This window comes from Musca autumnalis, unplaced genomic scaffold, assembly GCF_047663935.1.
Source record: "Musca autumnalis isolate F117 unplaced genomic scaffold, ASM4766393v1 scaffold_5, whole genome shotgun sequence".
Lineage (NCBI taxonomy): Eukaryota > Metazoa > Arthropoda > Insecta > Diptera > Muscidae > Musca > Musca autumnalis.
This window is the reverse complement of record NW_027412088.1, coordinates 90,328,718-90,450,613: the sequence shown is the minus strand read 5'-3', so window position 1 is coordinate 90,450,613 and position 121,896 is coordinate 90,328,718. Positions and strand designations below refer to the sequence as shown.

The window sequence follows — 121,896 nt, the reverse complement described above, 5'->3', positions numbered from 1 at the left end:
ACGTGAGCGATACACACAGATGATAGCGTCAGAAACGCCTGAAGAATATGAAGCCAGGTTAACAAAACAACGGGAGCGATACACACAGATGTGTGTTGCCTTTAATACTATCATGGGCTTCTACAAACATAACATGCAGGGCAGCGCTGTGGATCACCAGTCGTATACTTAGGTGCGAAACTGTTTGAAGAAGGTCAAGCCTACGTGGCTCTTAGTAGAGTAAGATCTTTGCAGGGACTACGTATAGAGGAGTTGGACTGCAATAAACTAACGGGCAAGAAACCTTGCAATAATGAAGCACTAAATGAATTAAACAGAATGCGAAATAAAAACTAAAAACTAGAAAATAAAAATAGGTAAAAAAATTTTTTTAAGTTAAACGGTTTTATGTTAAACATACATTGCAATGTTTAAGATAAATGTACTAAAAACCAAAAAATAATAAAATAGATACAGTCGTGGGAATTATAAACATATGCATAGACTAGACTAAAATAAAACCGTGGGACACGTCAATTGTCTACAAATTATCGACTTAATGTGCGATAGAAGAATCGCTTAATTCGTCGTTAGGCAGTTGGCCCGCAGACGGTGAGGAAATTTTTTACTATTTTCTTGCTCATGGAAATTCCAATAGTTATACACTCCATGTAAATAAAAGAGATGTTGCAACTAGTTTATCGATGGACATTCACACTGCTGGCTGGCGAGGAATCGTTTCACTGCTCGTAGTTTGTCTTTAATCGACAAAGTACTACTCGCTCACCACTATGAAACCCTAAAACTCGCTTATAATCGAGCTTGCTAGCTTGTTTCCACTTCTAGCCCTACTTATCACACGTCCATCGTTGTCGGTTGAACAACTGCCTAATTATAGTGTAACATTACAAAACAACCATTTTAATCAACGATTGTAGACAATTGACGTGCCCCACGGTTTTATTTTAGTCTAGTCTATGCATATGTTTATAATTCCCACGACTGTATCTATTTTATTATTTTTTGGTTTTTAGTACATTTATCTTTAACATTGCAATGTATGTTTAACATAAAACCGTTTAACTTAAAAAGTTTTTTTATACCCTCCACCATAGGATGGGGGTATATTAAGTTTGTCACTACGTTTGTAACTACTCGAAATAATCATTGTAGACCCCACAAAGTATATATATTCTTGATCAGCGCGCAAATCTACATCGATATAGCCATGTCCGTCCGTCTGTCTGTCTGTCCGTCTGTCCGTCTGTGGAAATCACTCTAGCGTCCGAACGGATTGACGTAGGTTGATGAAATTTTGGGAAAATATGTTATATTTACGTAGGACTTTTGGTATTGAAAGCGGGCTATGTAGGTCCACGCTTTCGTATAGCCCCCATACAAAATGACGCGTGACGCGTCGTCGTTTTAAGGAATTTTTAAGATATTTGGCCCATTTTACCACCAAATTGGTTGTAATTTGGTACTTTGTGTCTCCAGAGGCCACAAAATATTCCTACCAAAGTTGGGTTATATAAGTCCACGTTTTGGTATAGCCCCCATATAAGGCCCCATATAAAGTACGCGTCATTTTAATATATTTTGAATGTATTAGACCCATTTGACCAAAGAATCGGTTGTTACTTTGTATTTTGTGTTTTCAGAGGCTAAGAAACATTTCTACCATAAAATGTTTATATAGGTCCACGTGTTGATATAGCCCCCATAATACAATATCTCCCGATTTTCGATATTTTGAACGTTTTAGCCTCATTATCACACCGATATGGCTGAAATTTGGTATTTAATCTTCTTTAGGCGTATAAAACTTTCCCCCAGAAATTTGTAGGTATAGGTCCACGCCATCATATAGCCCCCATGGAACGGTACCTTCCGAATTTCGGTATTTTGAAGGTTGTGGCCACATTAACCACCGAAATGGCTGAAGTTTGTGGTGGAGGGTATAAAAAGTTCGGCCCGACCGAACTTAACGCTTTTCTTACTTGTTTTACCTATTTTTATTATACCCTCAGCATTTATGCTAACGAGGGTATATACACTTTCATACGGGCAAAATGTGCCTCATCGAAATAATGGTTTTAGACCCGAAATGTGTTTCAAACTATTTGGAGTTCATTTAGCCATGTCCGTCCGTCTGTCTGTCCGTCTGTCTGTCTGGTTGGCTGTTGCGCACGATAACTCTCGAACGGAGCAAAATTTGGCTTTCGTAATATTTTGACCAAACTTAGTTTAAGTTCGAAGATGGGTTCCGGTACCTCCCCCACAAAAGTTCGAAAATGTTCGGAAAATTTGTGAGCACGATTTGGCCCACAGTTTGTACATCGTGAAAGTTCTACCAGACTTAGATAAAGTTTAAATATGGACTCAATCGGTCCACTCCTTAGGGTACGTCCCACTCAAAATTTCGGAAAAGTTCAGGTTAGGACCTGCTCTCGAATCGCTTTGATTTTTGTTGTAGCAACTTGTATTCGCTGCCCCCCATACGAAGGTACAAGTTTCATAAGGGGCAAGTCCATACTTCCTGAGAAAATAGCCAGAAAGGTGCAAAAAACCCTTATGACACCGTGTGTAGTGGTTGGAGCGCAAGATAAATCTCGAACGGATCTGCCAATTCGGTCAAAAATTTGGCCGTCGTAATATTTTGTTCAAACATAGTTTAAGTTCGAAGATAAACCATGTCGGTCCACTCCTTCAGGTACCTCCCTCACAAAAATTCAAAAATCTTCGGAAAAATATGCGCACGATAACTCTTGAAGGGAGTGACTTATGTAATCCATACTCTGCACATCCTAATATATCTACCAGATATAGATCAGGTTCGAATATGGACTATATTTGTGCACTCTTTTGGGTACCTCACACACAAAATTTCACATAACTTCTCTTTAAGACCTACTCTCGAATCACTTTGATTTTTGTTGAAGCAATTTGCATTCGCTACCTTCATTACGACGGTAAAAGTTTTTTTCTGGAGCAGGTCCATATTTCTTGGGAAAACATACCGAAAGGTGTAAAAAGCCCTATGTCACCATTTATGGCTCTCGAACTGTTCTACCGATTTGGTGCAACATTTGGTCTTCGTCATATTTTATCCAAACTTAGTTTCATGGGGCAATACCGATCTCCAACTTCTGGTACTTCTCCCCAATATTTAAAAAATGTCACTAAAATGTTAGGACGATATCACTTGAATGGTGCAACCAATTTGGTCCAAACTTTGGATCTCCTAATATTTTGTCAAAATTTAGTTTAACTTCTAAAATGGCCCATATCGGTCCTCCCTAAGTGCAGTTAATTCCTAATCCACATTTTTGTCGGCAAGTTCAAATGTTGAAAAAGGGCCACAAAATTCCGAAGAGACGCTAATTACATTCTATCTGTCCGTAGATGAAAGTTTCAATTCACATTGGCTGAGGGTATACCTCTGTCGGCAAAGCCGACTGACACTTTTTTACTTGTTTTCATTATATGTTTGGATCCAAACATATATTTGTTTGCAACCAGTCCCAAATATATATTTGTTTGGATCAAACATATTTCTACCATATATTTTTCTGCGTATTGTATTTCAAGGGTTTTTTTTTTTTTGTAAATTTTTCGAATTTTCTAAATTGCTGTAATTTAATATTGTGCGTTACCAGAGGATACAAAATTCGATTCGAAAAATTTTAAATATTGTTCCATGTTTTGGAAAGGACCACGATGACCCCGATGACGATGACATATGAGCTCTTTTAAAGGGAGTATTATCAGTTCAGATATTCTGCTCCCGCAAGGAATATGAGGAAACGTATTAGCCCCATTTAAGAGCTTGTTCAGAACTATTGAAGATATAGCAATTCTTAAATGGAAGTGAAGATAAGCGGGAAAAATTCAATTTCTATACAAAAGTTTTTAGCTACTCTTGATAAAAATTGAAAACTGTACCCAATTCTTGGTATTGAAAGCAATTAAAAACAAGCAATTCGACAAATTGTGTAATTTTGTAAAAATCTGGCTGATTTCTGAAGGAAAAGAAAAAATAAATATCAAAATTACAAAATGTTTGCCTGCTAAAACAATTATTAGCCACTGTGTGCCATATTCTATATCGACTCTCCCAATCATAATTTTCTAATCGTCACAACTGTTCTTTCAGTGCACGTTTCTCTAGTCCCACTTGTGGCGACTAAACTGATAACCTTTGGGTCAATTCCGAAGTGAATAAACCCAAATAAACCAAATAGCGATGAACTAAATTCAAAAAAAATAGTCTCGTATTTAACGTCTAGTCGACAACAATAAACCCACTCAATAGCATCCAAAACTAACTAGGACAATAAAAATGTTTAAAGAAAATGAAATAAATTTCTATGAAAATGAAATAGACTTGAAACAAGTGATTGAGGAACAAAATCTAAAAAATACCGATGAAGCGTTGTTTGTGTGTGATTTGACTCGCCTACGAGAAAAATATGACATGTGGACAAAATATATGCCAAGGGTAAAGCCCTATTATGGTAAGTGGCAAAGTTGGATTTACGAATTTTTAACATCTTACCCCCGTTTTTCAGCTGTAAAATGTAATGATGATGGCAATATTGTCAAGACTCTAGCCGAGCTGGGTACAAATTTCGATTGTGCATCAAAGGGTGAAATAAAACAAGTTTTGGATTTGAATGTTCATCCTGATCGTATTATTTTCGCTCAACCGTGTAAGCCAGTCACACATTTGGAATATGCCAAGGAAAAGGGTGTCATGACGAGCACGGTGGATACAGAATTCGAAATACATAAGCTGCACAAACATTTTCCGGAGTCCAAGTAAGTAGAGTGTTGTATCGCAATTATATAAGGTACAGGTATTGATTAGCTTAGTTTCGATTATCAATGCGACCATGAAGCTGCTCCTACTTAATGTAAACTCATCTGTTTTTGTTGTGAAGACCTTTATAACACGAATGTTTTTGTTTTTTTGTGAGGCTCAATAGCAACGTGAGGTGTGCTTTGTTATTGTTGTATATCGTATTCCGACAACGAGGACGCAGTCCTATCGCAGTTTTTCAGAATGGGACTCAAATCGAAGACCTGGTTGACATGTGATGTACGGGACAGATTTGTGGCACTGGTTTCTTCACTATACCGATACCGTATCGGCAATACGGGTTTAAAGTATTCGGAGCAGACGTTCCAGTTGACGATCCTAAGAAAAGTTATTTTCTATAGAAACATTTTCCTTTTGGCTAGAAACAAATTTGTTCTTTCCTCACAGGTAGAGGAGTTTTTAACGCCCTAGGAACATTCTTTATTTGGGAAAATGTTCTCCTCAGGGCCTGCGGAAAAATTTTCTATGGAAAAAATTATCTATAATGCCTGAGCAATATATGTTATATGGAAAAGATTGCTCATGTAGAAACAAATTATACTCAGATCCTGAGTAAGATTTTTTACATAAAAGGTTGTCTTCAGTATCAGAAGAAGATTTTTACATTAGCATTATTCTAATGACCTGAAGACGATTTTTTTCTATGGAATGAAACGGATTAGAAATGAGTTATCCTCAGGTCTTGAGGAAAATTGTTTTCTAAAAAACTTATTTTTTTCCTGAGGAACATCTTCCATGGAAACGAGAGAGAAAGTCCACAGAATATATGCTCAATCTATGACCGTAAAATAATAAAAGAACCGTGCCACAAGGATTGGAACTAACAAGTAAAAAAACGTTAAGTTCGGCCGGGCCCAACTTTTTATACCCTCCACCATAAAATAGTCTTAATTAAAATGGAATAATTAATTTCCTTTCACAATTTTAGGTAAAAACATTTTCGACCATGGATACCCCAAATGCCAAAATCATCTAATCCAATCTAAAAACTGTGTTCAGCCAGGTGAAAGGTACCGCCTATGGGGATATATCAAAGTGTCTACCCATCTGGAAAACTTTTATAACTGCAGGGAACCTCAAAAGTCAAATTACGGGTATTTCCGTTAAACAATGTAGTTAAGACCCTCAAAATACCGAAAATTGGGAGGTACCGTTATATGGGGGCTATACCAAAACATGGACCTATGTTGACGATTTTAGTGGAGAAGTTTTGTGACTACTGAGAACCTCAAATGTAAAATTTCAGCTAGTTCGGTTAAAAGTTATAGCTAAAATTCTCAAAATACCAAATTTCGGGAGGTATCGTTATATGGGGGCTATACCAAGACGTGAACCTATGTTCACAATTTTTAGAGGAGATGTTTTGTGATCACTGGAAACCTCAACTGTCAAATTACAAGTAGTTTGGTGAAAAATTGTAGCTAAAATCCTCAAAATACCGAAAATCGGGAGGTACCGTTATATGGGGGCTATACCAAAACATAGACCGATGTTGACGATTTTTGGTTGTTGTTGTAACAGTGTTTGTTATTATGTTTGTATGTTCGTTCTTCTGTTCAATCTGGCTGTGGGTCTATCTCCAGTTCCAGGAAAGTGGCTGCTTCGATGGAATGTAACCACAGATCCACTGGAGTTAGATGAGTAGGTTTGGCTGGGCAGTTGAAAAGGTGTTTTGTGTCGTGCGGGCCCATACTGGGCAGATGTTTTGCACGGCGCGGTCGATTTCCGCCCAATAAGAATTTAGGCGACTGCAATATCCCGACCGTAGTTGAGCCAAAACTACTCTATTTTGTCGTGGTAGCTGACGCTCCTCAGCTGCAATAGATCGGGGATGTATTTCGAGGACTTTATTCACACTGTAATTGATTAAGGCCTTGGCAACTGCATCCGTGTGAATACTATTTAAACCTGATTGATATGCTTGTTGATCTAGGGTTCTCTCCTGTATCGTTCGACCTCTCCCTCTAGAGCATGGATATCCTTCCTAATCTGCCTGAATGTGTCGGGCCTACCCACAAGATGGTGATTGCGATGGCTCACACGGTAACATCCAAGCAGGTACTGCAACGAAAGCATCTCTTTGTGTTGCTTTACTGGAAGAATCTTTGCCTCCTCATGTAGATGGTCCACTGAAGATTTGAGGAGGCACCCTGTTGCTGTTCTCAGGGAGGCATTCTGGCAAGTACGAATCCAATTCGTATCACATAATCTCGGGGACCACACTGGCTCCGCATAGCTTACCACAGACAGACCTATCACGTTATATGTGGTCAACAAGGTTTCTTTATCTGCACCCCAAGTGCTGCCGGCTAGGGACTTGAGGATCTTGTTCCTACTTTTCAGTTTGTCGCAGATAGCTGCGGCGTGCGCGCACGACCTGAAAGTAGTGTCGAATGTGACCCCTAAAATTTTGGGTAGTTTGTGGTCTGAACAGAGTGGCTGTTGATTTTGTGGCGGAAATCTGCATATTCCTCGAATGGAAAAAGGTGGTAAGATCGGTTAAATAGTTGTTTAGTCTCTCACAGATGTCATCAGAATAGGTACCCGACGCCAGGATCGTGCAACCACCCGCATACGTTATGATCTCGATGCCGTCTGGAGGAGGCGGAATACAGGAGAGGTAGAGGTTAAACAGTTCCGGAGATATCACCCCACCTTGGGGAACTCCCCGTTTCACTCTACGGGGCTTGGACTTCTTGTTCCTGAATTCCAATTACGACTGACGTCCACACATACAATTGAATATCCAACGTTTCAAGCTTGGCCGAGGTCAAGCGCCACCGTCACTGTTCTATCGCACGGCCGTCTTTGGTTGAGTCCTCGACAAATATGTGTGGTAATGGCGTGCAGCGCAGTTGTCGTGCTGTGCTGATTACGGAATCCATGCTAATGATCGGCAACTTTATAGCTATTTCTGATACTGGGGAGGACTAAGGCCTCAAGGGTCTTTGTAACTGGCGACAAAAGCGAAATCGGCCTGTACGATTCACTTTTGCTGGCATCCTTGCCGGGCTTCCGTAGTGGTACCACCCTGGCCATTTTCCGGACTTCGGGAACAATGAGGGTGGATAGCGACAAGTTGAGAACTTTAGTGAGATACTCCACTCCCGGCTCATCTAGCTGCTTTAGCATTACCATGGAGATTCCATCAGGGCGCAACGCTTTGGATGATTTGGCGTTTCTGATGGCATTGGCAACACCATCCATTGTAAACTCGGCAGGAAGAGATCTGATGCGACGTAATACTCTTCTCTTCGCTCTGTCACTCTCGGGGTGATCTACAAACTGTCGATTGAAACAACTTGCGCACCTCTTCGTGTCAGTCAACGTAACGTCGCCAAACGTGACTGAGGCCCTATCTTCCCTTCTTCCAGGATTCGAGAGTGACTTAACCGTTGCCCACAATTCACCTATACCGGCTCCAATGTTGCAACTCTTCAGATGATTTAACCACTTGTCCCGCTTATGATCGCCGACCAGCCTGTTAACTTCCAGTGTCAGCTCCCTGACTCTGGGGTCACTGGGATTGGTTCGGCGAAGCTCATCACGCTCATTTGCTAATCTCGTCGCCGCTGCTGGGAAGTTTGGTCTTACTTCGGGTATTCGACCAGCAGGGATATGGCGAGCGGCTGCAGCAGTGATGGTGTCTCGGAACGTCCTTTCCGCTACCCGAACATCAGAAGGATCGTACATATGTACGATTTTTGGTGGAGTAGTTTCCTCTGGGAACCCCAAATGTCAAATTACGGGTAGTTCGGTCAAAATCCCCAAAATACCGAAAATCGTGGATATACCAAAACGTGGTACATCTTCGAACTTGACCTGCATATGGAGAAAAGACACTTGGGTGCAAAAATACAGCGCTCAGCTCATTTATTGTTGACGCTAGAGTGATTACAAGAGGCAGACAGAGGGACATGGCTATATCGACTCAGAATTTTATCCTGAATATATACACTTTATAGGGTCGGAAATGTATATTTCAATGCGTTACAAACAGAAAAAAACAAACTTAATATAGCCTCCATACTATGGTGGAGGGTATAAAAATATCATGGTGTTGGATTTGGAATTTTTCTGGGAGCTAATTTCGGGAAATATGGAACTTGTAAAGGCAAAGTACTAGAAGGACATCCAAAACACGCACTTCTGGGATTTCAGAGCTTTCAGAGCCGTTGCCTAAGGAAATATCAACTTCTTCAAGAAAAACTGGACTGGAAATTGGTTCAGATTTCGATATAGCTCCTATATATATTTTCGGCCGATTTTAGGTATTTGCTGCACCAAACACGTTATATATGTCCTATATCAATGAAATTTGGAATGTGTGACTGAATTCGGTCTAGAAATAAATGTGACAAATTATATCGAAATCGGTTCAGATTTGGATATAGCTCCCATATATATTTTCGCCTTTTTCCCTTATTTGCTGCACCAAACACGCTATATATGTCCGATTTCAATGAAATTTGGAATGTGTGACTGAATTTGGTCCAAGAATAAATGTGCCAAAATATATCGAAATCGGTTCAGATTTGGATATAACTCCCATATATATTTTCGGCCGGTTTTACTTATTTGCTGCACCAAAAACACTCTATATGTCCAATTTCAATGAAATTAGGAATGTGCAACTGAATTCGGTATAAAAATAAATGTGCCAAATTATATCGAAATCAGCTCATATTTGGATATAGCTCCCATATATATTTTCGCCCGATTTCACGTATTTGCTGCACCAAGCACCCTATATCGGTCAAATTTTGATGAAATTTTATGTGACGTAATTTTGTCCAGTAATAAGTGTACCATATTATATCGAAATCAGTTCAGATTTATATACATACATATATCTCCCATTTAGATTTTACATATTCACAGTGGTGTAGGGTATCATACAGTCGGCTCCGCCCGACTTTGATCCTTTCCTTATTGGTTTTTATTGAAAATACGAACTTAAGTTTAAATGTTTATAATCTCTTTACAGCTTGGTTATACGTTTCCGTTGTGAGGCCAAAGAGGCCCAATGTCCGCTGGGTGATAAATTTGGTTGTGATGCCGAAAATGAGGCAACATCATTAATGCTCTTGGCAAAAAGCTTAAACTTAAAGGTAATATTCGTACAAAAGCAGTAAATCATAAACGGATCAACAAAATGTTATTTCCCCTTTTCTAGGTTATTGGTACCAGTTTTCACGTTGGTTCCGGTTGCAATGATTTGCCAGCCTACGATCGTGCCATTACCATAGCTAAAAATCTTTTTAAATTTGGTGCTTTACTTGGCTATGAGATGAATTTGCTGGACATTGGTGGTGGTTTTCCGGGCAGTGATAATCAGAAATTTGAAAGGGTTAGTTGTCATGACCGATTTCACAACTTATTTGATTCTCTAATTAAAGTTGTTGTTGTTGTTGTTTTAGATTGCTGAGATTGTTAACAAATCATTGATGCGTCATTTTCCCGATGATAAGATTAATATTATCGCCGAGCCGGGTAGATTTTTTGTCGCCTCCGCTTATACTTTGATTTGTAAAATTCATGCTAAGCGTGAGGCCCGCCTGCCCAATGGAAAGCTATTGACAAAAATGTATTATCTGAATGATGGTGTTTATGGTTCATTCAATTGTATTTTATATGATCATCAGCATGCTGAGGTGCAACACTTTGTGGTGAGTAAACGAAACTGGAAAACAATGTGTACTAGGGTTATGACTTTTTTACAACCTCGTATCCCTGTATGATATTTTTATGAGTTTTTACCTAAGATTACATAAAATCAGCACAAAAACGTTTAAATATTTGATTTTTCAGAATTTTTGAAAAATTTTTGAAGATCAATGAGATATTGAACTGAAAACAAGGCATAGGCACACGACATAACCAAAATGTCATAACTGTTTGTTTCTCACTAACATTGTCAGCGTATTATATACAAGTTTATGTTACATATAACATTATTTCATATATCATAAAAATTAAAAGTAGTTTGTGCGGCAAAATGCCATTTATTCATGCAACAGGAAATAATTTTTTGGCAAACAATTTTTTTTTTTCACTTCATAGAATTTTTTCAAAAGAAAAATTGTTCAAAGTAAAATGGAATGAATTTTATTTTAGGCATTAATATGCAAAAGTTCATTCATTCTCACTACAAGAATCATTTTTGAGAAAAAATGTCAAAAAGTCATAACCCTAATGTGTACACTAGGGTTATGATTTTTTACCTTTTATTTCAAAAATTTTTTTTTTTCAAAAAATTATTTCTTTTTGCCCGAATGGTGTTTATTTTGACTATAATAACTTTTATTCCATTTATATATTTAAAAAGGTCCCGCACAAACCACTTTTAGTTAATATGATATACACTCCGGTTCATCTGAATAGAACCAACCAATATTTGTCTGCAAATACCGTTATATCTGACGATAGGAGAGGAATTGTAAATTTTAATTTTGTGAACATGTAGAGTATATAGTAGACGATATTTTCAGTTCGGCGGTGGGATTTTCTTTATTTTTTGGACCTGTAGATGTTATCAGCTAACGAAACTGGGTGAAACCCATCGATTTGTATTCACTTTCCTGAGATAAAATATCAATTTTTGGACTGGAAAGGTAGAAATTTGATTTATTTTTGCCATATTTCCTCTGTTTCGGACTCATAAACCTATCAAATGTGACTTTTTTGTAATATTATTGTAGTATAGAGAATTTTGAACATAATTCAGTCTAAAATTTTGACTTTATAAATTACTTCTACCGATTTCTTCATAAAAATATTTTTTGGAGCTCTAAGCATGGATTTTCATCAAATTTCAAGACCCTAATAAAAAATTTTTGCACAATATTTGCTGGGAATCAACACTAACGGCATTTATTTATACTTATAAATAGTTTTTTGTTAAAGTTTACCACATCTAACAAAGGATTTGTGTAAATTCTTAGGGTGGTTCTATCCTGATGAACCATTAAAACATGCTAATATTTTGACATTTTTTAATAAAGCGAGTAAAAAGTACTGTTGTAACGTATGTGTGAAACATGTTAGGTATTGAAAATATCGGCTACTATATACTCTACATGTCCACAAAATTATAATTTACAATTCCTATCCTTTCGTCGGATATAACGGTATTTGTAGACAAATATTGGCTGGTTCTATTCAGATGAACCGGAGTGTATGAAATAAAATTATATACAATATAAAATAATATATATGTAATTGTCTGATGATAAATTTAGTGAGAAACAAAAGGTTATGCCATTTTGGTTATGTCGTGTGGCTCCAAAGCTTATTTTCAGTTATATATCCGCTTATAGTCAAAAAAGGTTATCTAGAAAAATTTCCAAATGACTTTTGGTATGAGCTTTTTTATTGAATCACCTTATAATTAAGAATTTATCTAATCTTAGGAAAAAAAAACTCAGCAAAATATGAAACAGGGAAACGAGGTTGTAAAAAAGTCAAACCCTATTGCACACATCTTATATACACTACCTCCGCAGACACTGTTTTGGTGTTTGGCAGTTCTAGGTGCATACCTTCATTCCTTTGTGCAACAAAGTTGCCGTTGAAGAGCACTACCCTACAAAGGACATGTACTTAAGCTCACTTTGACGCTCTTAAGTACTCTGAAGGATACTCTTGTTGCCAAAGTATGTAGGTGCGGCATTAAGTGAATATTTAAGTGTACCTTTTTGGTTGAGATGTGTGAAGGATTTTGCCACTTTCTTTATTCGGGGGTTTTTTGTGTAAAACTAAAGAAAAGCAAATTAAGTTAGACTTTTTGAAGGTCAACGCGTTAAATAAAAAAGAAATAAACCATTTTATCTAATTTTCCCCCTTTTAGGATGAAGAAAATGCCGAAGTGCCGAAATTTAACTCCTTAATATGGGGTCCTACATGTGATGCCTTGGATAAGGTAATTATGCCATGACTTCCAGAAGATTGAGAACATTTTATAATATTTTATGGTTTTTAGATTGCCGAAGACTTACAATTGCCCGATTTAAAGTGCGGCGACTTTTTGGCCTTTCCCAATATGGGTGCCTACACCATACCCATAGCAAGTCCATTCAATGGCTTTATGTTACCTAAAATTTTGTATTTTCATAAAGCAAAAATTTGACTAATATTGAATGTAATAAAATATTTGAAAACTGTTGAATTTGATTCGAAAAATCTACTATTATTATTCACGATGCCTAGGACTACGGTTTTCGATGGCGAAAAGGATGATAAATATTAAAGCAATACACGGCGCACAGTGGTTCAGAATCGGTTTTCCTAGTCAAAACTCTGCAACTTTTGAACGGATAGAGACATTTGCATAACTTTTTGTTAGACAGACAAAACAATCAGCTTTTCACTGCATCAAAAACAATGCAGAGAAATTTAAGGTCAAAATTAAAATTTTGATTTTTTTACTATCAAAATATGACTGTTTCTGGATTTTTCATATGTTCCAATACACATATAAAAAAAGTTAAACATTAATAAACAAATTGTAAAAATACAAAAATTAAAAAAAAAAATATTTTTTCTAAAAATTTATAATTTGTTTGTTCTGTTTTAGTTGAAGATTCAATCATATGATTGTCTAAGTCTGGAGTATTCCCCCCTTGGCTTAACTTCATCACTTTCCTCTTTGCAGAGAAAAATGTTTACAAAACGCACTGACAGCTTGCAAAATTTACTGATCGCTACCTATATCATGATTTCATCCCGGCGAAGGGAATTATCAATTGGCTTTTCAGTTTTTGAAATGATGATTTTTTAGTGAAAACCTGAACTCTTTAAGCATCGAGTATTCTCATATTAATGAGAATCGTGCTGTCAGCTTGCAAATATTTTGTTCTGGTGTTTTTTGGGAAAGCCGAAAAGTGAGCATCATTCTCATTAACATGAGAATACTCGATGCTTAAAGAGTTCAGGTTTTCACTAAAAAATCATCATTTCAAAAACTGAAAAGCCAATTGATAATTCCCTTCGCCGGGATGAAATCATGATATTGGTAGCGATCAGTAAATTTTGCAAGCTGTCAGTGCGTTTTGTAAACATTTTTCTCTGCAAAGAGGAAATTGATGAAGTTAAGCCAAGGGGGGAATACTCCAGACTTAGACAATCTATTTTTAATTTGTTCAAAAATTAAAACAAATATTATTTGGGTTTTCATAAAACTCATATATGGTAAAAACCAAAAATTTTTACAATCGATGAATCCGAGCTTCACCCTTTCAAAATTCGCGAACTGTTAACATATTCCATATAGTATGACTGAAATTCTTTAAAATGAAATGTTTTAGCAGGGATCCCATAATGTCGACCATTAAAATTAATTTACGTGGAAGCTGTATTGGCATTAATGTAGAAAAATGGGTTGAAGCAACAAGTTTTTTATGTTACCTTCCGATTTCAGGCTTAACCTTGCACTTTATAGACATATACTCAAAGAATACTCTACGGGCAACATGATACTAGAGCATTGTTTTTCGATATATCCCCTGCATCCACCTAGAATTTATGCAGATATTTTGAAGCCAAAATTTCGGTGTTTTTTATTTTTTTAATAATCCGGACGCGCAACAAAAGACTATTACAAACTCATAATAAGATTATAGAACTGGTGATTTTACATTGTTTAGTGTATATGTATCTCATGAGTTTGTTCCATACAGCACCGTAGTAATTGGAGTCCAAAGGCGTGAATGCGTAAATTTTCCTAAAAACCTATTTTGTACGTGTAAAATTTACAACTGTCATTCAATTACCTTTGAACCCCGCGCACGTTCATACTTCTTAAGAAAATTGCCCGAAAGCTATAACAAACCCCTACGGCCAACATGTGTAGAGGCCGGTGCACACGACAACTTTTAAACCGAATACTGCGTTGGTTCAAACTTTGCATATCAAAATATTTCTGCGAATATTATATAAAGTTCGAAGATGTTGCTTATCGGTCCACTCATTCAGGTACCACCACCACAAAAGTTCAAAGCATTTCGCTAAAATGTTTCGCGCTATTTCAGTTGAACAGAGCAACTGATTTGGTCCAAACATTCGATCTCCTAATATTTGGTCCAAATGAAGTTTAACTTCGAAAATGGTCCATATCGTTTTGAATTAAGTGCAGCTTAGGATATGTTCTTCTTTTGGAAAATTATGTTTTGCGTGATATCATGTTTTTCGTGGACAAGTCCATGTTTCCTGATGTAGTAGTTCAAAAGCTCTAAGTTATGCGGTGACCAACTGAAATGTGGGCGCGAAATCTATCAAAAAATGACTCCCAAAATAAGATCCATTTTTAAAATGGACTATGTCGATCAGGTACCTCCTCCGCAAAGCTTTTGAGCTTTAATCAAAATAAATATTTTTGTCGGCAAGTTTATACTTCCAAAAGAAAAGAAAATCTAAATTTTCACCGAAGTTTCCAGAATTTTCTTCCGAATTCTGTCACAAAATTAAAATTTTTCACCGAATTTTCCGAGAATTTACTTTGGAATTCGGACCGAATTCGTCGTGAAACTCTTATATTTTTTAAGAATTTCTTTAGAAAATTCTTACCGAATTCGGTGACCACGTCCATACAACTTTCGTACCGAATTCGATACGAATTCTTCATCAGAATCGGAAATTTCTTCAGAAATGTTAGCTGGGATGAAGGGTTCTTTTATACCCTCCCTATGTACGTAGGACTTTTGGTATTGAAAGCCCCCCATACAAAATGACGCGTGGCGCGTCGTCGTTTTAAAGAATTTTTAAGATATTTGTCCCATTTTACCACCGAATTGGTTGTAATTTGGTATTTTGTGTCTCCAGAGGCCAAAAAATATTCCTACCAAAGTTGGTTTATATAGGTCCACGTTTTGGTATGGCCCCATATTTTATATTTTGAATGTATTAGTCCCATTTGGCAACAGAATCGGTTGAAACATTGTATTTTGTGTTTCCAGAGGCTAAGAAACATTTCTACCATAAAATGTTTATATAGGTCCACATTTTGATATAGCCGATATCTCCCGATTTTCGGTATTTTGGAGGTTTTGGCCTCATCATCCCACCGAGATGACTGAAATTTGGTATTTAGTTTTCGTTGGGGGGTATAGGTCCACGCCATCATATAGCCCCCATAGAACGGTACCTTCCGATTTTCGGTATTTTGAAGGTTGTGGCCACATTAATCCACCGAAATGGCTGAAATTTGTGGTGGAGGGTATAAAAAGTTCGGCCCGACCGAACTTAACGCTTTTCCTACTTGTTGTCATTGCTGTTGTCGTGCTAAAGAACAAGTGAAAAAGTATCAGTCGGCTTTGCCGACAGAGATATACCCTCAGCCTGTGTATCAGAGACTGGCTTTGAGTGCGATTGTGTATGATCGAACACTCATAACAAAAAACTAATTCAATTCAATCAGACCGTCGGCTGTAAATTGTTTATTCGAGTCGCTCACACAAACACAAAAAATGATGTGACCTAACTTGAATTGAATGAAGTTGGATGTTCACGTTCAAGTGGCTGGCTTGATTGCTTTGTTTACGAACTCATATTTGATTGCTACTAACGGGACGATCAGCCACAGCGAATGTTATTATTTTGATTTTTCCTTGTGAAGTGAGTGATCTGATCGCACTCAAACTCAGAATATTTATTCTGATTGAAATCACAACAGACGAAAATAGTATGTGTGTGTGTTAAAAAATGAGTTGCAGTGAATAATTGTATGAATGGTGGATATTTTCGATTTACAATATTTAAAATGTGTATGTAGGAAACAAAAAATTAATAAATTAGTAGAAATTAAATATATATAAAAAACAAAAAAATCGTTTATTTCATTTGGATTTGAGACAACAGTGGTTCTTATAAAAGTACAACAAACATTAATTTCAATAAAGTATCTACCTATATGATTTAAAAATTATGATTTAATAAATTAATTAATTCAAAATTAATTTCTTATGTTTCATATACGTATATGATACTATATACATACTACAGCAAATGCTATTTAAAGTAAATCTATATATATAAAAATGGTGTAAAAAAATGTATAGTAATTCATAAAATGAGAACGGCTAGGCCGATTTCTGTAAAATTTTTTGTCAGTTATTCGTATTTTCGAGGAGAAGGTCTTTACGGAAGAAAATTTTGGAAAATCTCTCTTGAAAAGTCGGAAAATTGGAAAAATCGAAAATTGAGTTTTTGTATGAAATTTTATTCCTTAATAGCGAGACGAAGTTCGCCGGGTCCGCTAGTATTTTATAAATATTATAAAAATATCAGTAAAGTCATTTGATAGGTTCAAATTTCCTATTAATTTTGCATTTCATGCAATGAGAATTCATAAACAAAAAACTAACTGCTATTTACCGAAATGTTAAAAAACAAGTAAGAAAAGAGTTAAGTTCGGCCGGGCCGAACTTTTTATACCCTCCACCACAAATTTCAGCCATTTCGGTGGATTAATGTGACCACAACCTTCAAAATACCGAAATTCGGAAGGTACCGTTCTATGGGGGCTATATGACGGCGTGGACCTATACCTAAAAATTACTGGGGGAAAGTTTTATAAGCCTAAAGAAGACTAAATACCAAATTTCAGCCATCTCGGTGTGATAATGAGGCTAAACCCTTCAAAATATCGAAAATCGGGAGATATCGTATTATGGGGGCTATATCAACACGTGGACCTATATAAAAATTTTATAGTAGAAATGTTTCTTAGTCTCTGGAAACACAAATACAAAGTAACAACCGACACTTTGGTCAAATGGGTCGGATACATTCAAAATATATTAAAATGACGCGTACTATAAAGGGGGCCTTATGTGGGGGCTATACCAAAACGTGGACCTATATAACCCATCTTTGGTAGGAATGTTTTCTGGCCTCTGAAGACACAAAGTACCAAATTACAACCAATTCCGCGGTCAAATGGGTCTAATACGTTCAAAATATACTAAAATGACGCGTACTTTATATGGTGCCTTATATGGGGGCTATACCAAAACGTGGACCTATATAACCCAACTTTGGTAGGAATATTTTTTGGCCTCTGGAGACACAAAGTACCAAATTACAACCAATTCGGTGGTAAAATGGGCCAAATATCTTAAAAATTCCTTAAAACGACGACGCGTCACGCGTCATTTTGTATGGGGGCTATACGAAAGCGTGGACCTACATAGCCCGCTTTCAATACCAAAAGTCCTACGTAAATATAACATATTTTCCCAAAATTTCATCAACCTACGTCAATCCGTTCGGACGCTAGAGTGATTTCCACAGACGGACAGACGGACAGACGGACGGACATGGCTATATCGATGTAGAATTGCACGCTGATCAAGAATATATATACTTTTTGGGGTCTACAATGATTATTTCGAGTAGTTACAAACGTAGTGACAAACTTAATATACCCCCATCCTATGGTGGAGGGTATAAAAAACACTGAGTTGAGCGAACACGTGAACAATCATTGAGCCAGAGCAAACTCGATTGAAAACGAAAATCAGATTTATGAACGTTTACCAACGAGTCATATGTTCGATCATCCCTTGTTACTGAACAAAACACACAACCACAAACGCTCACTTTGTGCGTGCGGATAAAACTCATCAAACCTGATCGTTTTGTTCGAGCCTATTTAAAAACAATCATTCTATGCAGATCAAACACAACAACGTTATGAACAAAAATCGAGTAAATGGACGAGTGTGATGAAACTTTTTGTGATCGAAGTCATTCTCTGCTGTGTATATTGAAACAATTTCCCAAAAAACTTATGTATTTAGGGGTTTTTTAAAATGTTGGGATGTTTGAACCGACAAAAATGTTGATTATGATTAAAGATCAAAAGTTTTGCGGAGGAGAAACTAAAAGGAATGGATCTACATTGACCATTATGGAAGTGGATCTCCAGCCACAACATATGGTGCCATAGGGGGTTTTCCACTCTTCGGGCTGTTTGCTCAAGAAGTATGGACTTACCCCTGAAAAAACTCTTACCATCGTAATTGAGGCAGTTAATACAGGTTGCTTCAACAAAAATCAATGTTATTCGAAAGCAGGTCTTAAAGTGAACTTATCTGAAATTTTGTGTGGGAGGTACCGGATGGAGTGGACAGATATAGTCCATATTTGAACCTGATTTATATCTAGTAAATATATAAGGATGTGTAAAGTATAGACCAATTCGGCAACTCCCTTCAAGAGTTACCGTACGAACAAATTTTCCGAACATTTTTGAACTTTTGTGGGGGATGTACCTGAAGAAGTGGACCGATATGGCTTATCTTGGAACTTAAACTATGTTTGGACAAAATAATACTAAGGCCAAATTTTGGACCGAAGATCCGTTCGAGGGTTATCTTGCACTCCAACCACCTTACGCGGTGTCAATGGGAGTTTTTGCAACTTTCAGGCTATTTTCTCAGGAAGTATGGACTTGCCCCTGATGAAACTGATACCGTCGTATGGGGGGCAGTGAAAAAAGTGGTTAAAACAAAAATCAAAGCGATTCGAGAGATGGCCCTAAACTGAACTTTTACGAAATTTTGTGTGGGAGGTACCCGAAGAAGTGGACCGATTAAGTCCATATTGAAATTTTACCTAAGTCTGGTACACATTTTACGATGGGCAATGTATGGACCAAATCGGTTACACCCTTCAAGATTTATCGTGCGCACAAGTTTTGCGACAATTTTTGAACCTTTGTGGGGGAGGTACCTGAAGGAGTGGACCCATATGACCCATCTTCGAACTTAAATCAAATATGGACAAAATATTTCGATACCCAAAATTTGAACCGAATCGATTGATCCGTTCGAGAGTTATCGTGCGCACAAGCCAGACAGACAGACGGACGGACATTGCTAGATCTACTCAAAATTGTCTGAAACGGATATCGTACAAACATACTTGGGGTCTAAAAAAATTATTTCGATGAGGCACATTTGTGGTCGTATCAAAGTGTAAATACCCTCTTTAGCCTAAAGGCTGAGGGTATAAAAATAACAACAATAACAGTAATTACTTAATTACTAGTTTAGGCCTTTGCCTATTATTAGTTTCGTCGTCGTTCGTTTTGTGTTCGAAGGGCAATAACAACAACACTGTTGTTTATGCTTTTGATTATGTTCTATTTGTATGCCAATTCGTACATACCCTGTAGGAAATGTCAATAGTGAATCTATACTGACTACTGACATTGTCAACAGTATTACTGACAAATTGTAGACAACTCATGAAATTATACCCTACACCACTATCTGGGGAGGGTATTATAAGTTGGTTTTGGCCAAAAAGTTTGCAACGCATCGAAATATTGGTCGTATATCCATACTTATATATACCAAAATTAATGTCTCGACGAGCTGAGTCGATCTGGCTATGGGTGTCCGTCCATCTGTCCATCTAAACCTTGTAATCACGCTGGTCTATTTAGAACTTTTTGGTAAATTTAAAAAGCAGATGCATAGTAGTACATTTAGATTAACGAAAAACAATGGATTTCAAATGTATACGTCAAATAAAGTTCACTGGATTTATTACAAGGTTGTATTTGAAGTATACGTAATAAAATTGACATTAGAAATGCAGTGGTTTTCAAAATCTTATCGTAGTATAATATAATGAAGTTATTTCATCACTACACTTTTGTTTAAATTGTATGTTTTAAAAAAAATAAAGTAAAAGTAAAGATTGTTGACAAAGTCACCATGATAGTAGACAAAGTGGTGACATGTCGACACTTGACCCCGGCATCCTACCGGGTACAGACACATCAGCAACTGTGGCTCTTTACATTGTTCTGTTTTGTGCGAATATTCTAACTTCTACGTTTTGATCGGTTTTTCTATTTTTCATGTGTTTCATTGTTATTTTGTTCCTTTATTTTGTGGCCTACAAAAAGGGGAATAAAACACATATGTTGTCAGTTTACAAATAACCACCCACTATCGGGAGCGAACAAATAAATTCGTGAATTTTTAATTCAAAAATAAAAGTGTTTTTATTTCATTTCGGGCACGAAATTATTACGACTTTCTGTGCGAACAGTAAAAAATAAAAGAAATTTAATGAGTAATAAGTTTTAGTTTTAACTGTGAATGCATTGCTGATGTTTATACCCTCTGCCTTTAGGCTAATGATGGTACAGTTGGTCAACATAATTCTTGCAAAACCAAAATTAAAAAATAATTACCAAATTTAAAATAAAACATCGTTTTATTGGTATAAATAAATAACATTATTACTACTTTTGTTAACAGTTTAGTTCTTACATATGTTTATTAATAAAATAAAATAAATAAAAATTTCACTAAAAATGTTCTTAAAATTAACAAAAAAGGAGAACAACTCATTAGTTGTACTGTCAACTAAAGAACTGCAAAATTCACAACTTATCAGTCTTACACGGTATTTGTCGAAAAGTTGGTTATAATATTTCGTATGCCAATATGGACTTAATCGGTCCACTTCTTTGGGTACCTCCCATACAACATTTCGGAAAAATTCACTTTAAGACCCGCTCTCGAATCACTTTGATTTTGGTTGAAGCAACTTGCGCCTCAAATACGACAGTAAAAGTTTTTTCAGGGGCAAGTCCATACTTCTTGAGAAAACTGCCCGAGAGTTGTAAAATCCCCTATGACACCATTTGTAGTGGCTGGAGTGCTCGAACCGAATACTTCGTTCGTCCACACTTTGGATATCGTAATATTTCCTCTAGATGAAATTCGAATGGGGTGCTTATAGGTCAAAATTTCGAAAATATTCGCTAAAATGGTACGCGCGATATCTCATAGACCTAGCAACCGATTTGGTTCAAACTTTGGATCTTCAAATATTGTCGAAACTTAATTCATGTTCAAATTTGGGACCTACCTGTCCAATCTTTGGGGTACTACCCACACAAATGTTCAACATTTTTGTTTGGTTAACGGTCTGTTCGAGGATACTTTGGTTTTCCTAATGGTCCTGGTTTTTCGTAGGATAGTATTGTAAAAAAGCCCTATCTATCGATATCTCCGCAAAATTTTGAGCTTTAATCCTATCCATATTTTTGTCGGTTCATAGGCCCAAAATTTTGAAAAGTTTTTTTTTGGGAAAAAAGTATTTCAATCCGCACCGACTGAGGGTATATCTCTGTCGTCAAAGCCGACTGATACTTTTTTACTTGTTTTTTTTTCAACACAAAACAAGGTCGTATGAGAAACTGTCCTGAGTACCTACTTATAGTCCAAAAACTGTCAAATTGTCCAAAAAAAATTCAAATGGCGCCTGGCAACACGCGGTGTTGCCTAGGCCAGATAGTTTTCGTACATCCCTCGTATATGGAGCTAGAACCAATTTTTTTAACTTGGTACTTTTTCGACAATTCTCCAAAAATTGGCATAGTTAGTAAAACACGACTTAAATTTTGAGGAATTGAAAAAAAAATCCAAAAAAGCATTTAAAAAAATTAATTTCAAGCACATTTTTTGCGTATAATTTGTACAAATTTTTATGTAAAGTAATTAAAATATTTTAGCTAAAACTTCTATTTCGAAAAAAAAAAAAATAATTTATCTTTTAAATTCTTTGTTATTTGCCTTGTAAAAAGTCACATCTACTTCAATTTTGCTTTCTTAAGTACCGTTATAAATTACAAAACCATTGTTGATATATTAAAATATGATATGTTTAGTAGGCCGGGGCGATTTGTATGGAAGGAAAAAAGTGTTATCGGGCGCCTGGAGTTTCTGATTCTTGGGATTGTACTGAGCAAAAAAGTCAACTAGACCATATGTCTACGGTGAAAATCGAGCCCCCGGATTTTGACTTGAAGTTTTTTGTCAGGGATTTTCGGATATTTTGGCAAATAACAACCAAACCACTGATATTTTCGATCCAACACAAAGACAACAATTGTAGCCAAGACAATAATAAAGAACTCTCTAGTACATCGCAAAAGCATTGGAACGCTCCTTCAGGCAGTTATGACCTCGAGAAGGTGCACATTTTTCGGAAAATATCGATAAATGACACTGTGCTACAAAATGGGACTCAAATTCAGTGGGTGGAAAATCCTTTTCGGAGATGAAAGCCCTTGGTGAGTGTACTAAGAACCCAAAAGGAAATTTTCACCATAGGTCAAGTTTCCGAGATATCGCGTGATTAATGGTTTAATTTTGGCCCCTTAATTTGCGAGAAAATAGCTTTATATCTCTGTTAAGCGTTATTGTAGCTTCATTTTGAGATTACATGTCTTCAGTCAAAACGAATGGTGAATCTTTTTGTAGAATATTTCATCCCTCTAACTCAATTCCTTCCATGTCCTTTTCGTCCTTTATTTTTTGAACCGTAGTAAAAGTACCACAAGATGAAATTTTACAGCATCCAAATATTCTACAAAAATGTTCTTCAGACGATTTTAGGTACGGTTCTCATCGATGACCAATCGATATTTCCCCGTTTTCATGGTCCTTTTTGACATTTGCCCGTATTTTGTTGAGAAAACCGTGTTTTGTTTTTATGTATATTCGTTATTGGTCTGTGGTGCATCTGAAATACTTACCATAAATAGCTCTTGTAATGACGAACACGATAATAACAAATTTTATTGAAGGATATATCCGGTTATCTAAACTTTTGAACCGGATATTCTGATATCAAAACCGATTTTGGAACCGGTTATAGGTAACCGATTAATCGTATATGTATATCATTGGAAAGCTAATAAAATGGTTAATCAAATGACAGCAGGTAGCTGATTACAACTTTCTTGGTTCCGATGCTAGAACAAAAAACCGCGTTCTTAAACCGATTTTTATGTAAAATATCACTGGGTTGACGTGGTTCAAACTTCTGAGTCATGGCGAAATTAATTCATTCTTGATGAACTTTAAGTGCATGATAACAAAACAACATAACACAAATTCATCTCACAATAACTCAGAAGTTTGACCTATGACATAACTGTCTTTCCAGATTTATAAAATATCATAATCGACTTTCATCGCCAAAAAGAATTTTTCAACCCAGTGATATTTTACATCAAAATCGGTTTAAAAAATCGGTTTTTTTTTGTTCTAGCTTCGGAACCAACAAAGTTGTAATCATGTAATCAGCTACTTGCTGTCATTTGATTGACCATTTTATTAGCTTTCCAATGATATACATATACGATTAATCGGTTACTTAAAACCGGTTCCAAAATCGGTTTTAATATTAGAATATCCGGTTCAAAAGTTTAGATAACCGGATCTATCCTTCAATAAAATTTGTTATTAACGTGTTCGTCATTACAAGAGCTATTTATGGTAAGTATTTCAGATGCACCACAGACCAATAACGAATATACATAAAAACAAAACACGGTTTTCTCAACAAAATACGGGCAAATGTCAAAAAGGACCATGAAAACGGGGAAATATCGATTGGTCATCAATGAGAACCGCACCTAAAATCTTCTGAAGAACATTTTTGTAGAATATTTGGATGCTGTAAAATCTCATCTTGTGGTACTTTTACTACGGTTCAAAAAATAAAGGACGAAAAGGACATGGAAGGAATTGAGTTAGAGGGATGAAATATTCTACAAAAAATTCACCATTCGATTTGACTGAAGACATGTAATCTCAAAATGAAGCTACAATAACGCTTAACAGAGATATAAAGCTATTTTCTCGCAAATTAAGGGGCCAAAATTAAACCATTAATCACGCGATATTTCGGAAACTTGACCTATGGTGAAAATTTCCTTTTGGGTTCTTAGTACACTCACCAAGGGCTTTCATCTCCGAAAAGGATTTTCCACCCACTGAATTTGAGTCCCATTTTGTAGCACAGTGTCATTTATCGATATTTTCCGAAAAATGTGCACCTTCTCGAGGTCATAACTGCCTGAAGGAGCGTTCCAATGCTTTTGCGATGTACTAGAGAGTTCTTTATTATTGTCTTGGCTACAATTATTGTCTTTGTGTTGGATCGAAAATATCAGTGGTTTGGTTGTTATTTGCCAAAATATCCGAAAATCCCTGAAAAAAAACTTCAAGTCAAAATCCGGGGGCTCGATTTTCACCGTAGACATATGGTCTAGTTGACTTTTTTGCTCAGTACAATCCCAAGAATCAGAAACTCCAGGCGCCCGTGATGGTTTTCAAATCGCCCCACTCTAATGTTTAGAGATAATTTGCTGAATTGTCACTGAAACTTGTTGATATCGGTTTTTCAATTTTTGTCGCAGGTTGCGACCACAGTACGTTGGTAAAAAGTAGTGTAATACCCCGAAACATTGGTCGTTTTTTCTTTGGTCACCGAAAACAATTTCTAAATGTCTTTTGATATTATGAGCTTTTCTTAATACATATTTTTAATTTTTTGAAGAAATATGTATGCCCAGTCAGTCTATCTATACATTATAAAATACAGAAAATAACACCTAGCGTTTCCAGTAACGACGGTATGTATGTATGATATATATACAGTCTGTCGCAAAAGTTTGTATACACCGTTCAAACCAAAATGTATTAGGGATAAATATCACTATAACTTATTGAAAACAAGAAACAATTAGTTTTATTTGATAGACAAGAAGGTTGTCTTCCGTAATAACAATTAAAAGTGCGCAATATTTGCATACATTAGCAAATGTACGGTTCGAATCCCAAAAATACCAAAATTTATGTCGCAAAAGTTAGTATACAAAGGAGAATTCTCGTGAAACTGTGTAAAAAATTCTTGATATTTTTGAACAAAATGAAACTAAATCTGTACTTAAGATCATAAAGAGTATATTAATTGGTTTTAATGATAGTTATAGTACTTTTAGTGACAAGTCTAACGTACACTGGATCGTAAAATCCACAAAAGTTGGTCATCTACAAATACAACAAATGTAGCGACAAAATTCAGAGTGTTATGTCCTGTTTATGAATTCAAAAGCGATGGAATGCTCAGAAAAGCTCTAAAGCTTCAATAAGGGGTGGTCTGGATCGAGTTTCGACTTGTCCTGTTTGAGAAAAACTGGAATTTCTTCAAGGAAACCCATACTTTTGAGGCCATTGTCCTTTTGAAACATGTAATAATCCTTAATCCTTACATATGTGGACTTTCCTTTTGAGTTAATTGTCTCACAAATGTTGTCCCTTTTCATATTCCGTATCGGACATTCTTCTCGTGTCCCTAGTGTCGAATGTACTACTAATGTCTAATGAACTACTTCTAACTGATCCATTTAGTTGTACTTTGGTCCTAAGTGAAGCGAACACAGCTTTTCAGGACGCTTTTGCACAATCCATGCGTTATAACAGCAGAGAAAGCTCTGTATTAAAATTTTAAATTAGCTATCTGTTTTCTGTGGTGGTGGAGTGTCACTGTAGGTCTTACACCAGAACTTGAGGTTCTCCTACTTTTTATTTTTGGTGGGAATTTGAAAAGGAACATAATTTGTGAGAAAGTTAACTCAAAAGGAAAGTCCTTATGTGTAAGGATTATGGATTATTACATGTTTTAAAAGGACAACGGCCTCAAAAGGATGTTTTTCCTTCATGAAATTCCCGTTTTTTCAAAAAGGACCAGTCGAAACTCGTTCTTTTAGAGCTTTAGAGCTTTTCTGAGCATTTCATGGCTTTAAAATTCATAAACAGGACATAACACTCTGAATTTTGTCGCTACAGTTGTTATATTTGTAAATGACCAACTTTTGTGGATTTTACGATCCAGTGTACGTTGGACTTGTCACTATAAGTACTATAAGTGCCATTAAAACCAATTAATGTACTCTTTATGATCTTAAGTACAGATTTAGTTTCATTTTGTTCAAAAATATCAAGAATTTTTTACACAGAGGATTCTCCGTTGTATACTAACTTTTGTGACATAAATTTTGGTCTATTTGGGATTCGAACCGTATATTTGCTAATGTATGCAAATATTGCGCACTTTTGTTATTACTGAAGACAACCTTCGCGTCTCTCAAATAAAACTAATTGTTTGTTGTTTTCAGTAAGTTATTGTGTTTTTTATCCCTAATACATACATTTTGGTTTCAACGGTGTATACTAACTTTTGCGACAGACTGTATATAGGTCTGTCTGTTTACCCTAAAAGTTGTAACAATTTGTACCAATTGTTGCTGTAAGTCGTCTGTTAATACAAAAAGTCACCAAAAGAGAGCGATTCGAGAGAGACATTTTGACAGTTCTTTTGCTGAGAGTTTGCAAATTCTTGCTGGATAAAATTCTTCTAGCAAGAACTTGTAACTCTTCTTCTTCTTGAAAATAATCAATCATCTGTTTTCAATTTTTCGTTGATTTATGTTTGTGAAAATTAAAAACAATTTTATTGCGGAAATAGCAAGTCTAATTGTATTATTTTTTGTAGAACAAAGTTGCAAAGTGGAAAAATCCATTTTTGGGTCATATTCTTTTTTTATTTTTAATAAAATACAACATTTTTGCTACCTTTGGTTCCTTCATTGGCGGACAAATTGTTCTGTTTTGGCAAGTCGGCTGATTGCTTGCTGGTTTTTGCTGGGGAGGTGTCTGTTTACTTTTTACATTTTTTTGCAAAAGAGAATAAAAACTCCTTACTCTCTGAGGAAGTTCTTGCCGGACAGTTCTTGGCATAAAAGTAACCAGACAGACTTTATATCTGGTCTGTTATCCTGTTCATGCAATATCGAAGGTAGTATGCTGGTCGCAGTATGTCTCATGACGATTTTGCGTAATCAGTTCACGCACGCAATTTTTTCTACGTTTTTCACGGCCTTCGTTTTTGAGCTTACGTCGGTCTCGATTGAATTCATTAAATCAGTATTCGCAATGCTATAGGATGCTGCTCCATTGCCATACAAAGATTTAATTTCATCGATGCACTCTTGCCACGTCGAAAGTTGTAGAAAATGGTCGTACAAAAACTTTCACAAGTAAATTCCATTTTTTTGTTTTTTTGCAAATTGATTTTTTCGAGATATTTTAGTTAGTTTGTCTATTAAAATACAGTGCACTTGAGGTCGTTAGTTTGAGTCAGATTACGGGATGTAGTTTAGGCTGTAAACTGATAAGCATGTGTAGCTAGCTAATGGTTTGCCAAGTGTGAGATAATTTTGTTTATGACCTCTTCATAAAATTTATGGCAGATATGTTCGTAGTTTGGTTACGCCAAATTGTAATACTTACTTCTTAAAATTATTTTTACATTAAACAAATTAGTGGATTACAAACGCTGCTTGTAGAAACAAGTGTTTTTCTTTTAATTGAATTAAACTGAAATTAATCAAAATTTAGAAAGTGCAAAATCGTTTGTGAAACTTCTGAAAATATTTTATTGAATTCACCTTTGGAACATCTAAAACCCATTGAAGAAAAACATGATAAAAGGCAATCCCATCGAATTCTATAAAAATAAAATCAATATTCGTAAAGTTATTGAAGAACAGAAATTACACGACACCGATGAAGCATTGTTTGTGTGTGATTTAGATGATCTTCGGAAGAAATATGAAATTTGGAATCAGCTAATGCCGAGAGTAAAACCTCACTATGGTAATAATACAAATTCTACCTCAATCCAATATTTTCCATTTTTGAATAATTTCTTAAAAAAAAAAATCTAATCCATTTTCCTATTTCAGCTGTAAAATGCAATGATGATCCGGTGGTTATTAAGACCTTAGCAGATTTGGGTGCCAATTTTGATTGTGCTTCAATGGGTGAAATAGAACTAGTTCTGGCTGAAAATGTTCAATCGGATCGAATTATATTTGCTCAACCCTGTAAACCGTTGACGCATTTGGCGTATGCCAAGAAAATGGGTGTTCAAACAAGTACCGTCGATTCGGAATATGAAATTGTGAAGCTACATCGTTATTTCCCAGAGTCCAAGTAGGTATTTCCTGTGAAAATAACCTTCATTATTTGCTTATGAAAATCAATCTTAATATTTCTTTAGTCTGATAATACGCATACGTTGTGATGCCACCGATGTAAAATTGTCGTTTGGTGAAAAATTCGGTTGTGACGCTCAGTCAGAGGCTCCGGCTCTAATGATATTGGCCAAGGAATTGAATTTGAATGTAAGTACCAAATTCCTCCGCTAAGGTCATCTAGGTGGATCAGTGTGTGTGTGCATTATGTTCCATTATGTTCAACATAGATCCATGTTTTAGTATACACGCAGAAAAATATATGTTAGAAATATGTTTGGAACCAAACAAATATTTGTTTGGGACTGATTGCCAACAAATATATGTTTGCTGCAAGATATGTTTGGGAAATATGTTAGAGAGCCGTGTAGTATCCATATAAAGATAACTCCCGATTTTTCCGTATTTTGCGGCTTTTAGATAATTTTTTTTAGACCGATCTACCAGTATTTTCACATTTGAAGTTCCCAGTAGTCACAAAATATCTCCACAAAAAATTGTCAACATACGTCTATTTGTTGGTATACCCCCATATAACTGTTCCTCCCGATTTTCGGCATTTTGAGGATTTTAGCTAAAATTTTTAACCGAACTAGCTGTAATTTGACATTTCAGGTTTTCAGTGGTCACAAAATATATCTACCAAAAATTATCAACATTGGTTCACGTTTTGGTATTGACCCCATATATAGCTACAATTTTTACCCGAACTAGCTGTAATTTGACATTTGAGTTTCTCTCTGATCACGAAACATCCCTACTACAAAATCGTAAACATAGGTCCATATTTTGGTATAACCCCCATATAACGGAACCTCCCGATTTTCGGTATTTTGAGGATTTTAGCTAAAAATGTTAACCGAACCAGCTGTAATTTGACATTTGAGGTTCTCAGAGGTTACGAAACTTCCTCACTAAAAATCCTCAACAGAGGTCCATGTTTTGGTATAGCCCCCATATAACGGTACCTCCTGATTTTCGGAATTTTCATGATTTTAGCTACAATTTTGAAGCGAACTAGCTGTAATTTTACATTTGTTCTCAGTGGTCACCAAACTTTTTGACTAAAAATCGTCAACATGGGTCCGTGGTTTGGTATAGTCCTCACATATCGGTGCCTTCCGATTTTCAGTATTTTGAGGGTTTTAGCTACAAATTTTAACCGAACTAGCTGTAATTTTACATTTGAGGTTCTCTGTGGTCATGAAACTTCTCCAGCCAAAAATCGCCAACGTAGGTCCATGTTTTGATATAGCCCCCATATTACGGTACCTCCCGATTTTCTGCATTTTGAGGAATTTATCTACAATTTTTAACCGAACTAGCTGTAATTTGACATAATTTTTAAAAAAATCGTAAACATAGGTCCATATTTTGGTATAACCCCATATAACGGAACCTCCCGATTTTCGGTATTTTGAGGAATTTAGCTAAAAATGTTAACCGAACTAGCTGTAATTTGACATTTGAGGTTCTCAGAGGTTACGAAACTTCCTCACTAAAAATCCTCAACAGATGTCCATGTTTTGGTATAGCCCCCATATAACGGTACCTCCCGATTTTCGGAATTTTCATGATTTTAGCTACAATTTTGAATCGAACTAGCTGTAATTCGACATTTTAAGTTCTCAGTGGTCACCAAACTTTTTGACTAAAAATCGTCAACATGGGTCCGTGGTTTGGTATAGTCCTCACATATCGGTACCTTCCGATTTTCAGTATTTTGAGGGTTTTAGCTAGAAATTTTAACCGAACTAGCTGTAATTTTACATTTGAGGTTCTCTGTGGTCATGAAACTTCTCCACCCAAAAATCGCCAACGTAGGTCCATGTTTTGATATAGTCCCCATATTACTGTACCTACCGATTTTCTGCATTTTGAGGAATTCATCTACTATTTTTAACCGAACTAGCTGTAATTTGACATAATTTTTAAAAAATCGTAAACATAGGTCCATATTATGGTATAACCCCATATAACGGAACCTCCCGATTTTCGGTATTTTGAGGATTTTAGCTAAAAATGTGAACCGAACTAGCTGTAATTTGACATTTGAGGTTCTCAGATGTCAAATTAAATCGTCAACATGGGTCCGTGGTTTGGTATAGTCCTCACATATCGGTACCTTCCGATTTTCAGTATTTTGAGGGTTTTAGCTACAAATTTTAACCGAACTAGCTGTAATTTTACATTTGAGGTTCTCTGTGGTCATGAAACTTCTCCACCCAAAAATCGCCAACGTAGGTCCATGTTTTGATATAGCCCCCATATTACTGTACCTACCGATTTTCTGCATTTTGAGGAATTCATCTACAATTTTTAACCGAACTAGCTGTAATTTGACATAATTTTTAAAAAATCGTAAACATAGGTCCATATTTTGGTATAACCCCATATAACGGAACCTCCCGATTTTCGGTATTTTGAGGATTTTAGCTACAATTTTGAAGCGAACTAGATGTAATTTGACATTTGAAGTTCTCAGTGGTCACCAAACGTTTTGACTAAAAATCGTCAACATGGGTCCGTGGTTTGGTATAGTCCTCACATATCGGTACCTTCCGATTTTCAGTATTTTGAGGGTTTTAGCTACAAATTTTAACCGAACTAGCTGTAATTTTACATTTGAGGTTATCTGTGGTCATGAAACTTCTCCACCCAAAAATCGCCAACGTAGGTCCATGTTTTGATATAGCCCCCATATTACGGTACCTACCGATTTTCTGCATTTTGAGGAATTTATCTACAATTTTTAACCGAACTAGCTGTAATTTGACATTTAAGGTTCCCAGTGCACAGTGCGAAATATGAGCACTTTAGCGGAACTTTGCTAATAACTTTTAAAGGAAAAGGTGTAGATTCCTAAAATTTTGCACAAATGTTTCTTATATTAGTGGACAGTGTGGGGCTCAAATTGGGCCACATAGACCCGCGGTTTCCTGTAGCGCTCGTGTAACGGTGGCGGCCGTTTTTACGTTTTACATTCATTTTTCAATCGATTTTGATGCAAATTGGTATATTGAGTTTTCAGCGGATAGAAAACTTATGTACAAAATATTTTCAATATAGGTTCGCGTTTTGGAATAGCCCCCACATGCCGGGTTCCCTCATTTTGCGTATTTTAAAGGTTATAGACAAAAATTGCAGCCGATTTCGATGCAAAGGTAAATTTTAAGATGTTAGCGAATAAAAAACCTCCTCACACAAAAGCTGTCAACATAGGTCCACATCTGGGTGAAGCCCCACAACCCTACACATCTATTAGGGAGTAAAATGTCAATATCTTTTGTTTTCATTTGTATCTATAATGTTTATTGGTCCATTCAGCAGGTCTGTACCATTAATTTTATTAATAATGTCTTTCAGATCAAGTTCAGGTTTGCACTGCATTACAATTGTTAACGTATTTTGGTATTTGCACCGCAGCATCTAAATATGTTGCACTATATGTAAATCACCAACATTAAGAGGTGAAAACTATGAAAAACTGCGAGAGGTTTCTTAATTTTACAGAAATCATCATTGTTAGAATTAGTGAGTCCATTTCTTCAAAACACAGTCAACAATAGCGTTCATTGTCGCGTTTACCTTCCACTTTTGGAAAATGCAACTGAATGAAATTCCCGAAGTCTTTTTAGAAAATCTTGAATATCTCCAAAGACCGCGCGATACCGCACCAGTTTTATAGCTTTGCGAACAGAGGAGAATCCAATCTTTCAGATTATATATATCTTAACACGTGAATGTACGCAATTCAGTTTTGAAATGACCACGGAAAATAAAAAATTACAATTTTGAAAACTTCAAAAAATCACTTCTTTCCGACTAAAATTGCACAAAAACATTTTTAAAGTGTAAAATATCATAATTATTTTGTAAAATATTAAGAAAAATAAATCATGGCATACTGACTTACCATTTGTCAGCGCCACTCCATTTTTTTAATGAATAAAAAATACATTTCTTACCAAAAAAAAATTATTAAACAAAAGTGCAACTTTAAGTGCATTTTTTAGTCGTTTCGTGGAGTAAATCGGCAAACTGAGTATGGACCATTTGCAGTGGAGTACTTAGATAACGAATTCAATAAAACTTTAATTAATTTCATGTACTTTGAAAATCCCTTAAAGTTCCACTAAACTCCCCAAATTCGCACTGTGCAGTGGTCACAAAACTTCTTCACTAAAAATCGTCAACATAGGTCCACGTTTTGGTATAGCGCCCATTTTACAGAACCTCCCGATTTTCGGTATTTTGAGGATTTTAGCTACAATTTTTAACCGAACTGATGTAATTTGACATTTGAGGTTCTCTGTGGTTACGAGTATAACGGACTCTGAAGTAGAATGGACCATTAAATCTTTGAGGGACAAAAAAGCAACTGGGGCTGATGAGATACCTTCAGAAGTATTAAAACTCATTTATGGAAATAACCTACAACTATTTACCAATCTTTTCAATCATATATATGACACAGAACGATTTCCACAAGACTGGCTGAAGTCCACGTTTATAGCAATACCGAAGAGGAGCCATGCCAAACGATGCAGTGACTATAGACTCAGAAGCCTTATGAGTCATGCATTAAAGATATTCCTTAAAGTAATTCATAATAGGATATATGAACAATGCGAGAAATCAATGGGAGATACACAATTCGGATTTAAGGAAGGAAAAGGCACACGAGAAGCTTTGTTTTGTATCCAAGTTCTTATACAAAAATGTCGGGAAGTTCAGAAAGGCGTATTCATATGCTTCATCGACTACAAAAAAGCGTTTGACACGGTACAACACGATAAGCTGATCGAAATAATGAAGTCTATTGGAATAGAAGACAAAGAAATAAGATGCATAAAAAGTTTATACTGGCATCAAACTGCCCAAATTTATGTCAACGGAGATAAAACAGAAAAAATAATTATATCCAAAGGAGTTCGACAACGACGCAATCCCACGGCAGCGGGTTCTTTCGTACCGGATTGACCCGGAACAAAACAAAGTCATCGTTCCGGCCAGCGGCTGCCACCTCAGTGTACATATGTTTGTATTTGTTTCGACGGGTGGAAGCGAATCGTACAGGCCGATTTCGCTTTTGTCGCCCGTAGAAAAGACCCTTGAGGCCTTAGTCCTCCCCAGTATCAGAAATAGCTATTAAGTTGCCGATCATCAGCATGGATTCCGTAAGCAGCACAGCACGACAACGGCTCTGCACGCCATTACCACACATATTTGTCAAGGACTCAACCAGAGACGGCGTGGGATAGAACAGTGATTGTGGCGCTTGACTTATCAAAAGCTTTTGATACAGTCAGGCACTCCACGCTGTTTAAGGACATTGAGCAGACAACCCTCCGGCCAAGCTTGAAACGTTGGATAGTCAATTATATGTGTGGACGCCAGTCGTACGTGGAATTAAGGAACAAGAAGTCCAAACCCCGTAGTGTGAAACAGGGAGTTCCCCAAGGTGGGGTGATATCTCCGGAACTGTTTAACCTCTACATCTCCTTATTTCGCCCACTCCAGACGGCATCGAGATCGTAACGTATGCGGATGATTGCGCGATCCTGGCGTTGGGTACCTATACTGATGACATCTGTGAGAGACTGAACAACTATTTAGCCGATCTTACCACCTTTTCAACGTGAGGAATATGCAGATATTCGCCACTAAATCTACGGCCACTCTGTTCGCCACATGGACGGCGCAGTATAGAAGATGGTAGCAGAATTCCGACCACAAACTGCCCCAAACTTTTAGGGGTCACATTCGACACTACTTTCCAGCCGGGCGCGCACGCCACAGCTATCTGCGACAAACTGAAAAGTAGGAAAAAGGTCCTCGAGTCCCTAGCCGGCAGCACTTGGGGTGCAGATAAAGAAACCTTGTTGACCACATATAACGCGATAGGTCGGTCTGTGGTAAGCTATGCGGCGCCAGTCTGGTCCCCGAGATTATGTGATACGAATTGGAAAAAGATTCAAACTTGCCAGAATGCCGCCCTGAGAACAGCAACAGGGTGCCTCCTCAAATCTTCAGTGGAACATCTACATGAGGAGCAAAGATTCTTCTAGTAAAGCAACACAATGAGATGCTTTCGTTGCAGTAACTGCTTGGATGTTACCGTGTTAGCCATCCCAATCACCATCTTGTGGGTAGGCCCGGCACATACAGACAGATCAGGAAGGATATCCATGCTCAAGAGGGAGAGGTCCAACGATACATGAGAGAACTCCTAGATCAACAAGCGTATCGAACAGCACGGTGTGCCTTAACCAAATTTAAATGGAAGGTGCTTACACCTGGGAAGTTTTTGTAGTATTCACACGGATGCAGTCGCCAAGGCCTTAAGCAATTATAGTGTGAATAAAGTCCTCGAAATACATTCCCCATCTATTGCAGCTGAGGAGCGTCAGCTGCCACGACAAACTAGAGTAGTTTTGGCTCAACTACGCTCGGGATATTGCAGTCGCCTAAATTCTTATTGGGCGGAAATCGACCGCGCCGTGCAAGACGACACAAAACACCTTTTCAACTGCCCAGCCATACCTACTCATCTAACTCCAGTAGATCTGTGGTTACATCCCATCGAAGCAGCCACTTTCCTGGAACCGGAGATAGACCCAGAGCCAGATTGAATAGAAAAACGAACATACAAACATAATAACAAACACTGTTACAACAACAACAACAACAAGAAGTTCGACAAGGATGTGTCTTATCTTCACTACTATTTAATATTTACTCTGAAAAAATATTTCAAGAAGCATTTTTATACCCTCCACCATAGTATGGAGGGTATATTAAGTTTGTTTTTCCGTTTGTAACGCATTGAAATACTCATTTGCGACCCTATAAAGTATATATATTCTTGATCAGGGTAAAATTCTAAGTCGATCTGAGCACGTCCGTCCGTCCGTCCGTCTGTAATAATCACTCTAGCATCCACAAAAATGGAGATAGGACGCTGAAATTTTGGGAAAAAGCGTCTTTTGTTTGCAGGCAGGTCAAGTTCGATGATGGGCTATATCGGTCCACGTTTTGGTATAGCCCCCATATAACGGTACCCCCCGATTTGCGGTATTTTGACGTTTTTAGCTACATTTTCAGACCGATTTGGCTATAATTTGACATTTAGGGTTCTTAAGTATCAATAAACATATATAACAAAACTTCTGGACATAGGTCCACGTTTTGGTATAGCCCCCCCGATTTGCGGTATTTTGACGTTTTTAGCTATATTTTTAGACCGATTTAGCTATAATTTAACATTTATGGCACTTAGGTATCAATAAACTTATATAACAAAAGTTGTGGACATAGGTCCACGTTTTGGTATAGCCCCCATATAACGGTACCCCCCGATTTGCGGTATTTTGACGTTTTTAGCTACATTTTCAGACCGATGTAGCTATAATTTGACATTTAGGGTTTTTAAGTGTCAATAAACTTATATAACAAAAGTTGTGGACATAGGTCGACGTTTTGGTATAACCCCATATAACGGTACCCCCAATTTACGGTATTTTGACGGTTTTAGCTACATTTTCAGACCGATTTGGCAATAATTTGACATTTAGGGTTCTTAAGTGTCAATAAACATTTATAACAAAGCTTGTGGACATAGGTCCACGTTTTGGTATAGCCCCCATATACCGGTACCCCCCGATTTGCGGTATTTTGACGTTTTTAGCAACATTTTTAGACCGATTTATCTATAATTTGACATTTAGGGTTCTTAAGTGTCAATAAACTTATATGACAAAAGTTGTGGACATAAGTCCACGGTTTGGTATAGCCCCCATATAACGGTACCTCCCGATATACGGTATTTTGACGTTTTTAGCTACATTATCAGACCGATGTAGCTATAATTTGACATTTAGGGTTCTTAAGTGTTAATAAACTTATATAATAAAAGTTGTGGACATAGGTCCAAGTTTTGGTATAGCTCCCATATAACGGTACCCCCCGATTTGCGGTATTTTGACGTTTGTAGCTACATTTTCAGACCGATTTAGCTATAATTTGACATTTATTGTTCTTAAGTGTCAATAAACTTATGTGACAAAACTTGTGGACATAGGTCCACGTTTTGGTATAGCCCCCATATAACGGTACCCCCGATTTACGGTATTTTGACGTTTTTAGCTACATTTTCAGACCGATATAGCTATAATTTCACATTTAGGGTTCTTAAGTGTAACTAAATTTATATAACAAAAGTTGTGGACCTAGGTCCACGTGTTGGTATAGCCCCCATATAACGGTACCCCCGATTTACGACATTTTGACGTTTTTATCTACATTTTCAGACCGATTTAGCTATCAATTGACATTTAGGGTTCTTAAATGTCAATAAACTTATATAACTAGTGGACATAGGTCCATGTTTTGGAATAGCCCCCATATAACGTTACCGCCCGATTTCAGGTATTTTGAGAATTTTATCAACAAGTTATCTGTATTTTGAACATTTGAAATTCTTAGTGGTCACCACACCTCTCCACCAAAAATTGTCAAGAAAGCCCCCATATAACGGTACCTCCCGATTTTCAGTAATTTTATGATTTTAGCTACAATATTAAACCGAACTAGCAGTAATTTGACATTTGAAGTTCTTAGTGTTCACAACACCTCTCCATCAAAAATTGTCAACATAGGTCCATGTTCGGATATAGCTCCCATGTAACGGTACCTCCCAATTTTCAGTAATTTGGCCATTTTAGCTACAATTTTTAACAGAACTTACTGTAATTTGACATTTGAAGGTTTGAAGGTTGCATCTGCATCAACAATTTTCAACATAGCCCCAATATAACGATACTTCCCGATTTTCGGTACTTTGAGGATTTTACTTAAAATGTTTAACCGAACGTAGGTCCATGTTTTTGTATAGCCCCAAAACAAACCTCCCGATTTTCCGTACCTTAGCTATATTTTTGGATGAACTTTCTGTAATTTGAAATTTAAAAGACAACAAAAATTGTTCATTTAAGTTCATATTTTCGTATAGCCCAGATACCTCCGAACTAGCTGTTAATGACATTTGAAGTTCCCACGTTATGTACCGATTTTCGATATTTTGAGGATTCTAGCTAAATTTTTTAACCGAATTAGGAGTTATTTGACATTAAAGGCTCCCATCAAAAACTCTCAACATTGACCCATGTTTTATTATAACCCCTATATAACAGTACCTCCCAATTTCTAGCCCACCAAAAATTGTCAACAGTTAGATATAGGCACCATAAAAAACATAAAAAGCATTTTATGTACATTATCTGACATTTTAACGTACTCACTTAAAGTTGGGGACAGGAATGAATATTTTATGGTGGAGGGTATGAAAAGTTCGGCCCGGCCGAACTTAATGCTTTTTTACTTGTTAAATATTCAAGAAGGTATAAAAATCAGAAATAAATATATGAACAACATCCGATACGCCGACGACACCACTATTCTGCCTGATACTATGTCCGGACTACAAAGTCCTATGAACAGACTCACTGAATACAGCGAAAAATATGTGCTAAAAGTAATATCCAAAAGACTAAGTTCATGGTGATTAGTAGAAAGAATTCGCCCACGGACACATCTTTAAAAAACATAACTCTACTATTGAAAGAGTAAAATGTTTTAAATACCTAGGCGTTCTAATTAATGAGGAATGGGACAACAGCAAAGAAATTAAATGCAGAATAGAGATGGCAAAGGACGCGTTATTCAAATATAAAAAGTGTTAACAAGCCATAACATAAACATTGAAACGAAGACAAGATTCATTAAAAATTATATTTGGTCAGTATTGCTATATGCAGTGGAAATTTGGATCATTAAAGCTGTAGACATTAAAAGACTCGAGGAATTTGAGATATGGGTTTACAGAAGAATACTTAAAATACCCTGGACAGCTCACATATCGAACGAAGAAATTCTCAGAAGAATGAACCGTACCCGAGAACTAACAACGCATATCAGAAAGCAAAAGAGCGCATACCTAGGACACATTATGAGGAATCCCAAATATAAACAACTTCAATTAATTCTCCTAGCAAATATAGAAGGTAGAAATTCCAACAAACAACTTGGCTCAAGAACATACAGCAATGGACCGGATATCATAACGCAGACCACCTTATCAACACATCACGAAATAGAAAATTCTTTAGTCAAATCATAAATAACATGTAATGAAAATAGAAACTATGTAACTGTATGATCGCTAATATTCGAAAATCGAATAAGCAAATAAAGAAGAAGAAGAACATGATTCCATGTTTTGGTAATGCCCACATATGAAGCTACCAACTGCTTGAACACATTTTTAGATTAGATAATTTAGGCATTTGGGGTATCCGTGGCTGAAACAGGAAATGAAATTAATTATTCCATTTTAGTTAAGAATATTTTATGGAGTATAAAGAGTTGCCATGGGCAGAACAATGGTCATATGTTTCTTCTAAGTGCTCTTAAAATATATCGTTGGTCTGTCCGTCCTGGTCTTTACTGGGAGCATAAAGCTGATGTTAAATACTTTAGATTTTATCCGAATTGCTGCTAGTCTTTTTTTTCACTAGGGTGAAGTTGAAGACCACATGTTTTAACCTCCGACCAACTACAAATCCGCAACCAAACTCATGCTTTATGCCATGGCAGCTATAATACAGTGCGTCGCCTTTAGGTGTTGTTGTGACGACTTTCGCAATCCATCGTATTTCCTGCAGTAATGTCGGCCTTGTATTTTCAAGTAGATTGCAGATCATGGTCCTTAAAACATAATTCCGTAACAATACTTTTGTAATGTCAGTTTTCTCATTGACAAAGAGCTCAGAACCTTATACATTCGATATAGCGGAACATATTTCAAATTGAATTTCACTTTCTTTTTAAAGGTAATTGGTGTTAGTTTCCATGTTGGTACCGGTTGCAATGAACTCCCAGCTTATGATCGAGCCATAACTCAAGCGAAAACACTTTTTGATTTTGGCACAAAGCTTGGATTTCAAATGACGCTTTTAGATATTGGTGGTGGATTTCCGGGCAGTGATTATGTGATGTTCAAAGGGGTTTGTATGAAAATTATTTGAAAAGACGCCTAAATCGATAAAAATTTCCCTTCATTTCTCCTCTCTAGATCTGTGATATTGTTGACCGTTCATTACAGCGTAATTTTCCTGAGACTAATGTCAAAGTTATTGCTGAACCGGGTAGATATTTTGTGGAATCCGCATACACTTTGATTTGCAAGATACACTCTAAGCGTGTGACAAAGTCAAGTGACGGTAGTCCAATCAAACATTATTATATAAATGACGGAGTCTATATGTCATTTAGGAATGTTGTCACCGAGAATTACAAGGTTGTTGTTGAACATTTACTGGTAAGTAAAATCGGAATACGAAAGGTCCATCTATGATTTAAAATTAGACTATTATATACTCCAATTGCGCAATTTTTTAAAACTAATTACCATGGTTGCCACCGTGGTACAATGGTATGCACACTAGGTTATGACTTTTTGACCTTTTTTCTCAAAAATGGTTTCCTGTAGCAAGTATGAATGAACTTTTGCCTATTGATGGCTACAATAATGTTTATTCTACTTAAGGGGTTATCACTAGTTTTGCAGTCCAAAAAACTAATTTTTCATTAATTTTTTACAAAGAAACTACCAATATTTTTAAGTAGTTATTTCTTTTGTATGATAGGGCACATTTGGTACTACTTTTGGAATTGTTGTTGTTGAAAAATATTGCATAGTCTTGTGGTAAATGGCTACCTGCGAAACCATTTTTTGTAAAAGCATTTTGCGATGCCAACGATAGCTCGGAAATGGACGGGCTGAATCATCTTATATTTTTGTGGTTGTTTTAAGATCCTAATAATATGGTTTTTAAGCGAAACAAATTTTTAAAAAATGTATTTAAATAATTGTGAACTGTCAAAGTCAAAATTTCGATTTTAACGAAAAATATACCGTTTTTTGCACGGTAGAACAATATAAGGTAACAACAGTACCAGCCTGATTAAACTGGGCTGTAATGTTAATGTCAAATTTCATACGACATTTTATATTTTTATTTCTATTTTCGATCTATATTAGGGACATATATTTTTTGAGGAAAACATATATCATTCAAAAAAAAAACTATTTCCCGTAAAGACTTCTTCATATCAATGATATGTAACCTCTTCTATGTCCGAACAACGTGCCGCACACTATAACACCGCTTATAGAAAAAAGTATGGAACAGCTTCTCCTTTTTCAATGAATTTTAGCAAGAATTATACTTTCTGTGAGAAATTATCCATTTAGTGGAATGATATGGATACTTTCAAATTGAACATGTAACGAATTTTCATTCATGTTTTTCAAAATAATCAATCAAATGTGATAAATTATAAGTTTTATAAATTCCAATAATTTATAGACATTTCCTTGTTTTGTTTACATGTATTGGTGACACTAACATTACAAACAAAATCAAATTTCTATGTGGTTGTTGAGTTGTATTTGTTGTAGTATTTACTCTACCTTCTTTGTTCTACCATCTGTTTTTTGTAAAAAAGGACAAACAATTTTTAAAACAATCTGTCTCGCTTAAAGACAAGCTTTTTATGTATTTGATAAGCTCATCAAACTATGTGAAGATCGTTCAATTCGTTTGTTTGACCCGCAAAAATTTGTAAGTTCGGCCAGCTGACTTTTAATCAGTTGTTCAATGTAAACAACTTGAAATGTTAACATTATTGACCAAGAAAATTTCACATTTTTTTAGATTTTAAAGCGTTGTGGATAGGATATATATAATTGTTCCACAAACATCCTGCTTTAAATAAATCAAATGCAATTTTAAAATGTATGTTTTGTTGTTGTTGTTGTAGCAACGCATTTATGTTTGTTCGTGTATTATTTCAGTTATCAAGTTCCTCTGTATCCAGACTCAAGAATTCTGCAACCTGGACTGGTTGCGTCCATAAAGAATGAGGAGACAGGTGAGTGGGGTTAGCTGGGCAGTTGAATAAATGCAGAGTATCGTGTGGTCCCAATCCACATGCTGGGCATATGTTGGGTATCGTGGCGTCAATTCTGGCCCAATACGAATTGAGGCGGCTGCATCGTCCGGATCTTAACTGAGCTAAAACCACTCGTGTTTGCCTTGGCAGCTGTCGTTCTTCTGCTGCGATGGATGGGGGATGGTTTCCAAGTACGGCATTCACACTGTATCTTCGTACTGCTTGCGCAACCATGTTGGTGTGAATGCGATTCAAGCCTGCCTGATAGGCTCGTTGATCTAGCGGTTCTCTTTTATACCTTTGGACCTCTCTCTCTAGATCATGAAGGTCTCTCCTGACGTGCCTGGGTGGGGGGCGCCTGTCCATTAAATCGTGACAGGGATGCTCACTGCGGTAACACCCAAGCAGGTACTGCATCGACAACATCTTATTGTGCTGACGCACCGGTAAAACCTTCGCCTCCTCATGAAGATGGTCCACTGGTGTCATGAGGAGGCACCCTGTTGCAGTCCTCAGGGCGGCATTCTGGCAGGTTTGAATCTTCTTCCACTGCGATGCGCTAACCTTTGCGGACCACGCTGGCGCCGCATAGCTTACCACAGACCGGCCTATTGCATTGTAGGTGGTCAACAAGGTTTCTTTATCAGCACCCCAAGTGCTGCCGGCCAGCGACTTGAGAACCTTGTTCCTACTTCTGATCTTATTGCAAATAGCTGTGGCATGCGCGGACGACTTGAACATGCTATCGAACGTTACACCCAGTATTTTAGGGTAGTTAGTGGTCGGAATCAGTGCACCATCGACCAATATGTTCAGTGGGAGCCTCATCTCAGCCGTCCATGTGGTGAATAGCGTGGCTGTGGATTTAGCGGCGGATATTTTCATATTCCTCAGATGGAAGAACTGCACTAGGTCAGCTATGTAGACATTTAACCTATCACATATGTCATCGACGATAGGACCCGACGCCAAGATCGTACAATCATCCGCATACATCACGATCTCTATGCCGCACAGTGGTTCAGAATCGTTTTTTCCTGGTCAAAATTCTGTAACTTTTGAACGGATAGAGATATTTTCACAATTCTTTTTTTGTTAGACAGATAACACAATCAGCTTTCCGGTGAATTATAAGCGGTCAAAGCGGTCTGGTAGTTGCAGAGGAATTCAATGTCAAAGTTAAACTTTTGAATTTTTTTACTATTTTTCATCAAAATATCAGTGCTTTTGTGTTTTTATATCTTCTTATATATTAAAGATTGTCAAACGCCAATAAATACACTATAAAAATGCAAAAAAAAAAATAAAAAAAAATTTTCGAAAAAAAAATTAAAAAAAAATTTTTCACAAATTTTTCACATTAAAAAATGCAAAAAAATTAATTTTTTTCAAAAATTAAAATAAAATGCTCCTTGGGTGTTCAAAAAACTTATATAACTCATATGAAAACTCATATACTCCAAAAAATTTTAATTTGTGTAAAAAAGCTGTAATTCATATGGGAATTGGTATGGAAAAACACACATTTTTACCCATGTAATTTCAATAAATTTAAAAAAGTGTTAAACGGACGGAACGGGACGGGAACAAAAGTATATATGGGCTAAAAGAGGAGACTTTCGGGCATATTTCTGTGGAAACAGAACATTGTTCCATGTTGTTCCACAAAAGTTCTAGTCCACTACATTTGGAATTTCATAAAATTTAGTACCTGAGGAAAAATAAAATAGCTCATGTTGTGTAAACGCCACGGTAATTTGTTTAATTTATTTTTAAAGGCCACAATCCTACCTACCTAACGAAAAAACGGCGAACGCAATTTATGTTATTGTTTTCGAGAAATAGCAATTTCTTTCTCTAGAAGTTTTCAAAAATTACGTATTTCTCAAAAATTAGAAAAATGCTCGTCTTTAGGGGCACCCCACGCCCGCACCTTCCAATATTTTTACCTAATTTTTTTGGTTTCCTTAGTTTCAATATGTTTACTATCGAATACCATATAGAAATTAAATATCTGTTACAAAACAAAATTTTGATTTTTGGCCAGGAAAATCGATTCCTGAACCATTGTGCGGCGATTTTTTTGTTTCTTGATATTTCTCATCTATGAACATTGTAGTTTCAGAATCTGCAAAAACTTCCCAGGTGTAAGCACCTTCCATTTAAATTTGGTTAAGGCACACCGTGATATTAAGCAGGAAAGTGTTGCGAAGGAGGTACTCGAAGGAATGGACCTACATAGTCCATTAGAAGTGGATCTTATTTTGGGAGACATATCTTTTCGTTAGATATCGCACCCACTAGTCATTTCAGGGAGTCATTGTATAACTTTTGGACGAGTATGCCAGGAAGCATGGACTTGTCCACGGGAAACATAAGATCGCTGTCAACAGGACCATAACGAACAGCATCGGTATACAAATGTTGAACTTTGGGAAGGTACCCTAAGGGGTGGACCGATATGGGGCATTTTGTTAAACTAAATGTTAAACTAAATTTGGAGAAAATATTAGGAGATCCAAAGTTTTTACCAAATTTGTTGCCCCGTTTAAAACACTACTAACGGTAAATCCTACGAAAATAGCATAAAGGTCAATCTTGTGGAGAATTTTCACAGCTAAAACATTTTCTTTAGGCCCACTTACATAGGACTCACGGTTTCCAAGCAAAATCGTGAAAACCTAAAGAACCCCTAAAAATGTGAACTTAAATCGCGATTTATTTGAAAATCCCTACGGCGCACAGTGGTTCAGAATCGTTTTTTCCTGGTCAAAATTCTGTAACTTTTGAACGGATAGAGATATTTTCACAATTCTTTTTTTGTTAGACAGATAACACAATCAGCTTTCCGGTGAATTATAAGCGGTCAAAGCGGTCTGGTAGTTGCAGAGGAATTCAATGTCAAAGTTAAACTTTTGAATTTTTTTACTATTTTTCATCAAAATATCAGTGCTTTTGTGTTTTTATATCTTCTTATATATTAAAGATTGTCAAACGCCAATAAATACACTATAAAAATGCAAAAAAAAAAAATAAAAAAAAATTTTCGAAAAAAAAATTAAAAAAAAATTTTTCACAAATTTTTCACATTAAAAAATGCAAAAAAATTAATTTTTTTCAAAAATTAAAATAAAATGCTCCTTGGGTGTTCAAAAAACTTATATAACTCATATGAAAACTCATATACTCCAAAAAATTTTAATTTGTGTAAAAAAGCTGTAATTCATATGGGAATTGGTATGGAAAAACACACATTTTTACCCATGTAATTTCAATAAATTTAAAAAAGTGTTAAACGGACGGAACGGGACGGGAACAAAAGTATATATGGGCTAAAAGAGGAGACTTTCGGGCATATTTCTGTGGAAACAGAACATTGTTCCATGTTGTTCCACAAAAGTTCTAGTCCACTACATTTGGAATTTCATAAAATTTAGTACCTGAGGAAAAATAAAATAGCTCATGTTGTGTAAACGCCACGGTAATTTGTTTAATTTATTTTTAAAGGCCACAATCCTACCTACCTAACGAAAAAACGGCGAACGCAATTTATGTTATTGTTTTCGAGAAATAGCAATTTCTTTCTCTAGAAGTTTTCAAAAATTACGTATTTCTCAAAAATTAGAAAAATGCTCGTCTTTAGGGGCACCCCACGCCCGCACCTTCCAATATTTTTACCTAATTTTTTTGGTTTCCTTAGTTTCAATATGTTTACTATCGAATACCATATAGAAATTAAATATCTGTTACAAAACAAAATTTTGATTTTTGGCCAGGAAAATCGATTCCTGAACCATTGTGTGCCGTCTGGAGGGTGTGGAATTTCAGAAAGGTAGAGGTTAAACAGTTCCGGAGATATCACCCCTCCTTGGGGAACTCCCTGTTTCACTCTACGGGTTTTGGACTTCTTGTTTCTGAATTCTACAAACGACTGGCGTCCACACATATAGTTGATTACCCAACGTTTCAAACATGGCTGGAGATTAGTTTTCTCTATATCCTCGAACAGCTTGGCATGGTTGACGGTATCGAAGGCCTTCGATAGGTCAAGAGCCACCATGACTGTTCGGTCGCACGGCCTTTTCTGGTTCAGTCCTCTACTGATATGTGTGGATATGGCGTCTAATGCTGTTGTAGTACTATGCATTTTCCGAAATCCATGTTGATGTTGGGCAACTGGAAAACACCTTCTCATCGTGGGGAGGAGTAGCGCCTCTAGGATCTTTGCTACTGGCGACAGGAGTGAAATCGGCCTGTACGATTCACCTCTGCTGGCATCCTTGCCAGGCTTCAGTAGCGGGACCACCCTGCCAACTTTCCAGGCATCCGGTACAACATGGGTGGCTAACGATAGGTTGAGAACACTTGTTAAATACTCAACTCCAGGTTCATCCAGTTGCTTAAGCATTACCATCGATATTCGGTGCGGGCCCAACGCTTTGGATGATTTAGCGTTTCGGATGGCATCTGCAACATCGCTCATCGTAAATTGTGGTGGTACCTCCTCGGCTGGAAGAGTTCTTCTTATACGGCGTAGCACACTTCTCTTCGCCCTATCACTCTCGGGGTGCTCAATGAACTGCCGGTAAATAACACGCGCACCTCTTTGGGTCAGTTACTGTCACGCCGTTGAAAGTAACAGCCGTTCTGTCATCCTTCTTTTCCGGACTCGAGAGTGATTTAACCGTTGCCCACAATTTACTTATTCCTGCACCAATGTTGCACTGCTTCAGATGGTCTAGCCACTTTTTCCGCTTATGTTCGCCCACTAGCCTGTTGACTTCAAGAGTAAGTTCTCTAACTCTTGGGTCTTCGGGGTTCGTACGACGAAGCTCATCACGTTCATTTGCTAGTCGCCTCTGCTGGGAAATTTGGTCTTATTTCGGGTATTCGACCAGCAGGTATGTAGCGAGCGGCTGCTTTAATGATGATGTCTCGGAAAGTTCTCTCAGCTACCCGAGGATCTGAGGGGGTGGGCAATTGACTGAAGCGGTGATTGGTAAATTCTCTGAAACCTTGCCAATCAGCTTTCCCATGGTTCAGGAAAGTACGGCGTTCAGAGGTTATGAAGTCGGGTGGTCTGTTTACGGAGACGATGATAGGGAGGTGGTCCGAACTAAGGGAAATGACGGATTGCCAGGTTACGTCATTTATCAGACCTGGTGCCACAATGGTGATATCTGGCGAGCTGTGGCAGTTTCCTCTAATCCTCGTAGGAGCGTCTTCATTCACCGTGCAAAACGTGGAGCTATCGATTTGCTCTGCCAGCGCTGTACCCCGCTGGTCAGGGACGTACGCAGGATTTCATTTCGGGGGGGGCCCAACTTGACCAAAAATCATGAAAATTTGAAATGTTATGTAAAGCTATTTTAAAGGGTTTGTAAGTTGATTTTATACGATATATTGACAAAAAGTACATAAATTCAGTAGTATTTAGGGTATTATTTTTAATTTTACAACCGCAGAGAATTGAGCATAGAGCCTGTACAAGACAATTAAAACTTCAGAAATTTAAAATCGGACGATACCGACTACGACTCATAGACTCCGAATCCTTGACTCATGTTTGGGCTATGTCAAATCATTTGGCAAAATCTTAGCTAAATCGTGACAAAACACTTTAAGTGGAAAAAATTCTATGATTGTTGTTCCGGCCGTTACAGAAGAAGCATTAGTTTTTTTTAAATAACATTGTACAATAATATGAAAATCTGCAATTTTTATTAAATTCGTTACGGTAATCCACCAAATTTTAGAAGGATACATAATATCATCATCGTCAGATTCATCTGAATTGACTTTGTCCCATGGTTTTTGTGATACCGTAAATACACAAATTGTGTAATACAGGAAAATTTCCAGTTTTCGTTTGTTTACCTTTTGTTTGCTTAATCAGATTAATTGGAAACTGTGTTTTTACTCCCGGGCAATGAAGTTTATAACGAAAAATAGAAGAAATGCAAAAAATCCAACATTTCTTTTCTATCACGGATAATGGAGGTTCCCGGATAATCGATTCACGGATAATCGAGGTTCAACTGTAATGTGCTGGACTCAGTTCTTGCAACTTATTGAAGCTAGAATTTAAATATTTCTTAAATTAAATGTATTGTTTCAAATGTTATATAGTTTTGACAAATAACAATCGATCAATTGATCATAACTTGTAATCGGTTGGAAACGAACAAAAAAATCGTTAATTTTGATTTCTGAAAAAAATTGGCCAAAAGATATATGCTCTCAGCCTATGTAAATGCACAATCCCAAATATTTCCCCCAACAAATATGTATTCAGGAGCTTTTACAATGTTATGGCCTATCTGGACGACAAAAATTGCTAATAAAAATATCGAAACTTTTGGGATATTTATCTTAACGATTGTGGACGTTCGGAATACATGCATACGTTTTGCTAAAAAATTAATTTACATCAAAGCGCAGAAGTGTTAAAAGTACCTGTAGAAATGGAGCGACATAGTACATTTTGGAAATTGATATTATCATTTCAATAGTTACCCCATCACAAGCCAATTTAGTTGATCATCGTAGTATCGTGAGCTTTGTCAGGAAGCGTGGACTTGCCCACGAAAAGTAGGATATAGCAGTGAACAAGACTACAAGAGTCAACAAGAAAAATGCCCAAAGTATCCTCGAAAAGTTTTTAAACTGCACTTATGTTGAACGTTTAAAACGACCCATTTCGCATTATTTGTTTTCCAGTCTTTAGCAATATTGTAGCCCGCCCTCAGGCAGCAGAACTTATTTGTCATACAAATAATTGATTAAATATAGAAAATTTTACATAATAGTCAATAGCTGCTAAACCACTGGGAGTTGAAACATGTTAACTTCACAGAAAATCTTCCAAAAAGTGATGATTTTTAGGTTATGGTCGAATCATGGGCGATATGAACTTTATATTATATATTTGAATACTGGACTATATAGTAGACACCCTAAGCATATCCGCATTGCCATATGAAGATCCTATGACTTCCCCCGATGACGTAATTATAGCTTAAAGTACTCAAAATAAGAAATTTTTAACAGGTCCGTCGTATATTTTCTATATTTTTTTAATATATACTCACCATAACTATTTCAAAAACGATTTGTATCGAGCGTACAAAATCTCCTTAATATATTAATGTCGAAAAACCCACAAAACAATATTTGTTTATATCCGAAAATAACGAAAGTCTGGGTTAAACTCGTAAAAACCGATTTTGAGCTATATCTCAAAAACAAGAGCTGATGGAGGAAAACCGGCACCGGATTCGAAAATAACTCGCCGATTTTATATAGAAACAACTGCAACTTCGTCTGAAACAGTCAACTTTTTCAATTTTGTTGAGCAGTGTTATTGATATATTTATTACATGATCGTGGAAAAATATTCAAGATACACCGTGATAGAGACATTAGACATCGAAGGCATGTTAAGATGAATTGTGTATCACATTCAAGCCAATACTTTTTTCAAAGATATCATTACGACAAATTTTGCAGTTTCGGAGATATGGTGCATACTATATCAAAATTGTGGTACTTTAAGATATTGCGTACAACTTATAGCGCTAATGCATTTTTTCGAGTCGATTTTTTGTAAAAATATTTTCTTTTTTCCCTTATCTATAAGTATGCTAAAAAGGTCAAAACAAATTTCGATTTGGTTTCCGAGATATAGCCCCAATTTTTTGAGAAATTCAATATTTTGCCACTTTAAGATGAGAACATAAAATCTTGGCTAGATCTGACAAAACAATACCCAAATAGTGTTTTTGTCGTTTGGGTATGTACTTTCATAAAATCCTCAATAGAAGTTGTTTGCACACGACTACCTTAAAAATGTTGGACAGAGTTAGTTGATGATCGGGAAAAAATGCAAGTGGATTTGCTAAATATAGCAGATTTTAGCTGCTTTTGACGCAAACAAATTCATTTTACGTCATTTTTCCCCTACTATCTGGCAAACAATTTGTCAAATATAGCATAACAAAATTTTGGTCAAGCCTCTGAGACGAATTTCTAATTGACTTTTAAGATATTGTCCACGGAAACCCCTTCATAAATTTTGTCCAATAGACATTTTTTCATGCATTTCCATTGAGTGTAATGCCTCTAGCTCGAATATGACATAACAAACATGGAGTATATTCATTACGGAAGTCGTACATAATAGTGGATTGATATGAATTCAAGAAATAATTCAGAAACCATTAGAATTTTCTCTTAAAAAGAGTATAGGTCCAAACAAAAAATTTGAAAACATTTCTTAAAAAAAAAAACTTATTAATGATGCTCATTTTCTGAACAGAAACTTCAGAAAAATATAAGTTTTCGTATAAGATTCCATTTTATTTGAAATCTCCAATCATTAAAAAATGTTTATGACAAAGAAAATATGTAATAATTTTTTACAGTAGCTTAACAAATTTTGTTCGACCAAACCATTTCGGGGGGGGCCCGGGCCCCCTGTGCCCCCCCCCTGCGTACGTCCCTGCCGCTGGTCATTACCTAGGACGGAGTGCCAAAGCTCATGATGAGCATTGAAGTCCCCTAGCACCAGACGGTTATCGCCCTCTAACAGCGAACTAATATTGGGCATATAACGTCGGGCACAGCTATTCATCGGCGGTATGTACACATTAAGCAGCTCTACCTCGGCAGTACCACAATTTACTGCTACCCCCATACACTCCATGTATGGGTCACTAGAGCCAAGCTCAAGCGAGATAGGTCTGTACTGGACAGACTGGTGTATTAGGAAGGCAAGTCCTCCTCCTCCGCTTCTTGTGCGATCCTTCCGCAAAACGTTGTAACCATCACAACGTAAGCTACAGGTGGCGGTGAGCTTTGTTTCCTGGATCGCGGCGACCATGATGTTTTTCCGACTCATAAAGTCCACAATTTCACTGACCTTATTGCGGAGACCGTTGCAATTGAATTGCAGGAATGATGCATTTCCGGGCCGTTGAACAACAACATGTGGCGTTAGATGCTGCATTTGTTGTTGTTGTTGGGGAGACTGCGGGGGCGTCTCGTATTCCGACGACGACGAAGAGTCAGACGACGACGTAGAAGACGCACTGGGTGATGCGCTGACGCAGCAAGCAGCAACATACCTGTCGCTGTAATCCCGGGTGCTACTAAGGCCAGAGCACCCACGAAAATGCACCCATTCCATACATCCATTACATCTCACCATTGTTGACATGTGGTGGATGCGGATCTGGCAAACGGAACAGATCCATACTGGCCCGGGGTTCATTTCTATCCCGGCACGGACCAGAAGAGCTCGGAGCAGGCATTCCGGGATAAATTGCCGCTCCCATGGTGAAAAAAATACACGAACACAAACACATAATTGTTGAGGTGACGGCCCCTGGTCGAAGATTCCTCCGAGTCAATCCGGTGCATAGAACCGGCCGTCGCGGGATTGTAATGTATGTTTTTGTTCCATTTGGTGTAAACAACAATTTTCATACATTTTCGGAAACAGCTGACTTTCTTGCAAGTTTTTGCAAAATGTTATGTTCTTCAATAACTTTCTGCAATTTTTCTTGTTTGAGATAGTAAAATTCACTGAGAGAAGTCGCTGGAACTCACTGTATAATTTTTGCTGGGAAAGTTATCGTACAGACCTAATAACTAGACATCGGATTTTTGCATATTTTTTATTTCTTATCCGATTGGACTCAAATTTTGGATCTAGGCGTTTTAAGGGTAAATTTTTTGATATTTGGGTCATATAAAAAACATGCAAAAAATATGTAAAATTATACCAAAAATATGCAGAATATGCAGTTTTTGGCCGAAAATCGTCATAAAAGTCGTAAAATTGTCAATTAAAGTTAGAAAAATCACCAAAAATCTTCAAAATGTTCTAAATTAAGATTGTTGGCCACTTAACGTCGATTTTTTAGTAGATCATGTTATTGAGACATCTTACGACAGTGTGGTGCAGGGAATAAAATTATGGTAATGTAATACCATTTTTTATTATTAAAATAAGAATAATATAAAATTTGAGAAAATATCAAATATCTTATGTAAAATTCAATATTTTCTTTGTCTTAATTTGTAACATTAGTTTGATTTTAACTCATAGGGGACAAATCGATGTCGCATTTTTTAGACGGGGTGCCGCCTAAACTGTTTAGTTTTGTTAGATTTCAAGATTGCCAAAGTTTGAGCACAATTGGAATATGTTAACACGTACTACTGGGGCATCAAAGTTATGAAAAATCTTGATGTTTTGGCTATTTGGCGATTTCGGCGACCCATATCTGTGGTACGGTTAAGGCTATTTGCCCGCGTTATGCATTAAATGAAAGGCCATACTGTTCATTTTATGTTTAAAACAAAATACGTAAGTATTACTGAATTCGAGATAATAAAGCCAATGTCCCGAAAAACGTGACTAGGTACGCCTTAGGGCCAAAATTGAGTCTAACAGTAGACCCATTTTCTTCCTTTTTAATCAATTTTTGGAATGAAGATAAATGTCTTTTACCTTTGATTCTTATTTAAATTAATTCATGTGTCTGACATCATGTGGCTATATGGGTACAGCTGACTACACAGAAAAAAATTTTAGACATTTGATAAAAAAATTCAAAGTTTCAATCAAAAATTTATCGATTTTCCGGCGATAAAAAATTGTCATATTGACAAAATTCGATAAAATTTTTTGATTACAAAGTAAAAATACAACTGATAAAATAGTTTACATATTGACAAAAATATTTATCAAAATATTCCACATTGTGCTTGATAAAAACAAAATATTTTCTTGATGAAAAAAATTGTTGAATACATTTTTTTTCAATCGATAAAAAATTTTTCATATTTACAATTATTTTGTTGTTTTTGGTTAAATACAAACCCAAAAGCCAAATTGATCGAGAATGGTTCGATATTGATTTTAAATTAGATTCAAACTATTAATAAGTTATTACGGAAAGCGTATATGTCATATTAACAAACAAAATTAAATAATGCATTACTGAACTTCAATGCATTTGGTGCGGAAACTTTATTTGTGATGGAGAAAAAATGACACCGTATTTCATAGTAGTTTTTTTTAGTAGTTTTATTTATAGTAGTTTTATTTTTACTTTGTGATCAAATAATTTCGTTCGGAAAATCGTTCACAACTGGAAATTCGGAGTTAATGTTTACTCTTTTGAGCAACAAGAAGTCTCACTTTTAATTACGCCAGTTTAATTTTGTGTGGAATGTACCCGAAGGACCAGACCGATGTAGTACATATTCGAATCCGATCTATATCTGGAAGGAATAATACGATATGCAATGTTTGGACCAAATCAATTGCTCCCTTCAAGAGTTATGGTTCACAGCGTTTTACAGAAAAAATTTGAATTTTTGCGGGGGAGGTACCCGAGGACCGATATGGCCCATCTTCGAACTTAAACTAAGTTTGAACAAAATATTACGATACCCAAAATTTGGTTCGAATCACTAGATCCTTTCGAGAGTTATCGCGAGCACCAGCCAGACAGATGAACGGACATGGCTAAATCGACTCCAAATTTTCTGAAACGAATTTCGTTCAAACATACTTGGGGTCTACAACCGTATCAAAGTGTATACACCCTATGTAGCTTAAAGGCTGAGGGTATAATCATTTCAAGGTGCGATTCGTTGCGATAAATGGAGTACATTTTTTAGGCTACATCAAATTTGGAAATATTTTATATTCGGCTGGTACAAACTTAATTCTAAGAAACACAATTTTGAGCCGATTTGCCTGAAAATTTGGTATTTTTGTTTTGATAATATTTCAATCAACAATTGTCGACATACCTAGGTCTACGTTGGAGAATAGCCCCCATATACGGGTACCCCCAATATATGATAATTAGACAGCGGAATTCTTTGCAAATGCATATATGGTAAGGATGATCGTAGAGAAAATCAGACAGAAACTCGTTTTATCACAAAATAAAACGAATTAGGCCCAGAAATGTTGGCATATTTTGCATATCTCCTATATTTTGACATATTTTTACATATTTGCATAAAATGAGCATATGCAAAAATATATACAAGGATTTGAGGTGTGTCCACGTCTTCATATAGCCCCCATAGAACGGTGCCTTCCGGATTTCGGTATTTTGAAGGTTGTGGCCTCAATATCCCTCTGAGATGGCTGAAATTTGGTATTAAGTCTTCCTTGGGTGTATAAAACTTTCCACCTGAAATTTGTCGGTAAAGGTCCACGTCTTCATATAGCCCCCATAGTACGGTGCCCCCCGATTTCCGGTATTTTGAAAGTTGTGGCCTCAATATCCCACCAAAATGATTGAAATTTGGTATTAAGTCTTTCTTGGGTGTAAACAACTTTCCACCTAAAATTTGTCGGTTTAGGGTCAGGCCTTCATATAGCTCCCATAGAACGATACCTTCCGATTTTCGGTATTTTGAAGGTTGAGGCTGTGGTTATACATTTCTCTATTTTATTGACTTGCCTGAAAAGAATTTTAAACAGAAAAATTAGCATACAAATATTTTTGTACTTATTATTGAAATATTTGTTACATAAGAAATTTGGCATATGCAAAATTTATGCATTTTGCATATGTCATATGTTTGACATGAATCGGAACAAAAATAGGGGTTGCATAAATTCCGCTGTCTAATGATAATTTGACAAGTTTAGCCATATTTTTAAGCCGATTTGGCTGTAATTTTACATTTTGATTTCTTAGAAGATATGAACCCTTCGCACCAAGAATTATAAACGTATGCGAAGATTTAGTTTAGACCCCATACAGTGGGATCACCCTGTTTATGTATTTTCTTCTTCTTTATTTGCCAATTCGGTTTTCGAATTATAGGCGACCAAAACAAAGGCATCCCTGTCTTTAGCATCACTTAGAAGTCTTGCAGAATCCCGAATTCCAGTCCATGCTTGGATATTGTCTAGCCATATAGTTTATTTGCTTCCTCTTTCGGGTCTGCCAGCAATAGTTGTCCTTAGTATATTTTGTAGCAATTTGTATTTGGGGTTTCTCATAATATGTCCTAGGTATGCTGTCTTCCTTCTCTTTATCAAATCGATCAACTCCCTCTCGCAGTGCATTTTTCTCAGAATTTCGGCATTTGGTATGAAATCAGTCCATGATATTCTCAGTACACGCCTATATATCCAGATTTCAAATGCCTCCAATCTTTTTATGTCTGCTGATTTTAAAGTCCATGTCTCAACGGCATATAGCAGAACTGACCAAACATATGTTTTTATAAATCGTCGCTTTGTTGTGAGATTAATATCATGACTTGACAAAATTTTTTTGTATTTATAAAAAGCGTCTCTTGCCAATTCTATGCGAATTTCAATTTCTCCTTAGCAATCCCATTTCTCGTTGATATTAAATCCAAGATATTTAAAGCTCTTTATTCTTTCGATGCAGGCGTCTTGTACTTGTAGCGTGATATCATTGTAACTGTTGTTTTTGCTGATTATCATGTATTTAGTTTTTCGCATATTAAGATTGGCTGTTTTGTGTAATTTTAGGAAATTTAGGGGGAAAATAATTTTGAATTAATATTTTGTGACAGTAATTATAAATAAAACTAAATATCAATACAAAAAGGACGTAAAAATAGTTTTGGCCAGAAAAATTGGACTTCACCCCAGTTTGCAATGCTAATATCTCAGCCAATTTTGCCCCGATCGACTTGAAAATTTTTACTCCATACTAACTGCACCTCTAAATAAGAGTAAGCCAATAAATTGTCTTATTTTTTTTAATACCATGAAATGAGAAAAAATTCTTAAAAAATATTTCCTGCTACACGAATGAATGACCTTTTGCCTATTGTTGGCTATAATAACTTTTATTCCATTTAAATATTAAATATATGAAATAAAATTATATATGATATAGGTGTATGTAATGATATGATACATTTAGTGAGAAACAAAAAGTTATGTCATGGCTACACGCGTTGCCGAATTTGACGATTTATCGTAATTTTGACGATTTTTTGGACCAAAATTGAAAAATGACGATTTGACGATTTTATGGTCCAAAATGACGATTTTTCACATAATCCCGAATTGCATGAAGCAAAAGACGATAACTATATTTTGACCCGAATTTCACTAAAGACTTTAGGGAAATCAATGTTCCAAAGTCGATTTTATGAGCTATTTTAATGTTTTTAAACAATATCGAGACGGATTGACTTCATTTAGGCACATGTCTGGAATAGAGGGATTTTCATAGTTTTTGCCTCATCTTGGATTTACATTAGCTGACAATTTTCATGTAGAATTGTTATTGGATGAAAATCTTCCTTGAAATTTTTCATGTAGAATTGTTAATGGATGAAAATCTTCCTTGAAAATTTTTCGAGATAAAATACTTCCTATCGATTTCCTCTTTAATGAGAGTTTTTTGTAGATTTTCGACTGCCCAGCAACCAAATGTACGTGTACCGACTAACATGGACGGTCACACTGTCAGGCAAGCTAATCTGTCATTCAAAACTGGCGATGTGTACTCATCTTTACCTTGCTGCATTACTGCAAACTCGATAACCACGGTGAAAACTATCATCTCCTGAAAGCTGTTTTTATAGCGGTATTTAAGGGATAAAACATAGGGTAAGTGCACCAGTAGTCGGCACTTTAAGGATTCTCGTATCTTCAGCCGTATGTCATTCCGAGACTAAATATCCAATCAAATTAAATTTAAGTTGTTATGATTCGTTATTTTGTGTAGTTTTAGATTATATAAACAATTTTTTTGATTATTTCTGTTCAACATCCAAAAAATACAATTTTAGTGAAATGCTGCTTTTTCACCAGTAGTCGGCACCATTCCCCAATAGTCGGCATGATATGATCCAGTAGTCGGCATGTTATATTTAAATAAAGAAAAAATGCATACTTTACATTTTTCTTAAATATTTGAAAGAACTATAGCTTTAGCATTAGTTATTTATACATTTCTAGTTTATTTGTATACATTTCTATTGATTTTACTTCAAAAAATAAGGGAATTTAAACATATTGTTTCAATAAATTAGTTCGTAGCAGTAGTCGGCATCTATTACCCAGTTGTCGGCATCCCACAACGTACGTACTTCAAATCATGGCTAATATTGCTTAAAATCGCTAAAGTTCCTTTCAAATTGAAACTATTTTTTTTATTAATTAGCCTTTAAAGTATTTCTTTAATATTTTTTATAATTTTTAGCTAAAAGTAATCGATAAAAATCAATGTTTATAACCCCATGCCGACTTCAGGCAAATTTTATATTTTTTTGTCCCTACCCAGCAAAAATTTGGTAGACACATGTCATTACTTTCTGCATTACCAGGTAATGAGTACTCATTACCCTCCGCATTATCACACAGTACATATATAACAGTTAACACATAACTAGTTACATCCTTACTTACTACTTACTTACTAAGTAATGAGTATGGTGGCACAGAGCTAGTGTGTCCGACTACAAATTCTAGAGTTGTGTGTTCAAAGCTCAGCGTCAGCATGTGTGTTTTTTGTTTACAAAATTACAAAAACATGTTGATGTACATGGATGAGTTTAACCAACCCTTGCTGTTCGAGCGAGTGGCCTAGTGTTTAGTGTGTTTGACTACAAATCAGAAGTTCGTGTGGTCAAAACTAGCATGTATCGAATGAAAAAGAAAAAAACAAAAAATGTGTAGTGTTGAATTTGAATATAATTTCACCTCAATTTTTTCTAAAAATAGAACTATGCTTTTTAGCTTCTTTTCGACTGCAGGTATGTGGTTATGTATGTACTTAAAAAACATATTTAAGGAAGTACTTCCGCCCTATGACATCCCCATGTAAAAATAATGACTTTTACGGTATATTTGTAAGTAGTTACTACTGCCAAATTTTACTGAATAAAGTCATTACTTAGTAATGACTATTTTTGCTGGGTAAAGTCGGCATCAGCAAAAATTGCACAATTATAAATATTTTTTAAAAATTTCTTTTTCTGAAGTGTTCTTTTACCTATTCTCTACCTATATAACAAACATGTTGTGGAAAATTTCTTCATTTTAAAATAATTACAGAGCTTATAAGGTTAACATCTCCACAATCTTTTTCTTAAGAAACATGCATTTTCGGTTGTGGTGAAAAACACTCACTGACAAAAACATAAATTTCGATATAATAATTGGTCCTAGCTCAATGAAATTTTATATACATTTAGCTGACAATATTGTTGAAGAATTTTTAAGATTATTTTCCTATTTTGTTTTCTTAATTTTTAGTTATTTGAGTTCAAATTCAAAAGGTGCCGACTACTGGTACATGCCGACATTAGGTGCACTTACCCTACTTGTCATTTAAAAAAAAATATTGACTTATTTACAGTAGAGTTGTGCTTTCTAGTTCGTTTAGCTTATCGATCTTTTTAGTTCAGGTCTTTTGATTAAACTAGTTCGTTCTTTTAGTTCAGTAGTTCAGTTCGTCGTTCAGCAAGCACTTTGCAATAAAACTCTCTAAATGTTGCACATTACCATATAGTTGACCGAAGATCCTATAAACTGTTGATAATGAATTGGGAGAGTGTTTTGATCGTTGGTAGAGTATACCCAAGACAGTGTGACACAAGTTCTATTAATTTTTTTGAATTCTGGCTCATCAACTATGTGTAGCGCATGATGACCTTTTGCTACCATTTTGCCTATCAATTTCTTCAAGCTTTTTCATAGGAGGCGGTCTCCGGATGTTGAGAGCTTGTACTTGGCAAACACAGTTGTCAAATTATGAATGAAAATCGTCGATTTGTTTTTGTTTTCCGTTCACATATTTTGTTTTTGTTCATGTTCTTTTGTTTTCAACACATTTCAATTATTATCTCACTTGTTTTACAAAAATGTCAAAAATTTGTTAACCCTACTGTCTGTGAAAAAATGATGGACAGCTGACAAATGTATGTATGTGTTAGTAAATCAGAGTTTGAAGACAAATTGTATGGTACAAACGCCGACTGAAACAGCTGACATTTCTTTCGTTCTTTTACTGAACTATAAAGAACGACTTCGAGTGATCTAGTTCAGTCGTTTTTTGAGGTGAGTCGTTCAATTGAACTAGTTCGTTTGCGAACTACACAACTCTAATTTACAGGTAGTGTAGAGTATGACGCAAAAAGTTTCAAGTCGATCGGAGCAAAATTGTCTGATATATGAGAATTGGAAGGGAACAATTTCTTGAGATTTGTATGTAGCATAGATACTTTAAACGCGTTCTTCTCGAAATGGCATTTTTGAAGTCGGTGCCAACGATATCTCGAAACCAAATTGACCGATGAAAAAGATAGTCCTTAAGCGAGAGAGATTTTTAAAATAAAATTTGCCCGATTTTTGACAAAAACACAGTAATTTTTTTTTCGCTATAATCGAAATTTTGACTTTGACGTTTAAAAATGATCGGCCCATCCGTTTTCGAGCTATCGTTGGCACCGCAAAACGCTTTTACAAAAAAGGGTTTGACAGATAGCCATTTAAGACTATGCAATATTTTTCAACAACAAAAATTCCGAAAGTAGTATACTATCGTCTAAAAAATCACATTAAACGGTAACCAAACCCAGTTTTGGATCATGTTGACGATTTTTTACGATTTTCCAAATTTTTATGACGATTTGTTTTTGACGATTTCCGACCAAAAACTGTCGGCAACACTGCGTGTAGCTCCAAAGCTTATTTTCAGTTATATATCTACTTATAGTGACTTCAAAATTTTGCCAAAAGAACTCATATAGAAAACTTCCAAATGAATTTGTGCGTGGCTTTTTTAGCGACTCACATTATAATTAAGATTTTATGTAATCATAGGTAAAAACTCATCAAAATATGATACAGGTAGAAGAGCTTGTAAAAAATCATAACCCTAATGCACATCCACCTTGCACGCTGAATGCCCGACTTTGATTCCCAGGCAAAGCAACATCCAATTTTCAATCTTGACAAAATAACCCTTAGTGTAATGTTGGCTACATTCCCTGAGTATTTAAAGCATGTAACACTTATCTACAAGTGGTGTCTTAAGCTCAATACGAATCGGGATACACTCATTATCAATGAGAAGTCTCCCTTGTCCTTTCTGGGATATATTTGTGGAACAATTATACATTGGGGGCCACCGTGGTGCAATGGTTAGCACGTCCGACTTGCACTCAGAAGGTCTGCGGTTCGAATCCCAGGCCAAGCAACATCAAATTTTCAACGGTGGCAAAATTCCCCCTCAGTAATGCTGGCGACATTTCCTGAGTATTTAAGCCATGAAAAACTTCTCTACAAGTGGTGTCGTAAGACACGCCGTTCGGACTCGGCAATAAAAAGTAGGTCCCATATCATTGAGCAAATATGAATCGGCGTGCACTCATTGATATGAGAGAAGTCTCCCCTTGTCCCATCTGGGATGTTTGTGGAACAATTATATTATTATACATTACAGTTTATTTATTTTTTATACATTTCATAATTAAGGTTTTATTTATTTTACTAATATCCTCATAACAAATACAATAAAATTATAACAACTATTTTACAGGATATTGCAAATCCCACATTCAAAACAACATTATGGGGCCCATCCTGTGATTCCTCTGATAAGGTATGAAACCATTTTACAACATTATGAGACCTTAATGATCTTTTTCTTCCCCATTTTTTAGGTTGGAGAAAATCTCCGTTTGCCAGATTTGATATGTGGAGATTTCTTGATTTTTCCAAATATGGGTGCCTATAGCATACCACTGGCGACACGATTTAATGGCGCAAAACCAACCCCTATCATATACTTCGATAAAGAAGATAAACAAAAATCATCAATACACAACTTTTCTGCACAAGTTGAGGAAAACATTTCAAAACTGCACAAGAACATTTGCATATAATCTTTATTAATAAAAATCAAATGTCGTTCGTTGGTAGAGAACGGCTGGACCGATTTGAATATATTTTTGTTTTTTTTTTTTTTTGTAATGTTCGCTATATTCCAAAAATTTAGTTTTTATGGAAAGAATTTTGACCAAGCCCACCTTTTTTAAATAACTTACAACTACAAACTACATAACCGATTTTCCTGAAATTTTCAGGGAATGTACCACGCCCACATTTTAAATATGTTGTATTTAAAAAAACTATTGAACTGATTTTCATGAAATTTGCAGACAATATTTAAAGTTGTGAAAATGTATTTCGTTGCATTTCGGAGGGGTGGTTTTACCACACCTGTATCCTATTTTTATACCCCAGCATTTATGCTAACGATGGTACAAACACTTTCCTCATCGAACTAATGGTTTTAGACCCCAAGTATGTTTGGACGAAATCCACTTCAGACAGTTTGGAATTGATTTAGCCATGTCCGTCCGTCTGTATGGCTGGCTGGAGCGCACGATAACTCCCGAACGGACCAACCGATTCGAGTAAAATTTCAACTAGACTTAGATGAAGTTCCTTCGGGTACCTTCCCCACAAAATTTCGGAAATGTTCAGTTTAGGACCTCCTCTCGAAACGCTTTGATTTTTGTTCTAACAATTTGTATTCACTACCCCCCATACGACGGTACAAGTTTCATCAGAGTGGCAACAGTGGCAAAAAATGGTAAAAGTGAACTGCTCTCATATCAATTGTATGCCTTTAAAAGATGAGGACACTTAGCGTGTAAAAACTGGTAACCTCAGTCACGTAAAAGAACACGACTATAGATAAAGTACAGCTTTAAGCCTAAAGCTTGCTTTTAATTTTTACAGATTCTGGGCTTTCAGGTAAGATTTAGAGTTCGGATATATTCTAGGGTCTATAATAAAATGTTATGGCGAACATTTTTGTAGAATATTTGGATCCGAATCGAACACATTTTTAAGGGGATTTAAAACGTTTTTGGACAAAAGGGACCAAAAATACACCTTGAATGACTTGCTTCAGGGCTAAATTTTGTAACTACAAGATTCTTCGCTTTGTTGGCAGTAATATTGCCAAGACATTATGTGCCTAAAATGCAAGGATTTCAAGGAATCCTAGCTCGAATATTTCCAAAAATGTACAAATAGGGGGAAATTGCCCTACGCATTTACGGTACTTCCCAACGTAAAGTTTCAAAACGCCGTTACACGTGTCTTCTATTTTTCGGACTTTTTTCATAATCTGCCCGATTTTATCTGTAATTATTCTTTGTGTTGTACAGTGTAATTTACATAGTAATAACTGAATAACAGTGTGTAATATCAAAATGAAGATTGAGATGAAATAGACCAATTCAAAACGTGGAACATTTGTATGTTTTTTTTAGCTTCTTTGTCGACTTATAGTGGCCTTGGAATTTTGCTTAATTCAGGGACATGACCTTGTGTAGTAACGTCTACCAGAAAGTATTATATAAACTCGTTATTTATTTTTCCTGGGTATTTTGTTGTTGTACTGTGTTTTATTTATAATTTGACCCATTTAATTGCTCTGAAATATGATATTGTCTGTCTGTTCATATATGATCCGTGTGGAAACAGCTGTCAATTGTCTAATTAACAAACTATTTATTAAACAAATCTTGTCTTTTGCACAACCCCTATGGTATGGTAAATAAAACAATTAGAAATGCCATCATAACTCACTTTATAATTAAAAGCAATACTTCAAAAAAAAAATTACTAAAAAAATATGCAAATAATTTGCATATTTTTTCCAAAAGCTTCATATCTGCACATTCGCGGAACTGATATAAACGAATATGTATGTAAGTATGTGCTAATTAATAATGATTAAATGCGTCAATCTAATAGATATAAATATAGCCGATTTGATGAGTTATAGCGTCAGTTAACTTATCAAAGTTGAAATTCACGTTCTAAAGTTATTAATTTAGAATTTATCCAAAACACAGGATTTAATTGACATTAATAAAAATTTAGAAAGTGATAAAAGTGTTTGTGAGAGTTTTGAAACAATTTTACTAAATTATCCTCTTCAACATAAAAAACGTTAATTAAAAATGATAAAAGGCAATTTTGTGGAGTTCTATAAAAATAAAATCAATATTCGCAAAGTTATTGAAGAACAGAAATTACACGACACCGATGAGGCCTTATTTGTGTGTGATTTAGATGATCTTCGAAAGAAATATGACATTTGGAATCAGCTAATGCCGAGAGTAAAGCCTTATTATGGTAATAATATAAATTATAATTTAAATCCCATATTTGGATAACTAAAAAAATTTATTATCCTATTTCAGCCGTAAAATGCAATGATGATCCTGTGGTCCTCAAAACCCTAGCAGATTTGGGTGCCAATTTCGATTGTGCTTCAATGGGTGAAATAAAAATGGTTCTGGCTGAGAATGTTCAACCGGATCGCATTATATTTGCTCAACCATGCAAGCCTTTGACGCATTTGGCCTATGCCAAACAAAATGGAGTTCTAACAAGTACAGTCGATTCGGAACATGAAATTTTGAAGCTACATCGTTATTTCCCAGAATCAAAGTAGGTGTTTTTTTCACAAAAAATACATTTCATTATTCGTTTACGAAAACAATTTCTATATAAATATAAATTTCTTTATGCAGCCTGGTAATACGTATACGTTGTGATGCCACAGATGTCAAATTATCGTTTGGTGAAAAATTCGGTTGTAATGCCAAGACAGAGGCTCCGGCTCTTATGTTATTGGCCAAGGAATTGAATTTGAATGTAAGTAATAAATATGGACATTATAATTTAAAATCGTAGTTAAGTTTATATGAGCGGAACGGTATATCTTCGGTACTCTACCGTACCGTATGCTATCATAGATAACAGCACTCTAACTCCAACATCCCTGTACTATTTTTTTACATGCTCTGTCTACTCTGTAACATGTTTTCTGTCTGTCCATGTACGCGGTGCGCATTAACTAACTTTAAATGGAAGGTGCTTAAAGCAGGGAAGTTTTTGCGGATTCTGAAACAGCAATGTACATAGATAAGACAAATCAAAAAAAAAACGACAAATCGCCTAAGGGATTTTTTAAATAAATCGCGAACAAAGGTCACATTTAAGGTTTTTCTAGGTTTTCAGGATTTTACAAGGAAACCGCAAACCCTATCAAAGTTGTCCTAAAGAAAACGTTGTAGAGAATGTTCACTGCTAAATTATTTTCTTTATTCTCATTTCGACAGAACTTTCCGTTTCCTAGCAAAATCCTGAAAATCTAAAAAACCTACAAATCTGAACTGTGACCGCGATTTATTTAAAAAATCCCTCCAGCGATTCTTCCTTGTTTTTTGATTTTTCTCATATGTGAACATAGCTGTTTCAAAATCCATAAAAACTTTCCAAGTGTAAGCGGTTTTCGTTTAAAGTTAGTTAAGGCGCACCGTGCACGACATTGTTTTATAAGGAGATGATACAGTCAGTACATTGTCCCAATTTGAACTTTTATATATCAACAACTAAAAAAGTATCAGTCGGCTTTGCCCTCCTACCCTCAGCCTATGTGAATTGAAAGTTTCATCGAATGTATTTAGGGTCTTTTCGGAATTTTTGGCCCTTTTTGGACATTTGAACTTGCCGACAAAAATGTGGATTAGGATTAAAGTTCAAAAAGATTGCGGAGGAGCTACTTAAAGGAATGGATCGACTTAGTCCATTATGGAAGTCGATCTTTTTTTGGAAGTCATATCTTTTTGATAGATATCGCGCCCACTAGTCATTTCAGGCGGTCATCGTGGATGGACTTGTCCACTAAAAACATATATCGCTGTAAACAGGACCACAACGAATAGCATCGGTATACATTTCCAAAGGATCTACGAACAGACCCTAAACTTCACTACGACACAAACGTTGAACTTTTGTGGAGGAAGTACCCTAAAGAAAGTGCCATTGTGGGCCATTTTAGAAGTTAAATTGAACAAAATATTAGGAGATTCAAAGTTTGGACCAAGTTGGTTGCGCCGTTAAAGAGATATCGTGCATACCATTTTAGTGAAATTTTTTTTTTTTTAAATTGGGGGCAAGTACCGGAAGTTGTGGACCGGTATTGTCCATCTTCAAACTGAACCTAAGTTTGGACAAAATATGACGTGGGCCAAATTTTGAACCAAATCGGTTGATCAGTTCGAGAGATCGTGCTCTCCAGCCACTACATATAGTGCCACAGGGTTTTTTTACACCTTTCGGGCTGTTTTCTCTGGAAGTATGGACTTGCTCCTGAAAAAACTTTTGCCGTCGTAATTGAGGCAGCGAATGCAAGTTGCTTCAACAAAAATCAAAGTGATTCGAGAGCAGGTCCTAAAGTGAACATATTTTTTTTGTTGTGTGGGAGGTTCCCTAAGAAGTGAACAAATATAGTCCATATTCGAACCTGATCTATATCTGGTAGATATATGATGATGTGTAAAGTATGTACCAACATCGGTCACTTCCATCAAGAGTTATCGTGCGCACAATTTTTCCGAAAGTTTTTGAACTTTTATGGGGGAGGTACCTGAAGGCGTGAACCGATATGGCTTATCTTCGAACTGAAACAAAATTTTAAACAAAATATTACGAAGGCCAAATTGTTGACCGAATCGGCAGATCCGTTCGAGAGTTATCTTACGCTCCAACCACTACACGCGGTGTCATAGGGGTTTTTTGCACATGTCAGGCTATTTTCTCAGGAAGTATGGACTTGCCCCTAATGAAACTTGTAACGTCGTATGGAAGGCAGTAAATACAAGTTGTTACAACAAAAATCAAAGCGATTCGGGAGCAGATCCTAAACTGAACTTTTCTGAAATTTTGTGTGGGAGGTACCCGAAGGAGTAGACCGATTGAGTCCATATTGGAGCCTCATCTAAGTCCGGTAGAAATATTACGACGTGCAAAGTATGGGCCAAATCTGTTACTCCCTTCAAGAGTTATCGTGCGCACAAATTTTTAGAACATTTTCGAACTTTTGTGGGGGAGGTACCGGAAGCAGTGTACCGATATAACACATCTTCGAACTTAAACTAAGTTTGGACAAAATATTACAAAAGCCAAATTTTGGACGGGATCAGTTGATCCATTCGAGAGTTATCCAGCCAGACAGACAGACGGTCGGACATGGCTAAATCAACTCCAAATTTTCTGAAACGGATTTCGTCCAAACATACTTGGGGTCTAAAACCATTATCTCGATGAGGCACCTTCTGCCCGTATATAAGTGTACATACCCTCGTTAGCATGAATGCTGAGGATATAAAAACATGTGTAAGACAAAAATATTTTAACTAGACGGGTTTTCCCTGTTCAATGGCAAAATACTTACATATATCCGGCAATAGCTTGTAAGGCAAGGTGGATGTCGTAGGTGTAGCCCGTTTATGTGTTTGGATTATAGAACTATCGCTTGTCCAATATTGATTAGTGATATGTTATCATAGATGTCATCCGGAAGATTCTCTTGCCTGTTACCTGGGGAGACACTCTCTTTGATAATGTGAAAGGAGGTCGGCGATGTACTTTTAGCGATGAAGCCTGGGGGGTTACACACAACATCAGGTTATGGGTTTTTTTCACTCATGGCATCCATACCACCATATGGACTTTATTACTCTCCCTTTCAACTTGTTGAGGTGTACATGTCAACTAAAAGCTACCGCAAATTCACAGATTCCTTGTTAGAACTTTTAAACCAAACTATTGAAAATATCGAATGTAGCAAATATAGAAATTTTCCTGTGTTTTCCCCGCTTCACTTTACCTAGAAAACGAAAAAGTTCATTCGAAATAGCCCAACATTGAGGACTGACATTATTGAACAAAATTGCTCTGTTCTAGAACCTGTAAGAATCTACTATTTTTGATTTAAGACGAGTAAAAAGCGTTAATTTCGGCCGGGCCCAACATTTTGTACCCTCGACCATAAAATCCTGAAATAATCTTTATAACTACAAATCAAATGTCGTTCGTTGGTAATTGCATCAGTTAAGAACGGCAAGACCGATTTGGATAATTCTTTTTTTTGAAATATTGGTCTTAACCCAATTTAGGTTTTTATACAAAGAAAATTTGAACACGCCCACTTTTTTAGCCAAATTTTCCAATTTTCAATTTTAATCATTTCTACAAAAACTACTGAAACGATTTTCCTGAAATTGTCATGGAACGTACAGTGTTGGCCCTTGTTGAAAATAGGCTACAAATTTAGTTAAATTACGGAGGGGGCGGTTAACTTCCCCTATACCCTATTTTTAAAAACGCTATTTTTACAACAACTACGAATGTATCGATTTGGAAATTAATTTGCGAAACAATTGTAGTTGTATCTCCGACCTTACCTAATTCCTAAAAACTATAGACCAATCAGCCTATTTTCCTCTCTATTGAAAACCTTAGAAAGATTTCTTGATCTAGGAATAAGGTCCAAGCTTGAAAACAGTGTTATAAGTCCTGCACAACATGCCTACTCCAAAGGCAGATCGGTGGAGACTGCACTAAATGAAGTCGTTGGTTCAATCGAGAGGATTATGATGGGCTCAAATTATACGTTAGCAGCGTTTCTTGACATAGAAAGCGCCTTTAATAACGTCAAACTCGAATCCATCCACAATTCACTCTTGAACTTAGGTGTTTCCACCACACTGATCAATTGGAGTCTGTCACCAGGGCACCAGGGGCACACCGTAAGGTGGCGTACTATCTCCACTGCTGTGGCTCCTGGTGACTAACGAAATACTTAAGGAATTTGACCAACTACGTATAAAAACAATAGCTTATGCTGATGACGTGGCCATAATGATCAGCGGGAAGTTCCCACAAACGCTATCGGAACTCATGCAAGGAGCTCTAGTCAATTTACCAAGATGGGCACACAACAATGGACTTGGGTTGAACCCATCTAAGACAGAGCTGGTTCTATTTACGAACAAGAGAAAAGTCAAACCATTCACCCTACCAACGCTGGATGGAGTGGCCCTAAAGCGCTCTCTAGAGACCTTGGCATTATCCTGGACCATCAACTACCGTGGAAAAGGAATGTCGAAGAACGTGCCAAGAGAGGCCTTATAGCCCTTTATTCATGCAAGAACTCTAATGGTAAGCGTTGGGGATTTAAACCACAGGTTAACCACTGGATTTTTACGACCATAGGTCGCCCTATTCTAACTTATGGCTCATTGGTATGGTGGAATGCATTAAGACATCCCTTCTCCACAAGATTAATACACTTCAAAGAGCGACATCTCTCTTATTTACCTGTGCCATGAAAAACACTTCACAAGCTGCCCTCAGTGTATTACTGGATCTTCATCCGATGAATCTCGTGGTGCAAGAGTTGGCAGCAAAGCTGATGAACTGGCGCGTCGCGGATCTGAGTCAAACCACATCGAAATCGATAACTCAATCAAGCCACCCTTGTGTCACTTCATGCGGCTCCTAGAACAAGTATACAGGGAGAAGGCTGGTCAGATTTGGAACAACGAACCTGGTTGTAAGGTATCAAAGGCAATCTGGCCCAACCTCTCCAAACGGAAACTAATGGTTGGAGTAATCACGGGACACTGCAGAATAAGATCAATGACCTGAAAATGGCATAGAGATGACTCCACGGACTACTGCAGATTATGCGAAGATGAAGAAGAAACAGAGACGATTGAGCACTTATTATGCCGTTGTCCAATGCTCATGACCAGGAGAATTAAAACAATGGGTGAACATACAATATCATCTCTGACAACATTCTGCCAAGCAGAGCCGACAACACTGCTTCTTCTCGCCAAGGGTCTGAAGTGGCTTCACATGAACGAATTACAGCACCTTAATATGGCAAAACCTCCTCACTCGTTCTCCTATCTAAAATAATTTCTCAATTGTCTTTCAATCCATAGCACTTACTTAATTATTCTTACTTCTAACTTCTTTCCTCGATACCTTCTATGCAATTTATTTCTTTTCTTTTCTCCAACCCACACTATAGGATGAACACAATGGACCATGAGGTCTCCGAGTGGAGTGGCTGTCCAACACGACAGCTGCGCGTCCTTTAACCTAACTTAACCTAATTATTTGGAACCCAAAGACTTGACCACGGCCAATCTTTAAAATATGTTACATCTACAAAACTACTGAACCGATTTTTCTGAAATTGTCAGAGAATACACAGGTGTGGCTCCCGAAAACAAGCTAAATATGTTAGGGGTACCTCCCCTATGCGATATTTAAAAAAAACGATACATTTGCAAAAATTACGAATGTATCGGTTTAAAAATTTACGAATTAATCTACAAACTAGGTACTTCTTTGGGGCCTAACGACCCCACCACGCCTGTTTTTTTTTTTAAATATGTTATATCTCCAATACTACTGAACCGATTTCCATGAAATTTGCAGCAAAAGCTGAAGGTTTGCCGTTGTTATGTATATTTTATGAATTTGCAGCAGGTGGGTTACATACCCCACGCTTTTCTTTAAAAACGCTATATGTATAAGCCAAACTTATGGTTTCAGCATACATTTTGGGTGACAATGGGGTTGTGTGTACCCTAGGTACATATTTGGAGCCAAAATACCGGACCACGCCCACTTTTTTAAATATGTTATATATTGAACACTGATAACCACGCCCACTCTTTTCAGTACATTATTTTTATTTTACCTTTTTTACCTAATTTCATGTTCAGGAGTGTCCTGTGGTCAAAAATGCTATATATTTGTAGACGAATTTCGGCGGCCTATTGTCTTATAATCGCTTTATTTGCTAAACTTTTGAGTGCAACGACTTGCAAATTAATTGCCGAAGCAACGGAGGTTGCGCCCCTGATCAAGAAAAACGATATATGCATTTCCAAATTTCCTTAAATGGTGGGGTTCAACGGCCCATCAGCCATGAAAAACTAAAACATATAAGTCTCAATACGCGGGGGATTCCGACTTAACCATTTTTAAAAACTTTTATAATTAAATCGCTTTAGGATAAAGACCATGTCCCCTGGACGATAATAAATCCTATACACCATCAATAGGCGAAAAAATCCGACAAAGTCCGAAAGAGAAAAGAAAGGTTACAGCAAAATCTGTTGATAAATTTAATATCCTCCTCGGTTTGACAATGGACCGAAGAACTGAAGTAGAAAATACCTATTTTTGTCAAGCTTAAAGTCCATTAAAAGTTGTCAATAAAACTCATTACGACGGGCCAGCAACGTGGACCGGGTCTGTTAGCCTTATATAATTTGTATAATTTTGTGACTATACACAATCTATTGCCAGGATTCCCATTGCCCAAACCTAAATCGTTCGATATTGCGAAACAGCTTCCAAATAATTTGTTTTCTTTTTCAAGGTAATTGGTATTAGTTTCCATGTGGGTACGGGATGCAATGAACTCCCAGCCTATGATCGAGCCATAACTGAATCGAAAATACTTTTTGATTTTGGTACAAAGCTTGGATTTCAAATGACGCTTTTAGATATTGGTGGTGGCTTTCCAGGCAGCGATCATGTCACTTTCAAAAAGGTTTGTATAAAAATTATGAATATTCACGTAGATAAAAATATACATATTTAATTGTCGCTCCTAGATCTGTGATATTGTTGGCCGTTCATTGGAGCGTAATTTTCCAGAGGATAATGTTAACATCATTGCTGAACCGGGAAGATATTTTGTGGAGTCCGCTTACACTTTGATATGCAAGATACACTCTAAGCGTGTGGCGAAGTCAAGTGACGGTAGTCCAGTAAAACATTATTATTTGAATGATGGAGTCTATGTGTCATTTAATAATGTTGTCACCGAAAATTACAAGGTTGTCGTGGAACATTTATTGGTAAGTAAAGTTGGGATTTATGAAATCCATATGTTCTTTAAAAACCTTTCCTTTGAAAATCCTCAAATAGATACACTCCAATTGAAAAAATTATGCAAAATTGGAAAAAAAAAAACTGATTCATTGGCTTTTTCAAAAATGTGTTATATTGGAGGAAAAAATTCCAAATTACAAATTCTATCAAAATTAATTTTGGGATAATGTTACCTCGACTTGGCTAGAAAAAAAGGGTGAACTCCTTTCCTACGTTCCTTATTGGCGTGATCCAAATTCCAAATTCATCATCCCCATAATAACTCCTATCTCCACTATAGCTAAAATTTGAAAAAAAGCTAAAAGCTTGAAATTCTCCATAAATTTCTTTCAGGATAATGATAAAACTGTACCGCCTACTTTTAATTCAATTTTATGGGGTCCAACTGGAGACTCTTTGGATAAAGTAAGACAGCAATCTACATAATCTACAATCTTTGAAAACATTTCAAAAAAAAATATGTTTGCAGGTTGGTGAAAATCTACAACTGCCCGATTTTAAATGTGGAGATTTCTTGATTTTTCCCAATATGGGAGCCTATAGCTTACCACTGTCGACACGTTTTAATGGTTTTGGATCACCCAATATTGCATATTTTGACAAAGCCATAACTGAAGATAATGTTGAGCAGAAATTTAGACGCATGCGCATTAACTCATATGCAGGTCATTAATAATTTTTAAATTTCAATATTAATAATAAAGTATATGCAAACTAAAGAAGCTTTTATAAGTAAGGAAGGGATAGGGTTAGAGGATAGCAGTCGAAAAAAAACATTTTTCTGAGAATCAGCAAAAAAATCCTTACTAAATAATGGGTTTTTATAGTACTCTTTGGTAGTCGTAACTTCCAACCAAACTAATCGTACCGACATTGTAATGAAATCGGAACAAAATTCGGACGCTACGTCCGATGTCGGATCCGAAATCGTAACGATATCATAACGAAAGTCGTATGAAGTGGTTGACATAGTTTCGGAATGAAATGTCGGAGCGAAATCGGATAGATTTCAATAAGAATTCGGGACAAAATCGGAAGAAAATCCTTGGGAAATTCGGATGGCAAATTTTTTTCGACGATTTCGGAACAATATCGTTTGAATATCGAAGGAAAACATTTTTCTCTGACGCTTTTTTATACTTACTTACTTAGCTGGTCCATTACAGAACATTTGTTTCATAGGCCGAACTAAGAAAAGATCTCCATTTCCCTCTGTTTATTGCTTCGCTTTCTGGAATACCGCGCCTTTTCATCTCTTCATCCTTGGCCTGCCAATTCTTCTTGCACCGCCACGCGGCCCGTATTTATACGCCTTTTTAGCGGGTTCATCATCGCTCGTCGGTCGTTATGATATGACCTAGCCAACGCAATCGTTGCATCACGATACGTTTAACTATATTGATGTCGTTGTATAGCAGATACAGCTTGTGGTTCATGCGACGTCGATATTCACCGTCAACGCAGATTGGTCCGTAGATCTTTCGAAGAATTTTTCTCTCAAACATACATGCAGAGGTATCCTAAGTCTTTTACTACCTCAAAATTATAGGAACCAACATCAACAGTTGGTCCGAGCTCAATGGACGCATGGCGCGTCGACACCGCCAGACCCACCCTAGCAGATTCTCCTTCGACCATCGTAAAGGTATCAGTTACTGCTTTTAATGATCGTACCATGATGTCTATATCATCAGCATAAACAGGTAACATGTCGTCGGTGTCATGCTTAAGTGTTCCATACGCCATTTTTGACTTTTTGAGATACAGGTGGTTTCTAGGGTTTTCCGGTATGCTCTTTCTGAATTTCTAGTCGGCTTTCTCCTATCTGCTCTAGTTTCCGAGATATCACCGCCTCGACGGGAAAGCCTCAACTTTTTTCAGTTATGAAATTAATATTTTAAAAACTTACAAGTTTAAAAACATATTTCAAAAATCAGAATATTAATTTTCAATTTAGAAGTATTTGCTTTATTGAGGCAAAGACGGAAAATTTTTTTGTCACTTTGTTCCATGTGATTTACAACATTTCACATTTGTGTCATAAGTGCGGATATGGAACAAATTGACAAAAATTCTTTTTTTTTTAAATCTCTATAACTTTTATATTCCAATACATATACCTCTAAATTTTTACAAATATGTTCTATATACTATTATTAATATTTCAAGTCAAAAATATAAATATTTGCTTTAGCCAGCTCCACACAGTTGTGACGCAAAACATTAAAATGCGATTATCTCAAAACAGGCAAATGGCGTATGGAACACTTAAGCACGACACCGACGATGTGTCTATTGGTGTAGATTGTGTCACTTCTTTTTGATGTTTGCCTCTCGTATAACCTTTTCCAGCAGGCTGTTGAAGAGATCACACGAAAGGCTGTCTCCTTGCCTGAAACTCTTCGGAGAGGTTCTTTTCTAATTTAACTGAAGATCTCGTGTCAGTTAAAGTCATTTTACAAAGCCGGATGAGCTTTGCCGGGATACCAAATTCAGACATGGCTTGGAATACCTTTGAACGCGGCGGGCTGTCGAAGGCTGCTTTATAATCGACAAAAAGGTGGTAGGTGTCGATCTGCATCTCTTGGGTCTTCTCCAGGATTTGCGCAGTGTAAATATCTGGTCAATGGTGGACTTGCCAGGTCTAAAGCCGCATTAATATGGTCCAATTGTCTCGTTGGCCATAGGCTTTAGTCGTTCGCACAATATCCTGACACGATCTTGTAGGCAATAGGGAGTAGAATTATGCCCCTATAGTTAGAGCATACAGTCTTATCTCCTTTCTTATGGACGGGGCACAGGATACTCAGGTTCCAATCGTCGGGAACTCGTTCTTCCTGCCAGATTGTGCTAACTAGCTGATGAATACACATTATCTGCGTGTCGCCTCCGGTATTGAACAGCTCGGCTGGTAAGCCATCGGCCCCTGCTGCCTTATTATTCTTCAGCCGGTTTATTGCTGTCTTTACCTCATCTTGGCTGGGCGGTATACTTTCAATACCATCTTTTGGGATTGGATCTGTGGTATCTTCGTCGTCTTCGCTGCTATTGCGTTAGAAAAATATTGTTTCCATATTCTGAGCACACAAGCTGTATCAGTTCCCAAATTATCTTGCTGGTCTCTACAGGAGGAAGTGCCTGTACCAAAGTCATCAATTTGATGCTTCAATCTTTGGTAGAATTTTCGCACTTCATTCTGGCTCCTGTACATCTCGATTCTTTCACACTGCCGCTTTTCCATCTCTCTCTTTTTCCTGCGGAAAAGACGTCTCTCCTTTCTCCTTTTCTTCCGATACCTCTCTCGTGCACTACGCGTTGCTACGGATTGTAAAGTAGCCCTATATGCCACATTTTTTCTCATCGGCAGCAGCACGACACTCCTGATCATACCATGGAGTATGGATTTTGCGGCTGTTTGCATGGAGTGGGCAATGCTTAGCCATTGCGCTGATATGTTATCGGGATGAGGAGTGCTTTGGTTAAGCAATTGGTCTAATTGAGTGGAATATACTGTGGCTACCTATTGTGATTGCAGCTTACCGATGTCTAACTTTCGTGTTGTGTCTGTTCGTACTTTGTTTGCTACGTTTAACCGGGTACGTACCTTTGGAGACAGCCAGGTGCCCTTATGGATGTCGAGATGTTTAAATCTGGTGCTGCTGCGAAGTCTATCAGCCTCATACCATTGTCAGATGTTTCATAGTGGAGACTGCATTTTCCGACTGCTGGGCCAAAGATATTGTCCTTTCCAATTTTGGCATTAAAATCGCCTAGAATAATTTTAATGTCATGGGCAGGACAACCGTTATATGTTTCTTCTAAGCGCTCGTAAAATATATCTTTGGTCTGTTAGTCCTTGTCTTCAGTGGGAGCATGAGCGCAAATAGAGCTGATGTTGAAGAATTTTGCTTTTAATCGAATTGCAGCGAGTCTTTCATTTACTGGGGTGAAGCTGGAGACCAGTTGTTTTAACCTCCGACCAACTACAAATCCGCAACCAAACTCATGCTTTATGTCATGGCAGCTATAATACAGTGCGTCACCTTTATGTGTTGTTGTGATGGCTTGCCCATTCCATCGTATTTCCATCACACAATATTTCGGACTAGTTCAGTTTAGGAGCTGCTCTCGAATCGCTTTGATTTTTGTTGTAAGAACTTGTATTCACTGCCCCGCTTACGATGCGTCTTTTTTACTTGTTTATTGATCATTTTTTCTTTGTTATGTTTTTATTGGAAGATTGTAATTTCAAAAGTTTCTAATTATTTTATATAATTATTTTCATTTTGTAGTTATAGTAGAACAGTGTAAACTTTGTGTACGAATATGTTGAGTTTATCAGCACTAGCTTGAATTATTATATGTTGCATTTATATTTAAAATGTTTTAAAATGGTTTATGCGAATTTTATAACCAACCACTTTGTTTTACGACAACAAACTAAAATGAAACCAACCCCTTGCTGTTTGTTTCCGACGTTTCGTTCCGAATTCGGAAGTAAAACATTGGTATATTCGAAGTGAAATTTACATCATTTACACTAGAAGTTGAAAGATAAGCTATACAATTTCTATTTTTAGAATATTTCATGTGGAATTTGTTTTCAATTCCAACACACTTCATATTTTAATTTTATTTCGTTCTCCGCTGGATTTGATCATGCGAACTTCTAATTTGTAGCCGAAAACACTACACACTGGGCCACGCGTACGAACATTAAACGCTCACATGTACACCACCTTATGTTCTTTATTTTTGTTATCAAAAAAACTCACGTGCCGACGGTGAGCGTTGAACACACAACGCTCGTATTAGTAGTCGGACGCACACACTCTCTGTGCCACTATACTCATAACTTAGTAAAGAGTTATATAAGTAGTTAGTTTTGTTTACATTACTTTGTAATGGGTTACATTATGACTTACGGATCCGAATTTTTGCTGGGTCTGATTTTAGCTACTGTTGTAATATCCCCGAAGTGTTTCGAACTGGTTTAACAGTAGTTAACGTTCAAACATTATTGAATATTCTGCAAATGCATTGAATTCGATGATATTGAATATTTTCCAACATTAAGGTAAATTCAACAAATAAAATGTACTCATTTATTATTTTTGTTATATTTAGTATTCCAATTATATTCGACCACGGCTAATATACTATTATAGTTCTCTTTAATATCCTCAAGACAAGTATAATTCTGTAACAAATATTACAGGATGATATTCCATATCCAACATTCAAAACAACATTATGGGGACCAACCTGTGATTCCTATGATAAGGTATGGATCCATTGTTACAACATTATGACATTATTTTTATTATTTCTTTCATATTTTTTAGGTCGGGGAAAATCTATATTTGCCAGAATTGATGTGTGGAGATTTCTTGATTTTTCCAAATATGGGTGCCTATAGTTTACCGCTAGCGACACGATTTAATGGTTCAAAACCAGCGAATATTGTGTACTACGATAAAGCTCCAACAGCAGAAGATTAGCAAACAATCTTTTATGCCTGATATTTGCTGTTAAGTAAAAAGTGTCATTTCAAAATCTTACAAAAGTACAGGAATAGAATTTACATACACTGTTAAAAGAAACGAAATCAAAGAATATATACCAAAGACCTAAAATAGTAAAGGTTGAACATAATACATATTCAGCTTTATTTTACAAACAAAACTAAAAAGAAATAACTAGATGTCAAAATATGAGATGGAACTTTGCAAAAGTGCATTTGTTTTGGTTTCACTCCGTCGGTACATCTTGAGAATAAGCCAGAACATTTGACCTTTTATTTTTTGACAGTAAGTACAACTTTTAATTTAAGTGCAAATAAAATTTGTCAGAATGTTTGGAAATTAATTCGTATTGAACAAGTAAAAACGGCGAACTTTTTATATCCTCCACCACGAACTCTAGCTTTGTTCCTTTACTTTTTTAATGGCAAAAGTGGTAAAAGAGGAAAGTGTCAAAATTGCTCTCTCATGAACATTTTTACCAGAAAAGTAAAGGAACGGAAAAATGGGAAATCTGGTAGCAATGTCAAAAAGAAACATAAAAAACCAATTGTCGTCTTTTATTTCACAGTTTTTAATTTAGTTTTGTCAGCGTTCGACTTTTTCTTCTGTTTTTCGTCCATTTTTGTCTTCATTGTGAAATAATCGTCAAACAAAAGTAGAAAAATCAGTTCCACCATTTTTTACCTGCAGAAATTTGTCTGGTAGCCTGTGGTAGAAGAGAAAGGCATATGCGATCTCTCTCACTCTCTTAAAAATTGCTGCCAGTTTTACCACTTTTTTGGGTTAAGGAACGCTTTGCAGGTTAAAAATGGTAAAAAAGTAACCTCAGGTAAGTAAAGGAACACAGGTTCTATTGAAGTAAATATGAATAATGCAAATGCATATATGCATAAATGAAGAGAAAATCTGATTAGACAGAAATCCGTTTTATCACAAAATGAATAATTTGCATATTTTGCATAGTTTGCATATTTCAAATATATGCATAAAATGAGAATATGCAAAACATTTCATAACCTTTTGTAGAGAACTTCATTTTTTATGAAAATTTAATTTTTGAGCTCTTTCTAAGCATTTTTATACCCTCCTCCATAGTATGGAGGGTATATTATGTTTGTTTTTTCTGTTTATAATACATCGAACTAATCATTTGCGACCATATAAAGTATATGTATATCGTCTGCTCCGTCGGAAAATGTCGTAAGTCCACTTTTTTTGGAAATCGCGTTTTTGTTACAGGGTGATAGTACAAGTCAAAACACGTCGTATGATACAAAGAAAATGGTAGTATGACGCGTTTTTCTATATGTTTTGCCCTGTCGGAAAAGGTCGTAATGCCAAGTTTACACTTGCGCTCCAAAACTCACTGGATTTCACGAAATCCTGAAATACACCCCAGTGTTTACACTTATTTTTTGTTGATTTCAAACATATCACAATGATCAAGGTAGATGCATATGCGCAGCTGATTGAATATGAATTTTCAAAACAAGTTGTTGTAAATTGAATTAAACATCAATAATATACGACAATATAGAACTTTACAACTTTATTTGGAAAATTATCTGTATATCATATCAATTGTGTATAGTACCAAAAAATAAAAAAAATAAATAATGATTTTTATCGCTGAGACATCATAATAATACATTTTTCCCGTTTAGTGCTAAAAATGCGTTCCCGTACTCCGAAATCTAGCAAGACTTGCACTTCTCTTTTTAAACAAAAATAGTGCCGAATAACACCCTCTTCTCCTGTTTTCTGCCATACAATTTTGGCCTAGTAGAAACTAGCAGCAAGCATGTTCATATGTTCATTGGTATCTAATATTATAGCTGATACGTTGATTTTGATATTTCTGCTGGAGTTTTTGCAATTTCCGTCGTTTTTCCGTTCCCGTATTTTTTAGGAAATTTGTATGGGGGAGAAATTTTTGACAATTCGATCTATTTTCTAAAATTACCATAAAAAAAGTACGGGAACACAATGAAAAATAGCATTGTAACAAAGTTATTTAATATTTTTTCACGTTGTTTACAAATTTTGATACTAAAATTTGTTGTTTCAGCAATTCGCACATCTACCTTGTTTATTGTGATACGTGAAAAGTGTTGTATGTCATGTGTACTGTGATTTCGATGTTGATTTCGCTGAAATCACGAAATGAGATGATTTCATTTTTGTATGCGAAATCATGATAAATTTTGCATGATTCCGCGCGAAATCACGAAACGCCTTCGAAATCACGAAAAGACGCCGAATGTAAACCAAACATAAGTCCACAAAACGTACAAATTTGAGTACGAAAATCCACAGGAAAATGTATACTTTAAAAGAATACTACAGCTAATGTAGTTCAGATATAATGTTTAACGTCATCCATGGTTGGGGTACAATATAAAGACCTAGCCTACACCTTTGGATGATAATCGGATGATATTTGGCGGAGCCTGTGGACCAAACTTTTGAACAAAAATGTTATAATTTCTATATTGCACCGAAAATTTACATTTGCAATCTATTTTCCCCTACAAGCGAACTGATTATGAAAGGTGGACTTCTGGCCATTTCATTGATACAAATCGGCATGCTGTATGTGTTCAAATACCTCATATATTGAAAAATTTGTAAAAAATCAATATTTTTACTGTCGTATATCTTACTTAACTTTATCAACTGGTAATTTGTGGTTTCTCTAGGGACATTTATTCACATAACGAGATTAGTTTTTATTCTAAATTCAATAAAGTAATACCTTCTAACGGACGGGTAAGTGCAATGTTTGTATTATTACATGATTCTAGAATAATAATTTATTGAAATGTTATTAAACTAAGAAGACATCATGGTTTTTGCTAACAAAGAGCAGTATGAATTTGGAATGGAATTAGACGATGGTGTCATGGGTCTAGTTCAAACCCGTTCGTAGGTATTGATCAGTGTGACCAGATTTAAAAAAGTGTTGCAGCTAAATCAGCATTAAAATAATGCTAAAATAAATATTTAAATGCTAAAAAATAATGCTAAATTTAAAAACGTTATTTTTTAATAAAATATACCCTCCACCATTGTATAGTGGGTATATTAAGTTTGTTTTTCCGTTTGTAGCGCATTGAAATAATTATTTGCGACCCTATATTCATAACAAGAGTAAAATTCTTAGTCGATCTATGCATGTCCGTCCGTCTGTGGTAATCATTCTGGCATCCACAAAAATTGAGATAGGACACAGAAATTTTGGAAAGATCCGTCTTTTGTTTGCAGGCAGGTCAAGTTCGAAAATGGACTATATCATTCCATATTTTGATACAGACCCTATAAAACGGTACCGGCCGATTTCAGGTATAATGCTGTTATTGGCTACATTTTCAGGCTGAACTGGCAATGATTTGGTATTTAAGGTTCCAAAAACATTCTCCACCAAAAGTTGTAGACACAGAGTCCACGTTTTGGAATATTTTTTTAGCTACAACTTCAGACCGATTTAGTTATAGATTGGCATTAAAAACCTATCTACCAAAAAATGCGGACATAGGTTCATGTTTTTGGAATAGCCCCATATACCGGAACCAACCGATTTCGGGTATTTTTTATGTTTTTAGCTACATTTTCAGACCGAACTAGCCGTAACTTAGAATTTAGGGTTGTCAAAAAAGTCTCCATTAAAAATTGGGGACATTGGTCAAAGTTTTGGAATAGGCCCCATTAAAAGGTACCGACTGATTTAAATTATTTTTGGGTGTCATTTTGGTTCAAAGTAGTTAAGCACCTTCTTCACATTAATCACAGTCACATGCACATTTTTGGGCACCATCGGATTTAGTTTGTTTTTTACATTTTCGGGCAAAATTGGATGTCGCAGTAGGAAATAACTTCCCATCGAACATTTAGTACATATTCCCATGTTGTGCTAGAGCCCCCATATAACGGTATCGCCCGATTTCATGTAGTTTCAAGTTTTTAGAAGACTGAATTATTAGTATTTGGGGATGACAGTGGTCAAAAAACTTTTCCACCTAAAATAGTGACATTGGTACTTTCGTAACAAGAAGAAAAACTAACTATTCCATATCAGTTCTTCTCAATTCAACCAACATTTATCACATTTTTTATAAAAAAAAGTACTAAAATATCTCTGATTTCGTGGATAGAATAATGCTAAATTAATATTGAAAAATGCTAAGAAAAATGCTAAATGGAAATTTTGCGGCTAAATACAAAAAAATAATGCTAAATTTAGCTGCGAAAATGCTAAAATGGCCACACTGGTATTGATATGGTTACGAAGTTTTTCGGCAAATCACACACACGCGACCCGAACGCAAAGTAAGAGAGCAAACATGGCACAATCATACAGGTACCCGCATCAGCCCAGCTGATGTACTGCGAGCTGTCAAAAACGTTGTTGTAATTGAAAACACAAAAATAAAAAAACAAAAATTTAGAAGAAAAATTGTGAATTTTTGGTGGAATTTTGTAATAATGCGATTATTAATACCAGCCTAACAAAATTTTGTTGAAAAAATTGTGTGAATCGCTTTATTTTTGGAAAACATTTTTGACATTTCGCAGTACTGAACTGGTTTTTGTTGTAGTTGTCGGCTGATGCATCTACCTCAATGGTGCACAAGAAGAGAATGCTATTTTGGGTTTTTGTATGGGAAAGAGAGTTGTAGTTAACTTTTTCGTAAAGACGCGTGCATGGCTGATCTACCTCAATGTTGCACAAGAAGAGAATGCTATCTGGGTTTTTGTATGGGAAAGAGAGTTGTAGTTAACTTTTTCGTAAAGACGCGTGCATGGCTGATCTACCTGGTGATTGTGCCATGAGAGCAAATGTTTTGATTTTTTTACTTCAGTCTTGTACTAAATGTCATGCAAGCAGGTTGATGCCGCTTTATTTGTTTTTTTTTTTTTTTGGGTACACTGAAAAGATTTTGCAGTTGTACAGCAAATATGTATGTGGAGGGAAGAATTTGAAAATGATTTTTTGTATTAATATTTTTAATGACGCAGAATGCCTCTTCTGCAATGCAACAATAAAAAATGTATATAAACAAAGGAGAGGATTCGAAATGCGGTATATGTCAGAGTGAGGCAGAGAACATTTTTGGGTCTCTCTTGTGCTCTCAATGAGCGTAAATTTGTTGTTGTTCACAACGTGTTAGCATCTACACAGGCTGTGAGCGATAACAAATTTACGCTCACTTAGAGCACATTGGCTCTCTTGTGAGTCACAATGCCTCCTCCTGGTATATGTATCTGTTTGCTTTGATGAAAGCACTAATATAAGGAACACAAGTCAAATGCTAATTTATATTAGAACCGTAGACAATTTGTTCAATGCATTTGAAGAAATTTTAAAGTTGAAATCGCTATCATTAATTAACTCTTAGCAATCGCAGTTTTAATAAAAGAAACTGAAGTGGATACTTTTGACTGTGATTCACTGTATATTATTTTTAATTTTAGTCATACAAAGCGAATGCGCCAACAATATATTTTTTCTATTTGAAAATTTTGCCTTTTTAGGCGAAGATCATTTTTAGTATTATTTTTTTTTTAATTTATTAATCGAGCTTTTTTATGATCTATAATGTAAATGAAAAAGGAAAGCCGACGATTCGAACCCACACACCCACCGTGACAACTTTTTTCCTGTGTTTTTCATTTCATACCTACTCAATATGAAAGAAGTCTCCCCTGTCCCGCCTGGGATGTTTGTGGAACAATTATATTGTTACGAATGTAACTGATAGGTTTAAGTTAGTTTAGTTTAATTTCCGTTAATTTAAAAATTTGAATTGTAACGTAAAGTTTTTATTACGCAGTTACTTTATTTAAGCAGCAACAACTACCATGTAGAACTCTCTTCATTATTCTGGATGTTACTTTACCTTTCATTAATGTGCTTTTATTTTGTTTTGCCATAGTCATGTAATTATTGTTTAGTTTGTCACTTCTTTTCTTACATTTATTTGTTGTTGTAATTACGTCATTGATCATCCCCCATGTATGTATGTGAGTATGGTTGTTCGCTTAGTGCGAATGTGCGTTCGTTGTACAGATTCGAGGTGTTGCCATATGCTCTAGATATTTCTCGAACAGGGAGACTTGCTGTGTGCTTTGTAATTAAAGTCGGTTCTGAATAAGTGTAATAAAGTAAATAAAGCATTGTAGAAACGTAATCTAAAACGAACCCTGTTTTATTTGGTACAAATCGTATCGGGGAATAAAACAACGTCTACACGGAGATTAGTTAAATCTAATTCCGTAACAATTGGTGTCAGGAAGCGAGATTACGATAATCCTACAATGAAGATGAGGTTCAAGGATCTACGAAAGGAAGATTTGAAGAAGGAGCTAAGTAAGTTGGAGTTGTGTTCTACTGGCAACAAGGCCGAACTACAAAAACGCTTGTTGGAAGAGTACGAGCGCCGTGGAATGAACATCGACGAATATGAGTTTGATATTAGAGATGAAACTTCAGACGCGGTTCCGAGTTATACGGAGGTTGCAAAAGTTATTGCAGTAACGTTGGCGAAGGAATTTAATAAGAGAATGGAAGAGGAATCTATTGCAATAAATGAAAGCTTCAAATGTCTGACGGAGGAATTCGACGAAAAATTGGAAGAATTAGAGGCGAAAATCAGCGAAAAACTCGATAATATTACGCAAGTTATTGGAAAGCGATTCGAGGTTATGGAAAACCATTTAAAGAAATTGGATAGGCAATTTCTGGCCCACGACGAGAAGATTGTGAATCTGGAAAAGAAAATGTCTGAACTGGAAATCAAAGGAGGACCAGTGCGAGTTATTGATAACACTCTGAAAATCAAGCCTCCTGAATTCGACGGATCTACATCGTTTGATGTCTTCAAATTACAATTCGAGGCGGTGTCTTCGAGGAATTCGTGGAACGACAACGACAAGGCGGTACGACTACTTATGGCATTGAAGGGCGGTGCTGCTGACGTATTACAGAATATTCCCGCCGCTTCTAGAAACAACTATGGAGATATAATTGCAGCTCTCGAACTAAAGTACGGTGGCGGACATAAGCAAGAGACAATGGTGAAACCTCAGGCTTGCAATGTGCGGAAGCTGGAAGTTGACAACAATCCTCAGACCGTTGTCGAACTAATGAAAGATGCACTAATGCAGGTAATAGATAAAGTGAAACGAAGGGCTGGCAAAACGAGAAGGACTTGCTACAACTGTCGGAAAGCTGGACACATTGCACGAGAATGCAGATTGCAACGACCAAGGACCAGATCCGCCTCACCGCCTTTGAAAAGCGAAGACCAACTTGTGGCTAAGAATCCGAAAAATGAGACATCAGGTGAATCAAAAAAAGTAAATTCCGTCAATCACGAAGCGCCGCTGGCAGATGATGAAAACGATGGCCCCACAATCTCTATAGCCATAGTCCAGCAGGAGAATCACAATTTAACAGCTAAAGGCTTTATCAATGGTGCATTACGTACCTTGACATTGGACACCGGTGCAACAAAGTCCATTATTAGACCGGATTTGGTAAAAGGGAAGGTATTGCCGTTAAATGGAGTCAAATTGCGGACGGCCACAGGCGAGACTACAACGGTGCATGGAAAGGCCTACCAAAGGCTGAGCATGGGTAGAAAATCTGTAAGTTTCGATTTTGTAGTGGCCGATATTATGGACGAAGTTATACTTGGTGTAGACTTCATGATTGCCTTCGATATAAACCTGGACATAAAGCACCGTGTGATGACTTGGTCCAATGTGGAAATACCGATTAATGTGGGCTACAAAGAGAAGAAAAGCATGGGTCGTCCTAGCGCAGAATCTGACGAAATCGCTGTAGATGTTCGTACGCTGAAGGTGGAAGCCGCCGAAAAATGGCCAGTACGAAAGCGGAAAAATCTCGCAACGAGGAGGAAAAAGCGAAGATGTACGTCGAGAAAACGTCCATCGAAAAGCGGCCGTACAACAAGGAAGGACAAGTCCGATGAAGACCAGGTGGCACTTAGGAAGGTGACCACAAAGAAAGAAGGTATAACGTCAAGATTCCTGGAGAGAAAGCAACGTCGTCCAGAAGAGCAGAAGTCCAGAGCTGACGCAGTAGAGGGTACATCTAAATCGGTTGCCACCACTACGGAGCGAGAACTGCGTCTAGTCCAGAGGAGCAGGCTTAAGCGGGAGGCAATGTTACCAATGCCCATACCACAGAGAGGGAACTGTGCCTATTCGGGACGAACAGGCTTAAGCGGGAGGCAATGTTACGAATGTAACTGATAGGTTTAAGTTAGTTTAGTTTAATTTCCGTTAATTTAAAAATTTGAATTGTAACGTAAAGTTTTTATTACGCAGTTACTTTATTTAAGCAGCAACAACTACCATGTAGAACTCTCTTCATTATTCTGGATGTTACTTTACCTTTCATTAATGTGCTTTTATTTTGTTTTGCCATGGTCATGTAATTATTGTTTAGTTTGTCACTTCTTTTCTTACATTTATTTGTTGTTGTAATTACGTCATTGATCATCCCCCATGTATGTATGTGAGTATGGTTGTTCGCTTAGTGCGAATGTGCGTTCGTTGTACAGATTCGAGGTGTTGCCATATGCTCTAGATATTTCTCGAACAGGGAGACTTTGGGATATAAATGCAGGGGAACTGGCAATGACGAGTAGTTGTGTTTTAAGCGTTGAACTGAACAGATCGGTTAAATAAGAGCTGCGTGCTAACTAGAGACTTGCTGTGTGCTTTGTAATTAAAGTCGGTTCTGAATAAGTGTAATAAAGTAAATAAAGCATTGTAGAAACGTAATCTAAAACGAACCCTGTTTTATTTGGTACAAATCGTATCGGGGAATAAAACAACGTCTACACGGAGATTAGTTAAATCTAATTCCGTAACAATATTATATATACCTACTCAATATGAAAATCATCACCCTGTGCTGTTCTGTCAGTGTAATTTTACCCACACATAAACAATTTAAGCGCTCGCTCTTCTTGGTTGGCTATGGTCTAGTTCAGAGTGAGGCAGAGAACATTTTTGGGTCTCTCTTGTGCTCTCAATGAGCGTAAATTTGTTGTTTCTCGCAACATGTTAGCATCTACGCCAATGGTGTGCACGGCCATCCACTGGTGGTTTCTGTAAAATACTCTTAATTTAATTAATTCAACAAAAGTTGGGCTTTTAAGTATTTTTTGCAATTATTCTTTAATAATTCATTTGTAACATGATTTTAGGTAACATTAGTGCTTAAAAATGTCTAAATATGTAATGAAACAACAAGAAAAATTAAATATTAATTCTCCCTTAAATTTTCTCTTTTCCTATTTTGCTCACCATTGATCTACGCCAGCCATGCACGCGTCTTTACGAAAAAGTTAACTACAACTCTCTTTCCCATACAAAAAACCAAAATGGCATTCTCTTCTTGTGCACCATTGATCTACACCAGCCATGCACGCATCTTTACGAAAAAGTTAACTACAACTCTCTTTCCCATACAAAAAACCAAAATGGCATTCTCTTCTTGTGCACCATTGATCTACACAGGCTGTGAGCGATAACAAATTTACGCTCACTTAGAGCACATGGGCTCTCTTGTGAGTCACAATGCCTCCTCCTGGTCTAGTTCCCTATGGTTTTCACAGTGATTTTGAAAGCTCTGATGATAAACTTCCTAAACGCAGGAAGATATTACATGCTGAAGATTCTACATGGTTTGCAGACAAAAACAAAAGATGCAGGGATTTGGGGCAGAAATACTTGGGAGACAAAAAGGACACTATTTGGGATTACAATGTAGCTAAGAAACCACGTAAATTAACGGAATTAATCATGAAATTTAATTGAAGGAAAAGGTCGTAAGGCAAAAATACAAGGTCGTAAGTACAACGTTTCATGTTTTATATTAAATATTAGCTGGCCGTTGAAACAGTTTATGTTACATTTTCTTATGTCAATTAAATTTGCATCGCAAATTAGTTGGGATATGCAAGTGAATATCAATAACAAGTAAGAACGTCGTTAAATTCGGCCAGGCCGAACTTGTCATACCCTCCACCATGAGTTGTATTGAGTTTTCCTTCAATTAGTTTCCTTTCGTTTATGAAGTAGACTAAATACCAAATTTCAGCAATTTCGGTAAACAATGTGGCTAACCTTCAAAATACCGAAATTCGAGAGGCACCGTTCTATGGGGCTATATGAAGGCGTGGACCTACATACATACATATAAAGACAAATTTATGGGAGAAAGTTTTATACCCGAAACGAAGAATAAATACCAAATTTCAGCCATTTCGGAGGAATATTGCCACACCTTCAAAATACCGGAAATCGGCAGGTACCGTTCTGTGGGGGCTATATGAAGGCGTCAATACCAAACATCCTAGAAGTAATAGAAACTTCTATACCAAATCACGAAGATCTATCTTAAAAATTGGGAACTGTATCTTAATTTCAAGAGACGGACAGACGGTCATGCTTATACCTACTTAGAATTTTACTCTGCTCGGGTCTTATTGCTTAAATATGTACCAAGGATTGGGGAAACGGAATCGTTCGTAAGTTTTATATATAGCGCATTTAAAATATAGGGCACAGGTGTAACCCGCTCCTCCGAAGTTCAACAAAATATATAGCCTACTTCCACCAAAGGACATCCCTGTGCATAATCTGAAAATTACATGGAATAAGTACTTAGGGTCGGAGATTCTAAACCGTTGCTCGCAAATTAATTTTCTGACCGATACTTTCATAACTTTTGCAAAAAAGCCCCCGTCCCTCCGAAATTCAAAAAATATAAAGCCTATTTTCACCTCGGTTGTTCCTTGTATATTCTCTGAAATTTTCAAAAACATCGGTTCAGCCGTATTTTTAGTCTATGCGGAACATACACACATTGTCTTTTATATATAAGATTTCACACAAAAGTTGTGGTCCATTAAACCCGCTAATAATTATCTCATAACCATGTTAAATTGCAAGCTTATTCTTTGTCTTAAACTCAAATCATTCTTAAAATTTCGCTCCGATCGGAATAATACTGCAATCTACAGGACAGCTACAAAGTCGGGTAAAAATTGTGGGTTTGGTACATTTCAAACCTTTCGATCATAACCAACATCTAATGGGGTCACTTCTGGTCGGAACCCGACCTATCCACAAAATTTCGTGACGATCGGTCCAAAATTGAGGCCTGGTGTTTTATTACAATTGTTAATGGCTGGACGGACACACATAACTAGATCGCTTTATCTCGTCAAGATATGAAAAAAATAGCAAAGGAAGGGGGTCTACGACGAATTCTTCGCGATGTTACACGAATGTTGGACAAAACAAACTTATAATACCCTTTCCACATTGTTTTGTAAAGTATAAGTATTTTATTTTAAAAACGTCCGTAAATTGTAGGAAAAGGTCGTAAGTCCCTACAAAAATACAAAACTGAACAAGGAAAAGGTCGTAAGCCCAAAGACATCCAATTATCTCCCAAACGCGACGAAATTTTATTAAACAAAGTACAGGTATTGAAGCGGAATAAATAAACGAAGAATGCTGCCTTTACCACCATAATAACATCTTTAATACAAGAAGCGCTGGAATGCTTTTTCTTCCTCCTTATTGAGAGGGACTTACGACCTTTTCCGACGGAGCAGACGATATTTATTCTTGATCAGGATAAAAATCTAAGACGATCCAACCCTGTCCGTCTGTCTCTCTGTTGTAGCGTTCGCAATAATTGAGCTAGAGCGCTATATTTTTGCACCCGAGCGTCTTTTTTCCATAGGCAGTTCAAGTTCGAAGATGGGCTATATGGGAACACTTTTTGGTATAGCCCTTGTATAACGGTACCTCCCAATTTTCGGTACTTTGTGGATTTTAACTACATTTTTTGACCGAACTGCCTGTAATTTCACGTTTGGAGTTCCCAGTGGTCACAAAACATCTCCACCAAAAAACCGTCAAACAAAAACATAGGTCCACACTTTGATATAGCCCCATATAAGTTTCTCTACAGATTGAATACATTTTTTATGTTTTTTTACCGTATTTAGATATCAGTGTTCATAAAATATCTCCACCTAAAATTGTGGACAGGAAAGAAAATAATTATTTCATCTAAGTATCCGAATTTTACACAATTTAATCATTTACATCAATGCTGAGCAAAATAATAAAATAGAGTATTTAAGTGCAAGAAGTAAATTGTCAAATATACATAACTGAGTGTTTTTGTTAGTGTTGTACATGAAAATGGTAATGAGAGTGAATGAAAAACAAAACAGATTGAGGGATTTTTTTAAGAAAAAGTACGTGTATAGCCGACCAAGAAGAGCGAGCGCTTAAATTGTTTATGTGTGGGTAAAATTACACTGACAGAACAGAACAGGGTGATGATTTTCATATTGAGTATGAAATGAAAAACGCAGGAAAAAAGTTGTCACGGCGTGTTAGCGTTCAGAGCCAAACATAGTGGTGGGTGTGTGGGTTCGAATCGTCGGCTTTCCTTTTTCATTTGCATTATAGATCATAAAAAAGCTCGATTAATAACCCAGCAAAATGATGCCAAAGATGATGCCCACACGGTGGGTAAATACCGGGTAAATACCCATTTGTGGGTATTTATTTGGGTATTTACTATATTGAAATACAACATTTTACACCCTATTCCTGGGTTTACGTTGTAAATTCGTTTCAAATGGATAGTTTTACAATACTTTAGACTAATGGGTAAATACTTGGGTAAATACCCGAGTATTTACCCAAGTGTTGGGTAAAAACTCATTAACTGCCGAACTACTTGACGTAGGCTGACAAAATTTGGCTTACGTCTTTCTTATGTCAACAGAACTTCTGGTACTGAACACGGGGTCTCTGGGTCCATGTTTTGATATAGCCCCCATATAGCCGTACCTCCCGATTTAAGGTATTTTTCATCTATTAGCCACATTTTACAACCAAATTGGCTGTAATTTGGCACAGTGAGTCCTCAAGGAGCAGCAAATATCCTTGCAAAAATTTGTCAATATAGGTCCACGTTTTCTAATAGCCCCCATATAAGGGTACCCCGATTTCGAGTATTTACCCAAATTTTGGGTAAAAACTCCTTAACTGCCGAACCACTTGACGTAGGCTGACGAAATTAAGCTTAAATCTTACTTATGTCAAGAGAATATGTAGCATTGAAAATGGGGTCTCTGGGTCCCTGTTTTGATATAGCCCCCATATAACCGTACCTCCCGATTTAAGGTATTTTTTGTCTATTTGCCTCATTGTACAATCATAGTGGCTGAAATTTGGCATAGTGAGTTCTCAATATGTAGAAAATACCCTTGCAAAAACTTGTCAACATAGGTCCACGCTTTCTAATAGCCCCCATATAAGGGGCTATTAGGGACTATATACTCGAAATCGGGGTATTTCTAGTATTTACCCAAATTTTGGGTAAAAACTCTTTAACTGCCGAACCACTTGACGTAGGCTGACAAAACTTGGCACAAATCTTACTTATGGCAAAAGAACTTCTGGTACTGAACATGGGGTCTCTGGGTCCATGTTTTGATATAGCCCCCATATAGCTGTACCTCCCGATTTAAGGTATTTTTCATCTATTAGCCACATTTTACAACAAATTGGCTGTAATTTGGCACAGTGAGTCCTCAAGGAGTAGAAAATATCCTTCTCAATATAGGTCCACGTTTTCCTGTAGCCCCCATATAAGGGTACCCCGTGTTCGAGTATTTACCCAAAATTGGGTAAAAACTCATTAACTGTCGAACCAGTTGACGTTGGCTGACAAAATTTGGCTCAAAACTTTCTTCTATCAATAGTAATAAGGGTATTGAAAATGGAGTCCCTGGGTCCATGTTTTTATATAGGCCCCATATAGCCGTACCTCCCGATTTAAGGTATTTTTAACTATTAGCCACATTTTACAATCATACTGACTGTAATTTGGTACAGTGTGTTCCCAATATGTATAAAATATCCTTGCAAAAAATTGTCGACGTAGGTCCACGTTTTCTTGTGGCCCCAATATGGGTTTCTGAAATCGGGAGGTACGGTTATATCAAAAAGTGGGCCCAGGGACTCCATTTTCAATACTTTTAATACTATTGATATAAGAAAGTTTCTAGCCAAATTTTATGAGCCTACGCCAATGGTTCGGCAGATAAAGAGTTTTTACCCAATATTTGGGTAAATACTTGAAATCGGGGTACCCTTATATGGGGGCTATTAGAAAACGTGGACCTATATTGACAAATTTTTGCAAGGATATTTTCTACTCCTTGAGGACTCACTGTGCTAATTTACAGCCAATTTGGTTGTAAAATGTGGCTAATAGATGAAAAATACCTTAAATCGGGAGGTACAGCTATATGGGGGCTATATCAAAACATGGACCCAGAGACCCCATGTTCAGTACCAGAAGTTCTTTTGAAATAAGTAAGATTTGAGCCAAATTTTGTCAGCCTACGTCAAGTGGTTCGGCAGTTAATGCGTTTTTACCCAAAATTTGGGTAAATACTCGAAATCGGGGTACCCTTATATTGGGGCTATTAGAAAACGTGGACCTATATTGACAAATTTTTGCAAGGATATTTTCTACTCCTTGAGGACTCACTGTGCTAATTTACAGCCAATTTGGTTGTAAAATGTGGCTAATAGATGAAAAATACCTTAAATCGGGAGGTACGGCTATATGGGGGCTATATTAAAACATGGACCTAGAGACCCCATTTTCAGTACCAGAAGTTCTTTTGACATAAGAAAGATTTATGCCAAGTTTTGTCAGCCTACGTCAAGTGGTTCGGCAGTTAAAGAGTTTTTACCCAAAATGTGGGTAAATACTCGAAATCGGGGTACACTTATATGGGGGCTATTAAAAAACTATGTTGACAAGTTTTTGCAAGGGTATTTGCTACATATTGAGAACTCACTATGCCAAATTTCAGCCACTATCATTGTACAATGAGGCTAATAGGTAAAAAATACCTTAAATCGGGAGGTACGGTTATATGGGGGCTATATCAAAACATGGACCCAGAGATCCCATTTTCAATGCTAGATATTCTCTTGACATAAGTAAGATTTGACCCAAATTTTGTCAGCCTACGTCAAGTGGTTCGGCAGTTAATGAGTTTTTACCCAACACTTGGGTAAATACTCGGGTATTTACCCAAGTATTTACCCACTTGTTTAAAGTATTGTAAAACTATCCATTTTGAATCGATTTCATAGCCTAAATCCAGAAATAGGGTCTAAGATGTTGTATTAGCGATTCAATATAGTAAATACCCAAATAAATACCCACAAATGGGTATTTACCCGGTATTTACCCAATTTACCCAATTTACCGGGTATTTACCCATTGGGTATTTACCCACTGTCCATCTCTAATTATACTGACGCCTAAGGTAAGATGGATATACATTTTTTATTGTTGCATTGCAGACGAGGCATTCTGCGTCATTAAAAATATTAATACAAAACAAAAAATCATTTTCAAATTCTTCCCTCCACATACATATTTGCTGTACAACTGCAAAATCTTTTCAGTGTACCCAAAAAAAAAAAAAAACAAATAAAGCGGCATCAACCTGATTGCATGACATTTAGTACAAGACTGAAGTAAAAAAATCAAAACATTTGCTCTCTTACTTTGCGTTCGGGTCGCGTGTGTGTGATTTGCCGAAAAACTTCGTAACCATATCAATACCTACGAACGATGCTAAAACTTTAATGAATAGGTAAATGAGATCAGTTTTTCTTTCACAAATATGTTATTGGCACTCTTTACTACCAGAATAAAAAGAAAAAATCCAGAAAATATATTATTATTACGAAGATAACGGTAAAACAGTGTTACAACTGCTAAATTAGAGCCCCAAAAAGTCTGCGTTCACTTTGTATGTTGCAATAATAACGTTAGTTTTTTTGATTTTTTTTTTGCAGTTTTCTCCCATTTTTAATTAATATTGTCACAACTGGTCATTCTGTGAGGTCGTTTGCACACTTAACTTAAAAAAGTAAGTTATTTCAAGAATGGAAAACAAGGGCAAAGAAATAGGCATCGATAAATGGAAAAGTCTAGGTAAATAATGGAAAGAGCTATCGAAATATTGGCGAAACTGTAGGTAGAACATATTAGTCTATACATAGAGCGATAATTAACTATAAACAAATCGGAATTTTTGAAGTCAAAGCCCAGATCTGGACGTTCAAATCTCACTTTTGGACGGTCAAAAATATTATCAGAACGGGAGGAGCGTAACATAACTAATATAGTTAAAACAAACAGTACGATAATTACTTCGAAAATTGTTGAAAATGTGAAAATGGCATCCAAAAAAAGTATTTGTGCACAAACCGCCAGAAAAATACTGCATATAGCTGGATATCACGGTATAGTCGCACGGCGAAAGCCGTACATATCACTAGTGAACAGGCAGAAGTTTATTCAATTTGCTAATGAATACATAAACAAGCATCCAGTATTCGGGAATCAAGTCATATTTTTGGACGAAAGCATGTTCTATATGTTTGCAATGAAAGGGCTTCAAACCGTTTGGAGAAATCTCGAACAGAGCTTGAAAAACAAAATCTTGTTTTACACTGTAAAAAATGGCGAGGGTGCTGTTTTGGTTTGGGGGTGTGTAGCAGCTTCTGGAGTGGGCCCACTTTTATTTATTGAATCGACAATGGACAAGTATGGTTACCTAAACATCATGAAGCGCAATTTGAACCAAAATGCAGAATAACTTGGCTTAGCTACGAAATTTTGGTTGCAACAACATAACGTTTCAAAGCATACTGCTGAGATTGTAAGGTTTTGGCTCCTATATAACGCCCAGATCTGGGTTTTGGCGTAAAAATTCCGGTTTGTTTATAGTTAATTATCACTCTATATAGACTAATATGTTCTACCTACAGTTTCGCCAATATTTCGATAGCTTTTTCCATAATTTACCTAGAATTTTCCTTTTATCAATGCCAATTTCTTTGCCATTGTTTTCCATTCTTGAAATAACTTACTTTTTTAAGTTAAGTGTGCAAACGACCTCACAGAATGACCAGTTGTGACAATATTGCTTAAAAATGGGAGAAAACTTCAAAAAAATTCAAAACAACTAACGCTATTATTGAAGCATACAAAGTGAACGCAGACTTTTTGGGGCTCTAATTTAGCAGTTGTAACACTTTTTTACCGTTATCTTCTTAATAATAATATATTTTCTGGAATTTTTCTTTTTATTCTGGTACTAAAGAGTGCCAATAACATATTTATGGAAGAAAAACTGATCTCATTTACCTGTTTATTAAAATTTTAGCATCATTTTTGGAAAGTAGTAAGGTGAACGCAGACTATCTGGGCTATGCGTAAATCCATGCTGAGCATGGAACTCTAAGTAAGGAAGGCAAAAATCAAATTGTGTCACATTTTCCAAATGTCATTAAAACGCCTGTCCAATTTTGTGTTGTTGCGTCAATCATATGAAATCGGCCGATAATATGCATGGGATTATATCCAAATCTGAACCGTTTTCAAAATAATATGGCGAACTTATTTCTGCACTAAATTCCGTGGCATTTTCCAAATGTCATTAAAATTGAACAGAATTTGCCTGTTTGGTGCACCAAATGTAGCTTAAAACGTCATAATATCTCAAGTCGGGCGGTACAGTTATATGGGGGCTATACCAAAACGTGGACCGATATAGTCCATCTTCGATTATGACTTTTTGATTTTTTTCCCAAAAATGATTTCCTGCAGTGAGAATAAATGAACTTTTGCCTATTAATGCCTAAAATAAAATTCATTCCATTTTATTATAAAAAAGCTTCCACACAAACAACTTTAAAAAAATGTTTTTGAAAAAAATTTAAGAAATGAAAAAAAAATCTCAAAAAATTATTTCCTTTTGCAGGAATGAATGGTCCTTTTCCTATTAATGACTAAAATAAGTTTTATTCCCTTTACATTTTAAAAAATCACAAATCACCTTTTATTTTTATGATATTTGAAATAAATTTATATAATATAAAATTATATATATGTTATAATAAGATTATGTCATTTTGTCATTTTGGTTATGTCGTGCCTTGTTTTCAGTTAAATATCTGCTTAAAGAGACTTCAAAAAATTTTCAAAAAATTTGAAAAGAAAACTTTAAAAGCTTTTTGTGCGGAAGCTTTTTCAGCGAATCATTTTATAATTGAGATTTTATGCAATCTTAGGTAAAAACTCATCAAAATATCATACAGGGATACGAGGTTGTAAACAAGTCATAACCCTAGCCCCCACACAAAAAACCAATATTTCCAAAATTTCAGGGTCCTATCTCAACAACCAACCACAGACGGACGGAGAGGCGGACTTGCAAAAAAAAAAACCAAAAAGTTAAAACACAAAAAAATTGCATAGGTCCTATTTATCGTTTCCGTTCCGGAAGCTAATTTAATTTCCTTTTTGGTGAAAATAAATAATTATACTGTGTGGTATCTTCTAAGCAGCCTAGCGCACGAGGAAAATAATTTTCACGTTTTTTTGGTCTGGTTTTTATGCTTCAACCACTATAACCCGATTTAAAAAAAGATATGCCCGTTTAAATTTGAAAATATAAGAAACCCAAATTTTCACTGCTTTTACCGTTATAAAACAATAAAACGAAGTGACCCAAACAAACCAAAGGCATTTTCGTTGTCCATGGACACCAATACGATAGAATTTTGTAACAGAACGCTTGAATATTTTTCTGGTCAACTTTTGTAGCACGGTGTCATTTATCTATATTTGACGAAACATTTGCGCAGAATGAAGGACCACTTCAATACTTTTGCGATGTACTAGCGAGTTCATAACTATTGTGTTGGCTACAATTTTGGTCTGTGGTCGCAAATCTTAATGGTTTGGCCGTTATATGCCAAAATATCCAAAAAACGTCAATAAAAAACTTCAAGTCAAAATCGGAAGGCTCGATTTTTACCGCCCCAAATCGCCCCAGCGATACATCCTATATACTATATATCCTTTGAAAGAAAGGGTGCTTCTATGAATCATATATGGTTCTATGAACCATCTATTTTTTAGGATTATGCGCTTTAATATGGACCCTTATTGAAAATATTCAAACTTCTCTTACATTCGTTTTTAAACCCTCGGAAAATTAAGAAAGCACCTGAGTTCTGTACATATCGACCAACTTTCGAGGCAACCTTGTAATTCTTAAATATAATCTTTCACACCATACAAATATTCAAATCGTGCACATAAATATGTATGTACATATGTACAAATGTGAGTGTTTCTGCTCACAGGAACCTATTATACGAGCCCTAACCACAATTAATTCGTACACAGAGCATATTTCAACAATGTGTTATTAAAGTATGTATGTATGTATGTATATTAGGGCGACCCAAAAAAACATTTTTTATTTTGGAGCTTCTACCCCCTAAATTTGTTTCCATTTGATACAAAAACCTTATATATGAAATGCTACGGCGATCGGTTAACGTTAACCCGTGCAAACCGAGCGATCTTTGTTTTCATAGTAATTTTTATGGGGCCACGAAAATTCTCTTAAGGCCGCAATTAAGGTCCAATCGGCGAAAACCAGTACCAGTTCATTATTGAGACTAAAAAATCCAATCCTACAAAAATGTATGAAAATCTATTCTCTTTACATTTCATGTTATTTAAGTTTCATGTTAAATAGTGAAAAAATACATGGTGTACGAATTAATAGTGGTCGTAGGTCCCTTGTGGCCGAACTTTTTATACCCTCCACCATGAAATATTGTGAAGCAACATGGAATAATGAGTTTCCTTTATTATTGAATTTTTTGACCACTAGAAGATCATTTATGATTAGTTTGGTCAGGAAATGGAGCTAAAAACGTAAAATGCGCATATATACATATATGGTAATATTCAAAAATGTTTTACAATCGTTGAAGTTGAGGTTCACCATTTAATAAGTCACTAACTGTCAATATATTTTATATAATATGAATATAATTATATTAATTGATGTGTGTTAGCCGGGGTCTCATAATATAGGCCATAATAAATAAATTACGTGGAAGCTGTGTTGGTGGTAATATAAAAAATGGGTAAAAATGTGTTGAAGTTAGCAAGTTTTTTTGTGTTTTTCTTGATTTCTGGTCAAACCAGGGAAAATTCAGACCTGAGCTCAAAAAAATAAGTGAAGAATACCCCTTGGGCAACATGGTTCTAATGTATGACTTCTCGATATACAGTGCTGCTCAAAACATTTGCAACTCAGATGCCTATTTCACATTTAGACTATTTTTAAGGATATTTTATGTTTTGAAATATATTTATTTTTACAATTTGATTCTTTATTTACCCAACTTTCAATATTTTAAAATGATTATTCAGTTCTTAACATTTATGTTACAGAAATGTGTGAAATGTCGGAGGATCACGTGTTTTAGCCTGCTCAAAACATATGCAACTCCGCACAGTGTCACGACCGTGTCCAAAAATGGTAAAAACTAAATACTTCGCTGAACAAATTTATTGATGGGGAGTGATAGAAAACATATTTATTAAGAAGAATCTGAATTTTGGTACTGATACGTGAAGTAGTTTTTGCTATATGAGGATTTAAATCCGACAATTTTAGTTAATACGTATTTTTGTGTTTTTTTTCTAAAATTAATAAATTATATTATTGCGTTAATATTTAAAATTTAAAAGTAATGGTCGCTGCAAAAATGGTTCCTAAGTTCTCTTGGGATGTAATAAACTTGGCTACACTTTTGTTTGCATGTAAATATTAATCATATGGTGTTTACATTTACCCAAACACGTATTACTAGGTTTATTAATTTTCTGAAGCAAATTTTAAATTAGTGGAGTGGGAAAAAAATTGTATAAAAGTGTATATCGATATTTTTTGCTGTATGAGCAGTAAAAAGTGAGTACTTCAAATATATAAAGGTCCCAGCTGCAGAGGTTTGCAGACGAATGTATCATTTCTCTTTTTCAGCGACCACCTCACTGAGAGGATACCCCCTTTTTTAACAAATCGTTTTGCGGTGTTGGCTATAGCGCGAAAACGAATGAACCGATCATCATATATTTTTGTGGGCTTATTAAGCACCTAATAGTCTTGCTTTAAAACGAGAGAATTTTAAAAATATCAATTTAAAAAAAAAAATGTGAACAGCAAAAATCAAAATTCGATTTTTTACACAAAATTTACCGTTTTTTGACCACTAATCGGTCAAAAAAAAATTTTAAAGGAAATTTCTCATATACAGAGACAAGAGTATGATATATTCAATATGCTCACAAACAATATGAAGACTAAACACCAAATTTCAGTCATTTCGGCTGGATATTAAGGCCACAACACTCAAAATACCGAAAATGAGGAGGCACGGTTCTATGGGGGCTATAGGAAGACGAGCGCCTATACCGACATATTTCTGGTGGAAGGTTATAAGTCCCCCAACGGAGACTTAATACCAATTTTCAGCCATTTCGGTGTGATAATCAGGCTAAAACCTCCAAAATACCGAAAATCGGGAGGTACCGTCCTATGGGGGCTATATGAAGGCGTGGACCTATGCAGACAAATTTCAAGGTGAATGTATAATGCCCCCTCCGAAGACTAAATACCAAATTTCAGCAATTTCGGTGTAATAATGAGGCTAAAATCTTCAAAATACCGATAATCGGGAGGCACCGTTGTATGGGAGCTATATCAAAACGTGGACCTAAGCCCACAACTCTCTGTTGGATTGTTTGATACCGCTGCCGAAGACTAACCACAAAATTTGAATACTTTCGGTTGGCCATTGTGTCTAAAACATTCAAAATACAGAAAATCAGGAGGTAGGGTTCTATGGGGGCTATATCAAAACGTGGACCGACCAACCCAATTTTTTGTCCTGAAGGTTGTAAGTCAATAATAGGTACGTGTACCAAAATTGATGCACCTACGACAACTCCTTCTATTTTTGGCCACAGTTAATATGAACTCGCGACATTGTGCTCCGTGGTTCGTATATTTATTACCTAATTTTTGTTAAGTTTTTTGTATTGTTTGGAATAAGATGGTTTTTAATCAGAAGAAGGGGGCAAAAAGCTTTCATGAGAAATACATTCTGTGCCGCCTATGTTTAATTTTGACAGACAAGTATGCCGAAAACAACACATTTCTAATTGTTTAATAAAAACAAAAGTTATGGTCCGAAATTTGTATCAAAGATATGAAAAATGTTTATTTCTGAAAATTGTGGATCCAACTAAGTCCAGAAATAAATATAAAAACTAGACAATATTTAAAATTGAGCTGTATACCGCGTAAAAAGTACTAAAATTGCGATAAGATGGGAAGGAGGTGAATGTACAACTAGATCTACTGCAGGGGATAATCAAATAATGATGCGAATTATTAAGCAGATCCCTCAGAGGACATCAACATCGCTTACATCGATAAATCTATACAAAACCCTCTGATTCATACTATAGATACCGGTGTACCAATATGGGCAAATTTTAGGAAAACAGTAATTTCTAGGAGAAGTTCAATTTTTTATATAAATTTTGCAAAAAACGTTTGGAATTGATTTTGGAGTTATAAAATCGAGTATTTTTCTTCGACTTAAATCAATATTTGAGTTACATTTGAGTTACTTGAAAAAATGTACTTCATCACCAAGTCGAATAATAATCGAATTTGTCCCCTTATATAAAAAGTTGACCCAAAAGGAAGATGGTGTTTTATATTGACCTGGAGGTATTGTTGTGGACAGATATGGTACTAGAGGCATGAGGTCGAGATATTTATTGGATTTAAAAACTAACCAGACATATAATATGTCGAAATCGCACCACGTACACACCACAGATGTCGTATAAGAGAGCTTTTTGGCATAATACCGCCACTAAACGTATGTATAACCACGTAAAACTAGCAATTTTTTGCAAATATTTTTTGTGATCTTATCGGACCCGATCAGCTTAAGTGATCTGAATTCATATAAAAGGTTCCCGGACATTAAAATGGACTCTACACTATAAAATATCTAATAAAACTTTTGTATTTAATAATTATCCTTAGAGACAGGATTCAAAAGGATATATTAATTTATTTAGTTACCTGAATACCTTTATGATATGTCCAGATAATAAATAAAAGGTTAAACTCACAATATATTATCAAAACACAAATGAATCTTCAGATTTTGAATACAATTTTCTAAGTTGCAAATGTTTTGAGCAGGACCAAAAGTGAGTCCGAGCTTTGTTTCGTGTATTTTTGTAAAATAAGTGCAATTATTGCCAGTTCTTTTTTAAATCTTTAAAAAGGGGTCAATAAACAATCAACCTACAAAAATATTTGCATTTCAAATCCATAAATTACCTCAGAACCATATAAAAAGTGAAGTAGTCATTCCAGTTGCAAATGTTTTGAGCAGCACTGTATACAGTGCATCCCCCTTAAATCGATGCTGACATTTTGAAGTTTTGAAATCGGGGTTTTTTGAAATTTTCTTATAATTGGAGGGCGCAACCAGATAATGACCTAAACTATTTATTGGATGGTAGAACTCGTGATTCCACGTCGTTTGATGTATATCTCATGAGTGTTATCCGTACAGCTCCCTAGTAATAGGAGTCCAAAGTCGAATTTTTGGTGCGTAAATTTTCCTTAAAAACCTATTTTTTGGCTTCAAAATTTACAACTGTGAATCAGGTGCCCTTGAACCCCGCGTGATTTTAGTTTTTTTCCGCGCCGGATTAAATGAGCCCTACCGCGATCGAATCCATCCACTAAAACGGCTGATATATATACCCTGAAAATGGGAAAATAAGCAAAGTTTTTTAATTTTTTAATCGAGCTTTATGATCTATTATGCAATTGAAAAAGGAAAGCCGACGATTCGAACCCACACATCCACCACTATGTGACATATCGGATGTTGAGCGGCTTCGATGTCCTCGAACTTTTCTTCTTTCAAATGCATTTTTGTTTTGTATTTTACAACAACAATGAGGATTTTCCCATTTAGTTGTGCTTTCATGACAAACGCTTAGCGCTGCCTTTGAAAGTTATGAGTTTGGCTCTGAACGCTAACACGCCGTGACCACACTTTTTTTCCTGTGTTTTTCAAGGACGTGGGTTCAAACCCCAGCCTGGCTCAGCTGATTTTATTTATTTGAAAATTTTTTGCCTTTTTAGGCGAAGATCATTTTTTAAGATTAATTTTTTAATTTTTTAATCGAGCTTTATGATCTATTATGCAAGTGAAAAAGGAAAGCCGACGATTCGAACCCACACACCCACCACTATGTGACATGCATGTTTCGTCTTCGGTAAAGACTCTTCAGACATATCGAAGCCGCTCCACATCCGATATGTCTGAAGAGTCTTTACCGAAGACGAAACATGCATGTCACATAGTGGTGGGTGTGTGGGTTCGAATCGTCGGCTTTCCTTTTTCACTTGCATAATAGATCATAAAGCTCGATTAAAAAATTAAAAAAATAATCTTAAAAAATGATCATCACCTAAAAAGGCAAAAAATTTTCAAATAAATAAAATCAGCTGAGCCAGGCTGGGGTTTGAACCCACGTCCTTGAAAAACACAGAAAAAAAATGTTGTCACGGCGTGTTAGCGTTCAGAGCCAAACTCATAACTTTCAAAGGCAGCGCTAAGCGTTTGTCATGAAAGCACAACTAAATGGGAAAATCCTCATTGTTGTTGTAAAATACAAAACAAAAATGCATTTGAAAGAAGAAAAGTTCGAGGACATCGAAGCCGCTCCACATCCGATATGTCTGAAGAGTCTTTACCGAAGACGAAACATGCATGTCACATAGTGGTGGGTGTGTGGGTTCGAATCGTCGGCTTTCCTTTTTAACTTGCATAATATATCATAAAGCTCGATTAAAAAATTAAAAAATTAATCTTAAAAAATGATCTTCGCCTAAAAAGGCAAAAAATTTTCAAGCAAAGTTTTATTTTGACTAATCCGCATACTAAACCGCGATTTCCCTTAAATTTTTTTACATAAATGGATTATAATATTTGTCAAAAAGGTGTGTCATAAATTACAGAGATTCGGGAGTAGTATTCGTATTTAACCAAAAATAGAAGCAGGTAACACATCCGCGGTTCTTCACGAATCTGTATAAAATTTGTCTTATTGACGTATTTTTAACAGGGGGTCACTGAAATCGGATTCGCCTTATAATCATATGAACATCGCGTTATTTTTACCCACATGAAGCATTTTGGTGTAGTAAGATGCAACTGATGGCACACTTTGGTCGCTGAATGAAATATGAAAAAATGCAAACATATTGACAGAGATGCACTCGCTCTATGCGAAAAGCACATGCCCCTCAACTGATTTTAACTATTTCGCGCGTAATACGGTTTTTAACTTTTATGTTTTTTCTTTGATTGTAATATCATTATCACTCTTTATTTCCTAATTTTATTGCTTATCACACTAAGCAAATATACTTTCACGATGATAAACTATTTTCCTTGAAGAGGTTTTAGCAAAATAATTCAGGTTTTGTTTGGAAATTTAGCGAAATAGTAGAATAACTCCCAAAAATTTGTTATCAATTTTTTCGAATTAAACAAAAAAATATATTCTTGAAATTATGTTCCAACAATAACCTTTTGTCTTTTGTTGTAGCTGCAATATGCTATTTAAAATCCTAATCTATAAAATTTTGGCCTCACATTTTTCTGGACATTGTCTAGATTCTGTATGTATTTTTAATTTATTTTTTAGAGGTTTTTATGGACTCTGAGTTAGAATAAATACAATTTACTCCAAGATTCCTTCATTATTTTTTGATTTTCCGCGAAAATGAAAATAAATTTAGCAAAAATTTTGGCGTCTACGGATAGATATTAAATGCTGTTACCGATTTATATATACATTTTGGTATTATAACACAAAGGGAATTTTTGAATATTTTTTCTTTATATCCAATTTTGTGAACGCGAACAGATTTGAAACCACGGTTTTTTTCTTAACCCATGTGCCAAAAATCGTAAATGTGCTTGTAAAAATTTTTTTAATTTTTTTCGCGTTTCTGATTCCTGGGATTGAACTGAGCAAAAAAGTCCACTGGACCATATATCTACCGTGAAAATCGAGCCTCCTTTTTTATTGTCTTTTTTAGATATTTTGGCATATAACAGCCAAACCATTGAGATTTTCGATCCAACGCAAAGACAAAAATTGTAGCCAAGACATCATCTAATACATCGCAAAAGCATTAGAACGCTCCTTCAGGCAGTTTTGGCCTTAAGAATGTGCAAACTTTTCGGAAAGTGTCGATAAATGACATTGTGCTACAAAATTTGGCAGGAAATTATTCAAGCTTTCGGATGCAAAATTCTATCGTCTTGGAATCCATGGACAACGAAAATGTCTTTATTTCGATTGGGTATCTCCGTTTCATATATATAAATATATATATATATATATATATATATATATATATATATATATATATATATATATATATATATATATACTAGCAGACCCCGGTCCGCGTTGCTGGCCCGTCGTAATGAGTTTTAATGACAACTTTTTATCGACTTTATGCGTGAAAATTCAAAAATAGGTATTTTCTACCTCACTTCTTCGGTCTATTGTCAAACCGAGAAGGATTTTTTGTCTGTAACCTTTCTTTTCTCTTACGGACTTTGTCGGATTTTTTCGCCAATTTATGCTTTTTAGGATTTATTATCGTCCATGTCCCTGTCTTTATCCTAAAGCGATCTAAATTTAAAGGTTAAAAAGTGGTTAAATCTAATTCTCCCGCTTATTGAGACTTTTTATGGCTGATGGACCGTTGAACCTCACCATTCAAGTAAATTTGTAAATACATATATCGTTTTTCTTGATCGGGGGCGCAACCACCGTTGTCTCGAAAACTAATTTGCAACCCGATGCACTCATAAGTTTAGTAAATATAGCGATTATAAAATAATAGGCCCCGAAATTCGTCTACAAATATAACGCATTTTGGACCACGGGACATTCCTGAACATTTTCTGAATATTAGGTTCAGTAGTTTCGGAAAAAAATGTTTTGAAAAGAGTGGGCGTGGTCATCAGTTTTCAAGATATAACATATTAAAAAAAAAGTAGTCCTGGTCCGGTATTTTGGCTCCAAATATGTACCTAGGGGGCACACAACTTCATTGTCTACCAAAATGTATGCTGAAACCGATATAATCATACATTTGGCTTATATATAGCGTTTAACAGAAAGGCATGGGGAAGGTACCCCACCTCTTCCGAAATTCATAATATATACATAACAACGGCAAACATTGAGCTTTTGTCGCAAATTTTATGGAAATCCCTTCAGTAGTATTGGAGTTATGACATATTAAAAAAACAGGCGTGGTCGTGCCTATAGGCCCTAAAGAAGTACCTAGATTGTCGATTAATCCGTAAATTTTTAATCCGATACATGCATAATTTTTGCAAATATAACGTTTTTTAAAAATATCGCATAGGGGAGGTACCCTCTGGAATTCAATAAAATATGTAACCTGTTTTCGGGGGGCGTGGTAAACTTTTCTTTCCAAAAAACCTAAGTTGGGTTATGACTGCATTTGATTTTTATTCATAAAGGTAAGGCGTTTTTTTCAAATATGCCCCCTTCAAAATTCAAGAAAATATGCCCGTACATTCCCTGACATTTTCAGGAAAATCGGTTCAGTAGTTTTGTAGATGTAACATATTTTAAAAAGTGGGTGTGGTCAAGTCATTGGATCCTAAAAAAGTGGGTAAGGTCTGCCGAAATAGATACATTCGTACTTATTGTAAATATAACATTTTTAATAAAAGTTAGGTATAGGGGAAGTATCCCGCCCCTTCCGAAATTCAACTGAATTTGTAGCCTATTTTAAGCGGGGGCCATCCTTGTACATTCCCGGTCAATTTCAGGAAAATCGGTTCAGTAGTTTTTGTAGAAATGATAAAAATTGAAAATTGAAAAAAGTGGGCGTACATTTTCTTTGCATAAAAACATATCGAAATCGGTCCAGCCGTTCTCAACTGATGCCATGACCAACGAACGACATTTGATTTTTATTTTTAAAGATTTAAAAGTTTAGACAAATCGCGATTTCCTTGAAAATCCCTTCAGTAGTTTTGTAGATATAACCTAATCTTAACTCCCAAAATAAGTACGTAAGGTTGGAGACACAATCGCCATTGACTCGCAAATAAATTCCGAAACCGATACATTCGTATTTGTTGCAAATATTGCATTTTTACAAAAATATGGCATAGGGGAAGTACCCGCCCGATCCGAAAGTCAAAAAATATGTAGCCTATTTTTATCCGGGACCAACCCTGTACATTCGCTGAAAGTTTCAGGAAAATCGATTCAGTAGTTTCGTAGATATAACATATTTAAAAAAGTGGGCGTTGTCCAGTCTTAATGCCCCAAATAAGCACGTAAGTTCGGAGACACAATCGCCATTGACTCGGAAATTAATTTTCAAAGCGATACATTTGTAATTGTTGCAAATATTGCATTTTTACAAAAATAGGGCATGGGGGAGGTACCCCGCCCGATTCAAATTCAATCAAATGTGTAGCCTATTTCAACAGGGGGTCATCACTCTACGTTCCCTGAAAATTTCAGGAAAATCTGTTGAGTAGTTTCGTAGATATAACATATTTATAAAAGTGGGCGTGGCCAATTTTTCTTTGCATAAAAACCTAAACTGGACTATGACTAACATTTGCACAAAAAATTATCCAAATCGCTCCAGCCGTTTTCAACTGATTCAGTTACCAACAAACGACAATTGAGTTTTATATATAAAGATATATATATATATATATATATATATATATATTAGGCCGGGGCGATTTGAAAACCTTAATGAGCATGTCCCTATGCCAACAAGTTTTGGCCAAAAAAGGGATAAAAACTTGAAAGTACCTGAAATCGGGCGGTACAGTTATATTGGCGATATACCAAAACATGGTCACAGGTCCACAATTTTTGGTGCAGAAGTTTTTTTGACCACATGGAATTCAAAATTCCATATGATAGCCAATTTTACGCCGAAGAAATACTTGAAGTTGGGTGGTATTGTTATATGGATGCTATACAAAAACGTGGACCTTTGTCCACAATTTTTGATGGAGAAGTGTTTTCACCACTGGGAACCCTAGGTGCCAAATTACAGCCAATTGAAGCAGAAAAAGCATATAAATCTTCAATGTACCTGAATACGGCGCTACGTTTATGTCCATATGTCCATAATTTTTGTTGTGGAAGTTTTTTTTTGATCACTGGGAAACCTAACTGCCAATTTACAGCCAATTTAATTAGAAGAAGTAGATACAAATTTAAAATCGGGCGGCACCTAAATATGGGGGCTATATGTGACAAATTACAGCCAATTTAATAAGAACAAGTGGGAAAAGCGTTAAGTTCGGTCGGGCCGAACTTTTTATACTCTCCACCACAAATTTCAGCCATTTCGGTGGATTAATGTGGCCACAACCTTAAAAATACCGAAAATCGGAAGTTACCGTTCTATGGGGGCTATATGATGGCGCGGACCTATACCTACAAATTTTTGGGAGGGAAGTTTTATATTCCCAATGAAGACTAAATACCAAATTTCAGCCATCTCGGTGTGATAATGAGGCCAAAACCTTCAAAATACCGAAAATCGGGAGATATCGTCCTATGGGGGCTATATCAAAACGTGGACTTATATAAACATTTTATTGTCGAAATATTTCTTAGCCTCTGGAAACACAAAATACAAAGTTGCAACCGATTCTGTTGTCAAATGGGACTAATTCATTCAAAATATATTAAAATGACGCGTACTTTATATGGGGCGTTATATGGGGGCTATACCAAAACGTGGACCTATATAAACCAACTTTGGTAGGAATGTTTTTTGGCTTCTGGAGACACAAAATACCAAATTACAACCAATTCGGTGGTAAAATGGGACAAATATCTTAAAAATTCCTTAAAACGACGACGCGTCACGCGTCATTTTGTGTTTGGGGCTATACGAAAGCGTGGACCTACATAGCCCACTTTCAATACCAAAAGTCCTACGTACAAATAATAGATTTTCCCAAAATTTCATCCACCTACGTCAATCCGTTCGGACGCTAGAGTGATTTCCACAGACGGACAGACAGACAGACAGACAGACAGACTGACGGACATGGCTGTATCGATGTAGAATTGCACGCTGATCAAGAATATATATAGTTTTTGGGGTCTACAATTATTATTTCGAGTAGTTACAAACGTAGTGACAAACTTAATATACCCCCATCCTATGGTGGAGGGTATAAAAAGTATCGTAAAACTTCAAAATACCTAACTCGTACCTTAAAATGGGCGCTATACCAAAACGTGGTGAATTTTTTGGCCAGCTTACAGCCAATTTAATCAGAAAAAGTAGATTACAACTTCAAGGTATCTGAAAGCGAGCGGTACCTTTATATGGGGGATATACGAAAACCTGAATCTATATCCATAATTTTTAGTGAAGACGTTTTTTTACCCACTGGATACCGTAAATGCTAAACTACAGCTAATTTTGGCCGAAAATGAAGCTAAGTTACGCAAAATATATTAAATCGGGAGGTACCGTTATATGGGGGACCTATATCCGTAACTTTTAGTAGATAATTATTCTGACCACTAGGAACCCTAAATGCCAAATTATAGCTAATTCGGTCTGAAAATGTGGTTAAAAACGTCAAATTGAATGAAATCGCGGGCTGTACCAAAAAGTGGACCGATAAAGCCCATCTATATCGAACTTGACCTGCCTATGTAAAAAAGACAGTCGGGTGTAAAATTTTAGGGCTCACACGGACATGTCTAGATCGTCTTAGAATTTTATCTTGATCAGGAATATATATACTTTATAGGAACGCAAATGATTAGTTCGATTTGTTACAAAAAGAAAAACAAACTTAATATACCCTCCTTACTATGGTGGAGGGTATAAAAACGTAACATAAGCGATTTTTATATGGGCAAGGCTCTAGGAGTAGAATCTAAGTGCTCACTATATTTTTGAAACAAGCGAAGTGAATAAAATATGAACAATTATGAAGTAGAATTTATTCAAAGAACTTATGTTACATCAATGTGCTCACCCAATTTTTTTTGATGTAACCTCCTTACATTTTGCTTCAAAGAAAAGTCTAGAAAAAAATTCTCAAAAACCTTTCTCTTGTAATTTCACTTGATTTTTATAAATCTCCACTTACGTTGGTTTGTAATTTAACGTGGTGACAGGGAAACTATATATACATATATCCATATTTGTATGCACTTACATACATACACTGCCCTAACAACTTAATCACCACCACACAAACTATTTCTGAAAAGAAACATCAACATCATGTAAGTATATGTTTAAAAATAACAAATTGTTAATGTGTTATAGTTTTATTTTTCTAATAAAAAAACACCCTCACCACCACCACCAACACCTACGCATTACATTTCTGAGCTTTTCTTTGTTAATCTTTATATAAAAATACCAATTTTACATCAACTATAATGTGGTTAGATTTTCCAATAAACTATTTTAATTACAATAAATGATTAGATTTTTTATACCCTCCACCATAGGATGGGGGTATATTAAGTTTGTCACTACGTTTGTAACTACTCGAAATAATCATTGTAGACCCCACAAAGTATATATATTCTTGATCAGCGTGCAATTCTACATCGATATAGCCATGTCCGTCCGTCTGTCCGTCTGTCCGTCTGTCCGTCTGTGGAAATCACTCTAGCGTCCGAACGGATTGACGTAGGTTGATGAAATTTTGGGAAAATATGTTATATTTACGTAGGACTTTTGGTATTGAAAGCGGGCTATGTAGGTCCACGCTTTCGTATAGCCCCCATACAAAATGACGCGTGACGCGTCGTCGTTTTAAGGAATTTTTAAGATATTTGGCCCATTTTACCACCGAATTGGTTGTAATTTGGTACTTTGTGTCTCCAGAGGCCAAAAAATATTCCTACCAAAGTTGGGTTATATAGGTCCACGTTTTGGTATAGCGCCCATATAAGGCCCCATATAAAGTACGCGTCATTTTAATATATTTTGAATGTATTAGACCCATTTGACCACAGAATTGGTTGTAATTTGGTATTTTGTGTCTCCAGAGGCCAAAAAATATTCCTACCAAAGTTGGGTTATATGGGTCCACGTTTTGGTATAGCCCCCATATAAGGCCCCATATAAAGTACGCGTCATTTTAATATATTTTGAATGTATTAGACCCATTTGACCAAAGAATCGGTTGTAACTTTGTATTTTGTGTTTCCAGAGGCTAAGAAACATTTCTACCATTAAATGTTTATATAGGTCCACGTGTTGATATAGCCCCCATAATACAATATCTCCCGATTTTCGATATTTTGAACGTTTTAGCCTCATTATCACACCGATATGGCTGAAATTTGGTATTTAGTTTCTTTAGGCGTAAAAAACTTTCCCCCAGAAATTTGTAGATATACATAGGTCCACACCATCATATAGCCCCCATAGAACGGTACCTTCCGAATTTCGGTATTTTGAAGGTAGTGGCCACATTAATCCACCGAAATGGCTGAAATTTGTGGTGGAGGGTATAAAAAGTTCGGCCCGACCGAACTTAACGCTTTTCTTACTTGTTAGAGTTTCAAATGTTTATTTTCGAGATTGATTGCCGATAGTTGAGAAGCTTTAAAAAGAAAATTTTCTTCGACATATTTAGAATTAGGTATACTTTGAGTAAGAAATCTACTTCGAATAAATATGGACACATGCATGAAAAGGGGGAAAATTTGTGGGAATGATAGCTATATCCTAAGAAAAATCCGATATGATAGAGGTCCATAAACATCAATTTAAATGGGGATTTGCTTCAATTGGCCGAACTAAATGCGTTTGTCCCTTTCAAATATTGAGTTCTATTTCCTATTTTTAAGGAAATATAAAAATCGTCGGAATGTTTTCCATGCTTTGAAGATTGCTCTTGCGATGTTCTCATTGAGACGATTATCGTGCCCACCACCCATGCTCACCGTAGAATTCATCTGAGAAATATGAAAATATCCGCCGCTAAATCCACTTTCACACTGTTCACCACTAAAATGAGGCTCGCACTGAACATACTCGTATTGGTCAATGGTGTCCTGATTGCGAACACTAACTACCCCAAAATATTAGGTGTAACGTTCGATAGCATTTTTAAGTCATCCGCTCAAGCCACAGCTATTAACGATAAGGTCAGAAATAGGAACAAGGTCCTGAAGTCGCTGGACGGTAGCACTTGGGCTGCTGACAAAGAAACCTTGTTGACCTCTTATAAAGCAATGGGCCGCAATGCTATGCTGCGCCAGCGTGGTATTCAAATGTTAGCGCTACGCTGTGGAAGAATATTCAAGCGTGCCAGAATGTCGCATAGCACCATTGGACCATCTTTATAAGGAGACGAAAATTTCACCGGTGTCAACACAACAGGATGTTGTCGATGCAGTACCTGCTTGAGAGAGAGGTACAAACGGGAACCTCTAGATCAACCATCGCTGGACGATAGCACTTGGGCTGATTTTGGACCACATGACACGCTACATTTGTTTATTGTTGACCTCTTACAAACTAATGGTCCAGTCGGTGGTATGGTGTGCACCGCCAGCCTGGTATACACATTTTTTTGTATTAATCTACGTTCAAATACAAAAATTTTAAGTCCTATGTGGTAATGGGGTTCAGACGATTACTATTTTTTCTGATTTTTTAAATTTGTCAATACAATACAAAATCCTTAATACCTTGTCAAAATTTGTATTTCCTGTATTTTTGAAACTAAGAGTACATATTTATCATTATATATTATATATTTATCATAAAAAATAGAAAAACATGCACAGTGGGCTTTAATGGAATTTTCGCAGATGCATTTTCAAAATCGAAGAATGACGCAGTTTTTAAGACGTTTGAGATAAATTCATAAAAATAAAATTAAAACAAATATTTATAAATGAAAATTTTAATTTTTTAATAAAATAATAAATTTTGCACAAAGGTATAGAGGAAAAATTGTATTGATAAATTTTAAAAAATTCAGAAAAAATAGTAATCGTCCGAACCCCATTACCACATAGGACTTAAAATTTTTGTATTTGAACGTAGATCAATACAAAAATTTAAAGAAAATCGAAGGGGTCGAACATCTTTAAAAAGTGATTTTAAATATTATATCGCGAAAATAGCATCTAAGCCCACTGTGCAATTTTTTTTGCTATTTGTTTAATAGCTGATCAAACAACAACACATACAAAAAAAAAAAATTCCAAATTGGAACAATATCAAAGAAGTTATGAGTATTTCTTTGAATGTATGTAGTTTTTACAGAATTTGACTTTTTCAAAGCGCGATATCTCTGGAAACGTTAGTCGAAAAAAATCTGAAAATATACTAAAATGTTTTGCTAATGTAAATAAGGGAAATCAAAAACCTCATCTTGAAAAAGTGTCCGATTTCACTCAGAAATCCCCATATATAGTTAACTAGCTGACAAATTAATTTTCTGTAGCTGGTCTTTAAACGCTAACAAATAACCCACTATGATTCGGGAACGTTGGTATAAAAAAACAAGTAAAAAAGTATCAGTCGGCTTTGCCGAAAGAGATATACCCTCAGCCTATGTCTGGAGTTATTCAGAATTTTGTAGCCCTTTTTGGACATTTAAACTTGCCGACAAAAATTTTGATTAGGATTAAAGTTAAAAAGTGTTGCGGAGGAGGTACTTGAAGGAATGGACCGACCTAGTACATTATGGAAGTGGATCTTATTTAGGGAGTCATATCTTTTCGATAGATATCGCGCCCACTAGTCATTGCAGTGGGTCATCGTATAACCTATGGACCAGTATGCAGGAAGCATGGAATTGTCCACGGCAAACATAATATCGGTGTAAGCAGGACAACAACAAACAGCATCGGTATAAATTTCCAAAGGATCTTCGAACAGACCTTAAACTGCACTTAGACACAAATGTTGAACTTTTGTGGAGGAGGTACCTTAGGTATCTCCATTTTAGAAGTTAAACTAAATTTGCACACAATATTAAGAGATCCAAAGTTTGGGCCAAATTTGTTCAAGAGATATCTTGCATACTATTTAAGGATCTTCGAACAGACCTTAAACTGCACTTAGACACAAATGTTGAACTTTTGTGGAGGAGGTACCTAAGGTACCTCCATTTTAGAAGTTAAACTAAATTTGCACACAATATTAAGAGATCCAAAGTTTGGGCCAAATTTGTTCAAGAGATATCTTGCATACTATTTAAGTGTCATGTTGTAAATATTCGGGGGAAGTACCGGCAGTTGTGTTGCCTATCTTCGAACTAAAAGTATGACAAAATATGAGGAAGGCCAAATTTTGGACCAAATCGGTTAGTTCGAGAGTTATCCAGCCACTACATATGGTGCCATAGGGATTTTTTACACCTTCTCAAGATGTATGGACTTGCCCCTGAAACAAACTAATAACGTCGTAATAGATGCAGCGAATGCAAGTTACTTCATCAAAAATAAAAGTGATTCGAGATCAGATCTTAAAGTGAACTTATCCGAAATTTTGTGTGGGAGGTATTTGAAGGAGTGGACAAATATAGTCCATATTTGAAACTGATCTATATCTGGTAGATATATTAGGATGTGTAAAGTATTAATCAAATCGGTAACTCACTTCAAGAGTTATCGTGCACACAATTTTTAAGAACATTTTTGAATTTTTATGGGGTAGGTAACAGAAGGAATGGACCGATATGGTATGGCTTATCTTCGAACTTAAACTTAGTTTGGATAAAATATTACGGAAGCCAAAATTTGGACAGAATCGGCTGATCCGTTCGAGAGTTATCTTGCGCTTCAACCACTACAGACGGTGTCATAGGGTTTTTGTGCACCTTTCAGGCTATTTTCTCAGGAAGTATGGACTTGCCCCTAATAAAACTTGTACCATCGTATGGGGGGCAGTGAATACAAGTTGTAACAAAAAAAAATCGAAACCATTCGAGAGCAAATTCTCAACTGAACTTATCCGAAAATTTGTGTGGGAGGTACCCGAAGCAGTGGACCGATTGAGTCCATATTGAAACCTCATCTAAGCCTGGTAGTTTCACCATGTGCAAAGTATGCACCAAATCGGTTACTCCCTCCAAGAGTTATCGTGCGCCCAAATTTTCCGAACATTTTCGAACTTTTGTGAAAGAGGTACCGGAAGGAGTGGGCCGATATAACCCATCATCGTGCACTCCAGCCAGACAGACAGACGGTCGGACATGGCTAAAACAACTCCAAATTCTTTGAAACACATTTCGTCCAAACATACTTGCGGGTCTAAAACCATTACTTCGATGAGGCACATTTTGCCCGTATGAAAGTGTATATGGGCAATATTATTGAAAATTTAACATCGTTGAAGCCAAGGTTTACCCCTTTATAACTCGCGAATAGTGGTTGTATATTGAACAATTTAAATGCTTTTGGATAAAATGAAATGTTTTTAGACTTGGCAAAGAATATTGACCTTCAAAGTTGATTTGCGTGGAAGCTGTGGCTATATTTATGTTAAAAAATGGGTTGAAGCCAACGTGACTTTTTTTCTTTTCTCCTGATTTGTGATTAAACGATTTTTCCTTCAAAGTGAAAGTGGAAGCCAACTAAATAAGGATCATCCCACCAATGTATAACTTTTCAAAATTTGATCTGCGCCTACTATTTATTAATTGATGCTGACATTTTGAAGCCAGATTTTAAGTGTTTTTTGAAATTTTCTTATAACTTCGTTCCGCAAACAGGTTTTTCAAAAAATCATATATAGGAATGAAAAACTCACGATTCTGATTTATTTGATATATGTGTCGTGAATGTAGCCTACACAGCTTCAGAAAAATCTGTATCCAAATACGAAAATTTTGTGCGAACAAATTTCTAAAAATCATATATTTCGGGTCTAATTTGTACAATTGGCATTCGATTTACTCGTGCTTGATTGCAATTTTTGGATTTTTACGTTGCGGATCTAATAAATCATTACTCGTTAAAATTCATCTACTAAAACGCGAGATAGGAGAAATTCCAAGGTAGGAAAATCACCTAATAACTAAAATAGCGTGTGATGCTACATCCACGGTTCTTGACTGATTGCCTTGAAATAGGTATATATCGATGCAGATTTTCATGGTGGCACTATTTCCGTTTAAGAAGTCTAATGTTTTATTTCAACAACCCGATAACTTTCCTCAATGGGAAACCTTCTATGTGAATGTAGATAAAGCAAAATCCGCCAATTTTTTGGGAGTTTCAAGAAAAATAAAAGAAGTACTCCTATAGAATTTTTCCAATATTTTCAACTCTAGAATGCATGTGAAAACTATTATTCCAAACCAAAATTTGTTTTTTGTAACACAAATACATATGTGCTTATTTTGGCTATAATATCCTAACTACTATCCCGATGATTATAAGTTTGGCCTCATTTGATTCCCCGTGAAGTCTTTCTTTAAAACTGTTACTTTTTTTGTAATTTTTGACGGGTAAATGGACCTATATTTTCAAAAAAATCGGATTACATTTAAAATTTTTCCAATTTTTTGTAAATTCCGCGAATGCTGAGTAACATTTTACAAATATTATGCAATCTACTTAATGACGTCACTTCGTGATAACTTTTTAGTGACAATTGGGCTCAATAAAATAATTAGCGTTTTTATAATAATTTTTTCTTAGAAACAGAAGTAAAACCGCGATAACATTTGTCCGCAACAACCAAAAATTTGCTCGCGAGCGGATTTGTACTGGGGAATTTTTTCGTAACCTATGTACCAAAAATGTAGCGCGAAAAGAAAAAAATCAATTTTTTGGAAATGGAATATGAAATAATTGGCAACATTTCCCATATACCCTTGTCAGCATAAATGCTGAGGGTACATATAAAAAAAGTCCAAGTTGCAAAATGTTTAGAGTATTTTCGGCAAAAATTTCCAAATTTCCTCTAGCAGCGTTAAACTGCACTTAAGCCAAAATGTTGAACGTTTGTGAGGAAGGTATCCGATCTTTTTGGAACTTCGTGTACATTTGGAAGACTTTTTGCGATGTGTAAAGTTTCTGTCAAATCGGATACTAAATTCATAAGTTATCGTCATTCCCGCGTCGGCGGCTTTTTCTATACCGTAATATATATATAATTGTTCCACAACATCCCATAGGGACAAGGGAGACTTCTCTCATATCAATGAGTGCACCCCGATTCATATTAGCTCAATGATATGGGACCTACAGTTTATCGCCGAGTCCGAACGGCGTGTCTAAGACACCACTTTTGTAGAGAAGTTTTACATGGCTGGAATACTCAGGAAATGTCTCCAACATTACTGAGGGGTATTTTGCCACCGTTGAAAAGTGTTTTGATGTTGCCTGGCCGGGGAATCGAACCCACGACCTTATGTGTGCAAGGCGGGTGTGCATACCATTGCACCACGGTGGCACCCTATACCGTATTGACCCGAAAACACCTGTCACCTGAGTGTACAATGTAAACAGTACCCGGAATTCCTGCCCGGATTATTTTGGTCCTTTTTGGGACGAAGAAAAATGCAGGACCAATATGGATGTGATCGGTTTGTCACGTCTGCATCCACCACACTCAAACTTCGGTGAGATGCAATAGATGCCGGGAGTGGGTGCATATCAGGGGTTGCTGCGGTCTCTTTCAATTGAGGGACTATGACAGGGATTATGTTGCTGCATGAACACATCCCCAAGTGGTTCGTCGTCATCAAAGAACGAGACTCCCCCGCAGTTCTCCCAATGGTAGCGGCACTTAATACCAACCGTTGCTGTTCGAATCCCTGAAAGTGACTACTTTTTGAAATTTAATTGCAATGGACTCCGAGGTAAGAGCGAGGAAATAGTGGATTTTGTGAGTTAGAAGAATATCACTGTCGCGGCGGTGCAGGAAACCAAGCTCAACAACAACTGCAGCTCACAGCGCACACTGTGACTTTCTTAACATTTAGGTGGCCAAAATTGGAAACATTTCTGTTCGCCGATCTTTACGATTTTTTATTATGTGATACAAAAGAGTATATGTAATTTAAAAATGTCGCGAAAAAACAACAAAAACTATAAGAATAAAAATAAGGGCAGTAAAAATTCTGATATCAAAAATTGTAAAATAATATGTTTATACCCTCAGCCTTTAGGCTAAGGAGGGTATATACATTTTGATACGATGAAAATATGCCTCATCGAAAGAATGGTTTTAGACCCCAAGTATGTTTGAACGAAATGAGTTTCAGAAAATTTTGAGTCGATCTAGCCATGTCCGTCCGTCTGTCTGTCTGTCTGTCTGTCCTGCTGGCTGGAGCACACGATAACTCTCGAACGGATGAACCGATTCGGCTTTCGTAATATTTTGCCCAAACTTAGTTTAAGTTCGAAGATGACCTACATCGGTCCACTCCTTCCGGTACCTCCCCCACAAAAGTTCGAAAATGTTCGGGAAGTTTGTGCGCACGATAACTCTTGAAGGGAGTGACCGATTTGGTCCATACTTTGTATAGCGTAAACCTTCTACCAGAGTAATATGAGGTTCCAATATGGTCTCAATAGGTCCACTGCTTCGTGTACCTCCCACACAAAATTTCGGAAAAGTTCAGTTTAGGGCCATCTCTCGAATCGCTTTGATTTTTGTTTTAGCAACTTGAATTCACTGCCCTTTATACGACGGTACAAGTTTCATCAGGGGCAAGTCTACACTTCCTGAGAAAATAGCCTGAAAGTTGCAAAAACCCCCTATGACACCGTGTGAGGTGGATGGAGCCCAAGATAACTCTCGAACGGATCTGTCGATTCGGTCCAAAATATGGCCTTAGTAATATTTTGTCCAAACATAGTTTAAGTTTGAAGATAAGCCATATTGGTCCAATCCTTCAGGTACCTCCCCACAAAAGTTCCAAAATGTTCGGAAAAATTGTTCGTACGGTAACTCTTGAAGGAAGTGGCCGAATTGGTCTATACTTTACACATCCTAATATATCTACCAGATATAGATCAGGTTGAAATATGGACTATATTTGTCCACTCCATTCGGTACCTCCCACACAAAATATCGGATAAGTTCACTTTATGACCTAATATCGAATAACTTTGATTTTTGTTGAAGCAACTTGCATTCGCTGCCTCTATTACGATGGTAAAAGTTTTTTAGGGGCAAGTCCATACTTCTTGAGCAAACATCCACTTCCATAACGGTCAATGTTTATCCATTCCTTTTAGTATCTCCTCCGCAAAACTTTTGATCTTTAATCCTTATCAACATTTTTGTCGGTTCAAATGCCCAAACATTTTAAAACCCCCTAAATACATACGTATTTTGGGAAAAAATCGTTTCAATATACACAGGCTGAGGGTATATCTCTGTCGGCAAAGCCGACTGATACTTTTTTACTTGTTTTTAAAGTAGAAAATTCAGTTAAACTGTCGCTGTTGTAAACATTTTCGTAACGAAACTACTTATTATATTTTTATTAATTCTTGATAACTAATCTACATATTTTTAATGTGAGTAGTAAGTTTTGTTGCATTATAATATATATTTGATAAAAAATTGTGTTGGTGAAAAAAATCTCTAAAAACAATGGGTAAAATCAGTAAACAAAATATTAAATGGAGTGCGTAAAAAAAGTACACCAACCCAGCAAAATTTTATGGAAGTGGTTCCATGAGATGCCATGATTTCACTGGATCTTTTGCATTGGTTCAAATGAAGTCGTGAAAGATCCGATCTTTTCATCAGCATTTGAAACCATTCGAAGGAAGTCGTGAAAGATCCGATCGTTTCATCAGCATTTGAACCAATTCAAAGGAAGTCGTGGTAGATCCGATCTTTTCCTTAGCATTTGAACCCATTCCATCGATCCAATAGAGATGAATTTTGTGTTTTTATTTTTACACATGTATATACATATTCTTTTATTTATCTAAATATGTACGTTTAAAGCAATGTGAGATTAATTATGCTAGGAAATCCCAATCATTGAGCTAATAGTAGAGTCGGACTGCACTCTTTGGTGTTGGTCGTGTTCCTTTACGTGCCTGAGGTTACCAGTTTTTACCCGCAAAGTGTTTCCTTACTTTTAAAAGCATACAATTTATATTTTTAAAAGTAAAGGAACATACCAATTATAAAAGTTTCCTTGCCTGCTCTAGAGAACCCTGCTCAACAAGTCGATTTGTAGATCCCTACAAAACAGCAAAAATTTCCAAAACGTTGTAAAATAAAATTCACAATAGTAATCTGCAGTTGGAGTCAATGTCGAAATCTGCACTGCACTGATGGGAAGTAAAATCCTTTTGTAAGATGAATCAAAACCTGTTGCGGAGGAAGTAAACTCTGTTGCGTGCAGCGGCGGAATCTTATAAACCGATTTCGCTTTTGTCGCCCGTAGCAAGGACCCTTGTGGCTATAGTTCTTCCAGCATCAGAAATAACTTTCCAGTTGCCGATCAATAGCATAGGATCCGTAAGCAGCACAACAACTGCGCTGAAGGCCATCTCCATATTAGCAGAGGACTCACTCAGCGCAAGCCGTGCTCATAATCTAGAAAGAGAAGTCTAACGTTACAAGAGACAACCTCTAGATCAACAAGCCTTTCAACCAGGTTTAAGTAGCATTCACACGAATGCAGTCGCAGATGCAGTAAACAGTTATCGTGTTATCGCAGCTGAGAAGCGCCAGCTGTGAGGACAAACCAGAGTAGTTTTGGGTCAATACGCTCGGGATGGTGCAGACGCCAAAATTCCTATAGGGCAAGTCCTGATGACACCGTGAAAACATCTGCCCAGCATACAGCACAGGCCCCCACGACACACTGCTCCTTTTCAATTGCCCTACCAATCCTGCTAAGAAACTTAAGTTTGCAGCTTTGTGGTTACAAACCATATAAATAGCGAAATAGCCACATTCTTACGACTGATAGACCAACAGTCAGATTAAGCAACAACGAGAACAAACTGCAATTATAGATGTAAACTTTATGATGATAAATGAATTATAGTTATTTCATTAATTCCTTTGAATTAATAAAAAAAAATGAAAATCATTTTTCAATACAGCATTTTCCATTTTCCGAAAAAGACGTGAAAATTACATGCCAAAGGGTTGGTGAAAATGACATCCCAAAGATTAGTGAAAATGCTATTCTTGGGAATTGGTTAAGATGGTATGTCAAAGGATTGGTATAGATGCCATGTCAAAGAATTGTTGAAGATGCCATTCCATCGAGTTTGTAAAGATGACATGCTTAGGATCTGAAAATGAATTGCATCTTTTGGGGGTCACGCTCTTGTAAAAAGAATGAGTGAAGATACTGAAAAAATGACATTCCATTTCACTTGCACCCATTCTTGAATAGCATCTTTGGTATCGAACATTTTGCTGGGAAGGTACAGCTGAGTTATTTTGATAAAAACAATACCCGAGGAACGTAGTACCTAAATACAAAAACTTGGCTGCAGCTACTTGCGCCTTTCGATTTTACAAACTGATTATAATGGCGATTTTTAGTGAAATTTTGGAAGAATTAAACTGTTAACGAATATATTAAAAATGTTATTTATTAATTCCAATAAAAATTTGTTTTATTTACAAATTTGTAATGATTGACATTGCTTGTTGGGTTTTTTAATTTTTCTTGTCTCTGAGACGCTAAAATACCAAATATTATCAAAATTCCATTAAAAAACATTACAAAAAATTTGAAAATACATGGCGGATCCAATATAGATGAAATCGTTCCCTACTTCAAATATATGGTTTCCAAGGCGAATTTAAGAAGTTGATCCAAAAGGCGAATTCTGGTCGTAGTCTTCATTTTCTGTGAAATGTTTTTTGGGTGAAATATCCACAATAGTTAGAAGACAAAATACTCTTCGCGAAGCTTAAATAAAGATGTTGTATACAGATATTCTTTATTTTTGATTAAAAACAGCAAATGATGACATCATTTGGTATTATTGTATCACCTTCTTTCTTCTTCTAGTTTCCAACTTCGACTGTATGTATGAGTCAACTGAACATCTTTCTATTACAATCTAAAAACAGATTATAATTTAAAGAAGAACCAAAAGTCAAGTGACATAAAATACTAATGGTCGCCAAGAACACTACTAATCCCTATGGTCGTAATTTTAACATAACCATTTGTGAGTGAGTCTGGCACACGTTAAAAATACACAAACAAAATTTCACTTTCAACATCTGTGATAAATTATCACGTGCCTTGAAATATTGAAAGCGATTTTCGAGCGTGAGCACAAACAATGGAGTCACTTTTGTTTTATTTTTTCAATTGACCAGGACAACAAGTCCACACTAATTGTGGAATTGTGAAATAATTTCAAATACAAAAGGTCACGAAATGAAATAAAATTAAATTTGTTTATGATCATCCTTATTGTGTGTCTGAATGGTTGACATTACCTCTCACCTAGCGGCAGCAGGGACAGCGGGGGTCATTCTAACAACAACAAGAACAATACCAAGATAACATAATGATGATGCTCATTTAATGTTAAGGGCGTGCACACACATGCACTCACTCACCACAACAACTCATTTAATATTTGAAATTCAATTTAATTGAAATGCATAATATTGAAACATAACCAACCACCACCCCTTGGATGGACTCTCACTTCTTCACTCCTTAATATGATAATGTTGTTGTCTTGATAGATTTCTAAACTCCCCGTCTGTCATCCCTCAATAATAATCATCAATGTGGCAAAATTTAAATTTACGATGCATAATATTTGCAATTGTAAATTATTTTAATGTATTCCATCCGATCGATCTATCCATTGCAAGCAAACGACCGTCCACTCCACTTCACATCTCTCTCTCCAAGGGACAAAGACAACAACGACATATCAATTACACACTTTATTGGGAATTACCATAGCCACTTTAGGACGACCGACGGTAAAATGTTGAATTTGTTACGGTTATTGAAATCGAAATGAAAATGAAATTATTAATAAAATGTTAATTTTCCAGTTCAACACAAATTTAATTCAAGTGTCGTGTCTGTGCGTGTGTGTATGTGGAAGAAGTGTCAATTTAATTCATATGTTCGATGTGTGAGAATGAATGTGGTACGTGCAAGGCATATTTTTGGCCTGTGACATGAGTGCACAGTGTCATATAATTTATTTGTGGAATTTAGGGGTGGGAATATTTGAAAGAGAAAAAATATTTTTTTTACTTCTTCAGATTCAGATCTTAATGAAAATTAAAAAAATCAGTATTCAAGGTAATATAAGATTTTCAGACCTCCATACACCACGTTAAATGTGTTATACATGAAAAGTACAAAGTCCATGCTACCGTACAAGCAGAAGTGCGAATAAAAGTGAAAATCGTCACAACAAGGAGAAGATTGCATTCAGCTTGTAGGAAAACTCAGGATCAATTTATTTGTGCTCTGTTTGTCACATCCGCATCTTCACCCATATCCAACCTTCGGTGATATGCAATAGATGTCAGGAGTGGGTGCATCTAAGGGGTTGCTCTGGACTTGTCCACGTGAGGGACTACGACAGGGACTATGTCGTCTTCAGATTACGAAACTCCCCCGCAGTCCCCTCGACAGCAACCGCACAGGCAGCATTTAACACCAGCCGTTGTTGTCCCAATCCCAGAAAATGCGTCCTTTTTGCAATTTAATTGATGGTTACAACGTGCTAAGGAAGGATCGCACCATAAGTGGAGGTGGGAGATTAGCTGTCCTATTTCACCAGTCTGTCCAATACAGACCTATCTCGCTTAAGCCTGCCTCTAATGACCCGTACATGGAATGTATGGGGGTAGCAGTCAGGTGTGGAACTGCCGAGATAGAGTTGCTGAACGTATACATCCCGCCGAGAAATACATAGCTGTACCGCTTTTGGATGGTCATATTCGTCTGGTCCTGGGGGACTTTAATGCGCATCATGAGATGTGGCATTCGGCCCTCGGAAACGACCAGAGGGGTACAGCGCTGACTGAGCACATTAATAGCTCTACGTTTTGCATGGTCAATGTGGACGTCCTAACAGAATTAGAGGAGAGTGTCACAGTTCGCCCCACATAACCATCGTGTCACCTGGTCCTGGCAACCCGTCATTTCCCTTGGATCAGACCATATCCCCATAATTGTCTCCATTAGCAGACCACCTGATTTCATCACCTCTGAACGCCGAACGTTCGTCAATCATAGGCAAGCTGATTGGCCGAGTTTCAGAGAGTTCACCAATCACCGCTTCAGAGAACTGCCCAATCCTTCTGATGTTCGGGTAGCGGAAAGGACGTTCCGAGACATCATCATTGCTGCAGCCGCTCGCCATATCCCTGCTGGTCGAATACCCGAAGTAAGACCAAACTTCCCAGCAGAGGCGACGGGATTAGCAAAAGAGTGCGATGAGCTTCGTCGAGTCAATCGCAATGGCCCCAGAGTCAGGGAGCTGACACTGGAAGTTAACAGGCTGGTCGGCGAGCATAAGCGGAACAAGTGGTTAAATCATCTGAAGAGTTGCAACATTGGAGCCGGTATAAGTGAACCTGGAAGGATGGTAGATAGGACCTCA

The 121,896-nt window shown here is 36.3% G+C and overlaps 3 protein-coding genes across 4 annotated transcripts; all 3 read left to right on the top strand.

Annotated features, from left to right (window-relative positions):
• The first annotated feature begins 4,233 nt into the window (after positions 1-4,233).
• On the top strand, positions 4,234-13,042 carry LOC141404984 (ornithine decarboxylase 1-like). The gene is made up of 7 exons (XM_073988874.1): positions 4,234-4,496; positions 4,551-4,800; positions 9,849-9,972; positions 10,038-10,211; positions 10,282-10,530; positions 12,711-12,782; positions 12,843-13,042. The coding sequence occupies exons 1-7, from the start codon at positions 4,322-4,324 to the stop codon at positions 12,987-12,989; spliced, it is 1,191 nt and encodes a 396-aa protein (XP_073844975.1). The 5' UTR covers positions 4,234-4,321; the 3' UTR covers positions 12,990-13,042.
• Positions 13,043-28,142: 15,100 nt separating this feature from the next.
• Positions 28,143-60,772, top strand: LOC141406415 (ornithine decarboxylase 1-like). Its single transcript, XM_073991774.1, has 7 exons — positions 28,143-28,395; positions 28,485-28,734; positions 28,802-28,925; positions 39,668-39,841; positions 39,910-40,155; positions 60,368-60,430; positions 60,492-60,772. The coding sequence occupies exons 1-7, from the start codon at positions 28,221-28,223 to the stop codon at positions 60,711-60,713; spliced, it is 1,254 nt and encodes a 417-aa protein (XP_073847875.1). The 5' UTR covers positions 28,143-28,220; the 3' UTR covers positions 60,714-60,772.
• A 1,861-nt stretch (positions 60,773-62,633) lies between these two features.
• On the top strand, positions 62,634-76,283 carry LOC141405851 (ornithine decarboxylase 1-like). Of its 2 annotated transcripts, XM_073990633.1 has the most exons (8): positions 62,634-62,985; positions 63,054-63,303; positions 63,387-63,510; positions 70,109-70,282; positions 70,347-70,592; positions 70,960-71,031; positions 71,096-71,291; positions 75,795-75,862. In XM_073990633.1, the coding sequence occupies exons 1-8, from the start codon at positions 62,811-62,813 to the stop codon at positions 75,830-75,832; spliced, it is 1,275 nt and encodes a 424-aa protein (XP_073846734.1). In that variant the 5' UTR covers positions 62,634-62,810; the 3' UTR covers positions 75,833-75,862. The 2 variants fall into 2 exon arrangements, with proteins under 2 accessions (XP_073846734.1, XP_073846735.1); XM_073990634.1 differs by lacking the exons at positions 70,960-71,031; positions 71,096-71,291 and adding an exon at positions 75,972-76,283 and having other exon boundaries at positions 75,845-75,910.
• Positions 76,284-121,896: the final 45,613 nt, after the last annotated feature.

Bases quoted from the DNA above. Each gene is read 5' to 3' on its own strand.
- LOC141404984 (XM_073988874.1), top strand. From the start codon at position 4,322: ATGTTTAAAGAAAATGAAATAAATTTCTATGAAAATGAAATAGACTTG. The intron at 4,801-9,848 runs GTAAGTAGAGTG...ATCTCTTTACAG, and splicing joins AAACATTTTCCGGAGTCCAA to CTTGGTTATACGTTTCCGTT. The intron at 10,531-12,710 runs GTGAGTAAACGA...TCCCCCTTTTAG, and splicing joins CTGAGGTGCAACACTTTGTG to GATGAAGAAAATGCCGAAGT.
- LOC141406415 (XM_073991774.1), top strand. From the start codon at position 28,221: ATGATAAAAGGCAATCCCATCGAATTCTATAAAAATAAAATCAATATT. The intron at 40,156-60,367 runs GTAAGTAAAATC...ACTATTTTACAG, and splicing joins TTGTTGTTGAACATTTACTG to GATATTGCAAATCCCACATT. The intron at 60,431-60,491 runs GTATGAAACCAT...CCCATTTTTTAG, and splicing joins CCTGTGATTCCTCTGATAAG to GTTGGAGAAAATCTCCGTTT.
- LOC141405851 (XM_073990633.1), top strand. From the start codon at position 62,811: ATGATAAAAGGCAATTTTGTGGAGTTCTATAAAAATAAAATCAATATT. The intron at 62,986-63,053 runs GTAATAATATAA...ATCCTATTTCAG, and splicing joins GAGAGTAAAGCCTTATTATG to CCGTAAAATGCAATGATGAT. The intron at 63,511-70,108 runs GTAAGTAATAAA...TTCTTTTTCAAG, and splicing joins CCAAGGAATTGAATTTGAAT to GTAATTGGTATTAGTTTCCA.